This window comes from Heteronotia binoei, chromosome 6 (assembly GCF_032191835.1).
Source record: "Heteronotia binoei isolate CCM8104 ecotype False Entrance Well chromosome 6, APGP_CSIRO_Hbin_v1, whole genome shotgun sequence".
NCBI lineage: Eukaryota > Metazoa > Chordata > Lepidosauria > Squamata > Gekkonidae > Heteronotia > Heteronotia binoei.
Genome location: NC_083228.1, coordinates 41,789,232 through 41,933,410, shown reverse-complemented (window position 1 = coordinate 41,933,410; position 144,179 = coordinate 41,789,232). Strand labels below are relative to the sequence as shown.

The 144,179-nt window shown below is 41.8% G+C and overlaps 1 protein-coding gene across 2 annotated transcripts; it reads right to left on the bottom strand.

The window, feature by feature from the left end:
- Positions 1–38,670: 38,670 nt before the first annotated feature.
- LOC132573703 (heparan sulfate glucosamine 3-O-sulfotransferase 1-like) lies at positions 38,671–122,530 on the bottom strand. 2 transcript variants are annotated; one of them, XM_060241369.1, is made up of 5 exons: positions 121,929–122,530; positions 65,507–65,632; positions 41,989–42,107; positions 39,343–41,042; positions 38,671–39,188 (listed from the first exon to the last, which is right to left on the bottom strand). In XM_060241369.1, the coding sequence occupies exon 4, from the start codon at positions 40,914–40,916 to the stop codon at positions 39,987–39,989; it is 930 nt and encodes a 309-aa protein (XP_060097352.1). In that variant the 5' UTR covers positions 40,917–41,042; positions 41,989–42,107; positions 65,507–65,632; positions 121,929–122,530; the 3' UTR covers positions 38,671–39,188; positions 39,343–39,986. The 2 variants fall into 2 exon arrangements, with proteins under 2 accessions (XP_060097352.1, XP_060097353.1); XM_060241370.1 differs by lacking the exon at positions 41,989–42,107 and having other exon boundaries at positions 121,929–121,995.
- Between the last annotated feature and the right edge of the window lie 21,649 nt (positions 122,531–144,179).

Here is a 144,179-nt window from a genome sequence, read left to right as displayed (position 1 = left end):
TTGTGGGGGAGAAGCAGCAAAACTGCTTTGATGCCAATAAAATGACCTTAAGAAAAATGAAAGTGCAGCAGAGCAAATCTTAGAGAGAGCAGTTTTATAGTAAAGGGGTGAGGGGTGGGGGGAAGAGGCATCTTGCCAAGTTTGGATGAGATGGCTACGAACTGACAAGATATTCTCTTCCGCCTTTAGTTCACCCCCCAATTTTTCCAACCAAAAGAAAGGCACCCAGTAATTACCCTGCTGTACCGAACAGGAGGAAGTAACATTTCACAGATTTTCACACTGCAACTTGATTAGCTCTTCAGTGCTAAAATTAAAACGAGGAGCACACAAGATAAAGTGTCTGCTCAGCAACTCCAATTTTTGTTTGACTTTAAAAAGAGAGGGAGAGAAGAAGGAGAAGAAGAGATGGGAAAGTAATTGGGCCTTACAAAAAAGGCAGCTTCAGGAGAACCTAATTAAAGGATTAAGAATAGATTGTATTCAAGGTCATTTTTGGCCCTGTTGCTCTATAAATTACATTGGCATGGGGGGAAAGGGGGAGGAAGAAAAATGCTTTTCTTAATATGCCCAATCAAAGGGCAATGTGTTCTCTCACCCTAATAAATCTTATTCTCTAGCAAAGAGGCATGGAATTGGAATGGGCCCAAAGGTTCTGGACTTGCCTGGTGCATAGGATGTTGCACAGAGAGAATTAGTTTATTGACAATCATTGTTCCCAGTCCCCACCTATGCTTGGTCAGGTTTGGCTTCACTCCCATTCGTCACTGGTTTTTCTGCCCACCTTTGCAGCAAGTGTTTAGGAAGTTGAAAGTAATTCAATGTATATTAACCCAGTGATCAGTGTTCCCTCTCAGCTGAGTTAGTGTGAGCTAGCTCACAGTTTTTTAGCCTCCAGCTCACACATTTTTATCCTAGCTCAGGAAAAATAGCCCCAGAGCAAACTAATTTATGCAGAGACTCACAACTTTAATGCCAGCAGCTCACAAAGCAGAATATTTTCCCACAAGACTCCACAGCTTTCAGGGAACATTGCCAGTGATCCTTGCACCTGGTCTGTAAAGCAGGGTTGTCAGATCTCAGGCATTGGCCTATGGTGACAATTCCATGTTGGGAAATTCAGCAGAGGATAATATCATAAAATCTATCCTCCAATCCAGCCGTTTTCTCCAGGGGAACTAACCTCTGTAGTCTGAAGTTGAAATTCTAGATATTAGGCCCCACCTTGAGGTTGACAACCCTACATTGGCCCTGGGACTGAGGTTTTTGTTAGGGTTGCTAGCCTCTAGGTGGGGCCTGGAGATCTCCTGCTTTTATAATTGATCTTCAGCTGGAGAAAATGGCTGCTTTGAATGGTGGACTCTATGGCATTGTACCATGCTGAGGCCCTTTCCCCTCCCCAAACCCTCCCCTCTCCCAGATCCACCCCCCAAAGTTTTCAGGCATTTCCCAACACAGACCTGACAACCCTACTCATTCTCAAGGCAGGAATTTGAAATCTGGGGGACATCTTCCAATAATTCTACACATGCCTGCGTGGTAACCAGTGAATACTGAATTGAAGAAGGGAGGAAATAATTTGGCATGAGCTAGCTACATATTATGTTTAGTAGACAGTTAAATATCTGTGATTTTTTTTAAAATTATTTTTTAAAAAAAATGTGTGGTGAATCTGTTCAAAGTCACACGGTTTTCACCACAGGCATTCACAGATGCCAGTTCCTCAGATTATGTGGACAGACAAACATTAGTGTTGTGTTGCTATTCAGGGTAACATCACAAGGTCCCCCTCATGACAACTTTGCATAATGAGTCTCAGGCATTTGGGATGCTAGGGAGGGACCTAGCAATGCTACTATGAAGCAGTTCAGTATTAAGCCTTGGATCCTATGGTGCTATTCCATCGATACAGCTGCAGCTCCTTTGACAAGAACAGGTTTTTCATCTGCGGAATTGCCAAGGGAGGTTTTTGTTGATTCTCCATCCCTGCTGCAGACTCCCATTTGCCCTCCACATGGTTCCTTTGGGTCCACTGACTCAGGGAGCCATGAAGGTTGCAGGAAGAGGGGGGAAGGCAAGGAAGTCTTCTAGGATGACTCCACTTATGTTGCTTGGTATCCAGGCCTAATGTCCCTATAGGACTGGTGGAGGTAGATGGTACGACTGAGTGATTTTGGCATAAACCTATGCAGTGAATCCATGGATGGACAAAAAGGTGAACTAAGACTTTCCTAATCATGAGTCACAGGGCTTTTTTTTTTTTGTAGAAAAAACCCAGCAGGAGCTCATTTGCATATTAGGCCACCACTCTGATGCCAAGCCAGCTGGAACTGCATTCCTGCTCAAAAAAACATCTGATGAGTCACAGATCATACTCTAACTACTGTCTTACATCACTGCCCTGGGATGTTGGGATCTCCTGTTCTTTCTTTTCTGTTGTCCAGGTTTTTTTGGGCCACTATTACCATCCCTCCTCAAAACCACAGGCAAATAGCAAGTATTCTTTGTTGCCCACGTGATCACAAAATATGCTCAGAAATTAATCCAGGACAACCACATTAGCTAAACTAGGCAAGTGGAAGTGCTAAGAGCCAGTTTCATGTAGTGGTTAAGTGTGTGGACTCTTATCTGAGAGAACCGGGTTTGTTTTCCCACTCCTCCACTTGCAGCTGCTGGAATGGCTTTGGGTTAGTTCTTGCAGAGCTGTTCTTGAAAGAGCAGCTTCTGGAGGAGTTCTCTCAGCCCCACATACCTCACAGGGTGTCTGTTGTGGGGGAGGAAGGTAAAGGAGATTGTAGGCTGCTCTGAGTGTATAAATCCAGTATCATCATCTCCTCCTCCTCCTCACAGCTACAGACATCCTGGTGGAAGTTCGGCAGGGTCTTCTTAGAGTATTTCATAAGACAGAAATTGCTTCCACAATGGCATAACAGCTTGGGTTGTTTTAGAATCTAGTAGAGTTAAGCACGCTCGATAACCATATGGAAAATATGGTGAAATTGCCCTAGGTAGTGAAAGGGGGAAGGACAGGAATTCCTGCAGATTTTTGCTGCAATAGAGCAACCTTATGGTGCATGTTTCTCTTCCTTTTTAAAAAAAAGATGTGTGTGTGTGTGCACGCATGTGCTTGCATGCTTCGAAGTCATGCTGTCTTCTGGTTACCCCTAGTGCGGCTTAGACATTTCGGAGAGTTGGCTTTCTAATTCCTGCCTCTGCTTCCCGGCCCTGATATTCCTTGGTCTCCCTCCCAAGTACTTGACAGAGTTGTCCATGCTTAGATTCCAAGATCTGGCTTGCCTGGGCTATCAAAGTCATGGCGATCTTCCTCCTTCAAGCTGCCTGTTCCCCTGCATTTGAGAGCTGTTAAAAGTAACTGTAGTTGTAACAGCATCACAGCAATGACTGTTTTTAAAAATAAAAAGCATCCTGGCAGCACAGCAAGGAAATAGACTGACTAAAAGAAACCTGGAAAGGCCCTCACCTGGATAGCCCAGGCAAGCCCAATCTCATCAGATCTCGGAAGCTAAGCAGGGCCAACCCTGGCAAGTACTTGGATGGGAGACCTCCTTGGAATACCAGAGCTGGAGGCAGGGGTAGGATTTATGCAGTCATCTCTCTGAATATCCTGCAGGCTCTCAGTAGGGGCTAATCATCAGAAGTTGCCATGACTTCGAGATGCAGACACACACACACACACACACAGCCCCTCAAAAAATAAAAAAAGGAACTTGGAAAGTGAAGGATCAGGGGATGATATTGCAGCAGTGCTCCTCAAAACAAAGATTTCAATTTGAAAACAAAGAATGTCTATGTGGAAGCAGTGCCTTGCATCTGTCCCCTCTTGTGAATTCTTTTATTACATTAGCTTTACAGTTTCTTAATGCAGATAGTTTGAGTGGTGCAGCAGATGGAGTTTGGATGCTAGAAACTGACGTCAGGTGAAAAAAGGACGGAGATTTTGTGTGTTTTATTTTTCTGTCCATTAGATTTATTCCTCTATCCATTGACTCGTCAAATTATAAGTTTGGTTTGAATTTCAGTGTGAATTCCAGTTGCTGAAAAAGCATCCAGTGATGATGCACAACATTATTGCATATTGATGTTCTTCTTTCAGGTTCCATGTTGGCCACAGTTCTGTAGATCCAACATACAATGGCTCCATGTCAGCAGGGCCATCATGTTTTTATCTTGTTTTGTTTGACTGTGGAGTACCTGTATGTATGAAGATTGCCTGACTTTCTAGAAGAGAACAGGGAAATCCCAAGGAATGCCACTGACCTCTGAATCGTATCTTCATACCCAATATTTTTCTTACATTACTGCAAGGGAAACCTTTCCAATCAGAAATTAACAGTTCCAGTCAGACAAAATACATTATTTTCTGATTTAAGGCCAATTAATCTTCATTCTAGAATGTATGTGAACTTAGACTGACATGAATCCAGACATTGCAAAGACTGTTTTTTTCTTGGTTTCTAATTCATTTGTAATTAAAAACCTGTGTGAAGATGAATTCATCGTAAGCTGTGATGTAATTTGCTCGTTGACTGCACTGTGTGATAATGGCAATGAATTGCTCTCCCTTAGCACGGAATGAGACACTTGGATAAAATTAAGTGATTTCATTTTTCTCTGTGATTATGTCTCTCAATACTTGATTTTCTCACATTTTCCTGCTACTTCTCTCCCCCCCATTATAATATATCTCATTAAAATGAATGGAACCCATCTGCTTGTGACTGCAGGAGGATTGCCCATCTCCATAATCCCCACCCCCATGTGCTTAGAGACTCCTAGCAATGAAATTCATTTATTTAGGGTATTTACACCAGTAGGAAGGGAGAATATAACATTTAAGGTGAAAAAGCCAAAAGAAAAGCATGGAAATATGTCCAAGACAAACAATTAGCCTCAAAGTAAGCTGCTATAAAACACATAAAACTCAACAGCAAAAGGAAAGGAAAGGTCCCCTGTGCAAGCACCAGTCATTTCCAACTCTGGGGTGATGTTGCTTTCATAATGTTTTCACGGCAGACTTTTTTACGGGGTGGTTTGCCATTGCCTTCCCCAGTCTTTTTACACTTTCCCCCCAGCAAGCTGGGTACTCATTTTACCGACCTCAGAAGGATGGAAGGCTGAGTCAACCTTGGGCCGGCTACCTGAATCCAGCTTCTGTCAGAATCGAACTCAGGTTGTGAGCAGAGAGTTCAGACCACAGTACTGCAGTACTGCTGCTTTACCACTCTGCGCCATAGAGCAACCATAGAAATAAGCCAAATAGCACTGGGTGAATTTTATTTTTCTTCCTCCAAATGCCTATGGACAGGGATTGTTTTGTAGGGAAAAAGATGGTGGAGCTCATCCAGGGATTGTTATGCAGCTGTACCTACTATTCAGTGGACAAGATAGGTAGGTGGGGAGGAGGAGGGGGGCTGTCAGAAAGGTTCAGGAGCTGTGCTCCTGTAAGCTCCCATTGAATCTGAGGCCTGCCTCTGGATTAGAAAGGTCTTCACAGACTGTTGAAAAGCCACGAATGATGGCTTTCCATACTTCTACAAAAATTTACAATTTTACAAAAATTCCCCTTATGTAAGTAGGAAAAAGAAGGAACGGTTACTTCTCTGAGAGGTTTCTTTTAGTTTGGTGTAGTGGTTAAGTGTGCGGACTCTTATCTGGGAGAACCGGGTTTGATTCCCCACTCCTCCACTTGCACCTGCTGGAATGGCCTTAGGTCAGCCATAGTTCTGGCAGAGGTTGTCCTTGAAAGGGCAGCTGCTGTGAGATCCCTCTCAGCCCCACCCACTTCACAGGGTGTCTGTTGTGGGGGAGGAAGATAAAAGAGATTGTAAGCCACTCTGAGATTCAGAGTGGAGGGCAGGATATACATCCAATATCATCATCTTCTTCTTCTGAAATACTATAAACTATCACTTTGGGATGGGAACATCAAACACTGGTGGACTGGAGTAGAAATGTTTCTGGGAAATTTCATCCCATGAACTAGTGGCCTTCATTACATACACACTCTGAGCCATTCTTATAAGCCTGCTGCGTGGTCATTTATGTATTTCATGGCAGCAATGTACATGGTAACATAAACAACAAGACAAGTTCCTGCTCCAAGGAGCTTTCAATATAAATTTTGACAGTAGGATGGCATCAAAGGGAAAGGGGAAAGCAAAGTAGTGTGGGATGAATGTAAGTAAATGCAGTGTAATAGTTGACTTGTGTGGGGAATAAGCCATAGCCTTCTGTGAAAATATGGGCTCTGAGGAGGAATGTGTGGGAAGAGAGATGTGGCACCAAGGATGGCAGAGGGAAAACAGAGAGTAGGAGCACATTTTGAGGTGTCTTTGCACAAGCAGCAAAGCAGCCAGGATATATTCTAATCTATGATGATGTGTAACCTGGAATGTTATGCTGCCACAATGACCTCAGTCTTTCAAGAGATCTTTGATAAAGCTCCTTCCAAATTGCTATCATTGTAAGGTCCCCCTTTGGCTGAGGGATGCCAGGTTAGCGTAATTGGTTCAAACTATCAACCGTTTATTTTCAAGGAAACAACTCCCAGGACCAACAACTACAGCTGACATACAAAACTGGAAACTGAAACAAGAGCTCAACTAAATAGGACCAAACTAAATCACACAGATACTTGATGGGGGGGGGGGGGGGAGACTGTTCTATTATATATATATATATATATATATATATATATATACAGGCTCACATGGTAAATTAACCTAACATTAAATTAGGATTATCAAGCTCTTTGACAGATTTTGAAGTAGTATTAAAAAACTTTGTGAATCCTATAAACATCTTATTTCGAAGAAGAAGAAGACTGCAGATTTATACCCCACACTTCTCTCTGAATCAGAGCGGCTTTCAATCTCCTATATCTTCTCCCCCCACAACAGACACCCTGTGAGGTGGGTGGGTCTGAGAGGGCTCTCACAGCAGCTGCCCTCTTAAGGACAACTCTGCGAGAGCTATGGCTAACCCAAGGCTATTCCATTTTTATCTCAAACTTCTCAGCTGGCGACTTATACTAATTATTGGCATAAGGAAGTAAGTAGCACATTTACTATTTCACAATGGAAATCAACTTGGACCTCAACATTCTTCCAATCTAAGAGAACAACCATCATGACACAATTTTTAGATTTTTTATCCAGGTGGTATCTTACTCCAGAAAAACTACACTACATGCCATCGACATTCTCATCTGCTTGTCGGAGAGGTTATGGGAAAATTGCATCATGTTGGCATTGCTGGTGGAGTTGTAGATCTGTAGAGTCATTTTGGTCACTAGTCATAAAACAAATACACATCATAACAACATTCAAAATACTGCTGCAGGCTGAAATATTACTTTTAAACTCATGGGATAATTACCCTACTGACTTGAAGAATTGAGATTCTATGTGTGGCAGCTAGTCTTACAAAAACCAAATCCTGGAAAAGTGACACACAATTGTCAGTCTCTGATTAGTTAAACAAGGTATGTGAATTCTGCATAATGGATAAAATTACTGATTATATTATTTTAAAAGATTCAGTTTCATTATATTATTTTAAAATATATTTTAAAATATATTAAACTGATATATATTAAACTGATTATATTATTTTAAAAGATTCAGTTTCAGTTTCATATACTTCAAGTTTTGTTCCAACATTGTTCCATCCATCCTTGATTATTTATTGACTAGAGAAGAATATGCCTCTATTAAGAATATGACACTATTAATGTATTATATTAAAGTAAAGTAGCATAGTATTAAGGGAAATAAGTAACTCATGTATAGAATTATGTGCCAGAATGTAATTATTTACTTGTTTTGTATTGTTGTTTATGGTTTGAAGTTGTTTCTCAATAAAATAAATTTACATTTTAAAAAAATATATATATACAATAATTATACTGCAATCATTGCCAACCTACTGTGTCACCAGATCTCCTTCCCACCCTCATTTCCCAAACTTTGCAAGAGAAACTAATTAGGAAGCAACTACTGGTATCTGAGCAAGCTAATTGTGGGCTTAGCTTTACTTTTGGTGGGATGAGTTTGGCAGAGCTCATAATTTGGTACTGAATCACCACTGCTGTCCCATTCTGAAATGATTACCATTCCTAAAGTCAGGTCAAAGAAACACAAAAGTGGCTGAATCATACTTTTAGAGCCTCCCTGCATTTTTGGAGGCCATGAGGTTGAAAACAAAGGCCGTTTTCCCACTAGCGTTTGCTCCGGCGTAGCGCCCCATTTACCTCCGGATCTTCTCTTGGATTTCGCACATGTTGCTCCGGCGCTGCGCTTTGCTCCGGCGCTTCAGGGATTTTACGCCGGAGTATGTTTTTCAGCAAGTTGCCGGAGTTTCCGAAAACCTCCGGATCCACTCCGGATCCACTCAGCGGAGTTTCCTGTGCGAAATCCATCCACGCCGGATCGACTGCTTTGGGGGCGTCACCCTCTCCCTTTCCGTCCTCCCACCCCATCCACCCGCTTGGCCAATCATCAGCATTTCGCGGCGCTTCCCCAAAGTGCCGGCACGGCCATTTTTTTTTTTAAACTTCACAGTTTTGCGTAATAGCGATATTTCGAAATTAACAAATAGAAAAAAAAAAACCCTCCTGGAATAGCCTCAATTGGCACTTCAATTGGTTTCGTTAGAATTTTTTTTTATTATTGACTTTAGTTGCGTTATTCCGCTGTTGCGTTATCTCGATAATGCGAAAACGACCATTGCTGGGGGGGGGGGAATGTAGTGCCGGTGCGGGCCACAGCGTCCATGTGTGTGTGTTTTAAGAAGGGAATGCCTCCCTCAGCTGTGCCACCAGGATTTCTGGACCTGCACAAAATCGCCATGTATAAAATGGGAAGTTGGAGTCCTGCATTCTTCTCCCTGGCTACATTCCGCTCGGTTAGAAAGTAGACGCGACCGAGCTCCTCACACGCGCCACAGAAGGGGAAGGAGAGAATGGAGCGGGGGGGGGAGCTCTGGCAGCAGGAATCAGTCAGGTCCCCGTTGCAAGCGCCAGCCGGGGAGGGGAAAGAGAGCGGAGGAAATTTGGGGGGGGGATCTAGTGCTTCAGAATTTGGGGGGGGGAATCTAGTGCTAGGATTCTCCACTGTGAATGCTTCCGTTAATACATAAAGGGCTGTGGAGGATTCTACAGCTGCAGCCAATCCATAAGCAGCAGCAGCACACGTGATGCGGTTTGTCCAAGAAATGAAGGGGAGGCAGCAGCTCGATGTTACGTTAGTACGTTAGTACGTCATTACGCGACCAGACTTGCGCTTAAAAAAAAAATGATTGACAGGGCATCGGACTCAAGCCGATGCCAGTGGGAAAACGATTTGAGCCGGGGCTTCAGGGAAGGCGACGCCGCAAAGAGTCACTAGTGGGAAAACGAGAAAAATGCTCTGGACATAATTGCGCCGCGGAAAAAGGGGAGCAAACGCTAAGTGCGAAAACGGCCAAAGTGTAGTTTCATGTCCATTGCACAGACGTTGATTTATTCTAGATCCATTGCTTGAGTCAAGAGTTGTCATTTCAAATCAAAGTCATCAGAGAAACCTCAAAGCTCAAACGAACCAAGGTGACTGCCTCCTTAGAAAGATCCCTCAAGGAGCTGAGCTGATTATTAGTCTTTGAAGGCTAAGCCAGTTCCTCAACATTTTGAGAAGAATGTCAGGCTTGAGCCCAGAAGGCTTTTCAAAATATCTCTTGGAATTAGCATGTACACGCTGTTTGTGAGTTTTGCAGCAGACACAAACATACTTTCCTAAAGCTGATCTGGGCTTTAAATAATAAAAAACACCAACATGACAAGATTTCTTGGTGGAATGCTTGATAGACATAGACAGTGTTTCTTTTGTCAACTGATTATCTACAGACGATGTTATCTGACAATTGCCCACGACAGAATCAGTTACAAGGGAAGGACTTATAAGTAGATGTCATGAAGCAGCTCTGGATTGGCCAGCTTTTACTGTTAATTTGAACTTTCAAGTGAAATGCAGTACATGCAACCTATGCTATACTCCCAGAAGGACCCGCAAGTAGGTTTTATTTATTTCAGTGGAATGTATGCACGTGGATAGGTTCCATTGGGGCCCTAACTATTAGCAAGTCATTATTTATTATACAGATGATCGTGAAACAGAAATTGTAAAGAGGAATCAACAGTGGTCAATGGCAAACCATCCTGTAAAAAGTCTGCCGTGAAAACTTTGTGAAAGCAATGTCACCCCAGAGTCGGAAACAACTGGTGCTTGCACAGGGGTCTACCTTTACCTTTATCAACAGCAGTGTGGTAGCATAAAGTTGATTTTCAGAAAGCCTTTAAAATGGTTATGTACCATCCCTGCATTTGTAATGCATGTGTTTCCATAAACATCATAAACCTGGGGAATGTAATAATGGAACAGTCTTAGCAAATGATCAGATGTCATCCACATTTCTTCCATTTATCAGTAAGAGGATTAAATTTACAATGAATGGTTTAGAAATGTGCAAAGCAAGCCCTTTGTGCCAAAGGGTTCTGTGTTTGCTAGCAAATTTATAGTGCTCCCAGTACACATCTTCCTCATCTCCATGGTTTACTGGTAAAGTACATGTAAGAAAACTTTGGTTGCAAATATAAAAAAAATTAGATCATGCCTACCACTTTTTGACATTTATCACTAGTTCTACAGTTGGTTTGCTGGATCATAACAAGGGTCCATCTATTTTAGTATTCTTTATACGTCTAACAGCAGCCTGCCAAATATTTCTGGAAACTAACAGATGGGCATCATGTTGACCACCATCTCATGATAACCCGCTACTCACATTGTAGAGTTTACAGCTCATGCAAACAAAACAAATTGCTGTTATTGTTTTTTTTATTCATTGGCTTTTGGACTCTAGAGCTACTCTGTGGTAAGCCATTTGATCCTACATATGGGAGTCTTTCCTTGTAGCAGATCATCATCAGGATTGGGTTAGAATGGGTCCAGGCACTGTCTCCTTCTCCAGCAGATGACTGGGACTTCAACCAAGGTGTTGCCAGCCTAGTAGCAATATGACATAGTGCTCTGCTAATAGGGGCAGAAGATTCTTGGATGGAGTCAAATTTGCTCCTTTCCATGTATGATCTACTTTGCTATGGTTGTGACCATTAGAAGTAGGAAAGGGTACTTGGACTTATGATATCTAGCAATCCTTCATTATGAGGATTCATTAGACCTTGAGATGCTGGGGGAACAGTCTGGGAGCAGTGGCACCTGGCAGTTTTTTTGGGCTGGGGAGCCCAACACTTAGGGGGAAAAAAAGGCTTGGCTGGCCTAGTACTTCAGGGATGGAGCCTGATGGATTTGAAGCAGGAACAAAAGCCAAGCAGAAAACACAGTGGATTTCAACATGTTTGAAAATGAAAATGTACCCCCAATTATTTCTTTCATCTGTGAGCGGACCAAAAGCTTCTGATCTGATTGTTATGGTGTTTGTTGTTTCAGTTTGCCAGGAAGCAGGAGGTACTAGGGCACAGAGTGCAGCTAGAAAGTCAGCTTCAGCATTGACAGGTTTCATTTTCCTGGGCAACATGGGAGCAGAGTTAATTCACACATTACAAAGCTCTTGGGGGCTCTCACAAGTCTGGTTAGCAGGTGCAGTCAGGCTAGGGATTCCCATGCTCCAAACATTTCCCAGGTGTATGCAAGCTCCATCTGGAGCAAGGCTGCAGCATATGGAACGAGAAGGCTTCTGTCTTCCACCCTGTACTGTTTACTACATAGTATATGTACATTTCCTTGATGGGGCAACTCGTGAACTGAAGCAGTTTACAATGGATTTTAGTGAATGTAGACGGTGTGATTCAGTTTAAGGATGGGACTGTATATGTCTGCAGGACATCCTTACAACTAATGGAAGCAGTTGAGGTTACTGCATTGAATGAAGTTCCTTTTAATGTACTAATTCTTGCACATGAAAGGAAAATGAGGAAAAGCTTCATTTCAGTGATTCTCTGTGTGTTTGTGTGATCAACTTGGAGAAAAAAATGCTAGGGGGAAAAAGCACCTTATTATGAAGTAAAGTAATTGGTTTCACTGACCACTTGATGTCATCCTGGTGCTACCAAACACAGCTGAAAGGCGTTTACAAAGCTTTGACTTGAATGGAAAGCATATTGGACATACCTGTTTCAGGAAACTTGGCACTTCTTAGTCTTAAGGGGCTTCTTCAACAGCTCTCAGCAGCAACTTTGCTGTCAATCTCAAAACTTTACCCAAGACAGCTTAATGGGAATTTTAACTCTCTGTTTCAGAGGGGATGAAAGAAGAAGATGATACAAGTGTTTTTTCTTTGTCTGAGAAAATGATGTGAACAAAGATAGGGTTCTCCTGAAAAAGAGATAAAATGAACATCAAGCTTTTGGAATGCCTCTAGTATCTGTTGGCAGAGAAAGGTAGGTAGTGAGATGTCCTCCGAAGAGAGAATATAGCAAAATGTTAGGCTCTCCCTTGGTTTCGCAAGACTGAAATACAGTAAGGCAGCTGGTCATCAGTTTTGCTCCAACACAAACCCTATGAACCTAAGTGTTCTGAATGGTCAGGCTAACAGCCTGATAACAGTTGCTAATCTGATAGCGCCTTATGGGCTATGTGGAAGCCGTAGTAGGATCAGTAATGAATTATCCCCATGGCATATTGCTAATTAGTTACAATGCACTATGACATGTCTTCCATTGAAAATTACAAATGCTTTGGTAATAATGACAATCACATACTTGGAGCTAGAGTAGGACAACTGAAGCAACTAGGTTTTGCTAAAAATTGAGGTCTATCTTTTACATTTTAATATTACCTTTCCTTCCAGGATCTCAGAGTACATGATTCTTCCATAGTCTGTCTTATCTTAATAGTGACTCTGGTCAGCTGAGAGAGAGAGAGAGAAAATCTAATAAATTCACAGGTGAGTAGAAATTTGAACCCATAACCTCCCACCCCAGTACCATTGTAGAAATTACAACCAGGAGCTGCATGCTTGCTCCGGTATAATTATAATATGCAGAATATTCCCACTTACCCTGCTCATGGCTAGTGGTGAATGGTGTAGATGAAATGAAATTAATTGACAGTGATATAGAATTCTCATTGTGCAAAAGGAGAAATATGAAATGTATATGCTAATTCAGTTGCTTTTGTCAATCTTTTCCATTAAGAAATCTAAGAAAAACTATTAGATTGCTAACATTACTTACTGCTCCAAGCGAAGTCTTGTGGTCATTTAACACAGTATGAAATTATGTAAAACAGAATGTTGTCTGAACCTGCATGTTATTTTTCATGTCTGATTAATGAAAATGTGTATTTTTCCTTATATAGAGTTTGTGTGGATGTGTGGCAAGAGTCCTCCATTAGTGACAACTTCCTGTCATTGTGTACATAAGGTTACCCAGACATGGAGGTGTTCATTCTACATGATAACCTATAAACCCAGTTTCCTACAAGGAAGTGACTCCTGTTACCTCTGTGGCATGTGGTTCTATAGCTGGGATGGACTGAAAGCTTAAATCTGTTTTAATGCCAGCCCAGGGGCTTGTGAAGGAGTGCTAGTGAATGTAACATCTCTGAGAATGTACCATACTTTACTTCACCACAGAATAACTTCACATATAACACATATGTACCTAGAGGGCCACAAAGTATTACTTCCCACTTGGCTGGCCACCTCTTAATTTATGACTCAATTAGAACTACATTTCTGATTGCTACATTGGGACAATGTACGTACCTAAGAAGAAACAAAGTTCAACTTACCAGACTATGACCTGGCTTTATATATGCACATGAGCATAATATTTTATGCACATGGAATAACGTGCTTGAGATAAGATGTGGTGATGTGTGGGTTTTATCTATGGTGTTAGATGTCCCATATCTCATTCACCTGTGCAGATGATTAGTTAATATCTATCAGGGATATTATTTCTAAATGTTTAGCTAGTGACGAATGGCCTGGTGAGTGCATTCAGTCTTTTTCCTGGCAATTTCCCATTGATTTAGATGCCTCAGTATAGGCTACAGTGATTCACCCCCTGCTTACCAAGTTCACACCTGTAGTGGCATTTCTGTGAAAGGGGCAAGCATTTTCTATGACAAGGGTCTTCTTTCTGCACCTGTAGACCTTGTTTTCTTTTGATGCGCCACTTTTATAAAAGAGAGCAAGGTCTGGCAGCTTTGTCATTTGAAACTTTCTCAGATGCAGCCTTGCTGAAAACTTGGGGGAAAGCAGCATCCTCAGTGAGCATCTGAGCAGACTGTCTTTTGTCAAAACAGTGTATGGAATGACTGAGTGCACCATCTCACTTGTGTGGCCAGGAGCCCACAGCGAGGCTGCCGTCACTCACATTGCTGTCTTTATGAGAAATTTTGTCAAGCATATATGATTCCAAAAGGGTTTCTAACAGCTGTTGGAGACAGATAGAGAAAACGGTGAAAGCATCCAGAAATGAGGGAAGAAAATGGGGGACAAATACAACAGCATTACCATAAGAACGACTAAGACACACAGGTCCAGAATATTTGAGTGTTAAAGGAAAATTGGAGTTTGATTGAGGTGAAGTGATTGTATAGCACTTAGGAGGAGCTGATTAGTTTTCCTTTTTGGACTTCATGCCTCACTGCATAACTAGGGTGGCAAGGAGGGAGCCTAGCAGAGTGGCTAAGAGGCTGCAGAAGTCCCTGGTTCAAATAACACATCTGCCATAACTCTATGATGAACTGAAGAAGAAGGTGAGAGGGATTTACAACAGATGGAACTTCCAGTACTGAACTTAAAGGTGTTGTTGGCCAGGGGAAAGTAGAACTCTTAGAGGAATAAATCCACAGGAAACAACCCATTAGGACTGGATCTTGTTGGGATTTACTAGGATTGCAGTCTTCTATACACTGTCCTGGGAGTAAGTTTATTCACTTCAGCAGGACTGATGTTTAAGTATAATATATGTTTTTATGCTGTATGTGACCTTACCAGAGCTGATATTGCATAGTGTTTCAAGATAAGGGCTAAAAGATGGCATGCCTTGAACCAATTGTTTAGTTAAGCCCGTATACAGTTACAAAAAGAAGCCTGAATGTTCTCTCAGAGTGTATAATGGTAGACCAAAAGTCTCATTTTATAAATGAATTTTGCCAGTTCTCAAAACAAACAAACAAAAACACCAAAACCACCCACAGCACTGTTAGTTACAGATTACCTTGGAAGAATGCAACTCCCAAGTTTATAAATACTTCATATGTATTATGTGATAAATCAAGAAACACATGTAAGAGAAACTGTTGTAGTGCAGAACTGGCAAAGTTGTCACATTTCCCTGTTCCTATTAAGGTTTATGACTAAAGCATAGGACAATAGAGTATAGCAAACCTTGACTTCCTTGGTTGTCTCCCATCCAAATATTAACTAGGGACAACCCTGCTTGGCTTCTGAGATCTGATGAGATTGGCCTAGTGTGGGCCATCCAAGTCAAGGTGAAAGGTTGCATAGAAATATTTAAAATAAATAGTTTTAACCTCCTAAAGTCCTATGATTTTAATGAATGCATAAGGAGGTCTTTGCTTAGGATGGTTTTGAGAATTGCTGTAATTAATTTTGTCAGGGAAGAGTAGGGATGCCATGTTCCTTCTCCATTGCAATGGGGGGGATTTGGTGAGCATTCTGAGGATGGGTGTCCCTGACTAATGACATCATCTGGAAATGACATCATTGTGTTGGTGATGTCAGAGTCAATGCTCTAGTTTTTGGGCCAAACTCTATGGTTCTTTTGGCTTCAAAACCATGGAGTTTGCCCCCAAACCAGAGCATCACCATGTGACATCCCCAGCTGAGACCTTCCAGAGCCAGTTTGGTGTAGTGGTTAAGTGTGCAGACTCTTATCTGGGAGAGCTGAGTTTGATTCCCCACTCCTCCACTTGCACCTGCTGGAATGGCCTTGGGTCAGTCATAGCTCTGGCAGAGGTTGTCCTTGAAAGAGCAGCTGCTGTGAGAGTCCTCTCAGCCCCACCCACCTTACAGGGTGTCTGTTAGATAAAGGAGATTGTGAGCCGCTCTGAGATTCGGAGTGGAGGGTGGGATATAAATCCAATATCTTCTGCTCTTCCCTGATGTAGCCTGTTGGCTCTGGGATTCAGAGGTTTAGTGCCTCTGTATGTGGAGGTTTTCCTCAGTCACAATGGCTACTAGCCACTGAGATAGTTATCCTGATCCTCCATGCATTTATGTAACCCCCCCTTTAAAGCTGTTTATTCCCATTACCACCACTACATCCTCTGGCAGAGAATTCCGCATTTTAATCACTCTCCATGTAAAGAGGTATTTATTTCTGTTCATCCTGAAGATATCTGATTGGCCAGCTAGGTCTAGGTCACTTGCTGGCACCTCTAAATTCGCACAGGGCAGGGCTGGCCAAAGGACCCTTCTGGTCCATCTTAAGACATTTTGTCTGTATCAGGAAATAAAGAAATGGGGCCACTCCTCCCAGGTTTCTTCTAAGGATCTGGATGAATTGCAACAGTTAAAAAATTTTACATGGAGAAGCTCATTAATACATATTTGAAATAATTCCTAATATTCTAAAAAGGGAACAAGAGCAGAAGAATTACAAATTGATATATGAGGAACAATATATGTGACACGGCTTATAAATTATCTTCTGATATGTTAATGAGCTTCAGTTAGAGAGGCTGGCAAGAGAAGATTTATTAAGATTTTAATAAAAAAATGAAATGAAATGGTATGAATGAATGAATCCCTCTGTACTGGGAGAGGCAGATGGATAACATTTGAGGGGAAGTTTATATTCTCTAATTTTCTGTATGCCTCTGTAATTTTGCAAGCCTTTCAAATATGCACACATACTTACTTCATTTGACTAATTAAAAGTTTTTAAAAGGTTTTATTAACATAAAATTAGTAACAAACATAATGAAAACAAAATCTGTGTGATTGAAATCTACATATTTGATTAATTCTTTATCAAAAAAAGATAAAAATAGACATCCATTTTGAATTAGACCTACACTGAATAGTTAAAATTCTTCTGTAAATTGCAACTGATTAAAATATTCTAAACCCTAATATAAAAGTCTTCTGTGAAGTTTGTGTGACCTATCCAAAGACAGATGGCTAAACTCTCCACCCAGAAAAATAAATTAATAAAAGTACCACAGTAATAATTCTCATTGGTGAATTGTGTCATGCAGAGCAGGGGAGAGAGGGAGTGCCCAGCTCTGAAATCTGTATGCAGTTATGAAACTCCCTTGGATATTCTTGGAGCCTAAAGAACTTCACAGGAATGGAATGAATGTGCAACCAGATTATCCTAAACCAGGGTGTCAAATGTGCTGGGGCTGAATCAGGCCTGTGAGAAAGTCTGCTTCCTTCTTCCTCTCTCTTGCTTTCTTCTGCATCACAGCTTGCTTTTCCAGGCTTGCTCAATTGCACAGGAGCTACAGAGCAAAACCTCTATCTTCTCCATTGGCTGAGACTCCTCCCTTGGGGAGGAAGGTGGTGAGGGAGAGCTTGCTTTGCCAGGCTCTCTCAGTTGCAGAGCAGAAATACTAAGCCAAGCCTCTCTTCTTTCTGTTGACTGAGGCTCATCCTATGGGGAGGGAGGGAAAGAGCCAGAGCTTCCTTTGTCCAGTTCCCTCAATCACACAAGAGAGATACAAAGCACCTTTAAGGCCAGCAAAGTTTAATAAAAGGTATGAACTTTTTGCCTTGCTACAGAGAATGTGGGTGTGTTTTTGTTGACTTGTTATGCCAGGATTCTCCTGGGTGCAGCTGGGTTTGTCTCCCCCTTTTCATTGTATTCACACCTTTATGATCCAGTCTTTTTCAGTAGGAAAACTATGTGAACTATTTAGATGAAGAATAGCAGCAAGCCTTTGAGGTGTATTAAGCTTGTTTGTGTATCCAGACAAAGTTCACCAAGCACATTTCTTTGCAGAATGGGGATTTTTAACCTAGGCTTCCCATATAAGTAAGCTGATACTGACCATTATACATGGCTCTCTCTGTATTCTTGCACTGCCTCATAGGAGTTGTAGCTATTTCTCTGGGGAAGACTATATGTAACCCTCAGTCTGTAACATGGTGCCTTCACATGTTCATGACCAGCACCTGAAGCAACTTATGTACAAAAGTTCACAATGCCCAGCCATTTCATGCTTTCCTCTAGGTCTTAGGCTCAAAGCATTGACCATGAGATTTCTGTAATGAATGTCAATAAATCAAAAGTAGGTTTGCAACTTACAGATACACACCTGAACAACACCTGAACAGCATACTCAAGATTGTTATAGCACAGACATTGTCTCCAGATTTTGATGCAATTATTCAGAGCAAGAGGTTTCAGTTATCAGAGAGTATTAAACAAAATATTGTAAGAGTGCTAATTTTCGAAGCATGTTTTATTTGAAGTTTTTTTAAAAATAATCTTTATTTGTGTTTGCCTGTGTCCTTTATAAAGTTCATAACTTCATAACAAATGAGTTCGGCACCCATGTTTTATTCACATATTTAATAGTTATACTTTATTTTGTATGTATTTGGAAGGACACACAGTAGTCTTGTGGCTCTGTAGTCAATGGTAATTGTGAATTTGGTTCTCTGCAAATCACAGAGTAAGAACCATTGTCATGGTGACCAAGGAAGGCAGCCTAGAGTGTCACCCAGAGGTGATGTCACAGCTCTTCCAAATTCCTTCCTCCCCAGGCACCACCTCCAGAATCAACTGGCATTTGAAGTGAGATCAGTATTGGCTCAACAGTATTTCTAGAGCAAGATGAAGACCTTTTTATTCCAGAAAGCCTTTACATGGAATAAATGGAAACAGCAACAGCCATTATTTTCCTGCGTGTTTTGCTTGATTTTTATTATATTTAATAATATGTATGCATTTGAATTGTTTATAGGACTTTGACTTTATTTTTATTTTGAAAGCTGGTGGGTGCCAAGAAGATAGAAACATGCCTTACAAGTTTTTGATAGGTTGCCAGGTCCAACTCAGGGGGGGTGGAGCCAGAAGGCTTTCCCATTCTCTAAAATAAATAAAAATACAGCAGTGCAGTCCCCCTGAATGCAGTCTTCATTTCCTTGTACCCTAGCAGCTAAACTTCCACTAAATAGAAGTGAACACACACACACTCACAAAGTAGCCAAAATAAATACAGTTAGCAAGCACATACTTTTGTGATCTCACGGGGGCAATTTACTCGTGTTGCTGAATATAACCATCTGCTGTATTTCAACTAACTTCTTCAGATTAATAAGAAAATGAAACCAGCTAGGGGTGGAGTTTTCCTCCAAACAAACAGAGGGAAAGTCTGTCTACTTTCTTGCTGAGATTTAAGGCACACACCCATTCAGAAACGCAAACAGTTATAGGCCTCTTCTAAATCTGTCGAAATCTGAAGAAACATGTTGAAGTCTTCTAAACCAATCGAAGTCTGAAAAACATAAATTTCCTCATCAAAGGCTCCTTAGTAAGCTCGAGAGTCATGGAGTAAAAGGACAGGTCCTCTTGTGGATCAAAAACTGGCTAATTAATAGGAAGCAAAGAGTGAGTATAAATGGGCAGTCTTTGCAGTGGAGGACAGTAAGCACTGGGGTGCCGCAGGGCTCAGTACTGGGTCCCATGCTCTTTAACTTGTTCATAAATGATTTGCAGTTGGGAGTGAGCAGTGAAGTGGCCAAGTTTGCAGATGACACTAAATTGTTCAGGGTGGTGAGAACCAGAGAGGATTGTGAGGCACTCCAAAGGGATCTATTGATGCTGGGTGAGTGAGCATCAATGTGGCAGATGAGGTTCAATGTGGCCAAGTGCAAAGTAATGCACATTGGGGCCAAGAATCCCAGCTACAAATACAAGTTGATGGGGTGTGAACTGGCAGAGACTGACCAAGAGAGAGATCTTGGGGTTGTGGTAGATAACTCACTGAAAATGTCACGACAGTGTGCGATTTCAATAAAAAAGGCCAATGCCATGCTGGGAATTAATAGGAAGGGAATTGAAAACAAATCAGCCAGTATCATAATGCCCCTGTATAAATCGATGGTGCGGTCTCATTTGGAATACTGTGTGCAATTCTGGTCACCGCACCTCAAAAAGGATATTATAGCATTGGAAAAAGTCCAGAAAAGGGCAACTAGAATGATTAAAGGGTTAGAACACTTTTCCTGTGAAGAAAGGTTAAAATGCTTGGGGCTCTTTAGCTTGGAGAAACGTCGACTGCGGGGTGACATGATAGAGGTTTACAAGATAATTCATGGGATGGAGAAAGTAGAGAAAGAAGTCCTTTTCTCCCTTTCTCACAATACAAGAACTCGTGGGCATTCAATGAAATTACTGAGCAGTCAGGTTAAAACGGATAAAAGGAAGTACTTCTTCACCCAAAGGGTGATAAACATGTGGAATTCACTGCCACAGGAGGTGGTGGCGGCTACAAGCACAGACAGCTTCAAGAGGGGGTTAGATAAAAATATGGAGCAGAGGTCCATCAGTGGCTATTAGCCACAGTGTGTATGTGTGTGTGTGTATATATAAATATTTTTTTTGGGGGGGGGGCACTGTGTGACACAGAGTGTTGGACTGGATGGGCCATTGGCCTGATCCAACATGGCTTCTCTTATGTTCATGATGGCTGTTGGCAGGGTTTCTCCTTGCTGGCCAGCCAGGGGTGGCCCGACGCCCCATGGCACCCTAGGCAGACTCACTGCCTGGCGCCCACCCACCATGTGCCCCCCCACTGCGCCTCCTCCTCCCTCCCTTCGGACCCTTCCTCCCGTGTCATTTTCAACACCGGAACCGGCTCTAACGCCACGTTCCGGCTCTTTAAAGCCCCCCCCCTCATTGGCCGAACACTTGAAATGTGGCTAAAACCGCACTGCGGGGGCAGCGCACGCTCACCAGCTCTCAGGAAGTGTGTCCTCCATTGCTACTGACTCCTCCCCTCCCCACTTCCTGGATGAGAGAGAGGAGTCAGTAGCAGTGGGGGGTCGCCCTTTCAAGACGCTCTTCCTGAGAGCCGGTGAGCGTGCCCTGCCCCCATGGCATGGTTTTAGCCGCATTTCGAGTGTTTGGCCGGAGGGGGGGGGCTTTAAAGAGATGGAATGCGGCACTAGAGCCAGTTCCGGTGTTGAAAATGCCATGGGGGGGAGTGTCCGAACTCCGAAGGGAGGAAGAGGAGGTGCGGCTGGGAGGGGGGAGGCATGGGGGCATGGAGCTATGGGGGGGAGGCAAAGGGGATGGAAGGGTGGGCAGCAGTAGTGGCTGGGGGTGGGGGAGGCAGGCAAACCAAGTGCTTGCCTGGGGCATTGGGAGGGGGGTGAGGGAGCCCAATTTGCTGTCCCCGCCCTCCCAGAGCCCTAGGCAATCGCCTAGTTTGCCTAGCAGGAGGGCCAGCCCTGTGGCCAGCTGATTGACAGTGGAAAGGAGCTTGAAAAACTGAGGGATCCCCCGCCTGGCCCTGGGGACTGGCAAGACTAGTTTTTGAAGTAGGTAAACAATTGTGCTTGGCCCCACCATATGCCTTATAAGTTTTCTCAAAATGTGCCTTGTAAGTTTTCTAAGTAGGTAAATGATCATGCTTGGCCCCACCATGAGTCCTGGTTCTTGGACTTGATTTAAATGTTGAAGCAAAAAACCCCAAGATTTTGCCCTTGCACTCATCTCTCGGCTTGGCTTCGCGAACGAAGATTTAAGAAGGGTGCAATAGTCCACGTCTGCTGCAAGCTCGCTGGTGGCTGACAAGACCAATGTGGGACAGGCAGGTCCGGCCACAGTGGCTGCAGGGAAAAGTTGTTATTTTTTGACCGCAAGTAAGGATGCCCGTTGACCGCGGCTAGCCAACTGGGGTGGAGGAGACGAGCTTTGTTTAGGCCACCTTTTCTAGGCCCCTCTCCGTGTGGAGCAAGCAGTGCTGTCCCTAGATAAGGCTGCTTGGTCGTTCAGGGTGCTGCCGAAAAATGCTTTCGTCTCCGGGTTAGCATCAGGCGACCAATACCCTGAACCGCCTACATGCAGGATTGGGACTGCGGCTTCCAGTGGCACCTTCCACCTGCCGTTTCGCCCCTTGCCCATCGCTGCAGGACTTGATGCGTTGTGGGTTGTGTATGTGGATATGCCCTTCAGGCCTGCGCAGAGGAATTTTTTAGGTGAAGCCCAGTGTGCGCGGTACTGGCTCCACCCTTTCACCTGGGGATCATCTGCCATGGCCCAGTAAGCCGGGACGCCAGCAGCGAGTCCTCCAGGTGGTAGGTGTTACATTAACGAGCTCTATCTGCCCGGGTTTGATGTTAGAGTTTTCCTTCTCTTAGGCTGGCAAGGTTGGTGGGCCCAGCCTGCCCATCCGGTTATACCGCCGGACAATTCGGTCGCACCATGACGTAGCAAACTCTGTGAAAAACGGGGGGGACCAGCGAGAAGGTGTTGCTACGGATGCAGTAATGCAGGAGAGGCCATTGCAGTGACCATCTGCCAGGCATAGCCAGACAGTGACCATGCGGCATTCACTACACCGGGAGAGGAGAGGCTATGTATTGCGCATACACTTTCCCTGGGGGGGGTAGGATACCCAGAGGGAGCCCACCCACCCCACCCCACCCATCCTTGCACTCATACCCATACTTATTTAGCCTGATCCCTATGGATGGATAGCAGTCCACTTTAAAGAAGTCACTGTGCATGGGCAAAGGCCTATAGTAAAAATCCCCCTGTTCTCATTGGCTTGGAAAATTTGGGGGTGTAGCCTGGGAAGGGTGGAGTTTGGGAAGGGGAGGGAGTTCAGCAGGGTATTCCAGAGAGTCTACCCTCCAATGCAGCCACTTTCTCCATCAGCAAACAAAACCAAAAATTGCATTGGCCAAATCAGGTGGTTATATAATTCTGAAATTATCCAAATCCAACAGAGTTAACAGAGGCCCTCTGCTGAAGTCAAGTGATTAAACCACCAGCATTCACTTCTGGAATTCTTTTCCACTCTTGGATGAAGAGCATCTGGTCCTAGTGACTTGTTCTATTTTGGTTGCCAGTTTGTTCTATCATCACTGCTTGACACATTATGTTGGACAGGGACAGCAGGCCCTAAAGGCTGTTAGAGAACAAAATGGATGGAGGCTTGTACCAGTGTCAAAAACTCTATGTCCTGCTCTCCTCTGGAAGGAGAACTGTCATGTTTGAAAAGAGTGAATTGTGACACCATCAGTGGTATCTGTGTCTCTGTATCCTGGCTGGATTTCTTGTGCCTAGCTCAGTTAATGTTTAAGGGTGTTTTCATCCTGATCCAACATGCTTATTTGTAGAAATAAGCTTTAGAAGAAGAAGATGAAGATATTGGATTTATATCCCGCCCTCCACTCCGAAGAGTCTCAGAGCGGCTCACAATCTCCTTTACCTTCCTCCCCCACAACAGACACCCTGTGAGGTGGGTGGGGCTAAGAGAGCTCTCCCAGCAGCTGCCCTTTCAAGGACAACCTCTGCCAGAGCTATGGCTAACCCAAGGCCATTCCAGCAGGTGCAAGTGGAGGAGTGGGGAATCAAACCTGGTTCTCCCAGATAAGAGTCCACACACTTAACCACTACACCAAACTGGCTTTACTGAAACCAGTGGACCTATTTCAGCCCGCTTCTGGTTTGACCCTCCTGTTCCCCAAGCTGGAATGCAAGCAAGTTATCTTGAGTTTCCAGCTGTCTAACCTGGGCTCCCTGGGGAAAGCTGTAGTACATTCTGATCCCAAGGACCTTTGGATTGCACAAAGAGATTAGAAAATGCATTGACATCTCTCTAGAGGTGAAATTTTCCAAAGTGGGCCATCACATCCCTGTTCTACACATTCTAACCATGCAATACTTTGCATCCAATTACGATCCGTCAAATGGATTCTCTATAGTTTAAGGGGAAACAGTTCAGTAAGAAAAAACAAAAGACAAGCTTCTGGACCACACTGGGCCACTGAATAAGCTATCAGTCTGGCTAGGATGCTTTTCTCACATTTATAACATCTGCTTAGAACTAATTTAATATGAAACAAGCAGGGCTCTATTAGTATTGCAGGGAGAATCCCATTCTTTTGACCTCTTCCTCACTTACTGGGCTGCTCACTTGTCAGCCAGATTGCCTGCCAGCCCACTTACCTGCAGAGCCACTGCCAGTAGCAGCCTGGCTTAAATGGCGGAGGTAGAGGGCAACACCAGCTCTCCCTTCTCTCCCATCTCATCGGCAATCCCACTGTCTCACCCTGCTTGGCTAATGCAGCTACAGCTCCATTTCTCACTCCCTCCTCCTGCCCACCAGCTTGCTCACTTACCTGGCAGTATGGTGGCAATTATGGCTGTCCCTCCTCCTCTCCACCTGCCCGGCACATGCAGTGGTGGCTCTGGCTCTCTTTCTGCCTCCAGTTCCTCTGCGCATCCCATGGCCAACCCAAAGGGTTACTTGCTCTGTGCAAGCAGACCTAAGACACACAGAGCCAGAGAAAGGGGCAAATAGCCTTCCCGTTCAGCTATTTCTGCTGGGGAAAATAATGAGGAGGGAAACCTCTCTTCACCATTTGTGTTGCTACAGAGCCAAAAGTAAGTTCATGCATGTGGCAGGAAACAGGCAGGGTTGCCAGGCCAGGCTTGTCAACCGGCAGAAGAGGGGGTTTTTTTTGGGGGGGGGGGAGTTGGGGAACAGCATTGTCATCTGTGCCATGCTGTTGCTTCCTTGCTGGGAAGGGGCCACAGCTTAGTAATTGTATTTATTTACTTCACTTCTTCCCTGCCCTTCTCTTCGAGAACCCAGAGTCATGCACATTGTTCCCTTTTCCTCCATTTCATCCTTACAGCAACGAGTCTGAGATAGGTCAGCCTAGAGCTGCCAAGCCCCTGGTGAGGGTGGGAGACTTCCCACCCCAGGTCCTGTTTTTTGTTTTAAAAGTGCAGCTTCATGTACTCACCAGACATTCTTAACAGTAGTGATAAAGGATAGCCCCAGGAATCATGGCCAACCCAAAGGGTTCTGATGATTCCTAGAGCTACCTTTTGTCACTTCTGATAAGAACGTGTGACAGCATTTTTTTTTTAAAAAAAAATATCCCACAAGCAAAACTGTGCCCCCCACGCTTTCTGCCAGTTGCCTGGCACTGCCGGTAGGGTTGCCAGGTCTGTGTTGGAAAATATCTGGAGGCTTTGGGGGTGGAGCCAGGAGAGGGCAGGTTTGGGGAAGGGAAGAGCCTCAGCATGACACAGTGTCATAGAATCCACCCTTCAAAGCAGCCATTTTCTCCAGGGGAGCTGATCTCTGCCAGCTGGAGATCAGTTGTAAAAGCAGGAGATCTCCAGGCTCCACCTGGAAGCTGGCAACCTTAATTGCCTGGCAACCCTAGGTCAGGTTGAAAGTGTGTGACTGGCCCATAAAATGAAGCACATACCCCCCCCCCTCCGGAACACATGAATGCAGAAAAAGCAGCCCTATTCATACAAAATTTCATTGACACTATGTGAAGTGAGGAGAGAGTGTGTCACTAGCAAGCTCTACCCACTACCTCTGATAAAAGCAATCTCACTGAAAGGTGCATGAAGGTCCTTGTATGCATGTAGAAGTGTCACACACCTTCAAGTGACTGGATGCACTGGAGGAACATCTTGGCATGGCAAAGGCAGTCTCCCCCCCCCCACCCCCGAGTGTCCAGTCTACTAGGGAATGTCCAGTGGAAAGGCTAACATTGTTTAGCAATTTCTGGGGTAGAAAACAAACTGTAGTGACCTTACAGCTGGAAACAACCCTAAATTTCCACCCCTATTAAAGTGCATGTACTTAAAAATCATCCATAACAAATAGCCAAAAAGGAATTGCTACTGAGAAAGATGGTGAAAGCAAAGGTGCAATAAATTCTTTGAGCAGATCGAGACAATTTAATATGTAACCATGGAGCAAAACAGCTGTTTAAAAGAAATGCTGGCTGGCTGTGGGTCTCGCAATATCATATTTCTTTTTTATAAGCTGGTGGGAAGTGACTTTGCCAATGTGGGGGGAGAGCAGAAGGATGTTTTGTAACGTTTCGCTACAGCTTTAGGCGATTAGATGTTCAAACGTAATAATTTTCTTATTTTGTTTTTTTTTTAAAGAGGACCATTTCGAGACCATGATAAATGCATCTTTAGTGTGTTTCAGAAGCCTTCCCTGAATCTAATTAATTCAATCGTAATTCATTTTCCAGGTGCCAGAAGCATCATCCTATTATCATTAAGATGGAAGAGACAGCAGAAAATGGGAGGCCTTCCTGAGCATGGCCAGAATGCATCACTCGGTATATCCAGCAATCTGGGAGGCAGGTTGACAGGACAAGGATACAAATCACAACTTTTCTCCTTCTTGCCATAAATGTCATAATTTATATTTTTTTTAAAAAGTTAAAATAAAACCCATCTTATTGCGTGTCATTTGTTAACTAATGGAATTGTGTTATTATTTTTGCTGTAGATCTAATGGAGGGGGAAACAAATTCCGGATTATTGTTTGCTGTTAGCCAAAGGTCAGCACACTTGTTGGAACCCACCAGGGATAAGGCATGCTGCTAGTTTGTGTTGATATTGTATTTCTATTTAGAAATGACAGTCATATGCCACTCTTCGACACAGATATTCTCAAAGTGGCTTGCATAAAATAGGTTAAAGAATTAAAACACTGCAAAATGAATGGCCCATCATCCAGATATTATGGAGAGAGGCTCCCTCAGCATGGCCCTCAAAAGCAGCTGTCAGGGGCCCCCCAGGTAAAGTTGGATCCAAACTCTCAAAACTGAAGTCCCTCCCCCAGAAAGCCTTTAGCATAAAGCTCCACATCTGAGACAGTGCCAGGGCAGACATAGTAGAGTGGTGGTGCTGCTGCCTTCCCTCCCCGTTTGTCTCAGAAATAGCTGTTACAGCAATTGAGTGATATAAAGTTTCACGAGACAGTCAGCCCTACAACAAGGCTGTCTGGTGCTCACACACATAATCAGAACATGACCTTGTATCTGTTGGGCTATTGGTTGGCCAAGGGACCAGAGGCCACAGTTGGCTGGCTAAGGAAGAGCAGGCTAAAGCTGAATCCCTCAAAGACCGAGGTTCTGTAGGGGGTGGTGGGAGAGCTTTTTCAATACTGGCCCCAACCTGGTGGAACTCTCTGCCAGAGAGCGTCAGGTCCTGCAAGATCTTTTACAGTTCTTTTGATTAGGACAATGATGGCTGCCGAGCTGGTATTCATCTCCTCTATGGGGTCCCCCCAATGCAGCATCTGGAACAGAAGAATGTTAATAGGATGCCATTGGGGTTTATAATATGAATTTATTTTATTGGGTTTTATATAATTGTATTTTATCCACCATTGTAAATCGCCCAGAGCCCGACATTTGCTGGAATGGGGTGATTCATATAATAATGATGGTGTTGATGATGATGATAATGGTAATAATAATCATCATCATTTAATGGAGGCATCTGTCCACTTTTGAACTTCTTGTGCCCTCTCTTTGCCTCCCCCGTATACCCACACAAAATTTCATCTACCTAATATATTTTTATCTTGCTCTTCCTCCAAAGAACTCAGTACCGTGTACATGGTTTTCCTCACCACAATCCTGTGAGGTAGTTGAGACTGACAGAAGGAGATTGGCACTAGGTCACCTGGCAACCTTCATGGTAGAGAGGGGGCTTAAGCTCAGGTGTTCCTGATTCGAGTCCCAACACCCTAACCTAGGATCATCAGCTTTTAAGTGGGGTTTGGAATTCTCCTGGAATTACAATTAACCTCCAAACTACAGAGATCAATCCGTGGAGAACTTGGCAGCTTCAGAGGGACTCACGTTCATGTTATGTATGGACTCACGTTCCCACTGAGCTCCTTCCCCAGACTTCAGCCTTTCCAGGCACTGTCCCCAAATTCTCCAGGAATTTAATGAGGCAAAGATGACAACTCTACTCTAACCACTACACAACAGTGTCTCTGTGTATAGTGTTTCTGTTGTTACATTAGCAGTGGGGAGAATTTGCTTGTAACATCCCTCCAGGGGTCCCAGCTGCTGTTGTTTTTGTTCCTTTGGCTTTGCAAGAAGCATTTTAAGGTCAAATTTCATGAATTAGTAAAGTCAGAATTAATTCAAAATTTCAAAAAGGCTCAGTAAAGGGAGGTAAATCAAAGCCAGCCGTTTGAGTGACAGTTGAAGCTGTGTTTATGTAAAATAAACACCTTGGGTTTCAGTATTAAAGCTAAGGAGGGGAATCCTGCTTCCTTTGATCACAATGCATGCAAGGGTTATTAGACAGAAAACTGAGGGAAAAACATTCTTAGAAATCTGAGGCCTGGTTTCTGAGTTAAGTCAGCCATTAAGGGCTATTAGGGCCTGGCATTCTGAAAGACAGCTTACAAGAGAGGTTTTCAAATGTTTTATTTAGATACTTATACTCCACATTTCTCCCAGTGGGGACCAAACATGGCTGGTGTTGTTTCCCCCCCTTTCACTGTATTCTCCCAACAACCCTGTGAAGAGTGAGAAAGTGACTGGCCCAAGGTCACCCAGCAAATTTCAGTTACCTCAGGATACCTACAAAGAGAATGTTTCTTTTTGTTTATGTTCTGCTGGTGCCAAGGAAAGATAATGTATTTGCTGTTTAATGAAGTTTTGTGATAATACAGTTACTATTAAGAAACTCTGCAGTTGTTTCTAGCTATTAGGGACAGACCATATTGTTTATTCTTTGTTCCCAGTAAATCACTTGCCCCCAATTTTTGCCTCTGAAAAATTACACCTTATTTGTGTGTGTGTGTGTGTATTGCTGCAGTGCTCATTCTTCAGGATTCAACTCTCTCCCTAAGATTTCTAGAATTGTAGTCCTGGAATGGACAGTAGATGCATTTTGTCACATGTCTGTAAAAACGCATGCAAATAAATATGTATTAGTGTCTACTGTTTCCTGTGCTGGCAAGCCTCATTTAGAATCGTTGCAAAGAACAGATTGTTGTACAATTCTGTTTTTGAGAATACCTTTAACCTACAATACAAACACCTCTTGGATATTAAAACAGCATGTGACAGGGTATTGCAGAGTATATCAGATGGCACAGAGCATTCAGTAATATGTAATGGAGGGAGCTCAAGCAGCGATTCTGGCTATAAGAACAAGCCTGTCCCTAATTTTATCCATAAATTGTTGGAGGACATGTCATAAAAATGATACAGCATGAGGGAACTAAGAAATAAAAATGCCATTGGGGATGCTCAAACCTAAGCATTGGCTACTGTAGCTTACAGCACTGACAAATCTGCTTTGGGAAATTTGAGTTAGTGTCTGGGGAGACTGCAGTTTGGGGATGATGCAGCAGAGATGTAATACCATAGAGTCCATCCCCAAGGCTGCCTTTCCTCCAGGAAAACTCATCTCTATAGCCTGGAGATCAGGTGCAACTCCAGCATGATTTCTAGAAAAAGAAGCCTGTGCTCTTTGCAAAGACAGTCTCAGTGTCTTTGCAAGAAATCTGACTTCTGTCAACATGATGACATGTTTGCCTTTTCTCCCTGAAGTTGTTGAAATAGAAATGAAAAGGACATGTACATAAGAACATAAGAGAAGCCATGTTAGATCAGGCCAATGGCCCATCCAGTCCAACATTCTGTGTCACACAGCGGCCAAATATATATATATATATATATATATATATATATATATATATATATATATATATATATATATATATACACACACACTGAAGGTATGGTTACCCATGTTTCCCTGGTCCTGTTGCTATGCTTTTAATATGGGTTTGTCAGCCCTTGGCAGGGCAAGGAGCTTTGAGGCATCACGCAACGCAACTGGAAGTGACATCATACATTGTCGGGATACATGGCATGCCAGTGAGGCATGAAGTCACTTCTGGCTGGCAACCTCAGCCACCCTGAGCCTGCCTAGGCGGGGAGGGCGGGATACAAATAAAATTTAATAATAATAATAATAATAACCCTATGTTAAAGGCACAACAATAGAGCCAGAGAAAAGGTATAGCTCTATCTTCAGTGTATATTCCCTTTATATTGCTAACACAAATGATTTTACCATAGATTTTTAACGTACAGTTGGGGGGATTGCTAGAGCATCCTGGCATCTCTGCGAGGACACCTTTTTGCCTAAATTTGTTCTGCTGCTGCACTAGGCAGGACTGTAACATGCAGAAATTTAGCTGGTAATGTTTTTCTCAGCTCTGTGTTTGTGTCTCACAATCTCCAGATAGCCAAGGCATGCTTCTTTTCTAAAACAGAATCAGGAACACACTACCCTCTTAACATCTGAGATTTATGTGAGTGCATGCAAATTATCCAGCCTGACAGAACTCTGATTGTGTTTGTGCATGCTGTAATGTTCTGCACATGCCAACTGAATGGAAGTCCATAGTATTCATTCATACAGAGAAGCAATGGGCAACAGTTTTTAAAGGTGGCCAGTTCTGCCACTTCTCTGTATCAAGACAGAGCAATCCTAAGCAATGATACCCCTCTGAATCCACTGACCCACAATGGACTCCTCTTTAGGACTGCATTCTCAATATAATCAAGCCCGAGGCAGCAGAATTATCCAGCCTAAGTGACAACTTCCAGAACTGATAATTATTCATCGATGCAGTAGGTAGCCTCTTATGGGTGGGTACCTGGATGGGGGGGGGGGTCACAGGAGCCAATAACTACTTAATTTCTCACTAGTAGGCTTGTTGTGGTGCACTGATTGGGAACGGTAGATTTATATTCATGCTAGAAAATAATCACCCACTTCGTTTTTGCAAGTCAAATGCCTAAAAACTTCAGGAACAATGTGTGATTGCTATAATTTATACTTAACCTCATAATCTAAAAAATGGTTTGGCATAACCTAAAGAGGTGTGAAATAGTATCATTCGCAACCCTGAAATGAGCAGCTTACAGCCAAACGTTTGGCTATTATTATAGATTTTCCTAGGTCCTCAATTATTATTCAGCTAAACTTGGAATTGGTTTATGGAAAAGTAAAATGAAAATCAATTGCATTACTGTCCCAGATAACTCAGAGGCAAAGTATTTGACCAGTCACTCAGGTGCTGGCTACTAGCCACTAGATGTGATTTATTTAATGGGTTGCATATTGATTTTAAGTTGCAAGTGGATGCATTTTTTAACATGATGAAAATACAATTCTTGGGGGACTGAAGGATATTTATAACTGCAGAGGGAAAGACTAACAAGGGAGTCCGAACTGTAGCTGCAAAAATGCCAAGATTTTGCATGTTTTAAGAGGAAGTAAATCCCCCCTCCTTCCCATCTCATATTGACTTAGTGATATGAGAAATGCTGTTGCATCAGCTTCCAGATCTGAGTATTACAAGAAGCCAGAAATGGCTGTACTTTACTAGGGATGAGGGCTGCCAGTCCTGGGCTTCAAGCCCATTATCAATGTGTGACTTATTTGTGCCATTTGTTATTTTTGAAATAAATGTTTTTCTTTCATGAGCTGTGGCTGGGGGAGGCAGGCACATGATGACACTTGCACCTTCTATAGCACTGCTGGAGTTAGGCCATGTGGAAGGAACCCAAATTTTGCTGCCTCCTCAAGCTCCTGTTGCCTCTGCTGATACTAGGACCACCATGCTTTGGTTCAGAATTCCTCAGAAAATGAAATACAGCCCAATAGAGTATCTATATGACTTGGTTTTCTGCAACAAATGCAAGTTGTGAATTCATTTGGTGTATATTAGTTCACTAGTGGAAAGTACTACCACCAGTGGAATGGGACTTCCTCACCTCTCCCAGACTGCTGTAGTCAGAAATGCAGCTCTTGGGGGACAAGCCACCCCCTCAAACAGGTGAGTAGGAGCTCTGCAGTTGGAGGGGAAGTGATTTGGTGGGGGGGGGGGAAACAACCTTCTACTAGAGGAAATTCAAGTCATTTTTTCCTCAGAATGACAGTTGTGTGCATATTGCATTTCACAAGGCATTAGAAAGCACTTTCTTAGCAACACAGAACATGTCATCTTCCCTTCAGATTCCAGAATTGCTGCCATTCCAGTTAACATTCGACATGCAATTTTGTTGTTCCTGGGTCTTGTCTGTTGCATGAAAAGTGATGCAACTCCTTCTTGTGGTGGGTTTTATTGTCTTAGAATGTTAACATTTTCCCAGCTGTACTACTCCAGTGGCATAGAAATAACCACCTACCCTTCCCTCCACCCCCACCCAAGTGTGAATTCTAGCACAGTGAAGTCCTTTTGTGTCTACTTTATTTAGTTCTCTGAATTCTGGGCCTTCCACCATACCACTACAATGATTTCTGAAAAAGATCCAACAGTAGCCAACTCTTCAATCCATGATATGCCAACTGCATATACTATTAAAAAAAACAGACATGAGAATATTGCACAAATACAGAAGGCAATGGCATTGACTCATTTATATAATCAACCCTTTTCCTCAAGGAGCTCAGGCAATTTGGTGTAGTGGTTAAGAGTGGCGGATTTTTAATCTGGAGAACTGGGTTTGATTCCCACTCCTCCACATGCAGCCAACTGGTGACCTTGGGTCAGTCACAGTTTGCTCAGAGCTGTTCACTCAAGAGCAGTACTGGAGAGACCTGTCAACCCCACCTACCTCACAGTGTGTCTGTTGTGGGGAGAGGAAGGAAAGCAGACTGTAAGTCGCTCTAAGACTCTGAGTGAAGGGCCAGGCATAAACCAGATTTCCTCCTCCAACTCACATTGTTCTTCTGTCTTAGCCTTAAACGAACCTGTGAAGGTTAGCTTGAGTGTGTGTGAGAGACTCATTTGATGTCATCCAGCAGGTGTCATGGGAAAATGAGGTTAGGGACATGGATCCAACACTTTGAACACTACACTATTTTGATCATGCAGATTATTGCCAAGGATACTTTGCATTAGGACATGGGGTGCAGTAGCCAGCTGCATTGCCTTTAAAGGAGAAGTGGGAATACAGCTTCTGCACCAGTACTAAATGCAGCAAATGGTATGAGCAGACCAAATCTTAATATGATGATCACGGAGGAACCATGGAGGAAGACTGGAAAGCTTGCAATGCTTTTCTCCATATTTCCCTAATGAATAGATTTCTGCTATAATTATTATATGATTATGGAATTATTACATCACTGAGGATTTTTTTTTAAAAAAATCATCCATTAGCACAAAAGCTTACAATAACACACACACACAAGCTGATCAAGGAATTGTCCAAGCTAATGTGGTCGGAGAAAGAATCCACAAACCACCTCTATATAAGCCCACGGGGATAAACGGAGTTATTGCAACTTGACATCGTGAGAATGGTCTTGTCAGTGTTAAATTAGGCTGCTGCCTAAGTCTGTCATTTGGGTAAATGGGCATGTGCGCAGGGGAAAGAGTTCATTTTATCATTACTACTGCTAGTTTTCTAAAAACTGAGTGAAACAGGCAAGCAACATCTTGATGGCTGTATCTTAGCAACAGTAACGGGGATCAAATTAATTTTTAATAAGTAACAGCTTAAATTTTCAGACTGCCAGAGAGTTCTTGAAGGCATGAGCTCAGAAATGTTTTTTTGTAGGAGCTTAAGCTGAAAGGGAGCCCATGGGTGATTGAGGGCAAGTTTCTATCCTGAGCTGAAAAACCTACAGATGCATCTTTTCTACACATAGGTGCTTGTCCAGCTTTTCTTTACCAGCCTTCAAGGAAGAAACTCCCCAGGCAGATCGTTACATTGCTATCTTTGTAGAATATTTGTATTTAGAATAGTATTGTCCACAATACTTTGTAGAATAGTATTGTCTGCAATACTTATTCTTAGTTCTGTTGTTTTCCATCTCAAAACCACTCCTTTGTATCCAATAGTGAATATGGTAAAATATCATTCATCCTCTTCTTTCTGATTTCTAAGTATTTGAAAACTGTCAACATATGAACACAGGAAGCTCCATCATATGCCATCACATTCATCGGATTCCTTGGTGCTGTCTTCTCTGAGGGGGACTGGCTTGTCAGGAACTGAGCTGAACTAGACATTACATGTGACACAAGATGAGACACAGGTACCTGAACTGGGGCACATTTTGAAAATGCTCCATTCCCCTGTTCAGTTCCTGTTTGCCCCATTCCTGCAACAGTTTTCTCTGGTAAAACTGGTATGCAAGGCAAACCAGAAGTCCCCCCCCCCCCCACAAGTTTTTCAGTGCAACAGAGAACTTTCAAGGACAAATCACCAGTTCATACACGTAACCGTGAATCAGGTTGGGCTCTCATGTCCCAAATGGTGTGACACGTAACATCTGATCTAGAGGTCTTACACATCACCCACAATCTACTTTTGGGGGGAAGGTAAGACAAGCTGGGAATTGATGCAGGGAATTTTGGTATGCAAAGCATATGTGTTCTCACTCAGAAATTCCCTTCAAAGTGTGTCTGTTCCACTCACATTTTCTGTTCAGCAGAATCCCCTGGTAGAGGCCTTTTGGGGCTTCACCATTTCAGGAGTGCAGATAGGGGGAATCACATTCAGAATACTCTCATAGATGAAATATTTCCTGTACTTTGGTTAATTCAATTCAAATGCTGTTATCCTGGTGTGCTATAACATCATTCTGTTGATTCATGTGGAGGGCCAGTTTATCTGTTTTAGTTATAAATCAGTTCTGGGGTAAATAATGGCAGTTGAGCCTGGTGGTATTCCTATGACATCTCTCCCACCTCCAACTTGTTTATGATTATTTCAGAGTTTAATTTGTTAAGATTGTATGGAGGTAGCTTGAGTCCCTTGTGGGAAAACTGTATCTGCAGCTGTCAAAGAGATCAGACTGGGGGAAGAACAATCTTGTCAACTACCCAAAAGAGAAAGAATAGGACTGCCAATTCTGTTATGTACAGCTCATGAGGAATAGATATTTATAAAGTCAGCTGCAACTTATGCTCTTCCAATTCAGTGCTCAAAAACCTTTTTATTAAATGTTGAAATTGTAAAGTGCATTATATTTACACTATTTGTAATCCTCTGCCATTTCTTAAAAATGAGTTTTTTTGGAAATTATTAAAATTACTTCAACTTAACCTAGAGTAAAGAAAGCTATGAATTCATAAGAACATGAGAAGAGCTATGCTGGATCAGACCAAAGGCCCATTGTCCAGCATTCTGTTCACATAGCAGCCAACCAGCTGCATCCAAGAAGCCCGCATGCAAGAGTATTGCAATAGCATTGTCGTGCCCAGGGCTTTTTTTTGTAGCAGGAACTCATTTGCATATTAGACCACACACCCCTCATGTCGCCACTTCTCTGAGAGCTTACAGAGCTTTTAGTACAGAACCTACTGTAAGCTCCAGGAGGCCTAATGTGCAAAGGAGTTCCTGCTACAAAAAAAGCCCTGATCCTGCCCGTGCTCTCCCACAACTCATTTAGTGGCATACTATCCTGGTACTGGAGAGAATAGATATCTATCATGATTAGAAACCACTGAGAGCCAGTTTAGTGTAGTGGTTAAGTGTGCAGACTCTTATCTGGGAGAACCGGGTTTGATTCCCCACTCTTCCACTTGCAGCTGCTGGAATGGCCTTGGGTCAGCCGTAACTCTGGCGGAAGTTGTCCTTGAAAGGGCAGCTGCTTTGAGAGCCCTCTCAGCCCCACTCACCTCACAGAGTGTCTGTTGTGGGGGAGGAAGATAAAGGAGATTGTGAGCCGCTCTGAGAATCGGAGTGGAGGGTGGGATATAAATCCAATATCATCATCATCTTCTTCATCCATTAATTTGTCCACTCCCCTTTTAAAGTCTTCAAAGTTGGCGGCCATGACCACATCCTGTGGCAGCGAGTTTCACAAATTAACTATATACTGTGTGAAATAAATACTTCCTCTTTGTCTGTCCTGAATCCTCCACCCTTCAGCTTCATTGGATGGCCCTAGGTTCTAGTATTATGGAAAAGAGAGAAGAGTTTCTCCCTAGCATGCATAATTTTATAAACCTCTATCATGTCTCTCCTTACCTTTTTTCTAGGAATAACAGTCCTAAGAATTTAATGCATCCTCATAGGGCATCTGCTATTGTCCATTTTGGTTGCTCTTTTCTGCACCTTTTCAAACTCTACAATATTTTTTTTCAAGCGCAGTAACTAGAACAGTACACTATTCCAAGCGTGATTTCATCATAGATTTGTATAAGAGCAGTATGATAGCAGTAGTTTTAAATCTCTATTCCTGTCAGGGTCAGCCCTCCCACTAGGCAAATTAGGCATTTGCCTAAGGCGCCAAATTGGGTCCTCCCGGCACCATAGGCAAATGTCTGAATTTTGCCCTGCGAGGGCTCTCGGTTGGCGCATAGCCTCTGTATTGCTCCCTGAGGGTCTTTGGATGAAGAGAGCAACACAGAAGTACAATTGGAATCATTAGAGAGGGGCGGGGAGGGCTTCTAGCCAGTGCACACTTTCTGTATCACTCTCTGAGCATTGGATGACGCTCAGAGAGTGATACAGAGACTGCAAGCTGGCCAGGAGCCCTCCTTGCCCCTCTCTGATGATCGGAATCATCAAAGAGGGGCGGGGAGGGCTCCTAGCCAGTGCACAGTTTCTGCATTGCTCTCTGAATGTTGGATGATGCTCAGAGAGCAAAACATAGACTGCGTGCCAATCATCAGAGAGGGGTGGGGAGGGCTTCTGCCCAACATGCAGTCTCTGTATTGCTCTCTGAGTGTCCTCTGTGGGGGGGGGGGCAGGCTGGAGCGCAAGAGTGGATGGGCTGTGCCATGGAGGGGTCGGCGGGTGGCTGATCAGCCTGGGCTGCCAAGTACCCTAGGGTTGGCCCTGATTCCTGTTCTACTTTGTGCAAGGATGGAATTTTTTTCACAGCAGGTGCACACTAGCTTGACATTTTCATCAAGCTATCTACTACTACTCCAAGATCCCTTTCTTGGTCTGCAGCTGGCAGCTCAGATCCCATCAGTGTATATATGAAATTGGGATTATTTGCACCAATTTGAATCACTTTGTACTTGCTCACATAGAATTTCATTTGCCATTTTAATTCCTATTCTCCCCCCACCCCCAAGTTTGAAGCAATCCTTTTGGAGCTTTCTGAAATCCATTTTTGCCTTAACTACTCTAAGCAAGTCGGTGTCATCAGAAAACCTGGCCACCTCACTACTCACCTCTTACTCCAGGTAATTTATGAACAAGTTGAAAAGCAATAGTATCAATACAGATCATTATTTTGCTCCATTGCAAGAACTGACCATTTATTTCTATTTTCTGTTTCCTGTTATTTAGCCAATTTCTAATCCCTAAGTGGACTTGTTCTCTTATCCCATGACTCTGAAGTGTGATCAGGAGTCTTTGAAAAGGGAGTTTATCAAAAACCTAAATAAACAATGTCTACCAACTCATTTCTGTCTACATTTATTGACACTTTCAAAGAACTCTAAAAAGTTAGTGAGGTAGGACTTATTTTTACAGAAACTGTGTTGGTTTTTATTTAGCAGGGCTTGTCCTTCTATATGTTTGTCAATTTTATCTTTAATACTGTTCTCCAACAATTTACCTAGAACAGACATTAAACTGTTGATTTTCCAGATCCCTCCTGGATCCTTTGTTTAAAATGGAAGCTACATTGCACCAAAGTCTCCTGAATAAATGTTATTGTGATAGCTTAAGTAAGCATGTCCTTTTATAGGTTAGCAACTGGTTAACAGCCTGTTGTCACATTCTCAAAAAATTGAAAAAGAGGCAGAAAAATGCAACCAAAGAAATCAAGGAGTTGAAACATCTTCCCTATGGGTAATGGTTAAAAGGAAACAGACAGTAATACAATAAGTAATGATGTGGAATATGTGCAGACTTAATTCTTCCAAAATACAAGAAACTGGGATCTTCCAAGGAAAAGGATGGGCAGTAGATTTGGGTAGCAGATCAATCCATTCTTGGTGATATACTTCCTATTCATTTCAGATGGCTTGGTCTGTAGCAGCAAAATAAAAAAGAAGTGTAGTGGAATCCTACTGACAAACAAATTTATTCCAACATAAGCTTCTGTGTGAGTCAGAGATCAGCAATCTGACTCCTGAAAGCTTGTGCTGGAATAAATGGAGCTGCCACTGGACTCCTGTTTTATTTTTCATCAGTTTAAAAATGTCTGGAATTTCCGTCTTTATATTTTTTGTCATTTCTTTTTCTAAAGCACATCTTAAGAATTCACCGTTGAGCTCACTCTAGAAATTGTTCAATCACAGTCTCAGCTAGAACGGACTGTGTAAAGATGACTCTCCACATAATTGATGGTGACACTAATTGCAAGATACCAATTCCATTGGAATCAATGGAATACAATTCATCTTTATTAGTTATGTAGCCTACTTATTCATATCCAAGTTGTGATTTGTAGTTTTAAAAAATATCTGTATAGCTTCCCTCCTTGGGTCATCGATAAAACTGTCCTGTTTAAATGTGGGATTGCAATTTCAACAAGTAAAAGTTAATGGTTTTAAAGTAGTATTCTTTTTTTAAAAAATAAATAAAACCCATTGCAACCTATTAGGAAAAGAAGCTAGTATTACACTGATAGGGGGCAGACAAAAAATAATCCATGGCAAAGCTAAAGTGTTTTGAGAAGAAAGACCAATATTACATTGTCCGGTAAAAATATATTATAAATAAACATACCCTAAAGCATCCATTTAGATTTACAGTTTTATAAATAAATCGGAAACCTATACGTGATATTTTGAATATTGTGTGTATAGTATACAATTCCACATGACTTTGCACTCTGAGTACACCTTATGATCTGCAAATAGATATTACAAAAGTTAACTCCACACTTTGGAGAGCAGGCAAGTAAATTTCCCTTTTTTCCTTTCTTTGCAGTAATCTTTATGCCAAATTAATTATATAAACAATGGAACAACTGGTTACAAAATACAAACAAGACTAAGAATTGTCTATTGACAAAGGGTATTTCTTAAATAAGTAGTTCATAGATTATGTGATTAAATGGACACTTGTGTAACTGTTGATGTCTACTGCATAAAAGGGGATTATTTTTAGAGCCAAGTACGTTTGCCCTGGAAATATGGCACACTTAACATCTGTTTAGTTGGGTTAAGTGGTTTTATGACCATTTGCGTAATACATGTGTGTCACTTACTACAAAGAACCCAGGCCTCAGATTCAGTGGGAGCTCACAGGAGCGCAGCTCCTCAACCTTTCTTAGAGTTCCACCTCCTTGTCCATTGAATAGTATTGCAGCCGCATAACAATCCCTGATGAGCACCACCACCTATTTTTCTACAAAACAACCCCTGAAAGAACTTATATAGAAAGGGAACTTTAACAGAAAGCTAATGTCAAATTGTAATCAGACCTGAAACTCACTGAAGTGTGGTAACACTTTACAAGCATTATTCCACACAAAAAATTTCCTAATTATTAAATGGACCCATTTCAATACTTTTCTTCTTCTAATATATAATTATTTTACTATATGAAATTTCTAGAGATCAATCCCAGTGTTAATTGAGTCAGATAGAAAAATAAAAAGCAACCAACAAAACCCAAAGGGTTTCACCTACATTTTTTTTTGTTAAAACATCAGTTAGAGCAATGGATTTCTGTGAAACTCTATTTGTTCATAAATCTGAATAAAAAGAGACAAATAAGTCAGTTTGGCTATACAAGTGTAAATCTGAAACAACTCCACTGAAACTGGTGGACTTGCACGGAGGCAATCGAGTTCATTACAGTAGTTAAAAGCCACTGCTACTTCCCCCTTACACTAATGAGTACCTTCCACTAATGCAATAGACTCCTAGTGTGAAACCACAGAAATGCAAACTGCGGTCTTCATGTCAGGGTGAATGCAACCCAGAGTTTGTCAGGAAGTGCTTGAAAATAGTTCATCACAGGACATTTAAAAAAAACCCTTTCTTCCAAAAAAATTGCTAATACCAGTCAAAAGAATGATTAATCATTTTGTAAAATTTTGCATTGTGCTCTCTGAAATAGGAGCAAAGTTGCTCTAAAACAGTACTGTTCACCACAGGATGCGGGCGTCCTTTTGATTCATGTAAACATCGCTCTCTTCCATCACTCCGAATGCAGTAGAACCCCTTGGTCTGATTAAAATAAAAATTTGAAGACATGATTCTGGAAGGCAGATTAAGAAATCTTTCCACTTTTTGTAATTCAGGAAGAGGGTCCTTGATTAAAGTATTGCCGTCTACAATGTGAATTTGATCCAAACTGAAGTGTTTAAGCCACTTCTCCATATGGATGTCATACAGGCTTCTCTGGATAGCCTTGTATTTGGTATTAAGTGCTCCATTTTTAATAACAATGTCTTCAAAGAGCTGCACAGGCTTGTGACTTTCTAGTCTATTGTAATAGACTTGGGTATAATCAGAGATAACTCTCTCTGTGGGGTCTCTCAGAATAAGCAGTAGCTTAATAGAGCTATTCATATCATGAATCCTTTCGGGAGCCTGTGGCGAAGTAAAATAGCCTGGTGTTTTCTCAATGGTTATTTGATTTTCATATGAAAATGGCATCAGGCTCCTATACCAGTCTATTCCCTTCACATAATTCTCATCCCAGTCAAAAAAGTGAACTTCAGTAGCTGCTACCACAATGTTTGGGTGAACATCCAACATTTCAAGTAATGCCCTGGTCCCTCCTTTACGAACTCCAATGATGATTGTCTGAGGTATTCGTCTGTTTGTTCCAGGAGGTCTCACTTGTGCCGAATAGTGTTCACTTTTATTGCTAAATAACATGACTTGGGCCTTCAGTGTCTCCATGAGAGCCCCATTCTCAGATGGAGCACCATGAGCATGAGTCAGGAGAAGGTATGATGACACAAGTAAAAAGGCCATGTGGAGATGAAGGAATGATCAGTGCAAAATGCCGTTGTGCTTGGCTGATGGAGCTATGAGCACATAACCTCCTAAAGAGGTGGCCGACAGGACAGGGGCCAAAGCAGCAATTGATTTCTCAAGCATCTGCAAGTTAAAGAAAATACAGCCATCAGTATCTTGTTGCCTGTACATAATAACAAAGCATATACATATGAATGACATCTCCATATAGCATATAACCAAAGCACTATGCAAAGTTACTGAGGTTGTGCATTCCTCAGTGAGATTTTTTGAGCTCTATATGTTTATAAACAGCATTACCTTATGGCAAATGGATAGTTGTTCTAGCAACTGCATTGTGTCCCAAGGGAATATGACATTCACACATGTCCCTCCAAACAGCAGGGCAATTCTCATACCAGCAAAAAGGATTCAGGTTCTACCATTTATTGGGAAACAACTACACAAAGCACTTTAAGCTGAAACTGTTCATAGGGGACAGAATCTATACAGTCTTCCTTATTTTGCCTGAAGTTTTCTAACAAATCCTTGAAAGAAATCTTTTTATGTAGATCGCTCCTGTGATGAAGAGCCCCCGCTCAAAATGTAAAAAGAGTACTTGAGCTCCCAATGAATAATTTAGCTCGAAACGTATAGGGCACTTGATTTCCCAATAACTGACAGCATCTGCAATTTCTGTATCCTTTCTTTCACACATGCGCGCACACACACACACTCACTAGTGATAGTTGATGATGTGTATATTTTTAGTATTTTCAAAATGAATTTAAACACTCTATAGTAGGGAAGCATAAAATCTACTTCTGAGTACACTAAGCCCCATCAGTTTATTCATAGAAAATTTGCACTGGTTTGGAGCACACTAGCGCAAGAGGTGTGTTGTTGTACCAGGCAACCGTTTTAGAAATATCAAGGGCCAGTCACACCAGAAGAGGTCAGAAGCCTAGGACATGCCCACTGTAGAACCTCCAGGGGATTTTGCACTTGCACAGTTTTCCTTCTCTGTACCCAGCCTCTTGTAATCATAAAAAAAAAAACCCTGGAGTTTTGGAATAAGCATCACCTTTACCTCAAGATGGCTGTGCAACACTGGCTGAAAATGTATGAATTGGTCGCACAATGGTTGCAGCAGTTTTCTATGAACCGGTTCTCCTTTCCACACACTGAATAGATGTAAATTTAGAAGATCTAAAAGGCAAAAAATAAAGAAGTTCCCTGTTGGTATGATCAAACCCATATGCATGTAGAAGCAAAGGTTGCCAACCTTTTCTTTAATGAGAGCTACTTGTGAGCAATGCATAAATGTCCTGAGCTACTTCCCCCTCCCCAGCATGTTAGCAAGCATCTGAAATTAAGCTAAGCAGTACAGTGAAAAATCAGATGAAGCAGCTTTTTTTAAAAAAAGGAAAAGAAAACATACAGGAGATCTTTTCATGATTTCCCCCCCTGAGTCTACTAAGAGATGCACAAGCTACACAACAGCAGCTGGTAACTCACAAGCTACTAGTTGGAGACGCCTGATGTAGATTCTCTTTTAACAATCTATTCTTCTTCAATGAGTTCAGAGCAGCTTATGTAACCCAGAGTCATCCTGTGAGCTACATGCCGGTGTGGGGACTGGAACCTAGGTCTCCACCCCCATCTCAATCCTTGAGACACAAGCTTAGAACTAGAATCTCATCCAGTAGCACTCAGTGCCGTAAACTGATAGGTCTGCATGAACTGCCAATATCTCCTGGAATGTTTCCGAGCTGTAATATGCAATTCTGAATTTATTTATTTAATTCATTCATTTATACCCTGCCTTTCAGCCCAATGGGACCCCAAAGCAGCTTATATCATTCTCCTCTTCTCCATGTCATCCTTACAACAAACTTGTGAGGTAGGTTAGGCTGAGAAAGTTTGACTGAGAGTCACCCAGCACGCTTCCATGGCAGAGTGGTGATTCAAACCTCTCAAATATGTCTGGTGCTCTAACCACTACACCACATCGGTTCTCTTACTGTACTACATTGGACCTCAAAAATAATCAAAAGAGGACTTGTGAGTCTGAGATTGGGCATACCAAGGGGGCTGTGACTCAGCCATACAGCAACTGCTTTGCTCGCACAAGGCCCCTAGATTCATTCCCCAGCATCTCCAGTTAAAAGAATCAAGTAGTACATGGTGTGGAAGAGTTCTGCCTGAGTTCTTTTACTCACAGTCAGAGCAGCCAATACTCAATTTGACAGACCAGTTGTCCAACTCAATAGCTCTGTACATGATACAATGAACACATGTACATCCTGTGTGTATGCATTTACATCAGTTCGTAAAAAAGCCAGCATGTGTCCATTTTACAAATGAAACCAGGAACCAGTACCTGTATAAATGTGGGGTTTAAGTCATATGTTCAGCTGTACTTGTATTGAACATGAGAATTAGTTAATGCATGTACATAAGAAAAATCAAGTGTACACTGTACATGGACCAAACATGCATGCACTGTATCACTTCACATAGTACTTTTGATAGTAAATCAGCTGAAAAACCATGGGGACTATTTGACATAGAGGCTGGAATTCAAGAAACACAACAGCAAAGCAATCTTCGGCATGTAGTTGAATACTTCTTAGAATCTTGGCTGTAGGTTGCAAAGTCAATTACCACTTTATCACTGTACAGTTTGGTAAAAGCACATACTTTGTGAGCAGGCGGTCCTAGGTTTCTGTCTCCAGCATTTCCAGTTAAAAGACATAAGGGAGCAAGGGCTTGTGAAGGACATTTTTCTGCTGGAGCTTTCCCTTAGTCAGAATAGACAATTTAGAAAATCTGTGTGCTATCCAGACATGCTTGAAGCAGCTCATAAATAAAACAGTAAAAGAGAACTAAGAAAATAGCAGTAAAAGCAATAAAAACAAGCCAAACACTAAAAATAAGTCATACCAATAAATGCCAAGAGAGATGGCTAATACAAGCACATAAAACACAGCAGTCTGATATGATGTTGATAAAAGAGAACTCAGGTTAGGAGCAGACCACAAAAAACAGCTAAAAACCATGGAACCTCTTGGTTAGTTCTGAACTAAACTGAACAATGATTTGATCTGGTATAAGGCAGTTTTGGCTGGAAGTATTGGTTTCTCTTTTAAAATTTTGCACTGTTCTTTAGCAGTTTCCTACCACACTGGAATCCCAACAGAATTCTTCTCTTCTTTGGTCTTGTAATCTCAACATGAAATGTAAGAATAAAGTTACCAGCACCTTGAACTGTCAAGGTAACTCCCTTTAGGAAAGTTAGTTGCATTCCATTGTTCGTTTCTCCCATTATTCTGAACCTCTATGATCATTAGAGTTAACACTGCATGTGAAGTTCAATGGATCTAGGCCCCAGGAGAATATTACTGTCTTCAGCATTGCAAGTTGGTAGTTTTTAGAAGTTTCTCCATGTGGTAGGTCACAGGCTCGGAGAATGAGACCCACACAAAATGTCAACACAAAGAATCCCTCATCTGTTATTTTGGGAAGGTTACATTTTCAATTTCAGCAGGTCAGCTTGAGACTGTAGCTCTGTTGAAGGTGTGAAGCAAATGATAAAATAGCAATAGGTAAAAGCTCACTTGGTTTCAACCACCTGAACAATAGTCCAAAGATAATGCCAGCCTGTCAAGCAGAGGATCCTTTGTCCGTGCAGCTTGAAAATTTGTATATGTATGTGGAAATGAAGAAAGGCATTTCTTTGAAATGGAAATAAATGCCATTTTAAAAAATGGTAATTTTTCAAAGAAAGCTGGACATGCCACTGAAATAACATTCACTCATTGATCTTAAGTGTAAACAAGATCTGTGCTGAGATTGATTCACAAAGTCCTAATTAGGAATATGAAAAGAAATAATTACACATGGGAAACCAGTTCCCTTTCAATATCAGGCACTAAAGGAACAAAATGACTCTTACTCAAGTGAGTGTTTTCACTGCAGTAGGAACGTTAAGAGTTCTATACCACGTTTTTAGAAACATTCGAACACATTTTATTAGCATCATATTGTGTTAGCACTTGCTGACTCACACATCATCTATAAATACTACTGCATTTGAAAAACTGTTTTAGAAGCCTTATGAGATCACTTTCAGGTCTGGCTACAGAGGAATGGGAGCGGCTTCCTCTTCTGCTGTGACTCTAGTGTGGTTTGCATGTTAACTGTGTAAGGGTCTCTCTCACTTAACAGTCATTGTACCTCCTGGCAACAGTCAGGAGCAGAAGAGTCACACAACCGGCCACACCTACATAGCTCAGGTACTCAGTGTACATTATACAGTAGGAAAGGACAGCACCCATGCTAGTAAGCGAAGACTAGTTTATTTTCATACAATGAGGTTATACGCTTATTGCCCCAGTATTCCAAATGAAGGCATGAGATGGCAGCATGGGTTTAACCTGGTTTATTTAAATTTTCTGATCTACATCATCAATTAGTTGTGCCAATATTTGAGGGTGGTCTACACTAGGCAGCCTGTCCACGGCTACCTTTATTCTGGCAAGTCCACCCTGGCTCCAAACCTGGCCAATGGCTATCATTGGCCTCATTTATCCTCACCTACATATAGTGCTGAGAGATGCCTAGCCCTAGGTTCCTATTTTGATGTGCCCTAGAGCTTCTACTAGGTTCAGGAAGATGTTACTCAGCACCAAAAGCACTTCTTCACAAGTGCCATCCCACCATTAAGTCAGTGACAGTCCATACAGGACATGTCTTCTATCATGGCCAATGGCTTAGGGTGCTCATTGTTAGCCCTACCTAAATGAGCAACCTACTCTATCTCCGCCAAACTAGTTACGGCCTAAACAGTCAGAGGCTAGGCCTAATTAATCCTCAATATTCAAAATTATTACCACCACCCTGAACATCCCAAAGCAGGTGAAAAAGGGCCCTGCTTAGCAACAATCTAGGAGAAATGTGCCCCCCCCCAATTCCTGCTTGGCCCCAAATGGCAACCAGCTAACCCTGTGATACTGAGAGTGGGTCAGCAGCAAGTGGCGAAAAGTGCAGCATGAGATGAAGCAAGAATAATTCACCTCATTTATCTGCCTTCCCATTGGATGGCTGTTCCATCAGCCAGCCAATCTGGCCTCGAATTTCATTCTAAAATGGACTAGGTCAAATTAATTCATGGCCCTAACAGCCATAAATGCCTCCACTTCCAGGAGTTCTGTTTCTCCTTGAATCCCATTTCTTCTGGCTTAATTCTGCTATCTGACCTATGCAGTCAAGATTATGTTTATACCTACAATCCAAACCAGTGACACACAAAACGGAAATTCACCAGATGCCATCCCATGCTATGAAATGTCTTCCTTGATCACAGTTCCTTGTATTCTATAAAAAGATCTTTAGACTCTGTTCTTTGCTCACATAGAAGCATAAAGTTGGAAGGAACCCCCAGGGTCATCTAGTCCAAATTTACAAATACCTCCCCCTAAATTCACAGGATCTGCATTGCTGTCAGATGACCATCCAGCTTCTGTTTAAAAGCCTCCAAAGGAAGGAGAGCCCACCACCTCCCAAGGAAGCCTGTTCCACTGAGGAACTGCTCTGTCTGGAAGTTCTTCCTAATGCTGCACTGGAAACTCTTTTAATTTCAACACGCTGGTTCTGGTCCTACCTTCTGGAGCAACAGAAAATAATTCTGCACCATCCTCTATATGACAGGCCTTCAAGTACTTGAAGATGGTGATCATATCACCTCTCAACAGCCCCCTCTTCAGGCTAAACATGCCCAGCTCCTTCAACCTTTCTTTGTAGGACTTGATCTCCACAACCCTCACCATTTTTGTTGCCCTCCTCTGGACATGTTCCAATTTGTCTATATCCTTCTTAAAATGTGGTGCCCCAAACTGAACATTATATAGCAGGAAAGGACAGTACCCATGCTAGTGAAGGAAGACTAGTTTATTTTTACATGTTGAAGCTCCTTCACTTAATGGCCATGCTATACTCTCTGCCCTTCTGCAGATTTACTATATGTTCATATGCAACTGGAATAAAGCTCAAGAGTGAGTTTCTATCTCCCTGTTTTTCATAGGGCTGCGACCATGCTCTATTAAACAAACTGGAGCAAACTAGAATCTAAATTCCATGTGTAACTTGTCTACAATAAGTTCAAGAATGTTCTTCCTTAAGTTATCCTTTGCTTTAGATCTGATCTGATACATGGCTGGTGGATAAGTGGTAATAAAGATTATGGTCATTACATACTTTAGTGGTACTCCAAAATATAAACAATAGGATTACCAATAATTGGAAGCAGGCATTTAAGTAACTTTTCACTCACTTCTCTGTCCTTTTTTATTTATTTATTTATTTATCTGAGATTTATGTCCCGCCCTTCCCACTAGGTGGCTCAGGGCGGCTTACAACATGTAAAACTAACATAAAATATAAAATTAAGCATTAAAATTAACATTACATAATTTATAGTTAAAAATCTAAACATTTGTTATATACATAAAACATTAAAATAATTCAGCGGTCTTAAGTTACGCTCAATTCAAATTCGATATTCAATGTTCAGTGTTCAGTACTCGGTGCTGGTCAGTTGTGGGCCAGCCAGAAGAGGGCTGTCTTACAGGCCCTGCGGAATTGGGTAAGGTCCCGCAGGGCCCTTACCTCTTCCGGCAGCTGGTTCCACCAAGATGGAGCAATTATGGAGAAGGCCCTGTCCCTTGTAGCTTTCAAACGGGCTTCTTTGAAGATTAGACTGGAAGATCTAAATAAAAACATGAACCTTTATTCCTTTCCATGGTTACTTAGTGGCCAGAAACACACTGCTTCCTTGTATAATTTCTTTCAAGTTATATCTCCTTATCACATCATCAGAGACAACCTTATACTTAAGGCCACATTTATGGCACCTAAAAGCCAAAAATTGTGCTTTACCATTCATATGTCTTTAAGTCTTCTATCACCATTGACAAGGCTGTGCTAAAATGCCAGATTCGCAGCAAGATAACCCAAATTTTATGCAAAGAAATGTCAGATCCAGAATGTAACAGTAGCTCTGAAGGATCAGGCCAATAGTCCATACAGTCTAGCATCTTGTTTTACACAGCAGCCAGACAGATGCCCTTGGATGGCTTACATTAAACTAAACAAGTGGTCATCACTATATTTTCAGACAATGGATTCTACAAGTTAATCACTCTTTGAACTAAGAAGTATTTTCTTTCTGTCTGCCCTCAATTTACAGCCCATCAGCTTCAAAGAGTTTCTGTGTATTCTAACACTATGCAGGAATCTATGCATACATTTTATAAACTTCTATATGTTTTCACTTACTCATCTTTAAACTAAAAATACACCCCAAATTCTTCACAGGTAAAGCGTTCAGTTTAGAGCAACCGCAATTGCAGACAGAATCTCAGATGCAGATGCACCACAGTTATACAAGGCTATTACGATATTGGCCACTTTGTTTTCAACCCTTTTCATAATAATCCTTAAACAGAATTTGCCTTTTTCACTGCTGCCACATACTGAGTTGACATTTTCATCAAGCTGTCCACCACTGCCTCAAGGTTTCTTTCCTGATTAGCTTCTGTCTATTCAGATGCCATTCACATATATTTAAAATTAGCACTTTTCATTCAAGTGTGCATCACTCCACTAAATATTGAATCTCCCTTGCCATGCTGTTGCCCACTCACTCAATTTGGAGGGATCTGTTCTGGGGTCTTCACAATCTGCTTTAGTTTTGCTATCCTAAATAACTTGGTATAGTTTGCAAAGCTGTCTACTTTGCTGCTTATTTCCTCCTCCCATTGCAGATCATGTATGGACAAATTAAATGGCACCAATCCCAATACTGATTGTTTTGGAATCCCAGTTCTCTCTACAGTAAAAATAGTCAATTTCTTCCTGCTTTCTACTTATTGTTGTTTAACAAGTTTTAAATCCTTGAGAAGACCCATCATCTTATCCCATTACTGTTAAGTTTACTCAGGAGCCTTTGAGAAGTTCAAAAAATTTTTGGAGTTCCCTTTGTCTATATGTTGCTAACCCTCTCAAAGAGTGCCAAAGTTGGCAAGAAAGGATTTCCCTTTACAGAAACCATTCTAGTTCTTCCTCAGTAAGGCTTGTTCTCCCATGTGATTAATAATTTTATTTTTAATAAGAGTTTATACTAATTTACTGGGTAAGGCTAACTTGCTTGTAACTTCCTGGATCTCCTCTGGATCCCCTTTTAGAAGATATATGTTTGAAAACTGCACAAGGCGGCAAATGTTACTAATAAACTCTGTATGTTTGTTAGGAGATTAATAATTTCACATGTGAGTTCCTTAAGAGCACTCAGGCAGTATTCCACAAAAAGTACATGTCCACTCACCATTGTTGAGGATATTTTTCATCCTGGTGAGTGCCTTTTAAGGCAAAAGTACTTGGTGCATTGTGTCTTTAAGAACTTCGCAGCATGATGCTTGCAGCTGACTTTTACTTTCATTTCAGTGAGGCTTTATTGGGCTGCTCCTTCTGTTTCTTTTTCCCTGCTAATACCAACTCAGCAAGAGAAAGAAAAAAAACCCAGCACTACTATGAAAAGAGCCAAAAACAAGTGCAGAATTGGATTATATAGCAGTAACAATGGTGGGGCCCTTTTTAGTAATTAAAATAAGTTTTGCCTTTGATTTCTACTTTTTTTTAAAAAAGCTTTCAATGTCCCTTCTAGAAATTTCAGCTATTTTCTCTTATTGTATTTATATTTACTCAAATCCTAAAGGATTTAATGGGCTTTACTCCCAGGTTAGTATGCCTAGGATTGCAACCTGGAAGTATGAAATTGCCTTATATTGCTATTGGTTTAGCCAGTCCTTATATTGCTATTGGTTCATGCTATTGGTTTAGCCAGTCCAACATCATCTGCATTGACTGGCAGTGGATTTCAGGGTCTCAACAATGGGTTAGTTCAGCTGCAGTAGCAGAGATCCTTTTATCAGGATATCCCAATATCTCAACTTGTGGGAGGGGTCTACATGCTTATAATGTTGTCTATTATAAGCTATGTCCTCTTTCTTTACATGTAAAACCTTATCTACATAAAGTTCAGTCCACTTTGAAATAATGTACATTGTGTACATTTTGTTGAACAAATAAAGCCGTCATGATGTAATGGTTAGAATGTTGGACTAGGGGTCAGGGAGACCCAGATTTCAGTCCCCATTCTTCCATGGAAGCTTGCTAAGTGACCTTAGGTCACTTACACTGTCTCAGGCTAAGGGATTTTATGATGTAAGCTGCTTTGGGTCCTCCCCCCCCCACAAGCAATGGGCATGAACCAGGGGAATGGAGGCTCATTGGAGGCTTTCATAAACCTTGAACCAATGTTCTGTCTAAGCTGTGGAGTCTTGTGAACAAAAATTCTACTTCATGAGCTACTGGCAATAAAATTGTGAGCAAGCTATTTGGCTATTGCGTAGATTAGTTGGCTTTGAGGCCCATCTTTCATGAGCTAAGACAAAAATGTGTGAGCTGGATGGCTAAAAAAACCTGTGCGCTATCTCACACTAATTCAGCTTAGAGGAAACACTACCCCAAATCTCGCAAACCTCAATTCATATGAGGCATGTTCTCCTGAACCCTGTTTCAGAAACTATGAACCAGCCTGGTTTGTGCTTGAACCATGGTTTGGGGTTTAGTTCATGTCCATCTCTAGTCCCTATAAGGTGAAAGCTGGGGTACAAATAAAGCAAATAAATCTCAGATATAAATAAATTATAGACTGGCCCAGATTTCTTCACATTTTGTAAACAACATTTCCTTGATTAGAAAATGTACATGTTGTGCAGTACTCGAGCATGTTGTAAAAATTATGTTCTGGCATACAAAAGAAATTTAATGTTTTAAAGAGCAGAGACCAAAAATTGCAAAATAAATCTTAAAAGATAAACTTGAAGATAGTGAGAAGTGAATGCTTTAGTCATTCACAGTTAGTGTAAGACCTGATCAATCTTGGAGTTGTTTGTTGCTACAGGCAATATTTTGGTATGACTGGATTTTACAGGAGGTTAGTAAGAAAATAACAATTGGCAGCAAAGTCCAGCTACACTAAGGCATTTGTACTCTGGACCAGGTAGATTGTAATGTGCCTCTCATCAGCTCAAAAACTTCATCTCTTAGCTTGTATTTGAGTCAATTCTCCTAATGCAGGGGTTCTATCACAGGTAAACTGCCTCACATGTTCTGCAGCAAAAACAGATGTAAAGATTTAATTCAGTTTCTCTCAGTAAACTGTACTCTCATTTGCAAAGCTGTTTCTGTTTCTGCTACCTGTAAAGTGGAATAAGGTTTATGCAGAGACCTGCAGTCTTACCACTGAAAAGTTCTGCTCAGCTCCTCCCCACTATGCATTTTCAGCTTTTGCTAACCCACATTTTCAACTTACCACCACAGTCATAAGGGTTAAAAAGCTGCTTTTAAATTAAAACTTTAGATACTCAAATCTGTACACTTTCACAATCATGGAAGGACTGAATTCATAGAGCCCTCGTTTCAAGAGCTCAAATAGTTCAGCAAGTTTGCAAATTCATTGATTATTTTATATAGCAGACGCTTCTGCCAAAACAAAACATTATTTAGGAATATATTATGAGGGATAATCGGATTCAGAATGCATTACAGAACTGAAGCCTAAATGGATCAAAATTGCCTTTGGGAGCAATTCCATCAAAACAACATTCCAAATTCAGCCTAAGATAATTGATTGATTTTGATGAAGCTCAGAGATGTTAGTTCCTGTGGTTATACTATAATTGCCACATAAATGTAAAGAGGGTTTAAACTGGATTTAGAGTAAGTAATTGGGATATGTTAGCTAGATAATTTCTATATTTTACCATCTTTGTGGAATTAAATGCATGGTTTTAGAAGAGAATATGAAGGGATTTGTGTAATGAAAACAATGGATATGAAATTGCAACACAGTGCATTTTCCACATCTCACAGTACATTTACAACAGCTTCATGGTGCATAATTAAAAAATTAGTTCCATCTCTTTCTCCCTGCTCCCCAGTACAGCAGTGAAATTATAGCACCTTATTGCATGTTATGTTCTATTATTTGGTAATGTTGTTGCTTAGTAACAAAATGATATGGTATGTGTTAGGTAACTACAAAGAAAAGGCAAGGCTTATTAAGAAACTGAGGCTCCTGGATGAGGAATATTTGGAACAGCAGGTAAAATTTTAGTCACAATATTTACAAGACATTTAAGAAGTGGTCTGTTTCCATGTAATAGGCCAATCTTTTAAAATTGTATTACAGGGTCTGTAGTTTGGATAAATCTAATAATCCATACTATTCCAGAGCAACATTTATTAGTATCTAATAAATGTTTATGCTGACACATGTTTTTCAAACACATGCTCTTTTTCATTTCAATAGATAACTGAGAATTCATAAAGAAGTCCAAACAATAGAACACAGACCATTGAAATATGGAAGAAAGTATGAAATGTATGGCTTGTTTTACCTTCTTATAATGAAAGCAGAGTAAAGTAAAGGCAAAATATTTTCTCTCACTAAAGGAGAACATTTGTAATGGGAATTATCAAATTTAGCTGACCAGCTCTTCCATTTCACTTGTCTCTGACATTTTATACTATTATTCACAATTTCAGTAGTTCAGAGAGAGACAGGGGAAGAAAGTCTAAGGCATAAACTGTAGACCAGGTGTGTCAAATGTCTGGCCCACTTGGGGCTTCAATCAGGCCTGCAAGGTTCTCTTCTCCTCCCTCCCCCCTCTTGACCTCACCCTTTGAAGCTCTGAGTCTACTGACCTTCCCAGCTCCTTCTTCCTTCTCTTTGCAGAGGCAAAACCAGAAAGCAAAGTTGAAAAGAAAATATGAAATGGATTTTCCATTCAGGTTTCTGGGCAGAGCAGACCTGAATGGAAAATCCACTCCCATGTTTTTTCTTGCAACTTTGTCTATGTGTTTCAATGGAGTGGAGCTAAGTTTTAACTTCCCAGTGTTCCTATGGCCAGCTGAAGCTTCCTGGAGTTGTGTCCTTGCAAATCAAGCATCGATGCTTTCAACTGCTTTGTCTCTTCTCAATGGACATGAGAACTAGTGTCTACTGAGTACTCTAACTTGGGAGCCCACAGCCAAATGGGGATATTATACTGGAAAGCCATTGCTAATCTGAGTAGACCCGGGTGGGGGTGGGAGAGAAGCCTGCAATGCCCTGCCATTTCATGTTTTCCCAGGCTGAGAGCATTTTATATTGTTAGTTTTCTGCTGTGATACTTGTGCTTTTTCTTGATGTTTTATTTTTAAAATGGCATTGCAAAATCCCACTATTCCCCTACCTTTCCATTTTAAACAAAATATTGCAAGAGTTTTAAGCATGTTTGCATTTTAAGTTAAAAAAATTTAAATTGTGTTTGCCTGTGTCCTTTTTAAAGTCTATATCTCTGCTACTTAGTGTTACATTTTAGGACACACATGACTCAGTCCTGTTTATGTCAGATCCAGCCCTCCTAACAAATGAGTTTAACACCCCTGCTGTAGACTCCTCATAGAAGCCAGGAAAAGCAGGGACTGATTGACTGTATAAAGCTAGAAAGGCCTTTGTTCTCAGACCCTGGGGAAAATGCACTTTTCAGTGTCTAAAACATTTTCATTTAAAACATGTTGAGATTTGAGCTGTAACACAGCATCAATTATAAGCTAAACAAGATGGCTGTGAACAACCACCAATCATGTCTCTATTTGACTTTATTTTACATTTCTCTGCTGGAACAAAGATTATGTACACAAAAGGATTCAGCACACAGACACAGATTTCTTTGCATTTATATCTTGTCTGCTTCTAACACTGTTCACAAAATGTGAAGAAATCTGGGCCAATCATTTTTTTTTAACTTCAGAGGTTTATTTACTTGCTCTCAAATCACAGCTGATTCATGGTGACCCCAGGACCCCAGGGTTTTTAAGGCAAGAGATGAGCAGAGGTGGTTTGCCATGGCCTTCATCTGCATACCAACCTGTCTTTCTCGATGGTCCCCCATCCAAGTACTAACCGTGGCTGACTTTGCTTCACTTTCAAGTTCTGACAAGGTCAAGCTAGTAAGGCTGTTAAACAGAACATAAATTGTTATAGTTACCTAATAAAAAGGAAGCTGTCCTACAGAAAACTTTTAGAAACTGTCCCATGAGTACCTACCTATAAATGAAAAAGTAACATAACAATGATTCTTGCAGAACTTTTGCATCAACTTACTGAGCCCTGCTTATCCATTCTGGTATAATACTTCTAACTAATTCTCAGCCCATACACTAAATGGTTTCATTAGAATCAGCCCCAGAGCAAAGCCGCACTGCTAGCAGAGTTTCTTTCTGGAACATAAAGGTGTTCTGTGATGAATTCCACATCCCTGAACCAGGATAATATATGAACACTTCAAAAGGAAACCATAATAATTAATAAACATCTTCAGCATTCTACACATTTTATCAGGAATTAATGGGTCTTAGGGCTTGTGAGAGTTGCCAGTCTCTTCAATGGCCCTAGGCAAATCTTTGAAGGGAATTTTCAAAACAAACTTGAGATATATTATAAAGGGATATGCTTTTCAAAGAAATCCCACTATAAATAACTTTTGAACCTCAGCAAAGGACACTTAATGCATTTTGTTTAGAAGAACAAAGGGACATAAGATGCTACAAGATGCCAATGAAGTTTTGGAGATATACAGGACATAAAATAGATAAGAGTCACAGACTCTGGCAAAGTGATAAACAGAAGCACTTCATATCTGCAATGAACTTATTTGGCTGATGCTAACATTAAAGAGGCAGCATTTTCATTTCCATTAAAAGCTCACAGTCATGAAACTTGAGGAACAAAAGGAAAGGAAAAAGGCAGCTACTTGGTGGCTACAGATATGAGCTGCAAAGCAATTGCAATTGGCTCCAGGCTTACCAGGTACAAATTCTAGAATAGATTAAAAAGTAATGCTATGGAAGGTTAGCATAAACTATAAGTACATTAAATGGTTAGCAGGTGATGTTTCCAGATAGGCATTTTTTAAATATTTATTTTCCCAAGGCTAGAATTACTTTCCCCCCTAATTCCTATTTCTGATAACTTGAGGGGAGAAAGTCCTTGATGAGAGTGAGGTTCCCCCCCAAAAAAAGTTCTTTCTCTCTGCCATCTTTCTCCCCCCCACATACACTTGCAGATGTGTGTATCAAAGTCATAAAGGGTAACTAAGATGCTTATACATTAAGCCATCAATCTTTATGTTTCCAAACAATCTGATGAAAGCAAATTAGAAAGACACCATCACAGTATTTTGAAAGTGGGGTCTTCCATGTGTGTATCATATCTAGTAGAGGTAGTTTTAATGTAGATATCAAAACATGTAATTTGCTTCCGGGAGGGAGTCAACTATAAAAGTTATATCAGCTGCGAATGTCAAGAGCAATGCCCAGTATCAGTCCAATGATGGCAACATAGAAGAGAATTCCTTTCGGGAGGCAGCTCTCAGGCAATGGAACCTGGCATTAGGAAGCACTAGAACTGTCTGTCCAATCACAATGATTCTCTCATAGCCTTCCACTCTAAGCAAGGGTAAAGCAGATTTTAAAAAAATGGGCCTGCAACTTGACACCATTTCAGGGCTAGATTTGGTTTTTTAAGTCTTAGTGATGCTTCCTGCTGCTGCTGCTGTAGTCTATGTCTTGGACTTTCATATTCTTCTACACCTGGACATCTTCAGAACTGGTTTGTCCACAGTGGATTTTATCCTAAAACATTATTTCAAGTTTTTCCATGTTTGGTTGTTTTTTTGCTGGCTGGGATTTTTCCTCCCTTTCTTTCCCTTTTAAAAATAGTGTTCCCAGGTTTGGTTTTGCGTTGTTTTTAAAAAGTTTATGCTATTGTGTTCTCTTCTCTTGGCTTGTTCTAGAATTTTTAAATGCTTTGCATTTTCTCTGTTTCTGAAAAGTTTTTCAATTTTTAAAGGGTTTGTACTTCTGGCTGGAGATTTTCCAGGTTGCTACTGTTTTAAAGAAATTTCATTTTGCATTCTCATTTCTGGTTTCAGTCATTCTTCTAAAGTTGTTTTAAAAAATCTTTCTGTGTTGTGTTGGTAGTGTACAGCTGTGGGATATTCCTGTTAGTTTTAAAAATATTGCTACAACTTGTTGCAGCATGTTCTAAAGAAAACTTCTGGTTAGTTTTTAATAACAGTTAACTTTAAGTGTGGATTTAGTTATTTTAAAAATGTCAGTTTAGAGTTCAGTGTTCTCAAACAGAATAAGAAGGGTTTGGTTGGGCTTCCAAAAATAAACCAGCTTTAAAAAGAAATTAACTGGAGTATAAAGTTTACCAAAAAAAGTAGTCAGTTTTTAGATTATGAAGAAATTAAAGCCAGTGAAACAAGTTTTTAAAAAGAATTTCAATGGAGCAAGTCTAGGTGTAGTTTTACTCTTCGCCGCCTCCCCCCCCAAAACAAAGTGTTGGACCAAGGTGAGAGTCACCACCATGTCTGCTTTAGCAGGCTTTCCTCCGCATTGAGCTATTGAACACAGGTGCACATGGCAGCCATAAAGCACTTAGAGACCTGGGTAGGTAAGGATGTCTCCATGAGCTACAAGATGGCTGATGGTGGTATAAATATTAGGTCAGTAGCACAGACTGTGCTTTTATTACATGGCCCACCTCCTTCATGCAGTGGTAAGGGATGCCCTGGGATTGGGTACTGCAGAGAATCCCAGATTGGATGCTGTTACTTGATATTTACAGGGTCTGCTCCAAGCTTGCCAGAATATGAGTAACTTCTTGCAGTGTGAAGGCTATCCATCTGCTGCAGCAGAAGCAGGTGCTGATAAGTGTGCAGAACACATCTGACCAGCAATATTATCACTCACTGGAACTCCATCTGTGCTATGCTTGAGAGTCTGATGGAGCAGAAGAGCATCCTGGACAAGCTGGCCTCAGAAACCATTACTGTGTTGGGGAAGAGACCAGTCATCCAAGAAGAATAGCTGGCTTTCTCTCTGTAATAGTAGATGCCCTTGAGCCCTTTCACCAGGGCATTCTCATCTGGCATGGCAAGCCTGGGTTCAAACACATGAGAGGATGACTTCCATTTGATCCAAACACATGGGACCTCTTTTCTATACTGAGGCACAGGATGTGCAGATAGTCTTCCAGCAGTGCTCATGCTGATCACAGAGGCTATAAGGGGACATAAAATCATGGCTTGAACCTCTGACCAAGCAGAAGGTCTACATCTTGGCAACCATGTGTCACCTGCATATCAAGAGCAGCATCAACATGTCAGCCAGCTGAAGACTAGGCTCTGCATGTCAAGAGGGGCATGCTGCCTACAGAAGAGGAGGAAGGGGAAAGCAGCTCTGTTGCCCCCCACCTCCTCTTCTGGGCAGAGTTCCATCACAGCCAATTCTGAAAAGTCCATGCTGATGGTGGCCATCAAGGAAGAAGAATTGCAGATTTATACCCCGCACTTCTCTCTGAATCAGAGACTCAGAGCGGTTTACAATCTCTCATATCTTCTCCCCCCACAACAGACACTCTGTGAGATGCGTGGGGCTGAGAAGGCTCTCACAGCAGCTGCCCTTTCAAGGACAACATCTGCCAGAGCTATGGCTAACCCAAGGCCATTCCAGCAGCTGCAAGTGAAGGAGTGGGGAATCAAACCCAGTTCTCCCAGATAAGAGTCCACGCACTTAACCACTACACCAAACTGGCAGTCGGTAACAGTGAGAAATGAGCTACACAAACCAGGCTTGAGCAGATTAGACTACCTCAGTCCCATGAGTTGTGTTCCACTGATCCACTAAGCTAGTGGGACAGAAAGAGGTTATCTGGACACACCCGTTTCTTGTGACTGAGAGGCTCTTCTCATGCCCTCTGATGAACATGCTAAGTGTTTTCCCTCAGATGGGTGCCAACGTCAGCCTGCATTGCTCAACCCCTGTAGGGCTGAGAAATTGGTCTTCCTAAAGATCAACTTGTCAGCCTTGGGTTTTGAGAGTCAGCACACGCTTGCGGCTGCATCCTCTAGTTCCCAAAATTAAAAAAATACTCAGTTTTTTCAACTATACATCCCTATTGTTGAATAGGATATTTTAGGTGCTCTTCATTTTAAAACTGTGTTATGCCAGTCCTCATTCTGGTAGTCTATATAAGCAAACCCAGAATAATTACAGCTGTTGTACAATTGGAAATACCCTTAATCAGCCAACTCACCACAATAATGTAGTTAATGTTAGATACAGCATGGTATATTCCACCATTAATCATGTGATCCTAAAAAGAGTTATACCCTTCTAATCCTACTGAACTGCAACTTTCCATTCCAGTTTCAGTTCTAATTCTCAAACAAAGGTTGACAGTGTACCCAGGAAGAAAAACCTAGCACTGAAATACAATAGTTTAGAAGTCATGCTCAGTCTCAGATGTGATTATATACTTTGAATATCGGAGCATACTGAGAGTTCCAGATAGGAATAAGTAAGTCAGTCCAAATGACAAGTACCACAGTTGGACTACCCAGAGAAACTATATAAATAAAACCTTTGTTTATATGAAGTGCCAGTCTTCCTAATAGGTAACTCCAATTCCTGAATACTGTACACAACCACAGTTCTCAAACCCTCTTACCTGATTCTTTCATTTCCTGCAGTGTGTGAAAGTGTAACTGCTATATAGTTAAAAATATACACATTATATCATGCAATGTGAGGTTTTTTTAAAAAAATATGTAAAATATACAAGCTGAAGATATTTCAGCACATAAAAGGGTGGCCCAGACATTCTACAGACTCTCTAATGGGGACCCAAAGCAGCTTACGTCATTCTCCCTTCTCCATTTGACATTTGCTTTCAGACACCAACATTCCATAGAGAGCCCAATCCTTGCAAACTGAGATGCCATTAATACAGTTCAGCAGTGCTGCCAACAGTAAAGGCCCTGTACTCTAGTGATTTTCTTATCAACATTATTTCCTAATATTTCTTTGAGCCCAACAGGTTGAGCCAGAATAATACTCTTGGCTTTGCCTGTCTTTAGTTCAAGCCAATTGACGGATGCTTTACTTCTTCCTCTAATCAGATCCATGCACTATTGACAAACTTTAAATTTGTGCTCCATGGAATTGCTATGGAATAACATTTGGCTTCTAAACTAGGCTTGATGCCTCCACAGAGGCTGTGTTGATTGGATTTTTATCCGAACAGAGCTCTTGCCTATCAGTCAGCTGTCAGTTTTAACGGACTAAGATTAAGTAGTTGCTGATACATACCCACACAGCGAACAAGCGAATGGACAAGAGAATACATAGGACTTTATTTTAAAAATCTGAAATCAATATTTCTGACACTGTGTTGTATTCCAGAGGTCTCTAGTGTGAAAAACAAGAAGGGTTAATACAAGAGAAACACCAAAACTAAAAATTCTTCTTTGGAGCTTTGCACATAACTAGCTGCTTCAAGTAGTTTATGCTAAGATGCATTACTAATCCTACACAGGAAAAAAAAACATTTTAAAGTCCAGAACTGTCAGAAAATGGAAAACCAACAACTGATGCTCAGAAAAAGTAATGCAGCAAAGCAACACTCTGAATGCAATTTTTAATCAATTCTTTCTCCATTCCCTATTATTCTAGAGAAGCTTTTGAGATACTGATTTCCAAGATCAATGACAGAGTATGTAAACTTTATTAACTAAGAAATTTTATCAAGACAATATGGAAGTGCTATTGAGAGAGAGTATCTCTGACTTGTACATATGTATTTAGCAAGTGCTAGATGGGCTGCACCTCTTAAGATTCAGGCTTGTAGCTTTGGCACACTCTGGGAGCAAGACCTGCTCCTGGATGTGCAAGTGGTAGGTGCTGAGGTCATTTTTCAGTAGCCCTTCTCTGTGTGACAATATGGTTCGGGAGGCAGCTGTAAGAGAATAGGTCCTCAGCTATGGCTCTAAGCTTGTGGCATCCCTTCTCCAGAAAAACACACATCTACCAACAATTGAAAGGCAAGAGGGAATTATCAAAGATTTCAGGTTTTCACGGCTGGTAACATCATTAGGGTTTGTAGAGTCTTTCAAGTGCCGTGTTCTACTGGAGAAAGTTTTCCTTCCAGACGTTTCGTTCTCAGCTGCGGAGAACATCCTCAGTGACATTGCAGCCGGAGCAGGCGCTCAGACCTTCTTGGCTGCTGGCAGGTCTGAGCGCCTGCTTTGGCTGCAACGCCACTGAGGATGTTCTCCGCAGCTGAGAACGAAACGTCTGGAAGGAAAACTTTCTCCAGTAGAACACGGCACTTGATCCCGAAAGACTCTACAAACCCTAACAAGAGGGAATTATTTCAAAGAGTCCCAAAGATTCACAGGACACAGGTGAGTTATATAATCTTGCAGATGAAAACAAGATTCTGCCCCTTCTTTGATGATATTCTGGCACTGAATTTTTGACAATATTTTACAGGACCCTGACCAATTTTTACTGGTTACATTTCCGCTGTTTCTTGATTCATTTGGCTGATTATTTTGTATTTTATATTATTTATTTCTTGCTATCTGCCTTGTGGACTGCTTCTGTAGAAAGGTGGAGTATAAATAATTTAATAAAATGAATACAGCACTTTGCAAAATGAATACAGTACTTTACAAACTTGTTGCTTGAAAGCTAACAGATACCTCGAAAGTCAAAGCACTGGAAGCAAGCAGATTTAGTTCCTAAAGCAACAGATGCAACCCAGAACCAGTCAAGCACATACTTCACTCCCATTGATTCTGGATGTCCTTAAGACTGCTGACATTCTGAATTGTACCAATTAGGAGTAAATCATCTTAAATCTCATGACTTTAGTTCAACTGGGTTGTGCTTGGCAGTAAAAGGCCAAATGTTCAATTTCTCACACTTAATGATGCTGAATGCAGGAATCGATCTGAAACATTATACTGTGTAGTACTTTGGGATATCAAAGGTTATGTTATTAATTTAATGATGTAGAGCAACACTCAATGCAGCCCCAAAACAGATTAGGTCTACCTTGGTTGTATGTAAGCCCTTGTGTCTACAATGAATTCCTGCAGAATGCAATTACATGGGTTTTTTACCCCTAATGTCTCTGCAAAACAAGATGGAGTAAAGTCAGACTCCAAGAACTTTGAACACAGCCCTGTGAACTTTAAATCTAAACTGGGACTGAAGTATAATAAAACCATGTATATTATACTCGTGAACTTTAAATTTAAACTAGGGACTGAAATATAATAAGACCACATATATTATACCCCCTACACACAACACTAGGAGTTGAATAATGTTTTATACTGAATTTCATTCCAACTAGAATTAATAATCTAGTATTTTAACACATTCATAAATTGACTTTATAAAGGAGAATGTAACAAGGAAGACCTCCAGCTGTATGAAATCCATGGGGTGCGATATAATTAAAGTTTAAAAAGTTTTAGGTATAACAAATAATTCTGCTGACACTGATATACCTGAACATTAAAGCAAGGGAATGTAGAATGAAACTGTGAATTAGACAGATCAGCATTTGTACTTTTGCAGCTTTCAGTATCTAGGAGATGTGCTTTTCCAGTCTCCCAAATATCTTGGTGTTAGTCACTGGGTATGCTTGACTAACTTCAAATTAATTCTGAACCCTTGTAAGTAACTATGATAGTTGTACAACTGGACCACGGGGAGGAGCCATGGCTCAGTGGGAGAGCACCTCCTTGGCATGAAGAAGGTCCCAGGTTCATTCTTCTGAATCTCCAGTTAAAAGGACAAGGAGTAGTAGAAGCGATGCAATGTTACATCAACAGCAGTTTTGTAATTTATTTATTTTTATTCTGGCTAACCTGATAGCTCTTAACCTCCAAGTCTAAGCCCCACTAGCTTAATAAAAAATATAAACTACCAAGTTTATAATGAATAGTACAATAGCAGCAAGGAGGGAATACATTGCCAAGAAAGCACTAGAAGTTTCCAGTCTTAATTCCACATGGACCTGGAAAACAGCTGCGGCGCTTTAAGTGTTTACTGGAGAACAGGAGGGCTTTACAGGAGGGCTATTGTATCTAGGCACTGCCTGCTACTCTCTTTTGCTTCTCCCATTCTTTTTAGATGGCTTACTAGGAATACAGTTTCTACAGATATAAATGGAGCAGACTCCTGTCTTGAGGGGTCTGAGGAGACCCCTCAAAAGACTTACCTAAATGTTTGATCACTGATCTATGAATCAGCTACCGATACACAATTGAGCACTACTGGGGAATTCCTAATAAAAACAGCATCTCAATATAGGAACAATCCGAATACCAATAAATTTGCCAACAATCCAGTTTAAAATCAACAGTGTAATTTAAAAGATCATTCCCTTGTCTCCACCATGCCACATCCTCTACCTATCATCCAAGTATTTGCAGGCTATGGTGGCAGCCTCTTGTTCACCTGGAAAGGCTCTTCTTCTAAGAAGAGAAGGAAGAAGGCGAGAATCAGAAATAAAGATACAGGAGGAATAGGAGGTGAAGTTCAATAGGAGAGTGCAATGTGGAGCATGGAAGAGAACCTAACAACTACCTTCCAGATTCTAAGTTCTCTCCTCCACCTCTTTCTTCCAAAAGACCAAAATGAGGCCATAGACTCATTCTGGAATAACAGAATGTATTAAACGTGCCTTTAGTAAAGTAAACTTGGGCAGGTGGATACTTGCCTCCTCATTTGCTCCACTAATCGAAGCAGCTTTTTAATATGACCTGCAGCATGAAGGCAGCTGCAGCTGTAAACAACTATTGGTGCAATTCTATGCAAAGTTATACCGTTTTAAGTCCAATGAAGGCAATGGAGTTGTTTAAATTATTTTGAAACTTGATGAGTCCAAAGTCTGTATCTCTTCATTCTCAGGCTTTGATGATTAGTTGTGATGCGTACACCAAGTTTTTTGCTAAGAAAATCTCTCAAATAGGATTCTGCTTGTAATATAGTTCAGACAGAAGTATTTAGTGCATCGTATTCTGTTTATGTATCATTCTGATTCCAGTTATTGCGATGGATGATGACAGGATCTTGGGATCTATGAAGGCTACCCACTTGTGCTCTGGATCCTTGTCCATCCTAGTTGCTGAAATCATGTAAGGATCTCAATAATGAATCCTTGATGTCCATCATTTAATCAATCAGTGTTACAGGGTGCTTTTACTTGGCCATTCAAAGAGGCAGTTATTTTTAAAAAACCCCTAATATTGTCCCATCTCTAATTTGCCCTTTCTGGGCAAGATGGCAGTGCAGTTACAAACAGCTGATTGTCTTCCTGGATGGTTCATTTGCACTAGAGCCCCATTCATATAAGCAAAGCCTTCCAAGGGTGCCACCCTGCAAAGGGTAAGGATCGGCAACCACTCATACATGTGCATTGTGGCTTCCACATTATGGAACAACCTGCCTAAGGAGGTCAGGAAGGCTCCAACACTTCCATTATTCTGCAGAATGTGAAGAACATTAAAGAGAGAGATCGAGATCAGAACTGTAGTAGAATGAACAGTCCAAGAGGGCACCCACATTATGGAACAGAACTGTAATGTACTACAATGATTATTGTAGATAGCACTTACTCTTACTGCTTTGCCTTTACCATGTAATCCACATTTTGTATTGTTTATAGTTTGTTCTCAAATTCTGCAATCCTAGTCCTATTCTGTTGTTACTTGGTATCTTGTGCTGTTTGACTAAATTCTGTATTTTGAAATTCATCTTGAGTCTCAGTGAGAAAGGTAAGCTGTAAATAAACTAATTAAACAAACTCTGCTTAGGCTTGTACTACAAGTAGCGTTAACACAGTTTCTTGTTCATATGCGCTAGCATTCAATCTGCCCTATGATCTGGCACCCATATTTAGATGAATGAACTGAAGCAATCATCTGGTGCAAGAGTGAACAAGACAGAATGACTTTTAGAGTTGCCTTTCGAAGGGGGGCATCAGCGTCTAAGGGGCCTTAGGCAATGCACATGAAGCAATGTGCAATGTAAAAGTTACAGATAAGATCATGCTGTAAATTGTGCATTAGATCTCTTTAATCACATATTTATTGCATGGTTTAGCAAATAAAGGAATTGAGATTTTCCGTGAACATTTACAATAATATAAAACTAAAGGCGACTTTGCCTTGAATTTCTTTTAAGGTCTCTTAATAATAAGACTGCGTTAGAAACCATAATGATGGATATTTCACAATAATAATTATTCTAATTACAGCTGAGTATTTTTTTCAGCTGTGAATTTTAGAGTGAGTCTCTTTATATTACTGTGAAGGCAATCACATCCATACATGCCTTATTTAATCATGAATTGCAATTCTTTGAATGTTAGCTATAAGGAGACCATAGAAGTTTGAGTGCTATCTTTAGAAAAGGCAACAAAATATTCTTTAGCACACATAAATTATATCATGAGCCATATTATCAACTCAACAGTGTACCATACAAAGAATGTTTATGTGCATTATAGCATCAATGGAGTCAGAGGCTGTGACCCAGAGGAGCCATTTACATGCATCTAAGAGACCTGTTTGCTCAGGCTGACTTCCTTTGTATTTCTCATTGCTGCAGCTCATATAACCAAACAAAGAAGCAATGCAAACCACTTTTGAGACTGAATAACAGCTTACTTGTGCTATAGATTGGTTTCAGATTTAGTTATGGGACTAATACAACCTTTATTATCCTGCTGGAGTACCTGCTCCAAGAGATGGAGAGAGGGAGTGTAGCCTCCCATGAAGGAGAAGTCTGTGGTTCGAAGGTGACTATACTAGAGGTACAAACATGTTACATACATTTACCACTGGAACAATCGCAGCAGAAATTGCAAGCAACAACATAATATTGATATCTTATGTGATGTGATATATCTTACATGAGAAAAATAAAAACACTGCAAACAATTTGAGGTAGTTATGGCTAAGAACAAAATAGTAAAGTTTGGTGGCCAGATCAGTTGGGGTGTTGTCAGAAATCATGTTTCTTATGGGTTGTAATCCATCTTCATGTTGGGATGTTGGTGTACAGAGATTCTACATCCATGGTTGCCAAAATAGGAATTCTAAGGCCCTATGCTATTAATGCTCCTAGTTATGTGTGCAACACCACAGATTTCCCAAGGAAATACACTCTTTAAATAACCTTCCAGATAATACTTTTTGGTCACCATGGACTGAACGAATAAAAGGAAAATCAAGATATGAAGATAGAGCATACAATTTTTCATTACTGGGAAATTTCACATAGTACCTTATAAATAACTGGGTTATGGAAGAGGAGATACAAGCTAGTACCATATGACAAAAATGTCAACATGTGAGAAGAGTGTTTTCACCACAGAAGCTTCAAATTAAGCTTGATGAATACTGGAAAATGAAAATGGGGCCATAGTGAAAGATAAAGCAAATGTAACAAGCTATGTGTGGTTTTATGCCCTTTTTAGTTTTCTTTTATTAGGCTGAACTTATTAACTACTGTGACTCCACAAAAAAGATAAGCAAACCAGGAAACTGGATCAAAACTACACTTACCTGGACTTAGAAAGCAGCAGTTGTTAGGAACACGCTGAAATGACCGACAGCTCTTCCAGCAGCTGTACTGTTACAAGTGTTTATGTTCCCCCTTGCAGTAATGTTTCTTTTAATATGTAATAAGACCTGTAACAAAAACATACTCATATAAAAATGTGCAATAAAAAACCCTTATCTTGCAGGTGAATTCTTTCCTAATTGAAATATTAACATGTTCTATATCAAGATATTGTATAATGGTATCACCTTCTGAAAGATAAGTATATATGACATATTATAGTTCCTAATCATCTGTAAGTACATTTGCTAAAATATGGAGGGCGGGGAGTTCTCGATCTTGTCCATGAAAAAGTTTTAGCAGGCCAATTAAGATTTCACCTGAGGAAGGCAGGAAAGAGTCATGCTGTTATGGGAGGATGATAGCTTCAAGGGTACAGCTGCAATGCATGAAGATTCATCTGCACAATAGCAAGGTTAAAAATATATATTTTTCCCAGAATTGTTCAGTGGACATTTCTTTTTATACTTCTAGGGAGTTTCCTGGAAATTACTGCTTTTTAAATACTAGCAATTTTGAAATACTGACAATATGGGATTGAAAAGATATTTTTTTTACAAAAACAGCTGGAGCATTAGTAATAGATTCCAGCAATTCTCTAACTGCATCTCCAGAAAGAGTTGCAGTCTCATAGACAAAGCTGAAATCCTCCTGGGATGTTGAAGAGAACATGTTTTTCTGCTGCTTTAAGCACACCAGTAGTCATCTGAAGAGTTTACATGGCTTTCTTGTCAATACCTGCTGATCACAGTAGGCGGAGAAGCAGATTCTCTTATGATGTGGTTGGTAATTAAGCATGGTGATAGCCATAGCCATTCAGGAAGAAAAATTCAATACCTCCATGCAGGGGGAAAAAAACCCTATCAAGAAATATGAACATCAAATATATCCTCAGAAAAGCATCTGTTCTTTGAGAGGTCTGCTTTCTATCCTTGTTGAAAAGACAGGTTGCTTACCTGTAACTGTAGATCTTCGAGTGGTCATCTGTGCATTCACACTCATGGGATAGTGCGCCTGCGCCGATCCCCGAATCGGTATCTGAAAAAGCCCGGGATTTTTCCGCGCTCGGCGCCAACGAGCATGCGCAGGCGACCCACTGCGCATGCCCACCAGCGCCCGCGCGGCAATCCCGCCAGTTCCTCCCTGACCGCTGAAAGCCCCTTACTGAAGAGAGACCGTCAGCAGCGGGGAAGGAGGGCGGGTAGTGTGAATGCACAGATGACCACTCGAAGATCTACAGTTACAGGTAAGCAACCTGTCTATCTTCTTCGTGGTCTCTGTGCCTCACACTCATGGGAGATTAGCAAGCAAAGCATACCTGGAGGCGGGAAGACGGTCAGCCTGAAGAAACAGCTTGCAACACCGCAGCTCCCAACCGAGTCCTCTGCTGAGCATGCACGTCCAGCGCGTAGTGCTTCATGAAGGCATGCGGAGAAGACCAGGTAGCCGCCTTGCAGACATCGGAAAGGGACACCCCCTTCAGGAATGCCACCGACGTGGCCATCGCCCTTGTGGAGTGTCCACGAACAGGTCCAGGCAAAGGCTTCTTAGCCAACAAATAACAAAGTTTGATCGTCTCAGTAAGCCATTTGGACAGTCTCTGAGAGGAAATTTTGGACCCTAACTTTGGGGCAGAGTAGGAAACAAAAAGTTGATTGTCCTTACGAAAACCCCGTGAACGATTCAAATAAAACAGGAGGGCACGCTTAACATCTAACGCGTGCAGTCTGCGTTCCTCATCCGAGGAAGGACTAGGGTAAAAGGTGGGCAACCAAACTTCTAAGTTAAGGTGAAACTGGGAAACCACCTTCGGGAGAAAAGTAATGTCTGGAGCCAGAGAGACCCCAGCCTCCCTAAAGGCAAGGTATGGGTAGTCACAACGCATCGCTGTGAGCTCCCCCGCACGACGTGCCGAAGTTATGGCAACTAAAAATGCAGTCTTCCAAGACAAAAGTTGCAGGGAACATGTCGCCATAGGCTCAAAGGGACGACGAGTCAACTTGTCCAGAACCAAAGTCAAGTCCCACAGCTGTGGAGGGGATCTAGACGGGGGATGAAGGCGGAACAACCCCTTCATAAATCTCTTGGACTGCGGGTGAGCAAAGACGGAGTAACCCTCAACTGAACCATGAAAAGCAGAAATAGCTGCTAAATAGACCTTAATGGATGAGAATACCAGCCCCTCATCCACCAAGGACAAAAGAAACTCAAAAACTGTGGGCAGCCCCACAGTGTCAGGTGACATTGGAGAGTCAGCCACAAAGTCACTAAACCTTTTCCACTTCCTCTCGTAAGAGGCACGGGTGGAAGGTTTCCTGCTACTCTGGAGCACTTGCTGAACCCTGGTGGAAAAGTCTAGTGGTCGATGAACCACGCTGTCAGCTTCAGGTGCGGCACGTTGTGATGGAACACGTGCCCTCCCTGGGCCGACAACAGGTCCGGTTCTGCCGGGAACTGGTAAAAGGTCCCCTTCGACTGCTGGAGCAGGATCGAAAACCAGCTCTGACGGGGCCACCACGGGGTCACCAGGATGCAACGTGGCTTCTCCTGCACTAATTTGTGGACCACCCTCGTTAGCAGAGGTAAGGGCGGGAACATGTACAGGAACCAGCCCTCCCACTGAAGTAGAAGTCCGTCTCCCAAGGAAGCCGGATCCGCACCTCCCCTGGCACAGAACAATGGGCACTTCTTGTTCTGCGCTGTGGCGAAAGCGTCCAACTGTGGGTAGCCCCAAAGTTGGAACACCGGCTCTAGGAACCTCCAATGCAGTTCCCATTCGTGAGGGGAGGCTCCACCCCTGCTGAGCGAGTCCGCCTGTATGTTGAGGACCCCCGGCAGATGTGTAGCTTTTACAAAAATGTCCCACTGGAGGCACTCCTCCCAGAGGTCCATCGCCAGCGAGCATAGCCTGCGAGACACTGTCCCCCCCTGTCGGTTTATATAACACAGGGCAGTGGTGTTGTCCGTAAGCAATGCCACAGTCTGTCCCACCAGCAGCGGGCGGAACGATCGAAGGGCAAAGTGAACTGCTAGCAGTTCCAGATAGTTTATGTGGCACCGGCTCAGTTTCGGTGGCCACTTGCCCCCCACACATAGCTCTTCCAGGTGGGCTCCCCACCCCCACATGGAGGCATCGGTAGCGATGGTTACTGTAGGGGTCGGCAGATGAAAAGGGGCCCCTTGACGGATATTGCTCTCTGTTCCCCACCATTGCAGGGAGCGGAGAGTCCCGGGTGGAATGGTGAACCTCTTCCGAGGTGAGTCCCTGAGAGGTCGAAAATGGCGCAAGAACCATATCTGTAGGCCTCTCATGTGCAGTCTTGCGAAACGTAGCACGCTTGTCGTCGCGGCCATCAGCCCCAGCATCCGCTGAAGCTGCTGAGCCGTGCCCCACTGCCGCCTTTGAAGTAGCTGTACCAGAGTGATAATGTCCTTCGCTCTCTGCGAAGGGAGGAATACTCGATGTTGTTGAGTGTCCAACAGAGCCCCTATGAATTGAACTGTCTTTGAAGGAGTGAGATGGGACTTTTCCAGGTTGACTTGCAGGCCCAGGGTGCCAAGAAGACGCAGAGTGATAGCGATGTGGGTTGCTAGACTCTCCCTCGACTTCGCCACAAGAAGCCAATCGTCGATGTATGGAAAGACAACGACTCCCTGCAGACGAAGATGGGCAGCCACCACACTCATCAGCTTCGTGAACACCCGAGGAGCAGTAGACAGTCCAAACGGCAGGGCCCTGAATTGGAAGTGACGAGCACCCACTGCAAACCGTAGAAAACGCCTGAACGCTGGATGGATGCTGACATGAAAATAAGCATCCTTGAGGTCCAGAGTCGCCATCCAGTCTCCCTGATTGATGAGGGGCAGGATTGTTTGCAGCGTAGCCATTCTGAACTTCTGGTACAGAATAAATTTGTTCAGACTCCGAAGGTCCATGATAGGCCTTAGGCCTCCGTCCCTTTTGGGGACCAGAAAATACCGGGAGTAGAAGCCTCCCGTCCTGGCCTCCGGTGGAACTACCTCTATGGCTTGTTTCTGTAGGAGGTTGTTCACCTCCGCCAGCAGAGGTGGGGAAGGGGGAGTGGTGACTACCACGGACTGGTTCGGGGTCTGAACAAACTCTATTTTGTAGCCCTCTTCTATGATGGACAGAGCCCACCTGTCTGTGGAGATCAACTCCCAGGCCGGTAGGAAAGGGCGTAGGCGGATGGATGAATTCCCAATGGGGGCGATGACGCGTGCTTGGAAGAAGTCAAACCCCCTGCTTCTGGGAGCGAGCCCCCTTCGACTTGCTGGGCGGTTGTGACCCGTAACGGTTCCTGCCGTTGCCTGAGTAGGGTGATCGTTCGGATTGGGCAGGGCGAGGACGCCACTGCTCTGGGGAGAACTTCTGGTAAGGCTTTTTGGTCCAGGGTTTGGACCATTGCTTGGATTTGGAAGCCTTAGCAGCAGATTGGACACCCAAGTTCTTAGATGTCTTAACGCTCTTGTCGAACTCCTGGAGGGCCGAGTCAGTCGTTGTACTGAAGAGCCCGTCACCCTCGAATGGCAGATCCTCAATGAAGGTCTTAGTGTCCTGGTGGAGCGTGGTAGACCTGAGCCAGGAGTGCCGTCGGATACAGACTGCAGACGTGATCTGTTTGGCTGAAGCTTCCACCATATGTTTTGCTGCGGCCAGTTGTTGTCTGGCCACAGCGAGACCTTCTTTCTGTAGCCTGGTTGCAGCAGCTCTCTTGTCCTCGGTTAACGAGGAAAGGAAGGGGGAAAGTTGTTCCCACATGGCATACTGATATCTAGCCATGCAGGCGGCATAGTTAGACACCTTTATGCCGAGTGCCCCCGCGGAGTAGACCTTGCGGCCCATTCCATCGATCTTCCGCCCTTCTTTGTCCGGTGGGGAGGAGTGGACCTTCCTTGCCTTTGAAGAGGAGGAAACTACCACCGAGTTCGGGCGCGGATGGGTGAACAAAAATTCAGCCCCGGGCTCCTGGACCCTATACATATGGTCCAGTCGTTTGGATGAGACTGGCGTCGAGGAGGGTCGTGCCCAAGGCTCCTTGACCACTTGAAGGATCACCTTGGTCACTGGCAGAGCCACCGCAGTGGATGTGTTCCGTTGCATTATATCGAACACGTTGTCGTCCACTACAGGCTCTGGTTGCGTTACAGGCAGCTTGAGGGTGGCAGCAATCCGCTTCACAAGGTCCCCATAGGACTTCAGATCCTCCGACGGTGAGATCGGAAGATCCTCGGCCGTCTGGGAACCCGGTGAAGGCTCCAGTCCCTGGACTTCACTCTCCGATTCCGACGACGAGGAGTCTCTGTGTGTAGAGTGCTCCGAGAGCATCGGGGTCGACTCTCGCGGTGGAAGGATTGGTGTTCTTCGATCCGCATCTACCGGAACCAGCTGTCGATCCGGGGGAACCGATGCCGACGCAGAAGCCTTTCGGGACCGATGGGAAACCCTCGAGACCGATGAAAATTGGGATGCCTGCTCCCAATCGGGGTAGTCGTCCGGGTACCAACGACAGGTCTCGAACCGGGAGTAGGGAGGCTGCCACCTGCGTTGCTCCCACGATGGTATCGGGAAGCGTTGAGGAGGGTAGAAAGTTTCTCGCCTGACTCGGGGCTTGAATGGTGGATCGATCACCGGTGCCGACGCGTCAACCTCCGAGGTCGATCCGCTTTCGGAGCGACGACGGGAGCCCGAAGACGAAGACCGCTGGGTCAAGTCGATTTCCGGCTCTTGTTCCGACGCCGACAGGCGCTGCTGGTCAGCTGGGCTACGGCGCGGAGGCGTCCGAGGTTTTTTCGGGGGTTTTGTCGACGTCGATGCCGACGTACCGCCCGATGGGGAAGGAGTGCGGGGTCGCTTTCGCTTCTCCTTCGACTTCGCCTTTTTCGGAGGTCGGGTCCCCGAATCCTCCTGGCGCTTTTTAGCAGGCATATCCACCGTGCCCTCGAGGGGACGTTTAGTGGAGCCCCGCTCTTCCGGCAAGTCCAGAGTCAGTATCGGAGCCGCATCGGCCGATGCGAGCTCCAGTGCCGGGGTTTCGGACGACTTCGGTGCCGATGCCTCCATCGGTCGATGGGGTCTAAGCGCCGATTCGATCAGTGCCGCCGATAAACGAGCCGCCCGGTTCTTTCTCGTCTGCTTCGAAAAGCGGAGACAATGCGGGCACGCGTCTACTCGGTGGGCCTCTCCCAGGCACAGTAGGCAGAGGGAATGACCGTCTGGAGGGGCGATCTTCTTCCCACACGCACGGCAGCGTTTGAAAAACCCCCAGCGACTTTCCATAGAAAGTAGCCGCAAAAAAACTCCCCAGAACAATCTGAGCGAGAAAAAGAAGAGCGGGGGAAAAGCGCGGGCGAAGCGCCCCGAAGGGCCGTAGCCTGACGAACACAAAACGCTTTTTTTTTTTTTTTTTTTTAACTAACTAACTAACAACTATAAACTACAACTAACTACTAAACAACAATATTAAACGGGCTAACAAGAAGAAAAGGCGAAGCCAAAAACTTCTCACCGACCGGGGAAAACGGAAAGGTAAACCTCTCAGCGCAGCGGTCAGAAAGGAACTGGCGGGATTGCCGCGCGGGCGCTGGTGGGCATGCGCAGTGGGTCGCCTGCGCATGCTCGTTGGCGCCGAGCGCGGAAAAATCCCGGGCTTTTTCAGATACCGATTCGGGGATCGGCGCAGGCGCACTATCCCATGAGTGTGAGGCACAGAGACCACGAAGAAGATCTTAAAATAAAACATTAACAAGCATAATACACAAACTGAATGACTTCGTTGCTGAGTCGGAACATGGCTGGCATTTTCCTAGAAGACCAAAAGTCCAGAGAATCTAAAAAGCAGGAACATTTCAAAAGTTTCAACAGCTATCAAAGGCAGCTTTTCACCACTGGAACCTTGTTCTACAATATTTGCATAATTATGTACAGCAAATGAATGAAATGCTTTTCAGTGGCATCCATGCAAAATGTAAGATTATAGGAACCAACATCTAAAGTTCAGTAAGCAAACCTACACTAGCTGTTCCATTTATAAAGTTTAGCTGAAGCTATTAGCATGGAAATCTTTTTCAGAGTATTTTATATATCATTTAGATAGGAATGCTCAAACTAGCCTTGAGGCAGCCCATAACCCATATGGATTTTTGCCTAATATTACCTCTGATAACCTGTCTCCTGGATGATTACAAAAGCACAGTCCAGTATTATCAGACTATTAAGCACTTTATAACCCAGCTACCTCCACTGAATCCACATACAACATGTTTTATAGTGTAACTGGTCCTATTTAAATAAACGGAAAATTTACAATTGTTCACCACACAAAGGCAGCACAATCTAAATTAACATGGGAGTAACTGTGTGGCCAGCAGAGCTCTTACTTGCTTGTTCTGAACAGAAACCTTTCTTCTTGCACCATAGGGCAAATCACTTTTGCACTTAAAGAGAAATGTTCAAGTCATCTCAAATATGTCATCTGGACTCCTATTCAAAGTCAACAATTCCTGTAGGTACATGCTGTGCCCTGGCGGAGCATCCATAGGAACTTTCAGTAAACCTATGATGTTTCAAATTTACTTACTTATGTCATTTGTAGTCAGTCTGCCTTGTTCAATGACAAAAAGTGCATTACACTGCATAAGTCAATACACTCAACAGGATGAGACATCTAATAAGCAATGTAATAGATCTAGGATCACAGAAATCTGAAGACCAAGCAGAAGGATTAGACAAGATATGCCTAAACAATGACTAAAATGAACATATATGAACATATGAAGCTGCCTTATACTGAATCAGACCCTTGGCCCATCAAAGTCAGTATTGTCTTCTCAAACTGGCAGCGGCTCTCCAGGGTCTCAAGCTGAGGTTTTTCACACTTATTTGCCTGGACCCTTTTTTTGGAGATGCCGGGGATTGAACCTGGGACCTTCTGCTTCCCAAACAGATGCTCTACCACTGAGCCACCATCCCTCCCCAATGATATTACATAAATAGAAAACAAGGCAGTGGGAGCAGCATAATACATACCGTACACAAAAGCAGCCCTGGTCTCTTTATTAAAGCACTTTCCTGAACTATTCTGTTATAATATAGCCATTTATAAAAATTCCCTACTGAACAGTTCTGTTTTACACCGTAAGCAGAACAACAGGAGTATAGGAACCTTCCTCACATCCTAAAGGCAGGCCATTCCACAAAGTAGGGGCCACAACAGAGAATACATGAGTTGATCTTGCCCATTTGCAGGGCAGACTCTGCAGAAGGCCCTACTTAGATGACCAAAGCTGCCATGACAAAACATAAAAGAGACAGTCCAGCCGATTCTAGGGTCCAAGGCCTTAAAGCGCTTTGTAAAGATAGCCAGTCCTTGAGCTGAATCCAGTAACTGATGAGCAGCCAATGGAGTGACTGAAGAATGGGTGTAATATGCAGGCTTCACCTAGCTGCTGTTTATAACCCAGATGTGGCATCCTGTACCAACTGGAGCATCCAAGCTGACTTCAAGGGCAGAGCCATGTTGCACTGTGGCCGAATTCCACCATGGGATGGATCCACATGGCCAGATCAGCTGAGTCAAGACAGAAAGCCAACTTCTGGGCTAAACAAAGTAGGAAAAAAGTTTTTTAAAAAATTATTGTGCAGTGGCATTAACTTGTTTCTCAAGCAAAACTGCCAGGTTTAGCATAGCTAAACGATGTTGGCCTTCTTTGGAAGCTGTCCATGGTGCTGCAAAACCTGAACTACCGGATTTCTATAATAGGTCAATTTCCTTCCAAGTTTACTCCATGCCCCAAGGGTGTCCTACCCTGCTGCAACATAACTTGTTCTCTTATTTTTCAATACAAGCCACTTGTTCTCTTATTTTTCCACACAAGCCAATATGTAAAAGCAAACATGAGGTTCTCACAAAATTCCTATTCCCAGCATTCATGGGAATTGCACATTTCTTTTGCAGGACTAAAGTCCTCAAAATACTGGCTCTGAAGTTTTATTCATAATTTGCATTTTACTACACCTAGGCTAACAGAAGTTAGCATGTGTTCCAACTAGTAAATTCTCATATACATTCTGAGAGGGGTAACCCAACACAACATGACCAAAAATATTTATACTGGCTCTAAGTATTTAAGAATTAAAACCTGAAATAATACTCAGACTTAGAACTTGCAACACTGCAAAGTGTTATCGAATGTTCCAAGTAGATTAGCAAACAATGACAATAGAAAAGCTGATTGTTTGGGACTTTGTTTGATATGTCCCTTATACACAGCTCATAGCAGCACAAATGCAAGCATAAATAGTAATGAAAAACTAGATAATGAGAAAAGCAAAAACTGCCAAATGAATTGTAAAAACTGAAAATTTTTGAAGCAGATAAGCTTATGAAAATGGCTGTTTTAAAATCAGGCATAGTAATAACAAATCTTGCCTGGAGGAAGGCAAGAAAGATTACACACTGGCAGCTGCAAGTAATCCAAATTTTGCACGACGGCTAGTGATGCCAGGGAGGATTTTTTTTTCTTGGGCTGCTCACTAATGCCTTCAAGGACTGGTGGCCTCATACCAAAGAATTTGACTGTCAAGCTCCATGATGGCAGACTTGGAATTGTGGGATAATTTTCTGAACTGCTTTATTGCAGTCTTGTTCTGGAGACAAGAACTTTTAGCTGAGGCTGACCTGCAACTCCATTGTGGTGCAGCGGGTGGTATAGGCTTTGGAGTATATTTTAGTGGTAGCTGATGCACACAGCAGTGGTGCACAAGAGAACTGGGTCAGTGAAGGAATTGTCAGAGATTGGACATTCCTAGAATTCCACCCCCACCCCCACCCCAATAATAGAGGTAGCACATTTGTAGGCAGAACAGTTTTAGAACACAACAGTCTGTTTCTGGTGTGACAATTAAAAAGCAATTCATGTTGTGAATTCCTGAACTTCCATGTCACCCAGGGTGATGAGGCTGGTTTTGAATTTTGCCCTTTACTATGTGAAATTCAACATACAGTTTGGTGTGAGACATGTCCCTGGATTGCATAATGGCACAGCAGTTGACTTGTCTCGTTTTCAGCTACTCGAAGCTGGCTCCAACAGCAGACAAGGAGCCACTGCAGATGACGGCCTCACTGCATAGGCCCAGCGAGGCAGATAGGGCATCCATAGTTCCCAGTGCAAGAGCTTCTTACTGTAGTCTGGGGTTAAGAAAGGAGTAGGAAAGCACAGGCAGTGCCAACAGACTATTTAATTCAATTTTGGTGCATTTAAAGAGGGGGGGAGAGGACTGGCTATCAAAACACACAAGGGTTATCTGGCAGCCTTGATGCTTTTATGTCAAGATTTATGGCTGGGTTGATAATGGTGGGGGCTGAACCAGGGAAATACCAGGAATCCACAATGGCAGGTGCCCAATCACCCCAGCAATCTTGAGGGAGCTAGTAAGTTCACTTGAGGAACTGTATAATTCATCTTTTGAGTGTTTTTGAAAAACAGTCTTGTCAGTAGGCGTTTTAGGATGCATTCACTAGCCAGGCTGTGGTGTGGTTGTGATCCTTTAAGCCCTTTTAATTTTCAAAAGCACTGAGGTAGACTGACTAGGGGAATCAGCAGAAGGTGTTTGGACCTATCTCTCATTGATTCCACTGGTGGGAAACCCGGCCTCCAGAAGCCAGGTCTACAACACTGTGTTTTAAATGTTAAAGGCTTGAAGTTCTGGAGCAAACTTGGTTAGGTTGTGGTAGTATTTCATTTAAAAATTCAATGTTACATGTTTAATATGATTTTCTCATTTACTTTACTAACTTTAGAATGTACATAGCGGTATCTTATATTCTAACAGCGAAGTCAGCTAAATATTTTGATACTTGAATCTAGTGACTGGAGTTGTGAATGGATGAGACAGATCTTTTGACAAACCTGAAAGGAGTCCCAGGTTTGCAGAAAAGTGTGAAATTTAAAAAAAAATACACTGGGGAGTTGACAAACCTTTTAGATGATAAAAAGAGCACCTGTCACTTTAAGAAACAGATTTCCTCAGTGGATGCTGTTAGGCAACCACAGTGTTCCAGGCTGGATGTGAGTCAAAAAACAGGGTCTTTTCCAGGCCTATTTCAGCCTTTGAGAGAATATTCACCAGGGCCAGGCCTGATTAGGTTGGGAAGATCCTGGAGATTTGGAGGTGGAATCTGGAGAAGGGAGGGGAGAGGCCTCAGCTGGATATAATACCATAGAGTCCACCCTCCAAAGCAATAATTTTCTCCAGGGGGACAGATCTCTGTCATCTGGAGTTCAGCTGCAATTCTGAAACATCTTCAGGTCCCATATGGAGGTTGCAACACTAGGCCTGAAACCAACCCTTGGCTGGTTTGACACACTCAGCTTGTATGATGCAACTAGGGCTAGCTGCTCAACTGCGTGACTGAACAACAACAAAACACTCTGAAAACCACTGTGGCATAGTGGTTAAAGCTTCAGAGTAGGACCTGGGAAACTCAGGATATAGGTATTGCCAGCAGGAGGGAAACAGCAAATAGGGGAATGTGAGGTGCCACCCCACATGCCCTTGAGTGTTCCCTACTATGCAAGTATGGCGCTACACATCTGGGCCAGGTGTTCTAAGGAGAGGCTGCTGGGGTGTGTGAGAGGGACAGCTTAAGACAAAGGGGCAGATAAAAGTATGTTAGCTGTTAAGTGGGAAGGAGATAGGGTTGCTAACATCAGGTTAGAAAATTCTTAATTTGAGCGGTGAAGTCTAGGGAGGGTGGGGTTTGAGGAGGGTGGGACCTCACAGGGGTGTAATGCCACAGACTCCATCCTCCCAAGCAGCCATTTCCTCCAGGGGGGGACTGATCTCTGTAGCTGAGAGATCTGCTGTGATTCTAGGAGAGCTCCAGACCCCACCTACAGGTTGGCAACCCTAAAAGGAGAGAGAAGAAGCTATTGATGCTTTCAGGAAAGAAAAAATAGTGGAGGAGGGGGAAATGAGATGCCCTCCATAAGTCCATGAAGGTTCCTGCTTGCTGAGATTACACCTTACTGAAGATGTTTATATCGTATTGAAATTTTTGTTTGTAAGATAGACAGACAGACATTTTAAAAAAAGAAATAATGCAATTCTCTTGATTATGCATCTCGACTCATGGTTCAATACAGCAGGAGATTCCATAATCGTAGTCTCTGAATTAACAGAATCTCTGTAGTACTGTTCCAGGCAAATAAACAATAAAAAATAGAATTACTGCACATTTCCCAGAATCAGAGGTTAGACCAGAAAAGCCAAAATACTACTTTCACATTGGCCAAAATTTGGGATTACTTGCACACACAGGAATTAGAACAGATTTCTAAATTTCATGCTGGTGCAGAAGTTGAAAACTACCTGAGATCCTCTCTCTGTTCATGTTGCTAAATGTGAATGTCACTGCAGGACAGAATATGCAGGAAAGGAACTGAATATATATTTTATTTATTTATTTCTCAGATTTATATCCTGCCCTCCTCGCCGAAGCAGGCTCATGTATGTAATATATTGTAGCCAAATGATCTCACAGTCATGTCTCTTTCTATGCTATTCAAACTTCCATATTCATTCAACTCCTACAGTCCATTATCTCAAATAGATAAAAACAGGTAGCAGAAGACTTAATGCTGAATTCCAGAAACACAATTCAATACCAGACAGGTTACAACAAAGGTGGAAAACAACGGCACTTATACAGATGGGACTTGGTGTGTCTTTAACACAAACATATGCTGCAGTTTGCTAAAAGAAGCAGGAGTCAAGTTTCACCTTTAAGACCAACCAATTTTTATTTAGAACGTAAGCTTTTGTGTGCTCTTATATTCTAAATAAAAATAAATAAAAGCTTACGTTCTAAATAAAAATTGGTTGGTCTTAAAGGTGAAACTTGACTCCTGCTTTGTTCAACTGCTTCAGACCAATACGGCTGCCCGCTTGGATCAGTTTGCTAAAAGGATTACAAAGAAAAGGGAGGTCCTGCCACAGCACTCTATTTTCATATAAAATAATTGCAAAACATACAAACAGGTGAGTCTGGGACAAGTGAATCAAAACCTCAGGTGGTTATGAGAGCCAGATGGCAAGTATTACATGAAAGATATCAAAAAGGGCACAAGGAAGAGCAATCACTTTATTTCCACTCACAGAATATTTGTAAGGATTTCTCTTACCCAAGTCCACAATACAGGACGTGAACAAACACCATCAACGATCAAACGCCAATACAAATTTGAATGTTCAGTGCAAGGAGTAGTAGTAGTGAAAATTTAACAGTTTATGCCAGAAATGTACTTAAGTATCATTTTCTATTAATGTTAGATTTGATTCCAGAACACTGAGACCAACAAGAGTTTCAGGGTGCAAGGTTTAAAGAAGCGGTTCCCAACCTTTTTGGCACCAGGGACTGGTTTTGTGGAAGACAGTTTTTCCACAGACTGGGGAGGAGGGGATGGTTTCAAGATGACACAATTGTGCACTATATTTTGGTGTAGTGGTTAAGTGTGCTGACTCTTATCTGGGAGAACTGGGTTTGATTCCCCACTCCTCCACTTGCAGCTGCTGGAATGGCCTTGTGTCAGCCATAGCTCTCACAGGAGTTGTTCTTGAAAGGGCAGCTGCTGTAAAAGCTCTCTCAGCCCCACCCACCTCACAGGGTGTCTGTTGTGGGGGAGGAAGATAAAGGAGATTGTGAGCCACTCTGAGATTCGGAGTGGAGGGCAGGATCTAAATCCAATGTCGTCTTATTATTATTACCACATTGCAATATATAATGAAATAATTATACAACTCACAGCCTGATTGCTAACAGGCCATGAACCAGTACTGGTTCACGGACCAGGGTTTGGGGACCCCTGGTTTAAAGGGTTAAAGCCCCCTTCCACATTATTTTGTAGTTCTCAGACAGGATAGCAGATTCTTAAGCAAAAACCCAATGACAAGAGCTAATTCTTTCCCAAATAATTTGAAGTTGAAATATTTAGTTAAACATGCACTATCAGAAATCCTAATGTAGCTATAAGATAGGTCAGTATACTGTCTCCACAGTGCAAGTGGGTGGTAAAGGGAGAGCAGGTAAGGGTTCATTAACACAACCTAATGGAGACATTAAGAACTAAACCAGAGTTTTCCCAGCTACCACTCTACACCTCTTAAATAGAAAGAATAGATTAATAGTCACATATTTAACATCATTTAACAAAGCAAGATTTTCCCTTCACAGAGATCTGTGTTAGAGAATTTCAAATTCATATTTTAGATAAATGGGAACTGACAAAGTTCTAACAAAGGGTTTTATATTGGTATGTTACATTTACGATAATGAAGGTGTTAAATGCTGAGCTTGAAAGCATATGATGTTGCAAACTGTAGTTAGTTAATTAGTTTAAATATAGTTAATCTGGAAAGAGTGTCAAATTATAATACATAATATATGCCATTCTGCCATTTGAAATGTATTTTGTAAATGGGCATTTACAACATCCCTTGATTGCATCTCAACTGGGATATTATTTTGTTGATTACTATTGTTCCTCTTTGCAGAGCATGCATCAGAAAGTAAGCATGAACAAACAAAAATATTGCATTTTATCCCTATTTGCATTCACATTATATGAAGATTACCAATATCATCATGAGTTGAATGTGAGAATGATTTCAGTAGGCTCCGTCTGGAGCAACTCTGCATAGGAATGTATGGTAACTATTAGCAATTGTCTTGGTGGAATAATGAAGACCCATTCAATACTATGGCATGGTTCTAACAGAATGCTTCTGCAGATGGAAGCCTTTCTTGCCTGCCCTCCCCCCAGAGTGGAGCAGCAATATTCTGGGAGGCATTTTGGGCTGCAACAGAAGGAAGGGGACAAGAAAGTTCTGTTCCCTGGATGAAAATCCTGTCTGTGGAAACATTGTAGTAGATCCAAGACAATGATCCAATGTGCAATGCTGAATACGTGAAATAACAATAGTTTGTCGAGAGAACACAGATAAAGTAAATAAGAACATAAGAGAAGCCACACTGAATCAGGTCAATGGCCCATCCAGTCCAACACTGTGTCATACAGTGGCCAAAAAACTAGGTGCCATCAGAAGGTCCATCAGTGAGGCCAGGACACTAGAAGCCCTACCACTGTTTTGCCCCCCAAGCACCAAGAATACAGAGCATCACTGCCCCAGACAGAGAGTTCCAATGATTAGCTGTGGCTAATAGCCACTGATGGACCTCTGCTTCATATGCTTATCCAATTCGCTCTTGAAGCTGTCTATGCTTGTAGCCGCCACCACCTCCAGTGGCAGTCAATTCCATGTGTTAATCACCATTTGGGTGAAGAACTACTTTTTAACTGCCCTAACCCAACTGCTCACCAATTTCATTGAGTGTCCATGAATTCTTGTATTGTGAGAAATGACTGTCAAGGCTATTTGCTTTGCTTTACTTTTTTTATTCTGCTAAAAGGCTGATATTAAGACAATAGGGTACACATTCTCCATGTTGTTTCCAGAATCTCTTAGGCTACTCGACATTAATTAGTCTTGCCAAATCACTGCATCAGTCTCTATTGGGATAGAAGAATTACAGCTTTTATGTATATGTTCTATACTAGAATGGTCTAATAGCAGTTGGCTGCAAAACCAAATGGTGTTTGTAAAAAAAAAGAAAGAGGCTAGTAAAATGTTAAATCAGGGGTAAAAAACATTTTTGGCCTCAAGGTTCAAAAATGCAATATTTATCTGTGAAGATTTCAGTGTGCTGACAAAAAAAAGTATGGAGCAGGAGACAAAGCTAGACGAACAACCACACAACCCACATATGCAGTGTGTATCTTTATTTAGTGCATGGAAGGAAAGGACAAAAAAGGTTTCTTTAGAAATGTGTGGTAAATAAGGAACATCAATGGTTTACTTTTGATGCATACATCTAAAAATGTGATTTCAATGGATGAAAACAGTACTTGCCTTGAACCTAAAAAAAATGCTTTGCAAGCAAAGCCCTAGTAGGGAACAAGGGCACCATTAATATTTTTTAAAACCTCAAATGCATGTAATAGTAGAAGAGTTGTTGAACCAGGTAGCCAAGCTCCAGTGCTTTAGCTTTTACATTACAAGGCAGAAATCGGTGAACTCATGCTGACTCAGCAACTGGTCAGTTGACAGAGCAGAAAAGCAGGAGACAGGGAAGGGCTTAAGGATTCTTATCCTGCTTGTCTGCTACACAATCCTAGATTAGCTCCTCCTTTTAAAAAGCAGCAGCAGCAGTTCCTCCATGCTGGGTTTTTGTTGCATGCATTTACACATGTAATGTTTAGTTTGGCTCTTAACTTCAGATTGCAATCAAGAATTATCAAACTGAAATACCTTTAGAAGAAGAGACTGGATTTAGATCCCACTCTTCACTCGGAGTCTCAAAGCAGTTTACAATAACCTTTACCCTCCCCTGCCCACAAGAGACACCCTGTGAAGTAGGTGGAAATGAGAGAGATTTGACACAAACTGCTCGAGAGAACAGCTCTGAGAGAACTGCGGCTGACCAAAAGTCGTGTACCAGCTGCATGTGGATGAGTGGAGAATCAAACCTGGCTCTCCCATAACTACTGCACCAAACTTTAGCATTAGTGGAAACAAAGGGTAAGTTCTTACTCATAGGTGCTACATAAGAATGGGGCAAAATTATATTCGAAATATATGTATTTTAAGAAAAGCAGTAGTTGAAAAAGATCAGAATAACTTACACACAGATCTTTCCTGAAAAATTTATATATGGTTGACCAATTTCATATAAACTTTAAAAATAATTAGTCTTATACAGACATATTTATTTATTTTTTATTTTATTTCCGCAGATTTATAGGTCGCCCTTTCCCATAGTGGGCTCAGGGCAGCTTCCAACGTAACTCCAAACACAACCCTATGGTGGAAATGTTATGCGGGAATCATCCTGAAAAATCCTTAAATCTTGTTGGTCTCCTTGTCACAATCTTAGAGGCTATCATTTTAACAGTTGCCTCAGTGAATAAGGTAGCAACTCTTCTCAGTCCATTTCAATTTAGGTCACAATTTACTGCATTTAACTCCTTGTAAAGAAGAATATTGTATACAGGACATCTGACAACAGTATTGATGCTTGTTGCTAGAATGTGGAATACTTTTTCCAGGCATCAAATAAACAGAACGTTACTGACTTTTCTAAGGACTGGGCAATGTAGCTTCATGCTTTATGTGGTACAGTCTATTCTGGTTCCCGAGTGCATACCTGTATGGCACATATACAGACAAGCAAGCTTCTCTTGTATATACCCATATCATTTTTATATGCATATATTACTTTGCATGTAGGCATTAAAATTTTTAATGTGTGAAAATTTTTAATGTGTGAAAATAAATGTTCTCAGGACTAGCACCCCCCCCCCCTCCCCTTGCCAGCAAACCAGAGCACCTGCTGCAGTACATAGATGTACTTTCTGTACCTTCTGTACCTGGGGAATATAGGCAAAAAAATGAGTGCAATGACCAACAAAGAAACTAAGACTTTGTGCAGCAACTAACTGGAAGATTACAGTGAGAAAATGCAAGGTGGTGACAGACCTGGATCTCTCTTCTCCTCCCAAAATAGATTGGTTATATACATTGTAGCCACTTTCTCCACATTCAAATCATGACACTCCTTGAGGACAGCAGTTGCTACTCTCTTCCCTATTAATTACAATCCAATAGTGAAGGAAACATTAAATGATATGCTTAGACTGTAGTAATTGAATTTCATTTTGTATTGCCTATTTTCTGTACTTATCTGAGAGGTAAGTTCAGTACTTTGAAATAAATCTTATAGTGCTTTATAATGTTATGTGAATATATATTTATGGGGTCCCCCCCCAAAAAAGATATTTCAAATACAAGTATTAGTTTCTTTCACCATTCTGAACAGATGCCCAGTTTTCCTATGTACTAGAGAACATAATCCCAGTATTTGAGTACTGTTGTTCAACACTGCTCTCTTGCAGACTATGAACATTCAACTCAGGAACATCATTCAACATTAGTAAATGTTAGTAAATTCTAAAGAAATTAGAAACTCCAAAGTTATAGAAGTTATGTGCTGGAAGTGTATATTGGTGAAAGTAGTTCTCTTTCCATCCATAACGAACACACAATATTATTTTACATCTCCCTTTAAGTTGCTTCTCCTTATGTTTCATATTTTCCAAGACTGTGAACCTACAACCTGAGACCTGCACATTTTATTTACATAAATGGTATGTTTTGAGTTGGCTCCTGAAAACAATATAGGGTGGAGAGACAGGAGCTCCTCATTTCCTGATGCCACAGTCTCCCAGCAAGGTCAGGCGCACATAACATTTTCAAAAGTTAACAGGGGGAGGGGAGAGAGAGAGAGAAATAAAGAGTAGACAGTATTGTCTTGAACAAATGGCCAGCCTCTGTTGTACTTCCCTCTGTTGGCCAGGATAATTATCAAAAAGTAATATTTTTATCCATACTTATTATCATGAGCATTTATTATCTTATGCACTTAATTCATCTTCTGATGAATATAGTTGCAATGTGGTAATTTCTGTAAATTATCAAGTAACTGGAATAAGGCCTATTGCGGAGAAAAATACAATGGGCTCTAGAAAGAGGATCTAGGCGAGTGTCCCCCCCATTGCTGTCTCCCACCCCATGTCAAGGGGAGCTGATCTCTGCCACCTGGAGAGCAGTAGCAATTCTGGGTGATCTCCAGCCCTCACCTCGTGATTGGCAACAATGTTCCCCAGAAAGAAATGGCATTGTATATGTCCCACTCCTCCTCAAACCCCCGTCCAGGCCCCACCCCTTAAATCTCCAGGAATTTCCTAACCTGGAGTTGGCAACCTTATCTCCTTCCCTTTATCTGCCCCTCTGACTACAACATTCCATCGCCTCCCCAATCCCTGCAGTCTCTACAAAGGAAAATGACAGGTTTTCTCCACAGTGGTGGAGAAGACCAAAGTAGCTTACATCATTCTCCGCTCTCCCCTTTGATCTGAACAACAACCCTGTGAGGCAGTTTAGGCTGGAAGTCTGAATGGTCTGAAATCACCCAGTCAGCTTCCACAGCAAGAACTTGGGTCTGGCAAACCCCGCTCTGAGGTCCTAACTCCTATGCCCTCCTCAAACTCCACCACAGAATCCCCAGGAATTTCCTAGCAACCTGGAACTGGCAGCCATAGTCAGAACCAATGTTCCCTCTAAGCTGAGTTAGTGTGAGCCAGCTCACGGTTTTTTAGCCTCCAGCTCACAATTTTTTGTCTCAGCTCAGGAAAAATGGCCATAGAGCAAGCTAATGCATGCAGTAGCTCACAACTTTAATGCCAGTAGCTCACAAAATAGAATTTTTGCTCACAAGACTCCGCAGGACCAATGTTCCCTCTAAGCTGTGGAGTCTTGTGAGCAAAAAATTCTACTTTGTGAGCTACTGGCATTAAAGTTGTGAATTGCTGGCATTAAAGTTGTGAGCTACTGCATAAATTATTGTGCTCTGGGGTCAATTTTCCTGAGCTAAGACAAAAATGTGTGAGCTGGAGGCTAAAAATCTGTGCGCTAGCTCACGCTAACTCAGTTTAGAGGGAACAGTGGTCAGGACTGGCTCCAATGTTCTGCCTCAGAGGCCTTTAATTATACCTTTCTCTGATAACGTTGTTGGTTTTAAGTACAGGACTTCAATCTCTCTGTGCATCTTGCTTTCCCTCCGTATCTCTCTCTGTATCTGGTCTGTTGCCGCAGGATGCCATTTTTCCCCCTTTCCAGAAAAGGATAGAGAGGAGTCCTCAGCCAATCAAGGGAAGCCTTTCTCTGGCTGTCTCCCTCCTCATTCCTCTGCCAACTGAGGGAAGGTTTCTTTCTCTCCTTTGTGAATCAGTGCGACAGGTGGCTCAGCCAATGGGAGAGTAGGGAGAGCCAGTAACTGCTGAAACTAAGGTTGGTTGCCTTTTACTGACAGAATCAGCTTTGCTGGCTAGAAACAGCCACTCAGGCGGGAGAGAGGAGCAAACTCAACCAATGGTATGCAAGTACTCTTGATTGATAGTCTGACAGGCCAAAAGTTGATGCACCACAGTCCCACCCAATCAGGTCGCTCAATTTTGCCAAGACAAAAGGTGTTTCGTTATATTACAGGCAACATTGTCTATTAGGGTGGTTGCTTCAGACTTTCTTAAACTCTAGACAGACTGCAGTTATTTGATTTTTGGCTGAGAATTTTTCAAAGTGGCTTTTGAATCTGTGGTCCCCTACCCCTTCTCTCACTGTAGCTTGGCTTTTTTGCTTGAATCATCTGGAGCTTTCTCTCACTCTAAAAGTCTCTTGCCAAACTGCAGCCACACTATTTTGGCATGTTACATTATGAATTGTGTTGGACAATTGGATCAGAAACCACAGACTTTTCCCGTTCAACTTCTTGCTTTAGATATTGCTTTTTGGTCCCTAACTTCATTGACAATTCTTAAAGTCCCAAAACAGTTTAGGATTCCCAACAGTAGAATAAGATGATATTGGATTTATATCCCGCCCTCCACTCTGAAGAGTGTCAGAGCGGCTCACAATCTCCTTTACCTTCCTCCCCCACAACAAACACCCTGTGAGGTGCGTGGGGCTGGAAAGGGCTCTCACAACAGCTGCCCTTTCAAGGACAACCTCTGCCAGAGCTATGGCTGACCCAAGGCCATGCTAGCAGGTGCAAGTGGAGGAGTGGGGAATCAAACCCAGTTCTCCCAGATAAGAGTCCACGCACTTAACCACTACACCAAACTGGCTCTCCAGTAAACAGTGAACACTAATTTATTACTGGTTTACATGCACAGCACTTAACTTTATCACTTTATTCAACACTTGAGACAACTGAATGTATGAAAAGGCTCGACTGTATTTGCATCTGATATGAAAGTTCAGTGTTTGATACTACTGATTCACACATGTATGCCATCAACTGAAGTTTCAATCCTCAAGAAACCAGCACGGAAACTATTATATTGGATGCAATCTTCTAAGAAATATGATTTTGTTAAAGTAATGGTATTCTCAATGATACCCTATTCACTTATAGTGAGAAGCACAGCAAAAATTAGGAGAAAAATTGTAGGGCACAATTTCCTATTCAAATAATTATTCACAAAATAGAGTATTAGTAATATTCACAAGAATCATGGGTATCTTAAGAATATACCTTTCCCCAGCAAGTATCAAAGATAAATGTTGAGAACATTTAAATTTTTACATCTAAGGTTTTATAAAAGATTCCATCTTCATAGCAGTGACCTACAGATACAACTACGATTCTTGATACAGTCAAGCTTTATCAAGCTTGTCCACCAAGCATGCTCATCATTGGCTGCAACCTGGATACGTACAGAATAAGACCCAAACAATAACAACATTCATTCCATTTTTACAACAGTTATACCACTCTACCATTTCTCTATCATTAATTGCAGAGACAGAGTGTTTGCCATGTACGCCAAAGTTCCTGAGAGCCAGTTTGGTGTTGTAGTTAAGAATGGCAGACTCTAATATGGAGAACTGGTTTGATTTCCCCATTCCTCTACACGCAGACAGCTGGGTGACCTTGGGCCAGTCACAGTTCTCAGAGCTCTCTTTCAGCCCCACCCACCTCAAAGGGTGTCTGCTGTGGGGAGAAGAAAGGAAGGAGATTGTAAGCCACTATATGGACAAAGTATAAATCCTCTTCCTCCTCCTATATTTCCAGTTAAAAGGATCAGGTAGCAATGATAAGAAAGATCTTTTCCTGAGACCCTGAAGAACTACTGCTGATCAGTGTAGACAATATTATTATTATTTATTTTTTATTCCACTTATATCCCGCCCTCCCCGCCGAGGCGGGTTCAGGGCGCCTCACACAGACATGCATGTGCATGATTCAACGTAATAGTACAACATTAAAACCATAAAACAGAGTAAAATAGACATAAAATACATCAAAAATGTTTCAGTGCCATGATCTTACATTTTCCAATTTTATAGTTCTCTGTACAGCAGATCTTAAGTTATCCTCTCTGCAACTGCTATACAGCAGACTGTTGGTGGTGGTTCACATGTTGCTATAAACTGCAGTGGCCAACAGCCTAGTTCACAAATGCCTGGTAGAAGAGTGCCGTATTACAGGCCCTACGGAACTGTATGAGCTCTCGCAAGGCCCTGACCTCTTCCGGCAACTCATTCCACCAGTTATTCCACTTATATCCCGCCCTCCCCGCCGAGGTGGGCTCAGGGCACCTCACACAGACATGTTGACCTCTTTCAGCAACTCAGTTGACTTCAGTTGACCTCTTCCGGCAACTCATTCCACCAGTTTGAGGCCTCTACAGAGAAGGCTTTGGCTCTAGCTGACATGAGCCTGGCCTCTTTAGGGCCGGGGATTGTAAGTAGATTTTGTGATCCAGACCATTGTGCTCTCCGGGGAACATGTGGGGAAAGGTGGTCCCTCAGGTATTCAGGCCCCTGGCCATATAGGGCCTTAAAGGTAAGATCCAACACTCTGAAACGAACCTGGTATGCAATAGGCAACTATTAAAGTTAATAGGTCAATGGTCTAACGTTAGTATATGGCAGTTTCATGTGTATACTCATGAGAATAACAAATTGAAACAAAGCAAGGTACAATCTGAGATTAATCTTTAAAAATACGAAAGGAAAAAGTAGAATTCAGAACATACTAGGCTTAATTTCAGCTGCAGACTACTTAGCTTTCAAACAGGCAATCCAGACACACTGGTGAATTAGCTTATATTTTTGAATCATACCAGTTTTCCAGTTAAGTATGTGATATTTTAAGGAGACTGTCTGAGGACAAAATTTCCTCTCTAGTCCTCTAAACTTAATTGGCTCAGCGGTGTGCTGGGTTTCTGAGTAGATGCTCATTATCAGAGGGGGATCCGTGATTTGCAGATGATGTAACCAGTGCAATTCAACAATTAGTTTTCCTTAAAGCTGATTGTGCATACATTGGGTCCAGTAAATAAACTCTATATATCAGGAAAAACAAAAGGTGTCCTTAAAAGCATTTTACAAGTGTACACAGCTACACAGTGTTCTGAAAAAAACATTCATAACCCCACCCCCACCCCCCCCCAGAAAATAGCGCCTGGCACTATTGATTTGGCCAGAGAGGCAACTCTGCGTATAGGCCAAATTTCATGATTTTAGTTAGCCTAAAGGGAAACGAAAGGCCGGAGCTAACATAATTCTTAATGGTGGCAGATTAACTGTCTGCAACCTTGCCGGCCAACTAATCAAGGATTAGACACTTCTTTTCCAAAAGGGGATTTTTTTTCATTGCTTCTTTGAATATATGCCCACAAAACATGGGCCCTCTAACACCACTGCAGGCACATTCCCCTGGAAGCAGGGAGCTTTGACAACCCACTTTCAAAAACCTGTATTTTGGCATGAATCCTTGCCAGCAGGCATGCTATCATCCAAAAGTCCTGCCAAAGCTGTGCTGGGCCAGAGTATATCTTTTCATGCCTTGTAACATGAATGAAAGCCTCTGCTAACCTGATTTGAGCGTGGAGACTCAACACTGGGATGACCCTCAATTTTATTTTCTTATCCTTTAAGCCAAGAAAGTGGGTCTATAGCAACCAGCAATAGCTCTCCAGAATAAGAACTTTCTGCTCTTGTGCTCAACTTTTCTCAAAGGAGTAGATTGTTCAATAAAAGAACTCTAGAGAATTTCATTTTAGTTACCAGAAGAATGAGGAGAGACTTTACTCCTACTGCTTAACATTTATTTAAACAGAAAACATTAAAAAAAATGCTATATTCTCAGAAACAATGCAAATCCTATTTGGAACAGTTACAAAGTATTCCAAAAACAGCTTCCAAAGAACTGACAAAATTAGTAGTGGTGATGGGATGGGGAGGCAGGCAATAGTAGAGATGCTTCTTAAGATAAATAAAGATAATGAGAAAAAAGCTTTGGTTCAAGATGGGCTTGTACAGTAGGGCTTAAAATAGGAAACATAAGGGCACATGGACTTTCATTCTAATAGGACTGATAGAAGGGGAAGAAGTCTGAGGAAGAAAAACAGACTTGATGGTCATTAACATGAAGTTTGTTTCAAAAATCATTAAACGAAGCAAGATTTCCAGGGGACAGAGAAATATATGCATGCATAGATGAAGAATAGGTTTTAAAATCAAGTCTGTACAGAGCTGTGGGGAGGGGGTGTGGTTCCAGAGCATAGTTTTGAATGTCTGGCTGCTATCCAAGCATTTTCTTTTGCAAGTGTCACAGTGAGGTGACAGCTATACCAAGAGCAGGAAAGTGAGTTTATGGGCCATTAAGAAAGTTGTGATATAACAAGTGAAGCCTGAAAGGAGGTAACCACATCAAAGAGCGAAAGCCATTCATCATATTTGAATAAGGAGAAAACCAGCCTGATCATCTGGACATAAGCATACAGACAGCTCAGTTTTAATCTGGCGTTTATCCACTTTCGTTGAAGGCAAGTTCAGGACAGGATCCTAGCATACAGCAAAACCCTTACTAATGGAAGCTCTAGCAAATTACTGAAACCTCCAACTAGTCTTTTAATTAATCAATTCAATCAATCAAAGAAGCTTAGCAGAAGCAAGATGCTGTTGTTCGCAGTGCTTTTCTGATACCCAACTCATGCCTGTTTATAACGCAGACATGTCCAAAGATAGTCCCTACAGATTTAAGGAGCTATTAAACTATTATCCTCTTTTATCTCATGTTACATCATTCCTGTTTAGAACAGGATTGCTGCTTGCCCACTTGAGCAGAATTACTCAAAGCAAAAGCTGAGCCAATTATGGATTATGGACTGAACAGATATACCAAATGTGGAAATCAGAGCCAGTGGAAAATTCATCCTACACAGCTGGATGTTGGAGGAGAAAAGGAACTCTCAATGTACCTAGGAGCTGAATGCCCTCAAGGTCGTTTAGATGAATGAGGTTGCCTTGTAGTCAGATAGCTCAAATGGGCCTGACGCTTTTATATGAAAGAAGATTAGCACTGGGCCAGGCTTAGGTCTGTCTAGAAGTGATAAATGAAAGGCCAGAGAAATCCTCACACATCCTCATGAAACAGGAATTATACTGAATACACGACAATTTCATATGTTGGATATGGGTAACAGTGGAGTGAAAGAGGCATTTACAAAATGCAAGGGATGTTTATCAAAGCACAATGAAGTCATTTCGAGCAATCCTAACTAATGCAGTGAGTTTGGTAGAGCCACAGAAGATTGATCCAAATATTTTACATAACTAGCTTCTGAATATAAAAGATGAGTATTATCAGGCCACACCATGGTAACGCATCACTTGAAATACTAGAGAGTCTGGCATTCCATTTGACTGTAGTACAGGCTAGGTATACCACTCTGGACCTCAACAATTGGAGCTGAGATCAGATCTTATGCTGAAAAAACCCTTTGTATGATTTTAGCCTTACCGATTTTGAGGAAGAACTGAGAACAGAGTGGCTATAAATTCAAGTCCTCACAGTATCATTAGTTGAAATTTTGCTCTCATTTGCAATTACCTCAGATGTTCAAACAAGTACTAGTATGAATTATTCACTGTAAAACGTTTCTGTAATGGTGCCCTTTTGAATGGTCATACTGAATGCTTGTGGCACATTTTTATCACGATATACAGGAGAATATTAGGTGTGGGTAGAGCTCAGTAGTACTCATTTACTGCAACTGGATTCTGTTCTGACTCTTTTACATCTCCTCTTTCAGAGGAGTTAAAATGTGCATGCTTCATTTGACTGTTATCCTCAAAGCAGGTAGTTCTTTTTTTAAAAGACCAAAAAGTTAAAACATAGTATATTGAGAAATAATCCCCACCTAACCAGCTGGAACAACCAAATATCAGCCCTCAAACCTACACAGTTTCTGCAGAAAAATTTAGGACTCTGCAAATATATAAAGACTTGAGCAACTTTTCTGATTTGAGAGCAACTGGCACTCTTAATCCATTCACATTACTAACCAACAATGGCTGTGTGTTCTTTGGCTAAACAAACAGCTCTTACAGGCTTCACTGACACCCCACAGAACAGCACAAGAGTTTCTTAGGCAACTCTTTTGCTGCTCTGTCCCTGCTCCTTTTACAGAAGGAAACATTGCTTCTACCCAGAATAGCAAGTCCCCTCCTGAGAGAGGTTACAACAGTCACGGCTGTTTGCAATACTTACATTTACAACCATGAAGTAGGTACTGAGAAAGTTTCTGTGTATTCATGTACAAGTTAATATCCCATATCACTCTCCAAGGAGGCTTAAAACAACTCTATGAGGTAGGCTGTGCTGAGAATGACTAGATCAAGGCTAGCCAAACTGTGGCTCAGGAGCCACATGAGGCTCTTTCACACATATTGTGTGGTTCTTGAAGCCCCCATCATTCCACTGGCCAGCTTGGAGAACGAAATTCTTTAAATCACTTCTCCAAGCCAAGCCAAGCTGGTGGCTTGGAAACTGTATTTCAAGTTGCTTTCTTTCCAGCTCTCCCGCTCTCCATTTGCCTGCCTGCCTGCCTTCTCTGACATTCATGTCTTGCGGTTCTCAAACACCTTATATTAAGCAAGTTTGACCACTCCTAGACTAGACTAAGTTCACCAGAGAGCCAGTTTGGTGTAGTGGTTAAGTGCGTGGACTCTTATCTGGGAGAACCGGGTTTGATTCCCCACTCTTCCACTTGCACTTGCTGGAATGGCCTTGGGTTAGTCATAGCTCTGGCAGACGTTGTCCTTGAAAGGGCAGCTGCTGTGAGAGCCCTCTCAGCCCCACCCACCTCACAGGGTGGGGGGAGAAGATATAGGAGATTGTAAGCCACTCTGAGTCTCTGATTCAGGGAGAAGGGTGGGGTATAAATCTGCAATTCTTCTTCTTCTTACTACATGGTAGAATGTGAAGTCAAACTTGGATCTTGCAGATAATAGTCCAAACTGGGTCTCTCAGACTGTAGTGCCCCATATTGTCCATGGTGGGTGCGATGGTGCCTGCTGAACCTTTCCTGGTGTGCATCTGGTGTTTTTTAGAAAGAGGGCAGAGCCAGGCAGAGCTTTTGCCCAGCAGAGTTTCTGACAGGCCATGGGAGATCTGATCAGCTGTGCAGGTTCATAAAAAGCTGCTTTGGCAGCAGCTGCCACCATAGCACATGGTTCTTCACTGTGCAGCTGAAGGTAAAATGTATTTATGTGAGAAAATATTTTTAAACAATATGTTAATTTTAAAAAGCATCCTGTCAAACAGAGCTTCTGCCTGAAATGTTAAAGAGTCACTACTGGAGTTACTATTGGAGCATGACTTCACTAAATTGACATTTCTTTTGTTACCTCTTGTGGCAACTGTTTTGTTTTTTTTTTTAGTTGATTCTGCCACTCTGAGTCAGAATTAATTAATTATCATATGGCATTGTGTGTAGTAGAATAGGCAGAAGATCCCAAGATTGTCTAGCACCCACAAGTGCTAGCTCTGAAGTGCAAAGCAGAATCAGCCTACCCAGGGCTTTAATGCATCCTGCAGATCTTTTCTCCTCCACATCTCCTCTACTTGTCCTCACCCTTCAAAGCTCCAGGCTGACAAAGTTCCCAGCTTCCTCTGCCTTGTCTTTGCCTGCTTCAGCAGGAAACTCTTCTGGGCTTGCAAAATTGCAAAGAAAATGTGGAACAGATTTTACATTAAAGTCTCTGGGGCCAGACAGACTACTCTTGGACTGTTTCTAGCAATATGCATAAACTTGGCCAAGTTCGGAGCTCCAGAACATTTACCAGACTTTTGTCCAGTTCAGCTATTTGGGCCATTTAAGCCTAACAGATTTGCAATGCAGATCCACAGTAGACATTTCACCAGCCAGTTTCGCTTCCCCCAAGCAGGGTGAAGCAAAATGGGCCAGTGAAATATTATACAAAATGTACTGGTGAAATGGCCAGATAAACTATTCTGCCAGTCATTTAACTCTTCCCAGGCAATCACCCCCCTCCCCCCAAGGGATCCAAACTGGCTGGTTCAGGGCATTTTTGGCTTGGTTTGCAGGCTGCCCTGAAGTAGACTTTTTAGGTTTGTGTCCATCCCTCGTCAACTGGCACCTGAAAGGGCAGTGCTCACCAAAAGGGCAGGAAAGATCCATTTGAATGGCACCACCTATGTGGTTGAAGAAAAGACTCCATAGCAATGTCAGATACTTGCCACAGAGAGGCCACTCTCATTGTCTTTAAATAAAGGGAAATCCTAGTACAAAGAAAGGCTGATTACCAGAAAGCCCTCTTGCCCTTTTAATGATCTTAGCTTCCGATTGCTAAAGAAAACACAAAGATGTGAAGCTGTCTCCAGGTGACTTCATCTTTGCTCTTAGTTGCCCTGAATCCTGGGAAAGGACAGTATTAGCTGCTCGCAGGGGAAATGTCCCCACTCTTGTGCTCATTAGTAGTGCTTGTCTTTAAGGTCTGGGTTGCTTCTTCCTCCCTCTGAAAGCCAGGTACAGGATGGCCTGGCACATGCAAGAGTTTGGAATAGCTTAATTTATCATTCTTCAGGTTTACAGCTGGCATTTAAGATCTAAGATGCCAAGTTTTAGTTATGTTCTTTGTCTTGAGGTTTGGGCTAAGCTTCGCTGTGTCTGCACATGCATCTCAAGGCCAGCCGATTGAAGCTAGCCTGCATCTGCTTTGATAACTCTGATGCGTTATTAAAGCTTTAAAAAAGGTAAAGGTAGTTCTCTGTGCAAGCACCAGTAGTTTCTGACTCTGGGGTGACGTCGCATCATGACGTTTTCACAGCAGACCTTTTTATGGGGTGGTTTGCCATTGCCTTCCCCAGTCATCTACACTTTCCCTCCAGCAAGCTGGGTACTCATTTTACTGACCTCAGAAGGATGGAAAGCTGAGTCAACCTTGAGCCGGCTACCTGAACCCAGCTTCTGCTGGGATCGAACTCAGGTTGTGAGCAGAGAGCTTGGACTGCAGCTTTACCACTCTGCACCACAGGGCTCTTTAGTAAAGCTTACTTCATAGGTAAATCTGGACATCTTGTGTTGGTACTTTGGGAACTTCTGCGAACCTATAGAGCTCCTGGCCAGGATCCATAACACCATCTTATACTGAATCAATATAAGAAAAAGTCCATAGTGTCTACTCTGAATGGCAGCAGCTCTCCAGGACCTCAGGCAGAAGTCTTTCACATCACCTACTTCCTGCTTCTTTTAATTGGAGCTGCTAAGGATTAAACCAAGGACCTTCTGCCTGCAAAACAAATGCCCACATGGTAATTATAGTTCTTCAACATGTTAAGTATGCATTTAAATGCAAAACGATGATGGAGGCAAATAGAAAAATTTAGGCTGCTCTTGCATAACAGGCAGGACCCTCTCATATCTGTTAATGTAGGTGGTACTATTGAAGGAGGACAAAACATGAAGCTGCTAGAACTGGGCTATGATCCCTGTCAGTTTTTATTCTGCACACTGCATGTGTGTGGGAAGACTGAATTGCTTCTACGCTGGCTTTAAAAAACACACACACACATATCTTGTTAAAGTTTAATTGTATTTAATTTCCCTTTTACCCACTACACTCAAACAATGTTACATTAATTAAAGATTCATCATTATTTCATAAATGAGTTAATTCTATTGTACTGCTCTTCCGATATACAAGAAAATTAGGAAAATATTGAGCTCTTACTTACCTAAAAACTTAACTCTCTAAAACATTCTTGACATTAGGAAGAGAAAAGAACAGAAGGCTTATTTTGCAGCACTAAATTCATGGAAAGAGCTTTTATCATTTTTATCTTGAACTATAAACATTTATACAATTTTAATATATGAAATGGCATTGCTCCCTTGAATTTGGGTCATCAACAAAACCTCGTCTCTTTCCATGGCCACCAAACATACGGGCTAAATGTTTTTTTCCCCCATTGAAGCCCTAGCTATTTAGGCTGGGATCCACAGATTAATGGAACCAATTTAAATACAGTAAATTACAATTGAATTAGGCAGACTCCTAGATAGAAGCCAGAAATGTAGAAAGCAAGGGGGATTTCTAAAAATCAGAAAGTGCCAGAAATGATATGGTTGCATTAGAACAGTCCGGTAGCATCTGAATCTATGGTTATATTAAATACAGAAAAACAGATACATGTACTAGCCAGTTTGGTGTAGTGGTTAAGTGTGTGGACTCTTATCTGGGAGAACTGGGTTTGATTCCCTACTTTTCCACTTGCACCTGCTGGAATGGCATTGGGTCAGCCATAGCTTTCGTAGGAGTTGTCCTTGAAAGGGCAGCTGCTGTAAGAGTTCTCTTAGCCCCACCTACCTCATAGGGCGTCTGCTATGGTGGGGGTGGGGCGGGGAAGGTAAAGGAGATTATGACCACTCAGACTCTGAGGTTGAGTATAGGACACAATATAAATTCAGTATCTTCTTCTATTGTATTCTGAACATACTGGCTTCTCATGTTTCTACTACTTCTGCGTTAGAACTTCATTGCCTATGCTTGCTGTTGCATTCAATCAGTTCCTCAGCCTGTTAATGTACATGGTTCTATAAGGATACTATGTGTCAATTCTGCTCATTTGCCAAAGAAAAGGCACCTATAACATTTCATTGTTTATATAAAAGGTAGTAAAAATATTATGGTCTCTCCATTTCCCAGAATAGAAAGCGTCATGGTAGCAATGTTTACTCTTTACCACAGGGTCAATTTCCCTTAGAAAAGAGTATACTAGTGATGCATGGTACTTTAGAGATACTGGTTTCGTTTAGCAGGTGAGGGGAAGAGGGGAAGTACTCAGTCTTAATCTCTCCCTCTCTCTCTCACACACACACACACTCACTCACAAGGTAACAGTACAATGCAGCTCCCCAAAACTGTTTCTTGCCCACCCACTCAAAAACCTCTGTCTTCATTCCAGTTTAAACTGCAAAATTTCTACATTGGTAATGAATTGAATTGATTTCTCCTGGTCAGTTCCACTGCAGTTTTGTCAGTTCCTTCTGCCTCCACTTGGAAGATTTCTAAAACTCATTTTAGAATTGAGAAATAAGCTTGCTCCATGTTTTAAGTTCGCATCTTTTTGTTGGAGCTTACCAATGCACAATCATACACACTTTGGCTAAATGAGTACAAAAAGGAATTGCACGATCATATCAGGATATCTTTTGTGTGTGGTGATTTAATGTTTAAACTATATGGTGAAAAAAATCAAGCAGGTAACTACAGCAAATAGGGTTGGCATGTCTCCCCTGACCACCAGCAATGGGAGTAGGGTTGTCAGCTCCAGGTTGGGAAACTCCTGGAGACTTGGGGGTGGAGCCTGAAGTGGACAGGGACCTCAGTGGGGTCAAATGTCAAAGAGTCCGCCTCCAAAGCATTCATTTTCTCCAGTTGGAAATGATTTGTTGCCTGGAGATCAGTTGTCATTCCAAAAGATTCCAGGCTCCACCTGGAGAGAGACAGTATGGTGCAGTGGTTAAGTGTGCAGACTCTTATCTGGAAGAACCAGATTTGATTCCCCACTCCTCCACTTGCACCTGCTGGAATAGCCTTTAGTAAGCCATAGTTCTAACAAGAGTTGTCCTTGAAAGGGCAGCTTCTGGGAGAGCTCTCTCAGCCCCATCTACCTCACAGGGTGTTGTTGTGGGGGAGGAAGATAAATGAGATTGTGAGACTGAGACTCTGAGATTTGGAGTGGAGGGCGGGATATAAATCCATCATATCATCAACCCACTCTGTGAAGAGTAAACACAGCCATACATAATTTGTGTGTATGCTTTTCCTATTGCTCTATTCATGTGTATGCAGTTCATGACCATGAGTCTTCTGCCCTTTTGAAACAATTTGAGAAGAAGTCACTGCCAAAGACCACATCGGCAACCCTATGTAGTTTTTTGCAATGAGTTAAAATTCCTTCTTCTGTTCAGTGTTCCTAATCACAGGGACAGGTAGGCACTGTACCCACATTCAAGCAAATGGAAGGAGGGGGCCAGTGAGCTCAGTCATGTTGCCATCCTGCACGGTTTCTCTTTCCCATTATGTGGATTTACCTACACATAAAGCATCCATCTTCTCCAGAGGAACTGACCTCTGAAGTCTGGGGATGAGCTGGAATTCCAGGGTATCACGACATCCCACTTGGATGCTGGCATCCCTAGCAGCAAGCTGTGAATGCACAGCGATTCAGACCACCATTTGGAATCCAAAACAGAAGAATGGTACACCCCAGAATGCATTGGTGCTACTCTGGAAACAGGATCTGGTATGCCGAAATTTGAGGAGGAATTTTGTAACCATTCTTAATTTCAAGTCTATATTTTCAAATCCAATAATCTAGTAGTACGCAGCTTTCTAAAATCAAGAAGGCATCTTTACTTTTGTTGGGCTAGTTCAGTGATGGCTAACCTTTTCAGCTTGGTGTGTCGAAAATCGGGAAAAAGTGTAGTCTTCCTCGGGTCGCGTGTCACTTCACCGTGTCACTTCAAGAAATATCAATAATTTGATTATATTTGCAGCCCCAATAAAGAAAGAGGGTTGCCAAGTCCAATTCAAGAAATATCTGGGGGCTTTGGGGGCGGAGCCAGGACACATTGGGGTGGAGCCAGGAACAAGGGTGTGACAAGCATAATTGAACTCCAATGGAGTTCTGGCCATCACATTTAAAGGGACAGCACACCTTTTAAAATGCCTTTCTTCCATAGGAAATAATGAAGGATAGGGGCACCATCTTTTGGGGCTCATAGAATTGGACCCCCTGGTCCAATCGTTTTGAAACTTGGGGGGGTATTTTGGGGAGAGGGGGATCCCCTGCCCCCACCTGGGGATTGGTAACCCTGCGGGAAAGGGTGTATCTTTTTTTCTTCCCGCCTTTTCTCCTCCAGCGCTTGCCAAGGGAAGCCAAGGGGGGCGACCCAATGCTCCCCTCCCCTTGCTCTTTTGCAACCCACACACAGCCCCCATCGCCCACCCCCTTCCTCCTGTTCCAAGCTGAAAAGGGCAGTTTGTCCTTTAAATCTGAAACCCCGCCTCCGGCAGGCGGCCATGAGAAAGAGTGAGAGAGCAAAGTGAGAAAGATCATATTGGTTGCAAAAAAAAACCCCCAGGACCGGGTGGAGGAGGAGGAGGAGGGGGGGCAGCCCCACAACAGGCCCAAGAGCGACGCCCCCTCGGGCATTGCACCCCCCACACACTGCTGCAATGCCATCTCTGCCTCCCCCCCCCAGCCGCTCTGTGCAAACAAATGGAAAAAAACATGCCTGCCTTGCTCCTGCATTTGCAAAGCCCCGGCATTGCAAAGGCGCGACCCGCCGAGGAGGGCACTTCTTTCCCCCCCCCTGCCTCTATTTTTGCAATGCTCTTTTTTTCTTTCTTGCTGTACCCACCTATTTCCTCAGGCCCCGGGGAGGGCGGGAAAAGGGGGTTGCAAAGCTCGGCCCTGTTGCGAGGAGGAGGAGGCGCGTTTGGCTGCCTCTGCTTTGGGTGGGGGACGGGTTGCGCCAGGAGGCTGTCTCCTCCCACCCCCAGGTCAAGGCGAGGCGCTGGAAGCATCGGCCAACCTTCCCTCCCACCCCCAACCTTCCCTCCCCCCCCACCCCCGGCCTGGAGCCGGGGAAAGAGGCGGCGGCAGCCCGCTGCGCTGCTGCCGCCTCTTCTCGCCTTCACCTTAGCAGCTGCTGCTCCTCTGAGATGGGCTCAGCAGCCTCCGAAGGACTCGCGGCTCACCACGCTCCTTGGTTTCCGGTGTGTCAGCCAAATTGCCTCGCGTGTCACCAGTGACACGCGTGTCATAGGTTCGCCATCATGGGGCTAGTTTATGCTGTTCTTACAGAGGTTAATCATTAAGATATCTTAATTAGGATTAAAGAGGCCCTTAACATGCCTGGTGGGATTTTCAAATTTTCTTTTTCAAACCAAAAGCCATATCATGCTCTCATATATTACTCCTGACTTTCAGAAGCAAATTGTCATGCATCATATACCGGGGTGGGTTGCCTTTCCATAAAGTTAGGTCAGAAGTCCTCTGGGAGTCAAAGATTTAGTTTTTCAGCCACAAAACATAAGAAACAGAGGGTTGATCTAGGCATGTAAAATTTCTGTAAATTTTTAAGCTGCAGATAAAACCCAGCTTTGTTCCTTTTTTGTGTGGGAACCCCCTCCCACAGAAATTTTGGGGAAAATTAAAATATGCCATGCTTACTTTCCTTTCAAATCTAAACATCTTTTACTGACTGAACAACATAAAATGCATCATTTACAGCTTTACATATAATCTGCACTACCTGGCATGTTTATGGAATTTTAAAATGTTTTCATTTTCTATGAGAAAAACTGCAAGTATACCCCAATGCTACCATAACACATGTATCTTTAATTTTTGCCATCTGAGAAGTAAGAAAAATCTGTTGAATACAGAAAACAAACTTGGTAGTAACCAGAATACAATATATTATTTGGACAGAAACTTGCACAGAGTAACAACGGACAGGAATACCAGAATGTTTGGATATTAACTTTATGAAAACACTGAATGTCTCATCATTATACACATTATAACTTATTAATTGTTGCCATTATTATTATGTTTTTTTTTAAAAAAAAAATCCTGAAACTCTTGTATATTCTACAATATAAAGGGCTTTTATCAATGTTCCTCGAAATTTCCCAATTTTCCCACTGGAATAATCAAGGAAGTCCTCAGACTTTTTCATTCAATATATTTTGAATGTGAAACCCTGCCTTACAAAGCATTTTGCTAATTCTAAAAGAGAAAATATCTCATATGAGTTTATTTTCAAAGCTAAGTCATTCCTTGGAGTAAGAGAGTGGAAATGAATCATTAGACTGAAGCCAGGTATGACTCCCTGCAGTGCAGAAGGTAACTGGGAAACATTGGTACTCATGGTAGTGCATACATTTATGTACCATTAAATGCCTTAGGAGAGGCAGAATTTAGGAAACCCACCATTAGATCAACAGCATTCTTTCATGAACTGAACAGAATAAGGCCAGAGGAAAATATTGGAGAATAAGTACATCCTATGCTAGAGAATAATTACATCCTATGCTACTTATTAGAGAATAAGTGCATTTTATATAATGACTTTATTTTCCCCATTGTATTTAGATCGTGTTGCACTATCTTATATAGTTGCCAATTTGAGGTTGGGAAATTTCTGGAGATTTGTGGGTGGAGTCTAGGGAGGGTGGGGTTTGGGGAGGACAACGAATCCAGCAGTATATAATACCATAAATTCCACCCTCCAAAGCAGCCATTTTCTCCAGGGGAACTGATCTCTGTCATCCAGAGATCAGCTGTAATTATGGGAGATATCCAGACTCTATCTAGATGTTAGCAATCCTGATTTTATGTAATTATTTTTCCTATAAAGTTTAAAAGAAAACCCAAATGAGAACGGAACCATACATACATAGCTTTAAATCATAGTTTCTTGTGTGTGTAAATAAAAACAATAGATTAAAGTAAATGTACACAAATCGGACACATATCAAGCTTATGGCAATATCACCTATTCTGTGAAGATATTTAATAGCAGCATACCTAGCAGACTGTGGATCCTAACATACTAGACTGACTCCCCCCCACCCCACACACACACACAATTGCTAATGCAAGCAGGAAAATGGTTCTATAGAGGTATTTTTACAACCCTTTATATTCCTCTTCTGGTCAAATATAATAGTATACCATTTAGGATGTATTTCATTTTTAATCTTTGCCCCGAGACTCATTATATTGTAAAAATAAATCTGACTGCTATTAGCCTGAATCTAAATTCTTTAACACAAAATGTGACTATCTTGTTCCTTCTAATTTAGTATAATTTGCCAACCTGGAAATCCACAAGCCAACACCATTTTAAAAAAAGATATAAAGCTCTCCCTGTGCAAATGATGTGATGTCTTTCTCCCTACCTAAGAAAGAATATATAGTTTATTTTCAGTCACTAAGTTTGAAACATCCACACCACCTCTTTAAATCCTCTCTTGGAGTCTCCCTTTTATACATTAAACGAAAGTACTAAAACCTCTCAATTTTCCATCAAAAACCTCAAGTCCTGTGTCTGGATACATTAAGCAAATTCTCTGTCAATGACTCCAGATATGTCAACTGGGAAAGGTACCTGCAAGGCACAGCGGCAAGTCAGAGCAATCCACAGAAATCATGTCAGAAGCAAGAAAGTCAATCCAAAAGGTCAACCCACAGAAATCATATGACTACTTGCAGAACAGACACAGCAAGTTAAAGAGTAGAAAGAAAGAGAAATAGCACGTCTGCAATAACTATTAGAAATCCCAGATATACCTGGAGCTGATGAAATACTATAGCAAAAAGAATAACAGTGCCATTCTATGCAGATTTACTGAAATAGATCTGCGCAGGACTAGACTATAATTTACAATCCAGCAGGAGAAGAGAACTTTGGAATGCAACCATAAGCAAAATCTAGAAGCAACGAAGGGCAAGAAAAATATAAGTCCTTGGTGGAAGAAGCTCTCCTCACATTAAATATACACACATCAGAATGCAACCTGAGCAATGAATGTTAGCAGTAGATCAGATCAGGGCCTGCAAGACTATCCGTTTTGGGATGGCCTTTACCGATTAAATGACAGAGGGACTCGCCTAAGTGATTTTCACCACCATGCTGAAATGGCACCAGAATGTTAATTTTAGAAAATTTTAAATTAGACTGTTTTAAAACTAGTTACTGTTTTTAAATACTTATTGTATCATTTATTGTATTTGATGTTGTTAGCCGCCCTGAGCCTGCTTCAGTGGGGAGGGTGGGATATAAATTAAAAAAAAAATGTTGATTGAGATCAAGGAAATTCAAATCTCTAGTATAAACAGATCCTATTTCATCCTATATGTCATATCAGGAGCAGGTAATGCTTTATTCCCAATGTACAGGGCTTTTCAGGACCAGTAGTACTGCTGAGGTGGTAGCCCAAAGAACACCATAGAAATTGATGAACTGCATTTCTGCAGTAACAACTGAACTCCAACAAGGCAAGATGCCATTTTTTTCTAGCATCACAATTGCTTTCCTTTGTCCAGCACAGCTATGAAACATCTGGGTTGCTTCAAAAATCAAATTTATTACTAGGTATACAGAGACAATGGCAAACCACCCCATAAAAAGTCTGCTGTGAAAGCAACGTCACTCCAGAGTGGAAATGACTGGTGCTTGCACAGGGCACTACCATTTTATACAGAGACTATTTCAGCCTTTGCTTTTCCATCATGATATGTAAACACGTGGCAAGATGGCAACGAGCCAGAATTTGGAGGATTTCAAATCCAGTTTGTTGATTTTGTTGATTTAAAAAAAAAATAGTCTGGAGAAACTGTTTTCTATGAACTGCCTTGGCCTCTATAGAGAAATCAGTCAATAATTTTTGGATTTTGCAATCTTCCATGATGGGCATACCACTCATTATTAAAGGATGTTTTCAAAAATGCACACTTTTTCAGTTTAGAATCTCCAGAAGAACTTATACTTTTAAAAAATTCTATACAAAAATTTTCCATCTGTTATGTAAATACAAACATTTTCTATCTGGGAGGGAACATTACATGTATGTCACATATCTCTGATAAAAACTGCTTTTACTGCATTTCCTGGTAGCACATGACAGAATTAATCCAAATATATCCCATGGGCAAATAAAACAATGTTAGATGTTCTCGTATCCCCATTGGCTTTCACTTGATTAAAGGAAACTGCTTCATTATAAGAGCAAAGTAGAACAATTCCCTACAGGACTGAAAGACAATTTTCTTAGTGCATTGCCATGCAAGTATGGAAAGGGTACAATACCATTTTCTAAACAGCCATCAAAACTGGATTTTATTGATATTCTGAGATTTAGAATGATTGGCTTATTATCTAGGCATATGCAGATTTCAAGGACCACTTACCAACGAAAAAGACAATCTTGAATTCTAATAATTTCTTCTTTCTGTTTTCCTCAAGGCAAGTATAATTTCCTTTTTAGTACCCATGACATAGCATTAAATTATCGCTATATAGATGTGCTAAACAGACATGAATACACAAAGCAATAATTCAAATCACTGTATTAGATTTCTTTAATAATTTGATTGTATTGGCTGTGACATCCCTAAAATGACATTCAGATTTCAGAGTTTCTCAAGTGCAAACTGTACTAAGCTTCAAAGCCAGATTTCTAGGTTTTAAAATTAAATTAAAGCACAGTAGAATACTAAAATAATAACTCTTTTGTTGTATGTCAAACTCTGAACACAGATGTTTTTAAACATACACAAAACTATACATTACACAGAAATGCACATTCAGATATAAACTTAGGGAACGTGATATATGTTGCAGACATATATGCCTTCCTTACAGCCAGTCCAAGGTATGATCCTTTGAATTTCCAGGAGTATAAACTAGCAGACCTACTAATGCAATTTTTTTCAGTAACAAAAGCAATGATAGGTCTTTCCAAAATGATTGGAATCACATTGTTGGCTCAATGGCTTCATGAGGGCTTTGATTCTACATAAGCAACTGGGTCCTACTGGGTTCTATCATTTGGCTGCCAGCAGCAGAGACAAATGTTTCCTTGTATAGTATGACATACTGCAGTGAGGAGACCTTGCTGCCAGCTTGGGAATTGTCATCTAATGAGCAGGATCAGGTGGAGTACTATTAGATAGATGTGAGGAAAAGCCAGCTGCAGGGCCAGAACAGGGCAATATGGCAGCCCAGTAGACAGGGTGTACTAGACACCTTGGGCATGGCAAGAGGACCTGGAGAGTGCCACCAGGAAATGATGAGAACACCCTTGGAAATGTAAGAGCTTTGGGGTGAAAATGGGGGAACTGAAAGATTTGGTGAGTAGGGGGGGGAAGGACCTCAGTAGGGTATAATGCCAGAGCCCATCCTCCAAGATAGCCATTTTTTTCAGGAGAGCTGATCTGTTTTCTGGAGATCAGCTGTACTACTAGGAGTTCTCCAGGCCTTATATGAAAATATGGAGCAGAGGTCCATCAGTGGGTATTAGCCACAGTGTATTGCTGGAACTCTCTGTCTGGGGCAGTGATGCTCTGTATTCTTGGTGCTTGGGGACAGCCCAGTGGGAGGGTTTCTAGTGTCCTGGCTCCACTGATCATGCCTGGTTTTTTTGGCCACTGTGTGACACAGAGTGTTGGACTGGAAGGGCCATTGGCCTGATGCAACATGGCTTCTCTTATGTTCTTAACCTTCAGGTTGGCAACCTAAAGCATAGCAGTGACTCAAAGGGGGCAGCCAAGTGTAGCCTGGTGTTGCATATTGAGGGGGGGAGTGATGCAACCTCTCCCAGGTTAATACAGCACATGTATCATAGTGAAGTAATAAAGAACCATCTAACAGTTGCAATCCAACCTAAGGGGAATACTATACCTTTGATAAAATTATGAATATTATTCTTCAACAAGAGAATTTTAAGTCAAGAATAGATTTGGTAGATAAATGGCACTTGGTAATAAGCAAATTTTGGCCTGACCTTCCAGATTTTACCTTAACAACCTAATGTTTCTTTCTGCTCCAATTATAATAGTAAATAGTAATAGTGATTCATATGATAAAATATATTTTACAAGATATTGTACCATACTCTTCTCACATTTGTCAAACTCTGTTTAATAGTATATGTTACTAGTTATACGTATGTAATTGCCGATAGTCTGGCATAAGTTATACTTTGTAACTTCTGAATTGAATTTCTTGAATAAAGATGCACCACAATCAATTACACACAGAGACCCCTGTGCCCTAACGGATGTGGCTCCAACTAAACACACAAACAAGACTTTACTGGAATGACATAACATATAGCTCTGTCCTTAGGAAAGGGGAACAGAGAAAAAAACTGTGTGAACAGAGGTGGTAGCTCTATAAACAGCACCGTCATCCAATCTCTGTATACTGAGTGCAAACATAGTTCTCAATTCCATTAAGCAGTGATGTTTGTCCAAATAATTTACAGGGGGGGGGCTATGAAACTTGTAAACTATGAATCCCACCCACCCCATCACCATCCAGCATGATTCTCTTGGAGCCCAGCCACAGTTGTGGTGCCATCTGAGAGTTGCTCTGAGCCTGGAGGGGCTGTTGGGCTATGCTGCTGCCATGACCAGACTTGGAGCAGCTCCCAGACTCTGCCACAGCCAGGCTCAGAGTGGCCCCAGGGCTCCACGGCAGCCATGGCCAGAACTACTTAAGAAGAAGTGTTTGGGCCTGGTACCTAAAAGACTTTATGGCAGGTGCCAGGCAAGTCTCAAGGCCCACAGTAGTCCAAAGATAAGGTGTCATAACTGAAAATGACCCCTCTCTAGTTTCTCCTGGCTTTGCCTCAGGAGAACAAGCTCACAATCTTTTTTCTCCCCCCCCCCAAAGGAAAACCCACCCCAATGTTTTCAGTCAATCAAAATTATCTTCATATGAATCCAATACAATGTGCCAGAATATTCACTAAGAGATTTCAAATTCACAGACTCAGATAAATTAATTTCCAAGCAGTGTTACCTAGGCCTTAATATGTTCATTTATGGCTTCAAAAGTAAAATATACAACAAGTATATAGGTGAAGAAAAAGATGAATTGTCCCAAGAATCTCTAGTTACATCACATTCTGAAAGGCTCCACATTTTACTTAAGTATCAATCAATTTATTTATTTGGCCGATGATCAGCACAAGTCAAAAGTTAAGGGTACACAGAAAAATCACTCAAAAAATTAAAACTGGTCTGTCCTATTGCCAACAGTAGAAATCTCTAAAATTTAAAATCCATACATAAAATTTCATTACTTAAATAATGTCCATATCCTGTACCAATTACAAGGAATCAAGGCAGAAAACTGCTCCATTCCTTTTACTTCTCCAGACACCCAAAAAGTAAAGTTTTACATGCATACCACATAATTCACCATCAATCTTTGACTCTACTAAAACTCTTTTTAAAGATATTTTTAGAGTAACTTTCTCCATTGCACAGGCTCAGAGCAGTTTGCAGTATGCACAGAGCATAAACTGAAACAAAATAACCCATAAAAATGCAACTGACAAATTAAAACACATGCACTATTAACAAACAACAGCATAAGATCAACAATATTAAGTCAACAGAAAGCTCCTCAGAATAAATCCACTCAACAAGATTTTCTACAGGTAGGCAAGGAAAAGACAATCTTCACTTTCATTGCCACAGAATGGGCTGCCACTGAGCAAACTTCACCCTGGGAAGAGACAGTGAGGGAGGTATGGTGTGAAGACTAAAGGTGATGCACAAATTCATATAGGGATACATGGTTCTTCACAAAGCTCAGGCTGTGAAGGTCTTTAAAGAGTATAACAAAACAGCACGTTAAAATTCAGCACAGAAAAATACTGGCATCCAGTGCAGGCATCCTAAGACATAATGTAACACACATTATGTGCCTTAATTTAAAGGTGACCCTCTGTAATGTGAACTACTGAACTTCCTGTCTTTAAGGGCAGAAAGTAATCACATTATAGTAATCCAGCCTCAAAGCTATGCCAATGTGGATCAGCTTGGCCAGGGCAGCTGAGTCTAAGAAAGGAGTTAATCTATACACCAAATGTAAATAGTAGAAGGCACTTTTAGAAACAACCCCAACTTGGAAACTAACCACTATACCTAAATCTCCCCCTCCAAAATTATACAAGCTCGTAGGGGCTTAATGCAGCCTTCTGAGGAAATGTTAAGACTGCTAAAGTGAGTATGGAGTTTCTGAGGGCAGCAGCTTTCAGAAGTCTCACTGATCTCTGGTTCAACAGTTTTACAATGACATTTCCTCAGAATGCTGTTACTGGCTAGATGAAAATGTTAGAGAAGCAGAGAGCCCAACAAGGCAAATGTGCAAAGCACAGCCCCTCCAGAAGCGTCCGCTTGCCTTTCCCCCCTTTCATATTGCCTAGTTTCCAAGGCAGCACATCAGCTGTCTGCCTGTACATTTATCCCTGCTTCAGATATTTCCTTCCCCCATATGGAGGTAGGGCCACCAAGTCCCCTGGCTGGGGGAGGAGATGCCACTCCCCCCGCCACGCTGATCGGCTAGCTTTCAGGAGAACTTATCAGCAGAGACCTAGCTTGATGTAGCAGCAACATCACTAGCAATGCAGTGGTGCTACTTCCAACTCACACTTGAAGTGACATCATTACACCACCCCCAGGAATCTGGGACATTCTAGTATTTGGACAAAATCTCTATGGTAAAAATAGTTTCTACCGCGGTTTTTCTTAAATACCACAGAGTCTCACATCTCCAGCAATGCAATAATGTCATTTCCAGTGCATGATGGAAGGGGCATTGCTGCAATGCTGGGCTAGACTAAGTCTCCTCCACCCCCTCCAATTGCTGGGAGGGGGCTGGCAACCCTATATAGAGATCAACAGGGAATTTCTGGATAACCAGGACAGGGTTTTTCTCCCCCCTTTATGCCTGGCTATTAGAGGGTATGACAATGATAGTTAAGAGAATAGATTAACATACTTGAGAATAAATAATATGCGACAGACCCAGCCAGTGGGACTCCCAATATGACACAGGAAGCCCAGAAGTCTTCATAAGACCAGCCAGAAGGGGAGGAAAAGCAAGAGGCTAACAGCTTCCCTGCTGGCTGGCTGACAGCCATGGCCGCACATCTGGAGCAACCTGGGGCTGACCCCAGAGAGCAGCCTAGCCAACACCTAAAGACTTTAGTGGGAGCGGGGCCACCGGGGGGGAGGGCAAAGAGAGTGCTGGAGACCAGCGAGGAGAGAGAGATACCTAAACACCAGTTGAGGGGTGAAAGGCGACAAGTTGGAACAGAGAGAAGTCATCCCTTCACAATTGCAGGTGAAGCAACCACCTTCCTTCACGATCTGAGGTTTCAGCGCACTCCTCCATTCCTGAATAGTATCTTGCAGCCACCTCACCCACCCAGTGAACCTGTTTGAGCACCCAGACAGGACTGTGGGTATTTGTATAAGCTGTATTGAGGGAGTTGAGTGATGTCAATATCATCCAATCATACAAAAATTGTTTCTCCCAAATTCAGGAATTTTATAGTCTTTACTGGGGATGGGATTACTGGCAATGGGTGGAGGCCTAGCCTGGTGTCACAGCAATGTCACCACCAACATGCTATGTCACTTCCAATGTGTGACACCATCACATCACCAGTGATGCAGAACACTCTGGAATCTGAGCAAAAGCTCCATGGTTGAAGCCATTTTTACCCAAATACCAGAGAATCCTGCATCGTCGACAATGCAATGACATCACTCAGCCCCCCACTATGTTAAGTCCCCCAAATGGCCTCCTGATCAGTAGCAGGAGAAGCAACTAGGAGCAGGGCCTTGGCAGCCCTAGGGCACCCCGCCCCCCTCAAAGTATTAAACAGAAGCTCTTGCAAACATAACTAGGTTAATTTTAGGCAATATGTTAGTTTTCCAAATTATATAAAAACTTTCTAAGATCAGGCAGTATTGGATACAAATCTAAGTTTTATTTGAAAAAATAAAATGGCCACAAATTTTCTGAAGCAGAGAGATATTCACTTAAAAATATATTTATTATTTAGAGTATTTATAAATTTTCTCAGAAGATACTTTGTTTGAGGCAGCTCATAAAGTAAAAATAATACAACAAAATAAAAACAGGACTATTACAACTACCTCCAACACAAGCTAGGGACATTAAAACAGCAGAAAACACATTCATAAGCCAAAATTATATTACATAAAATCCATCTTGGTTTCTGAAATGCTTTGGGGGAGGGGGGGAAGACAAGCATATACAAACCAACAAATTAATTATTTAAAAAAAAAAAAACCAGTGTTCAGGATAGTAACCATAAAAACAACCTAAAGTCGACAGAATTTCTCAGTTAAAAGTTAGGCTCAAAAAGTTACCAGAAGAGCCTCAAAGCAGAAGACACTTCACAGGCTCGATTAAAGGCAACCAGGGAGCAAGCCTTCTCCGCAATGGCCCCTCGATGGTGGAATCATCTACCAGAGATGGTGCGAGCCCTGCGGGACTTGAATCAATTCCGCAGGGCTTGTAAAACATTTCTTTTTCAGCTGGCTTTCGAAACAGAACCTGGCTAAACTGATGAAATTGATGTGTAGCCATCCAGCCATCTTGTGGATGTTATGACCCATAGTAATGTAGCACCTTTTATCTATTTTAACTAACTTATTTATTATGTTATTGATTTAAAATTGCTGTTGTATTATATTGTTTTATTGAACCATGGATTTCCATGCTTGTGAGCCGCCCTGAGCCCGCCTTTGGCGGGGGAGGGCGGGATATAAGAATAAATTTATTATTATTATTATTATTAAGTCATCTCCACTGAATAAGATCCATTACTTGTTACTAGCTATCTCGCCCTCTCCATCAGGAGACCCTGGAAGCAGGGCTTGAAAAGAGAACCTTAACTGGTTGGTTGGACAGTGTGGAACAGTCCTTCGAGCACCCAAGACTCAACCTGTTCATGGCCTTAAAAGTACGAAACAATATGCCCAGGAACAGAGGAATAGCCGGTGCAAATGTTTCTGTATTCCCAAGTTATTCATCTACACCATGTAACTTGTTTCGACCTAGCCTAAACATATACAAACCATTCTGCTTTTTAAAGGATTATTCAACCCTGTAGCATTTACTAACAATCATTTTGTATATATTTTTTTACCTTGGGGCTAACCGTATTTTGATTGCATCTGGCTGATGAAGTATAAAAACACTGCCGCAGCAGTAACAAGCAACCCTCACTGTTCCCATGCTGCACTGCTTCCTGTTGAGCCAGCATAATGTGCAGGGACCAACAACAAGCGGTTCATGCTCTAAAAAGCCCTTTAAAGAGTTTTCGGACTTTTCCCCAGCTGTGCTATAGCACTAATATATGCATCAATAAAAAAATGCAAAAAGCCCTTTAAAAGGCTTAAAATATAGGGCAGAAAGCAGAGTATAGCTCCCATTGGTGGCTACGGAGGAGCCCCAAGATGAACATTATACACATAGCTACCTGGAGTTTACATTTTACTTCAGGGAAAATGAGATTTATACTTTTTCCAGAGCAAAGGGAAGAAAAATCAGGAGCTGGATGAGCTGAGCTCAGTCTGTGCACCCTGTCATTTGGATGGTCCCCCTGTACTGTGGAGGCTTCCCACTGTTCATGTGGGGAGGGGGGGGGGAATCCCTGTGTGTGGAAGCTGCCTTGCTTTAAAATGAGCTGTATTTTTCTCAGTGTTACTTACTTACAAATAAACAAGCTGGAGACTGGAGCTGTGGAAAAATCCAATATGGTAACAAGCTAATAGCAGTAAAGAAAACAACAGATTTAAAAGTTCAATTTTTAAGTGATTTTCTTAATCAGTGTTCCCTCTTTATAATTAATAGCTACAGACTCCTCCCTTCTGTTTCTCTTTTGGATTCTATAATAAAAACTAGATTAAATGATTTCCGCATTTCCTTCCTGGGTATCTCCAACAGTTAATTGCCCGTACCCTCCCCACCCACACATGCCATGCCTTACTCATTTATTATTTGATTCATTTGTTAAATTTGCTATGGGCTGTTTGTCCTCCATCTGTAGTCCTAATAACTCATTTTCTTATACATCACCAGCACAATGCCCCCACATTGCACATTACCATTTGGTCACAGCAGTTGCTTTTGCCCACTTCAAGACTTAAGCCATTTCATTTGCCAGTGAAGAGCTGGTATTTCTAAGAATCACGGTAGTTCAGGTAATTAAAGAGACCAACTCACATAACGTACAGACTCACTGATCATCTGCTCCTTGCATGTGCACAGTAAAATGCATCTTTACAATGAATGACACTGGATAAATGCCCTGCTGGCTTTCTGTGTATGTGCAGTCAGCTGTAACTGTGAAAAATGATCAGAAGACCTTAGCATTAGCAGAAGTCATGAACTGACACCAACAATTAAATACACTTTCTGGAAGGGCAGAAAGGCATGATGTAAATTTGTAAAATAAATCTTACAGTGAATTTTCGTTGCATTTTTACTGTATGTTTCAAAAAATGCAGGTGGGGAAGGGTCTAATTACATTGGAGAACAGTAATTATCCAAACAGGCAACTTCAAAATCTTTCAGATGCACCTGAACAGCTTGAAGAGCCACTGATTCCCTGCTCACAACCCATGAACAGGCATGCCTAGCCAGCACTAGTTTACATTCCTGATATGATACCCAAGGAAAAAGGGGGGCATATAAATATTGTGGCTGGTTTGATCTCACAAGAATGCTTTCAACAAATACAACTTGCTCCTTAAGTATGGTATACCTTAAAACAGTACCAAGTTTATGAGTGAATAATACTAGCTTTTCACTAATAGCAGAGCCTTATAAATACATGAGGTCAAATATTTGAAAGCCTCCTCTGCTACACCCCTATACTCCACTTATCTACCCTCCTTTGCCCTGAAATTCTTGCTCTTTATTCAGATTTTCCCTCCCTTTCTTCCTTTACCCCAAGGAGACTGCAACTCCCCTTATTCTTAGCATAGAAGCCAATATGTTAGTCTACCGCATGTTGTACTCAGAGCTTTTTTTTGTAGTGGGAACTCCTTTGCATATTAGGCCACACACCCCTGATGTAGCCAATCCTCCTGGAGCTTACAGTAGGCCTTGTACTAAGAGCCCTGTAAGCTCTTGGAGGACTGGCTGAATTAGGGGCGTGTAACCTAATATGCAAAGGAGTTCCTGCAAAAAAAAAAAAAGCCCTGGTTGTACTGTTTATACAGCTTGTCACCATTACAGACATTTTAGATGATTAAACATACGAGTTAAACTAATTTATCTATTTTAGATGGGTTATAGTGCTGTCCTAAGAACACTTTCTTAGGAGTGAACCCCAGTGAGTAGACCTGAGTAAGATTCTAAGTAGATGTTTAGGATTGCTCTCTAAACTTGCACAAATCTGCACATGAACAAAGTTAGCAGCTTTGAAAGAAAATGCACTATTTCTGGGTTTTTAGATGATAAGCACACATGGCTGTAAGCATCCTCTAAGAAGATGCATCCTAAGTCTGAGAGAAGAGGGAATACTTCTTCTAAGATGGCATCTGTCACCTGTGATTTTTGTAAGTACTTGTATAGAAAATAATTAACAGTTATTTTAAAAAAATCCTGCTAACGAATTAAGCTGGAGTACCTTTTTAATCAAACCAAAGAGTTCCTAATTTCATCTAACTGGTTAATCAACTAAACATTGCAACCATAATTGTTCAAAAATTAAAAATGTATACAATTCAATAAAACAAATGAATAACAACTGGTTTACATTTATTTCAGTTAGGCTTGCTTCTAATTAAGTTTAGGACTGCCACTCAAGTAACATTTGTCTATTTAAAAGCTCACTTATTTGCCAGTAGTAATAAACCTAATTCACTAGTTTCTGCAGGATATACAATTTATGAAAGGTGAAGTGACAGCTGTAAAGTTAATCTTGCAAATACAGAAACAGCATTGCCTTCCTAGATTTACAGAACAAGGATACTTTCACCTCTGTTCAAAGTTCACAGCTTTTTTCCCCCTGCAGCAATAGAATAAGATCTGGAAGAGATGATGCTGTTTCACCTGCTGTCACACAAAAATTTATCAAAGTAGTGAACCACTTTCAGTATAACGCTGCAAAGAGAAGGCTGAGACCAGGTGCACCTGCAGGTGAGACTTCAAAGCATCAATGGAGATATAACAGTCATCCTTGCAAACCCCCAAACTCTTCTTTCTATAATAATCTCATGGAAGTCAATAGAAGTTATTTTACAATAGTACATACTTTAAAACACAACTTTTGAAATGTGCATTAGCAAGCTTCTAACTATTAAGACTGCTAAGTGTCCAGGATTACTAATATGTCCTCTTTCACTCCACCTAAAATACCTTGTAATGCCTTGACCTACATTCAAACCAAGCAGAAGGCATTTCCACAGGGGCGAGTACCTATTCCACTCTCCATGTGACATTGCCTATGTCTAGGGTTTTTTTCCTTGGAAAAAGAGGTGCTGGAACTCTCAACAGGGAAATGAAGGAGAACACATAGGTGCCCCCTCATGAACTTTTAAAACTTTTTTGAGAATTTTGTTTCTACAGAGGTTCCAGAACTCCATTCCACTGCATTCATCCAGGAAAAGAGTCCTGCCTATGTCCCATGAGAACTGGTTCCAGTTGGCTGACTCCTTGGTAGCATAGTAGACAGATGTATTTCTGGTAGCATAGTAGACAGATTTAAAGGAACAGAAATGAGCAATCTCTCCATTTGTGCCAAAGGAAGCACTTTTGAGTTGCTGGGTAGGATCTTTCAATCCAAGCCACTTACACTGAGAACAAATGGCCTTCACTTTGCAGCAACTGGGAGGTAATGGGAATTCAGTGGTTAGCTTTTGAAAACAGACTGGGTTAAAGTCCCAGACTTTTGTTTCAAAAGCCAACAGTTTAGATATGTTTCACAGGCAGTTCTCCGTGCAAAAAATATAATTTCCTTACAAATGGCTGAGTTTAAAAAAGTAAAATATTTGGAAGTGATAATTGTAACAGCAGGGGGTTATTGTTTTGACTCCACTCTAAATAAGAATTTGTTATAGCATTTTTAAAGCTGCTTCAATTTTAAAGTCATCTGCCTCTTGAGAAGAATGACGGTTTGATTAAATCGAGAGCTGTAAACACTGTTCCTATAATACAGGGGTGGCCAACGGTAGCTCTCCAGATGTTTTTTGCCTACAACTCCCATCAGCCCCAGCCATTGGCCATGCTGGCTGGGGCTGATGGGAGTTGTAGACAAAAAACATCTGGAGAGCTACTGTTGGCCACCCCTGCTATAATATATTACTTGCGTAGGAACTACTCATATGCCTTTGTAATATGTGCCTAGGTAATAACCAAATCTCAAAGGTGTGTTACAGAGAAGTCACCTTCTGCAATAAATTGCGCAAGTCGCAAACTTCTGGATAGATTAACAGATTTAAGTTTTTGAAAGGAATTTCAATATTTTATATAAAATCTCAATAATAGTATGGGGTTAAAAAAAACCCTCCAATAATTTTAAAAATGCTTCTTACAAGGTGCATGTGAGCCAGATTCAATTCAGGGCCACAGTATGAGAGGAGGGTTTTTACAAAGGGGCCAGTCTCCCTAATAAAACCAGCAGAAGGGAAGGCTCCCTCTCCTCTTGCTGCAAGCAGGGCCAATCCAAATTATGCTGCTGCATGCCTGGTAAAAGACTTTTTAAAGAAGTTGGGATTCGTGATGCAAAACTTCCTCCCATATTGCCTAGTGAAAACCCTAAATTTTTCTGTCCCCTGGAAGCCCATCTCAATCCCACTTTCAAGATTCTTGTTTTCATGCTAGAATGTTAGTTCTATTGATTCTTCTGGCACACATGTGATCAACACAGCATTTCACTTCACAAAACACCAACTGCAATGGCAGATTATTCCCTCCTTTGTAAGATCACTGTATCCCGCAGTCAGAAGCTGTATTTGGCAGAATGCTAGTCAATTATGCATGGGAACGTTCTTTTTAGTAGAAGCAAGGAGATTTTCTACTTTTACTATTAGATCTCAACAGTTGCAATAGATTGTGGCTGTTCATTCACTTGTACTGCACGTTTCAAAAGCATTTTCTCTTGAATGCATCTGGGAACCTGCCGGCCTGCAACACTCAGAGACTCCATATATTTCCTAAATCATGTTTGCTGTAGCGGACAACTTCATTTTGCATCATGAGTCAAAACACTTGCTTCAACTTGTAAGATGGTAAAAGAAAGGCTATCATGGAGTAAATGATCAGCTAAGCAAGCCTGAACTGTCAAGTTTGCAGTCTGAAGACAGATGTTGCCATCAAATAAGGTTCTGTGTGAATATTACTTCTTTTTTTAAGGCATGCTTGGAATTGACCCCTCAGAAACATCTTTCTGACATGTTAATCTCTAAACATACTGATGCACAATTTATGAGGCCAAGCACCAGTGAATAACATTCATTGGAAGAACAAGCAAAGATGAAAATGCTCACATCATCTCCAATACAAACTGGTAGTCATAGAGTGAATTATATGTCATTTACAGTATGTTGAGCAATGGAGCAGACAGTTCTGCCCTGCTCAGCGACTTTTAAATCGTGTATCATCAAGAAACATGTACCACAATGCTTTTGAGATTTTTAGAAAAAGAACCCAAAGCATTGCATATTATCCTATTGCAAGAGCTAGAAAAAACCAGTTGGGAATGTCTTTGATCCCCCAAAGCCAAATGGTATTGATATGGTTTGAGAATGAAAGGGAAAAGGAATGCACTGAAGATTGAGGGTGACCAATGGTTTCCTACCATCAGGAGAGACAGAGTACAGAGAAATGAGAGCTATGACTTAGTAGCCAGATGTAACAAATGCCTTCAAATTTCTGCTGGCATCTGTGTTTCCTCCTTCTGGTTTTGTAGTTTTTTGAACTTCATGGGATAATTCAGACAGCCAGTGAGTTATAGTAACAGAGAACCAAAAAGAAGCACAAACTTGATTTCCACCCTCTGTTTATGAAACAATCTGAGGTCCACTGTATTTCTCCTTTGATCTTGGTAGTACAATAATTGCCAATCAGATCCAACCAAACTAAGTTTCAGAGTTTTGCAAACATTAATGGTCCCAAAATTCTCAACTTTTCTCACAGCAAACTTCCTGTGAGGACAACAAAATGTAATGGCATTATACTTTTAAAACTATAAACAATAAAAAATACAGATGAGTCAGCTACTTGAGCATCTCCTCAACCCAGATACTAGGGCAGGGGAATCTGTGGAAAAGGAGACAAAATGTTGGGCAGGAACCATGAAAGGTAAGTAAATATCTTCATGAGACAAGGAACAGATGAGCTACTGGAAAATTGTGCTGGTTGTTGCATCTTGAAAACGGTATCTTAGAGTAGGAAAAGGTTTAGAAAAGGGTAGTTAAAATTACCAAAATAAGAGCACTTTCACTATGAGGAAAACATTGGAATATTCGTTTTAAAATTCAGAGATGATGTAACTGCATAAAGGAAACAGATTATGCTTATCAAAAGAAATAAAGTTTACTAGTATAAAACATCAGGGGAAAGAAAATAAAACAGTGCATTCTGCATCACTTACTACATCCTTACAGCTACATGGCTACATCACAATCTATTTTCCTTGCCTTTCTTGTTCCTATAGAGCACAGGGACAGGAAAGACAGCTTTAGAACAAAGCAGGAGACTAGTAGCACCTTTAAGACCACAGAGTTTTATTCAGAATGTAAGTTTTCATATGAATGCATATGAAATCAGGCAATGGAATGGCGTATAGTGAGCAGTGCTACATATAGCTGGTGGACAGTGGTTAAGAAGAAGAAGAAGAAGAAGATATTGGATTTATATCCCGCCCTCCACTCCGAAGAGTCTCAGAGCGGCTCACAATCTCCTTTACCTTCCTCCCCCACAACAGACACCCTGTGAGGTGGGTGGGGCTGGAGAGGGCTCTCACAGCGGCTGCCCTTTCAAGGACAACCTCTGCCAGAGCTATGGCTGACCCAAGGCCATTCCAGCAGCTGCAAGTGGAGGAGTGGGGAATCAAACCCGGTTCTCCCAGATAAGAGTCCGCACACTTAACCACTACACCAAACTGGCTCTGCCAGAAGAATGCAAAGTGGTATAAAGAATGCAAAGTGGTATAATGCAAAGTGGTATAAAGTTAGAGTCCAATGGCAAAACGGTGAAATTAATGAACTGAAAGAACATTTGGTCTAGATAGCATTAGCATGGGAAAACAACAAAGGCAGTATTGGAGTATGATGGTGAAAGTGTCACTGTTTAGCTTGCATACAAGATCAAAGCATTCTTACACACAAGGTGTTAACTGACCAATAGTTGAGGCTGCATGTCAGACTTTTTCCTTCTAGATTTTCTTGGGTTTACAGCAACCAGTTTCTAATTGGATGTAAGCTACAAGACATCATTTCCAGTAAACAACATCTGTTAACCCTATAATGACTGAACTGTACATAACTTGAATTCCAATAGAAAAGCTTGGTGATTTTTCACTTTGGAAAAAAATATGAGCATGAAAAGGGCATGATAGCTGTTTGTAAAATTAAATACGAGATGTAGAAAGCGGAAATAACTTGCTATCTTTCTCCCACTCAGAGTCAGACAGTAAAGATGATAAGCAGCAGACTCAGAATAGTCAAAAACTAGTATTCACTCAATGAAAAATTGTAAATTTCACACCCACAAGATGTCACGATGGCCACTAGAGAAGATGGTTTTAGTAAAGAGTCAACCACTTCATATTAATGAAAGGTCAATCAATTTATATTAGCCACAATAAACTAACTTCCATCTTGAACACATGAAGCTACCTTATACTGAATCAGACCCTTGATCCATCATGTTCAGTACTGTCTACTCAGTCTGGCAGTGGCTCTCCAGGGTCTCAGGCAGAAGTCTTTCACATCACATCCTATGTACCTAAATGCTGTCAAGTTGCAACTGATTCAAGTGAGGAGCAGAGGTGATCTACCATTGTCTTCCTCCACAGAGCCTTCCTTGGAGATCTCCCATCCAAGTGCTCTGAGATCTGACGAGATCGGGCTGTGACCTGTTGCCTTCCCTCCCCATTTTAGCTGGAGATGGTGGGGAATGGAAATGAGACTTTCTGCATGAAAATCAGAAACCCTACCACTGATGCATGGCTTCTCCATATTTGGAGGCAGTAAACCAATCCTGGGAAGAACAATGCAGGAATCCTTGGCATCTTTGCTCTGTCTATAGGCATTTCAGTTGGCCACTCTGAGAAAGAATCCTGGATTCGGTGGGCCATTGGTATGATCTAACAGGCTACTCTTATGTCCTTACATTCTTAAGAAGCCCATTTTCTTACAATTTTTCTTTCTTCTTTGAGAGGGACACAATGTGAAGAAAACTGTTGGAAAAATGACAGTGTAATCCTTGGTGCTCTGGAGAAATTCTGCTTCCTACCCCACCAATTACACAATCCTAAAAAGAATTACACCCCTTTACGTTGCATCCATTGAAATAAATCAGATGAGAAGGGTGTAATTCTGTTTTGGATTGCACTGTAAACACTCTGAGATGATAGGGTTATATCACGTGCTGAATTTTTTATGCACAAACTATGACAAAGTAGTGGAATTAAGGATTAACAATAACCATCAGCACACTGTTAAGGGCATACCTAAATTTCTGATGATTTAAAGCTGGGAATGAAAGGGATTTTTTTCCCCAAAGCATTTAAATCCTGCATCTCAGCAAAAGTTAATGGCTCACAAAAATACAATATAACCAATATAATTCACAACAGTCATTAAAATATAGATCCATCAGCAGTAAAATGTCATCAATAAAAATGAATAAATATCAACAACTTCAAACACAGATGGGGGGGGGAGAGTGACTGAACCTACAAAAATATTGCCAAAGGCAGAGAAGAGAGAATGTCTTCACCAAGCACCTAACACTTAAGAGTAGGCAACATGCAAATAGATACAGGCCAGAAAATTCTACAGGCAAGGTAACATAGCAGAAAACGCCAATGTCTGGTTGCCATCCATCTTACTTCATAAGACTGTGGGGAAGCATAGGGCCTTTGGCAAAGATCTCAACAGCTGGGAAAGGGGCTGTAGCTCAGACATAGAGCATCTGCTTTGCATGCAAAGGGTTGCCAAGGTCAACCCTCAGCCTCTCCTGTTGATGGGATAAGGTGGTAGGTGAAAGGAAAGATCTCAGCCCAGATAGAACAATGGTCTGACTCAGTAGAAATTCTTTGTGTTCATGCAAATCAAGAGGAAAGCAGGAAAGTGAGAAATAGGGAGGATAGCTTTTTATATATATTTTTTAATTTATGATTTTTCCACTCTTCCTCCAAGGAACTCAGGGTAGAATACATACCCCCTCCCATTTTATCTTCCCTCATGACAACTCTGTGGTGAGGTACATTGGACTGAGTGTGTGACTGGCCCAAGGTCACATTGAACTAGGATTTAAACTGGGGACTCCCTGATCTCACTCTGACCCTCTATTAGAACACACTAGTGCAACAGATGAGCACACAGACAGCTGCATTCCCCAAGGTATAAAATGCAAAACATCCACTGTCGCGGAAATGTGATGTCTCTCCTTCAGAAGCATATCCTCAGAAGAGGGATTCTGCCCTCAATGAATAGGTAATAACTTCCTCTTTAATGCACTACCTGAAAAAGGTCCTTAGGGAAAAACTAGTCGTAATTTAGCTTCTGACTAAAGTCTATATGTAAACAGCTGGTAAACTCTATTTCAGTTTAGTCTTGTATAATAAATTACGCACCCTGATCCTATTTACTTGGGCACCAGTTTGATTCATTTCAAAGAGACTTGCTTCCAGGGAAGTATGCTAAATTGCCTATAATACTGACTTACCTTAGCCTACCCTGCTTCCCTTTCACATCTCAAAAATGCTCACAACTAAAAGTGACATATCAGATGGATGTTGGGAAGGGTTTCTTAAGAAAACAGAGGATGAAGCTTTGCTGTTACACCAAGGATTTGACCATCATGCTCAGTACTCAGATAAGACTGGTTCACAAGGAGAGCACTTTCAGTCTTCCTTCCCCCAGGTCTTCCCATTAGTATTGCATATTATTCTCAGCTGGGCAAACTGCTGAAACTGACATTGCTCAGTGCCATTGCCTTTAAAGCAGCTTAAGTGCAAGCAGAATGTCTTCAAATACTTGGCAGAGCACTCTGTCAAATGATGATATACGATGTCACTCCCATCACTCAATATTTTAGATATCTGTACAATGCAAAACCAGGTTAGTTTTAAATGGAATACCAGGTCCACAAGTCGTTCTCACCTTAATAGCAGTTCTGATTAAAAAAAAAATACACAGCATGGTCAACTTCACACATTTTACCTCCAGTGCTAACTAAACTAGCAGTACTTGATGAAAATACATGAGCAGTGTATAAAAAATGTAAAGGATTGAAGTACGAAGTTGAGCTGTATGAGTAACTGGCAGATTTATATGCCCAGACTTCTAGAAGAACGTACAGTGCCTACGAGTTTCCCCAGTCATTGTCATACTTGCTTGAGACCTTGAATGTGCATGATTACTCTTCAAAGACCTAAGAGAAGTTCTGTACTCATTGCCTAAGCAGTGACAATCATTCCGTAATTTAAATCTCAAGAGATTTCACTGAGAAAAATCTACTTAACATTGGCCTTTGTGTGAAAATGACAACTTAATGTGGGCCATTGCTCAGCTACAAGGATGGTTTTCAATGCCAGGGGTTCCATCCTGGAAAGGGAGAAGTAGGTAATAATTAGGAGTTCAGTCAGTGCATCTGTGTATGAGCAAAGTGCGTTTCTCATGCCACATGATCAGCACAAACAGCCCCCAGACTTCTGGGAACTGAAGGCTTATCTTCCAAGGTCAGCACCTGAACCCCAGAAGTGGCTGCCTTAACAAAAAGTAAGCTGCTGAAAAGTCAGCGATCTCTCCAGGTTAGCAACACATGACTGCAGCTTACCGTAAACCGAATTAGCTACCCTGCAACCGACACCAGTTTAAAACGGCACCAGCCTTTTCCCAAGTGGGACATTTAAATCCAGCATCTTGGCGAAACAACAACACAACAATAAAGCAGCGCCAAGAATCAATATAAGATGCATCTCGCAGACAGGCATGGCAGAACTCCACAGAGAAGGTGCAAAGGGGAGGGCTGTGCCGGCACTCCCCGTTCTCTTCCAAATGTATGTAAATGCGCTCGCAACCCTTCGTTACTCTTGTGCAAGGAAGGCAAGATGAAGTCAGCACATTAGCCGTGCTCGACGTGGCGTAGTTTTCTTTTCCCTTCCTCAAGCAACCCGCAAGTTTGAGCCAATTATTTTTAAAGGCACAATGCTTTTTTTTCCCCTTCCCCCTTTGAACAGACAAAACTCACCCTGAGCAGCAAAGTCAGTCTCAAAAACGATGTTATGCATGATTCAGAGGGCTTAAGAGAAACCCATCTGACCTATTTATTTTTTTAGGGAGACTCATGCCCCACTCCCTACCCTGAAGCAACCATAAAGCAGTCGCCGCCGCCGCCCCTCTGCAAGTCCCGCACGCCGGGCTTCCCGTTAGCACGCCCCCTCCCCTTTCCTTTCCAAAGCCCGCCGCCTTTCCCCTTCCCGACTGGAAGCCGAGCAGCTGCTTTCCCCTACGCCAAACCGCCAAGCCTTATTATTACCTCCCGAGCAGCCATGAAGAGCGGCGGTTCTCCGGCAGCAGGCTGTGCACCCCTCCGGCAGGCAAGCGAAGAGGGTCGGGCTCGCAAGGTGTCGGGAGGAGGAGGACCCGAGGCAGGCGGGCAGCTCTCCCGCTTCACCCCACAACGTTCCGGCGGCGAGCTGCGGTACAGGCTGCCCCAGATAAATGCATTAGCAGCAGCAGCAGCAACCTCATGATTCATTCATCAGTCCCAGTGACCAGAAGCGGAGCGCGCGAAGGGAGCCACGGTGGGAGAAAAGGAGGCGGCGGCGGAGGAGGCGAGCGAAGGCTTGGAGAGGCCAGCCCAGTCCCCGCTGCAACTCCCGCCCGCGGACTTCATTAATGGAGTCATGACGCCCTGGCTCCTTGGCGCGCGGTGAGACAAGAGGGGAGCCGCGGCTAATCCGGAGCAAGCTAGCTGGAGCGCCCTGCCCTGGCCCCGCTCTTCCGCCAGCGGGCGACTCAACCCGCCTTTGCCCCAGCTGCCGGGTCCGGCCGGCTGGGCGGGCGAAGGGGGGAGGAGCTTGGGGAGCAGGTGACTTCCTCGACGGCTGGCACTCTCCGAAGCCTTTCGCGCCGCCCGCCGCTCTCGGCGGAGAGGTTGCCTTTGGAAGAAGGCGGGGGTGCGCCCTGGCACGTGACTGGGCTTTCGCGGACGCCCCGAAGTCCTAAGGGCTTCTGCGCGGGCATCCTGGCCCCTGGGTTCAGCCCCTGCAGAAAATGGAACAGGTTGGAGGGGCAAGTGGGCGGGGCAGAACTGGAAGACACCCGTGTTGTTGAAGAAGGTGCCTTGGGCGTGGGTAAAACAAAAGGTCCCAATCCTATGCAGGTTGCTCTGTAATCAGGCCCATCTGCTTCCAGGAGGTTTAGTTCTTGGGAAATTAAAGGGGACAGGGTAAAAGCCGGAACAGGCCTGAACGGCAGACTGTCACAAAAAAACACTGGGATGTATCACAGACAGTCAAGAACAATATTCTAGAACAGAAAAAGCGGAACACACACGTCCTTATTACCTGGTTCTGGGCCAAAATGCCTCTGGAACACCCCGGAACAGGCTAGAACAGGCATCAAACAACCTGGGCTGCCACAGAAAAAAATGGCAGGCATCACAGACACTCTAGAACAATATTCTAGGACAGAAAAAGGGGAACGCACAGGTCCTTACAGAACAATATTTTATAAATGAAAAAGTGGAATTTATGCGTCCTTATTATCTGGTTCCGGGCCAAAATACCTCTGGAACACCTCGGAACAGGCTTTAAACAATCAATGGAAGAATGTTTTGGAAATACAAATGCAAAAATGTAATTCTGTTTCAGGTCAAAATTACTCCAGAACACCTCCAAACTGAAAGCGTAGCACCAAAAAATGCGGGATTCATTGAAGGAGCTCCGGAACATTTTAGAAATCCAAATGCAGAAATTCTGTGCACTTATTAACCTGTTGCAAGTTAAAATGCCTCTAGAAATTTTGTGCATTCATTTCCTCTTTCCAGGCCAAAATGTCTCTGGATCAGGCCAGAAAAGTTATTAAACAAACAATAGTTCCTGCAAGTTCCCTAGGTAGAGCTAGGAGCCAGGGAGAGATAGGAGATGGGTTTCCACAGATATGAGGAATGTCCTGGTTTGTGGAAAAAGCTGAAAAGTAGATTTTAAAATGAAGTCATGTGCCACAGCATAGCCAACATATAGATGCCAGCAAGGGGATTTCAAACAATTGAGAAGCAGAGATGGTTTGCTATTGCTATAAATATGCCACTTTCTATCCCTTCCAAACTAGTCATCTATGTTTAGGAGGCTGAAGTTGGTTCCTTATTCGCAGATCCTTATTCATTCCTTATTCGTGAATTCAACCAAAAACACTGAAGAGAGTTTTAAAGCTCTCAAAAACAAAATAAGGCCTAGAACCCCATATATCAAACACTCCCTTGTTCAGGGGACTCTGCCCTTCAAGAAGACTTATACTGCTTTATAGTCCAATGAGCAGTTCTTATGCCAGCTGCTCCAAAACAAGGTGCCCCCAGGACACTTAGACACTGGGGACAGGCTGTACCCCAAAACAATATTCAGACCACCCCAAGTGACACATCCCCACGCTCGGGACACTGTCGTCTGAAAGAAGACATGCAGTGCTGCCCGGTCCAAACAATGGTTCCGGTGCTTGTGTTCCAAAGGAAATTTGAATAAGGAACTATTTTGACTGCTTGCCCTCTGCACCCCAAAATACACTCTGGACCGCCATATGCCATACACCCCCACATTCAAGGGACTGTCCATTGAGAGGACATGTGCTGTCTCATGGTTCAATGAGCGGCTCTCGTGCCATCTGCTCCAAAACAACGTGCCCCCAGGACACTTCAACAGACAGACAGTGGGGACAGGCTGTACCCCAAAACAATGTTTGGACCACCCCAATTGATGCATCCCTGCACTCGGGACATTGTCCCCTTCAAGAAGACATGCAGTGCTGCCTGGTCCAAATAATGGTTCTGACGCCAAAAGCTTCCAATTGGGGTGCCACCTAGAAGCCTGTATTTCAAAGGAAATTTGAATAAGGAACTATTTTGATTGATTGCCCTCCAAACCCCAAAAAGCAATATGGACCACCACATGCCATGCACCTCCATGTTCATGGCACTGTGCCCTTTGAGAATACATGTGCTGGTTCCTGATCCAAAGAACAGTTCTCAGGCCAGCTGCTCCAGAGCAAGGCATCCCCAAGACACTCAAAGAGGCAGAAACTAGCTCCAGGCTGTACCCGAAAACAAGTGTAAGGAAATGCCCCTAATTTCCAGAACATCGTAGTCACCCCTCTGTTTGCCAGAGTGGCTGGAGACAGAGCTCTCACACATCTGCCAGAAGGATGTGGGTTTGTCTACCAGACTGGAAAGGACTTATGAGTACCAACAGCCACAACGCTAAAGCAGCGCTCCGTGTCCCTGGAAGAGCGCCAGCAAGGAGAACGGATGGTTTCCAGTCGCTTCGGGTAAACACCATCTCTATCTTGGAGCAGAAGAAAGTGTGCCGTTAGGAGCTATTCAGGCCATGCGGTTTTCAGCCTTGACCATAGAATCCAATTTGGGAGGCTAATACCAGTTATCTTCCAGCAGTGCCAAGACTCCATTTCAGCGCAGCGGGAAGCACACGTACGCAACAGATGTTACCCACCCATGGAGCCATCAAGCTTATCCAGGCCTGCCGAACCACCCAAGCATTTGTCCAACGGAACCCAGGACAACGACTGGTGGCAAGAAGAACACAGAAGAAGAGGAAGACCGTCTTCAGCCTGAGCCAAGTTCCTTTGTGTAAACCGGGTGTTACCTTAGGTAGCAATTTGGCCATCTATTGTCACCTTTTTAGATAAGTTTAATAGTCTTAAGCACACCTCCACCCAGAATTTCCCCCATTCTTTTCTCCAATAGTCATCCTGGAGCCTCCCCCTTGGCCCATTGCTACCTGGACAGCCCATCAGGTAACTAAGGCCAAGTCCACTCATTGGCTAGCTATGAGCGTCCAATCAGGGGTTGCCAATTAACTGGCTATTGGCTACTGCACTAGTCCAGCCCTTATGGTCACTGCAGAGCCTCCCCTTTTCTGAGGTCATGTACCAGCTGACCACCTGTCATCCACCCCTGTACTTGTTGGTTAAGGAATCTATCTTAACCCAGGTTGACAGCTCTGTAATGACAGCTGGTGATCTAGCTGGCATGCTAGGTCACAGTGACCTTATCAACAGGCTGGTTTGAGCCGGCTGAAGACAAGTGAAGGAACCTGCTGAGTCAGCATGAGAGTGGACTGCCAGGATTGGCTGACTGAACTATAAGTGGACTGTGTCTGTAATGCACAGGTCTCTCTTTGAGAGTGGACTTACTGGCGAAGCATTTTGTTCCTGTGATTAATATATTGGACTGCACTAGTGAGCACGAGTTGTATATACTGTAAATACACTACTTTGGCACTAGCTGCAGGTGTCTGGCTGATTTCTTTCCTGGAGCTCAGTGTCAGGCACATCTCACAGCTCTCTCTGCTAGCACCCGCACCGACAAGAGTCTGGAATCATGCATGTTCTGTTCTTTTCCCAGTTGTTCCACCTTTTGTGTATTATCTGTCACCTGGGCATCTAATACTTTTAAGGCTTTATTGGTCTCTGCTGTCTGTTTACTGTTCTCCAAAAGCTCTTGTTTGATCTCTGCCATCTGTTCTCCAATATTATCTACTTTACTAGTCAGCTGTGCTATGGCAGTTAATAGAGTATTTTCCATCTCTTTCATATCTCCCTGCATGGTCGTAAATTTCACTGGTCCAGATACGGAGTTAGGTGAAGGAATTGGTGGTTTTCCTTCTCGGTTTTCTTTCTTTTTTACTGTTTCTTCAATCACAGCTTTATTTTCCATTCTTATTAAAATAAATGCACTCACAACCACCAGGTCTGTATGCTGCCTCTTCAGAGTTTGTTTTGGAACTCAATATTCCTATTTATGACAGATAAGATAATCTCCACCAGGCAGTGTCATTACTATGGAATGATTTTAAAAAGAAAACAGCCTTCTAGTTTCTATCAACAATTTGCCGTACCCAAAACAATAATAAAACTACTAATAAACAGAGTTCTCTTAGGACAACACCCTTAGTACCACTTAGCCAAAACAATTCAACTCACTATAATAAAAACAATTCACTATAGCAAGTCTTCTACCAATGATAATTCGATTGAAATCCAAGTCACTACAGGATCATCTGACTGCTTCAAGGTATAAATTTGTAATCCAGGGCTGAATGCCCTATTTATAATCCACAGGTGAGATCAAAGATTAAAAATTAAACAAATAACCCAAGAAAAAAAAAATAAAAAACACAAGTTGGACCAGATACTCCCAAAAGAAAAATAATAGCAAAAATAAGGAAGACTCCAAATTTGATAAATAGAAAGAGGAAAAGTGGAAAAATAAATCCAAAGCCAAAAATATTCAAACCATATCAAAAGAATTCAAACCATGGATAAAAAATAAAAGCAAAATTAAAGGGTTATATCCATAACATCCACCATCAGAAAATTATAATCCACTTTAGAAATTGGCACAGGTATTCTTCCTTCATCCATGAATCATGTTATGTTTTATAATCCAATATACAATGCCCACTAAGATTCAAGAGTCTGGTTGGAGCTCATATAAATTTGTTCAGAACACTTCAGCCTAAGCTTCAAATTACTTCTGAAGCCTACTGTTCTTCACATCCATATATGCTTGCAAACAACTTTCCCAAAATCATATATTTTTCATATATTTTGAGAGCCAGTTTGGTGTAGTGGTTAAGTGTGCGGACTCTTATCTGGGAGAACCGGGTTTGATTCCCCACTCTTCCACTTGCACCTGCTAGAATGGCCTTGGGTCAGCCATAGCTCTGGCAGAGGTTGTACTTGAAAGGGCAGCTGCTGTGAGAGTCCTCTCAGCCTCACCCACCTCACAGGGTATCTGTTGTGGGGGAGGAAGGTAAAGGAGATTGTGAGCCGCTCTGAGACTCTTCGGAGTGGAGGGTGGGATATAAATCCAATATCTTCTTTTTCTTCCAGAAGGAAGTTTAAGACAAATCAATTAAATTGGACTTCCGGGGAGGAAAATGGTGAGCTGAGTTGTCTCTCGTAACGGGAGCAAGCTGAAGGTCTTGTTCGGGGTAGTGGAGGGCAAATCAAAGCCCACTGCCTACCTTTCTCAGTGAGAGAAAGGTCCAAGACTTGCACTACAAACTTTGGAAGAGATTTACCTTGGCTAAAAAGGAGCTCTGTAGAGGGTTCCTTTGAAGCTTTGAGGGGTCTCAGAAGTTTGCATAGTTTTCGTCTGCAAGATTCTTCAGAGTCATTGATTTGGCATAAGCTCGTCAGGATCCTAACCTTCTGGGACATTTCTAAACAACTAAAACTTTGGAAGACCAGTGGAACTTGGATAAGCGGAGAAAAAAAGGTACAGAAGCTCTTTTTTCACTCCGGAGCTATTTACAGACTAAAGGGATGTATTAAAGGTGGGGAAAAGGGGGAAAATATAAAGCGTGCAAGTAGAAGAAGGAGATGGTGAAGTTTGGACTGTTTCAATATAAAAGACAGTGTTAAAAACTGCTAAAAATTGAAAGGAGATCAATGTTTTGTCTACTTGCGGTGGAAGTAGAAAGTGCAGGAGGTGGAAGAGAAAGTTAAAATACATGATACCACCTTGTTGAAAGTTCAAGAAAAAGTGACGATCCATGACTGCAAATTAATGGAAAATCAGATACGTTTGAGAGGAGTACCTGAAGAAGAGAATGATGATTTAAAAGGATATATAATAAACATAATTGCAGAATTCTTAGAGGAAGACACTGATAAGACTAAAAGCATGTATGATCACATGTATAGAGTCAATTCGTTATATGCCAAAAAAAAAAAACAACTTGCCAAGAGATGTTGTTGTGAGATTTATGACAAAAGAAATGGTGGGAAGGATTATGAAGAAAAACTTTGAACAGTCATTGATAGTAAGAGGTAGCAGAGTGAGAATTATGAAGGAGCTACCTAAAGAAGTGATAAACGAAAGGAGAACATACAAAAAGTTGACAGAAAAACTGAAAGACAATGGCACAAGGTATAGATGGATAATACCCGAGGGTGTGAGCTTTGAACTTCAGGGGAAGAGAGTCACAATTACAAATGCCCGAGAATTGAGATGATTTTTTTGAAGAAAATAAAGAATTTGCACCATGATGGATTGCAAATTATTATCTTGGAATGTTAATGGACTAAATTCAACACAAAAAAGAAGGGCAACTTTTCATTGGATCAAGAAGCAAAATTGTAATATAATTTGTTTGCAAGAAGTTCACATCAAACAAAAGGATTACAAATTTTTATGGAACAAACAATTGGGAAGGGAATTTTTTTCGTTAGCTGAACAGAAAAAAAGGGGAGTAGTTTTTTATATTAAGACCTGGAGCCAAAATTGGTGTTTAAAGATAAAGATGGAAGATTTGTAGCAGTGGAAATAACATCAAATGGGAAAAAAACGCTGTTATTGGGACTATATGCACCTAATGGTGCAAAAGATGTTTTTTTTAAAGACGTTATACAACAATTAGATGAGTTGACCTACGATCAAATACTCTTAATGGGAGATTTTAATGGAACAGTTGAGAACTCATTGGATAGATCCGGAGGAAAAAAAAATAGTGGGAAAGAAGGGAAATTGCCAAAGTCTTTCTTTGAATTAGTTAAACAGGAAAATTTGGAAGACATATAGAGGAAGTTCAATCCTGAAGTGCGGGACTATACTTTTTTTTCTGCAAGACATAAGACCTTTTCTAGAATTGACATGCTGTGGGGAACCAGAGATTTAGGCCTTATAACAAGGAAGATAGAGATTTTGCCTAAAATTGGTGCTGACCATAACCCAATAATGTGGATTACAAAATTGTCCAAAAGATTGAGAAGATGGAGACTGAATGAGGATTTGCTACAGAACAAAGAAACAGTGACTTTCCTAGGAAAAGAAACTAAGGAATTTTTCCAAATGAATGACAAAGAAGATATTGACTTTGAGACGGTCTGGGATGCTTACAAAGCAGTAATGAGAGGGTTGTTGATTACTCTGAACAATAAAGATAAAAGGGAGAAAGAAAAACAACAATTGGACATTCAAAATGAAATAAAGAAAAAAGAAGGAGAGCTGAGGAAAAGACCAGGGAAAAAGAAAATTTTAAGGGAAATTTCAATATTGCAAACTCAATTAGGACATTTACTAAACAAAGAAATGGAATGGAATTTGAAAACAGTTTGAAGGAGCAAACAAGACGGGGAAATACTTGGCGTGGCAGCTGAAAAAAAAGAGGGAAAACAAAATAATTAGTAGAATTGTGATAGATGAAAGAGATGTAGTTACTCAAGAGGGAATAAAAAGAGAATTTTTTAAGTATTATGCCAAGCTGTTTAGGGGGGCTGAAGTAAAGAGAAAAAAGATAGATGAATATCTACAGAAAATAAAAATTGAGCCTTTAACTGAAAATATGAGAAAAATTTTGAATGACCCAATTGAAAAAATAGAAATTGAAGCAGCAATCAACGTGATGAAAAATGATAAAGCCCCCGGGCCAGATGGTTACACAGCTAAGTACTTTAAAACTTTTAAAGATGAATTAATACCAAAATTACAGAAGCTGATGAATGTAATAAGAACCAAAGGGAAGGTACCAAATATATGGAAAGAAGCTGTTATTTCTTTGATACCGAAAGAAGAAAAAGACGTCACAAATGTGAAAAATTATAGACCAATTTCACTTTTGAACAATGATTATAAAATATTTACAAGAATTCTGGTGGAACGACTTAAGCAATATCTGATAAATTTTATAAAGGAGGATCAAGCTGGTTTTCTTCCCAAAAGACAAATAAGAGACAATATTAGAACTGTTGTAAATATTGTAGAATATTATGAAAGACATCCAGAAAAGGAAGTAGCACTATTCTTTGCGGATGCAGAAAAAGCATTTGATAATTTAAATTGGGACTTCATGTTTGCAGTGATGGAAAAAATGGAGCTTGGAGAGAGTTTTATAAGAATGATAAAGGCAATATATTCTGAACAAAGGGCAAGGTTGTGCATCAACGCAGATCTTACAGACGAAATGAAAATCAGCAAAGGTACCAGGCAAGGCTGCCCGCTTTCGCCATTGTTATTTATAATGACTCTTGAAATTTTACTGATGCAGATTCAAGAAGGATTACAAATAAAAGGATATACCTATAAATATAGAGCATTTGCGGATGATATAATGTTTATAAATGAAAATCCCTTACAAGTTACACCTTTGTTGTTAACAAGAATATAAGAGTTTGGGGAGTTGGCGGGACTTTACATAAACAAAGAAAAATCAAAAATCCTATGTAAGAATATGCAGAAAAATAGACAACAAGAACTACAAAGACTAACGGGTTGTGAAGTTACCTCTAAGGTAAAATACCTAGGGGTAGAGATAACAATGAAAAATATTGACCTGTTCAGGAACAATTATGAAAAGCTATGGCGTAAAATAGAAGAAGATATGCTAAAGTGGAACAAGCTCAACTTGTCATTGTTGGGCAGAATAGCTGCAGTAAAAATGAACATCTTACCAAGGATTATGTATTTGTTTCAAACTATCCCCATTGTGAAAGATGCTAAGCAGTTTGATAAATGGCGAAGAAAAATTTCGGAATTTGTGTGGGCCGGGAGGAAACCTAGAATTAAAATGAAAGTCCTGATAGATGGAAAAGAGAGAGGTGGATTTCAATTACCAGATTTGAAACTGTATCATGAAGCAATTTGTTTAGTATGGTTGAAAGAATGGATAACGCTATTAAATAAAAAACTTTTAGTGTTGGAAGGCCATGGGAAAAAATTCGGCTGGCATGCATATTTGTATTATGGGAAAAAGAAGATTGACGGTCTTTTCTCTCACCATTATATAAGGAAAAGTTTATTAAATGTGTGGATAAAGTACAAGAAATATGGTGATGAGAGGAGACCTTTGTGGATAGTGCCGGCTGAAGTGATAAAGTTAACGGCCAAAACAGTTAAGGAAAAACAATTATCATACAACCAATTACTAAAAATACAAAGTGGGAAAATAGAACTGAAAACTGCAGAAGAACTGAGTTATAAATATGATTGGTTTCAAATGCAACAAATTAAAAGTTTGATGGAGAAGGATATTAAAGCTGAAGGAATAAGGAAGGAGCAAACAGAAATGGAAAGAGTTCTGCTTGGAGATAATGAGAAATTAATTTCAAAAGTGTACAAATTACTTTTACAATGGTCTACGGAAGATGAAATAGTGAAATCTCAAATGATAAAATGGGCAATTAATGTAAATAAAGAAATAAAGATGGAATCTTGGGAATATTTGTGGAAAAACGCTATGAAACTCGCAACATGTCATAGTATCAAAGAGAACTGTTTTAAGATGATGTATAGATGGTATATGACTCCAAAAAAATTAGCAAAGATGAACAATAAGATGCCAGATAGGTGCTGGAAATGTAAAAAGCATGAAGGTTCTTTCTACCATATGTGGTGGACTTGTGAAAGAGCGAAAATGTTTTGGCAGATGATTCAACAAGAGATATCTAAGATCCTGGGATATGAATTTAACAAAGAAGCAGAGATCTTTCTGCTGGGATTACAAATGGAAAAATTTCCTAAAGAAGATAGAACTTTAATCTGGTACTTGCTCTCAGCTGCTAGGACATTGTATGCGCAGTTGTGGAAGCAAGAAAAAATACCAGAAAAATGGGATTGGATTATAAAAGTTATGTCATGAAGTGAAATGGACAAATTAACAAGAAAACTAAGAAACTGTGATTTAGAACTTTTTAATCGGGAGTGGAAGAAATTTAGAAGATATGTAGAGAAAGAGTGGAAGATAAAAGGGCATTGGACAATTTTTGATTATTAAGATTTTTAAGTTTTTTAAGATAAGAATATAACTTTTGAAGGGGGAATATTTCTCTTTATTATTCTTTATTTTTTCTTGATAGTTAAGGGTACCTTTAATATCTGTTTTTTCAAAAAAAAATAACACTGGCGGGGGTCAAGTAATGGGGGGAGGGGTGGAAGGAAAGTAAGATGTGGGGTAGAATGATGATTTTTTTTTATCCTAAACTTTTTATAAGTTGTAGATTTAGTTCTACTACCATATGTTACTAATAAAAATTGTTTATACAAAAAAAAAGACAAATCAATTAAATTCAGCCATCAAGTCTCTTTTATGCTTAAAAATTAGTGTGATTCTTCTCATGCAGGGATTATAAGGATCACCAAGATAGGCAGAAAATTTTAGAAACCTTGAAAGAGAAGGAGAGTTTTCCCTCCCCCCCCCCTTCTCTATCTTTTGCCTTTATTTGAATTCCACTTCAGCCCCAGTTCTCCATTTTTCCTGTTTATCAGAAACAATGCCTCAAAGATCAGCAAGAAGAAAGAAAACTCACAGTCATAATAGTGAAGATGCAGCTTGTCAATTGAAATGCAGAGTTGCTTGAATCAAAACAGAGGAAGGGAAAGTCCGGCAGTCGACCCCCAATCCATTTAAAAATGGCGATCGGAACTGTGATGCTTGGACTCTGGGATCGGGGGTCAGCCACCTCCACTGCATGTCGTCTTGACTGCTCGGGCTCCCTGCCTTCCAGGATCCTTCCTGGATCCCAAAGTCGAGGGGGTCCAAGCCTTATTTCGTGGTTCAGAGCTTTCAAACTCTCTTCAGTGTTTTTGGTTGAATTCGCGAATAAGGAATGAATAGGGAATGAATAAGGATCTGCGAACAAGGAACCAACTTCAGCCTCCTTCAATGTTTTCACTTGCTCAGGCATCACACAAAATTGTCTGAAAAGTTGTGTCGCCTAGCACCTGGAGATTCTCATGAAAAGGTAGAGATGACCTAAGAGAGTGCTGTGGAAAGTACAGTTGGTCAGGTTACAGGAGGGGAGAACAATAGAGGACTAGGTGGGAGTGGCAGGCATTACAGGGTCAGTGTCAGGGCTAAAAATGCACCAGGCATACTTTTAACTCCAAGGTCCCTGAACTGTCCTGTCCTGTGTGCTTTGGGGCTTAAATCATGGCCTTAAACTAATGTGGGTCAAGTAGCTGCAGGCTACACAGCCTAGAACGGGCTAAGAAAGGGGCTGACAGTGGAAGGGCTCCCCAAGGGCTTTTGCAGGTCCCCCACTCACACATCAGTCAGTTTGTTTGCATTCAACAAGACCTTATGCGGTATTTAGCCAACTAACAATAGAATAGAGATGTCATGTTAAAATGAATAACTGGAACGGTTTATGCACTACTCCACATAGCCAGTCACATCTATTCAGACTAGTGGTGGTTGTCCCAGATTTTCTAACATAATAAGTTTTCTAGGCTGGCTTGCAGAGATTTTTCTTTAACTGAACATGACAAAAAGTGAACCTTCTGTGGTATTTTCAACCACTGAACTATTCCACTTCTTCAGGACCACCTTAATCCATGGAGTGGATCAAAACAGTAAAGCAATGGGGGGGGGGGATGTCCCTAGTGCACTGTGGATTAATCAATGTGAACAAAACCAGTAATGTAAAGACTGGCTTTGAATGGTTGGAAAGTTAAATGAAGCACTGTTGCCTGAAGACAGAAAGGGTTAATAAAAGTGTACTCTTTTTGTGTTTTGTTTTCCAGAATTTTGTTCTGGAGTGCCTGTAATGCATCCCAGTTTTTTCAGTGATGCTATTTCTTGAATGCCCATCCCATTGTGTTCTGGAGGCATTGTGTTCTGGAGTGCCTGTAATGCATCCCAGCTTTTTCAGTGATGCTATTTCTTGAATGCCCATCCCGTTGTGTTCTGGAGGCATTATGGCCCAGAACAGATTAATAAGTGCATGACATTTCTGCATTTGGAATTCCAAAATATTCCTCTAAAGTGCCTATCATGCATCCCACCAGGTTTTTTTTTATACTGTTATTTCTTGAATGACCCTTCTGCCTGATCCGGGGTGCTCCAGGAACATTTTGGCCTGGAACACAATACTTTTGTGTCTGGATTTCCGAAATACTATTCTACAGTGCAGTTAACACATCTCACTGTTTTTCACAGTACTATTATTTCTCTAATGCCTGTTCCACCCTGTTCTGGAGGTATTTTGGCTACTAAAGACCTGTGTGTTCCCCTTTTTCTGTTTTAGAATATTGTTCTCAAGTGTCTGTGATGCACGCCAGTGTTTTTTGTGGCACCTCAGGTAGATTGATGCCCATTCCGGCCAGTTTCAGGGTGTTCTGGAGGCATTTTGGCCCGGAACAGGGTAATAAGGATGTGAGTTCCACTTTTTCTGTTCTAGAACACTGTTCTCGAGTGTCTGTGATGCATGCCAGTGTTTTTTGTGGCAGCCCAGGTTGTTTGATGCATATTCCACCCTTCTGGGGTGTTCTGGAGGCATTTTGGCCCGGAATGGGGTAATAAGGACGTCTCAGTTTCGCTTTTTCTGTTCTAGAATATTGTTCTGCGGTGTCTGTGATGCATGCCAGTGTTTTTGTGGCAGCCCAGGTTGTTTGATGCCAGTTCCGGCCTGTTCTGTGTGTTCTGGAGGGATTTTGGCCCGGAACGGGGTAATAAGGATGTGTGAGTTCCACTTTTTCTGTTGTAGAATATTGTTCTCGAGTGTCTGTGATGTGTGCCAGTGTTTTTTGTGGCAGCCCAGGTTGTTTGATGCCTGTTCCAGCCTGTTCCGGGGTGTTCTGGAGGCATTTTGGCCTGGAACGGGGTAATAAGGACGTGTGAATTCTGCTTTTTTTGTTCTAGAATATTGTTCTCGAGTGTCTGTGATGCATGCCAGTGTTTTTTTGTGGGAGCCCAGGTTGTTTGATGCCTGTTCCTGTCTGTTCTGGATGTTCCGGAGGCATTTTGGCCCGGAACGAGGTAATAAGGACGCGTGAGTTCCGCATTTTCTGTTCTGGAATATTGTTCTCGGGTGTCTGTGGTGCATCCCAGTGTTTTTTGTGACAGTCTACGTTGTTTTATGCCGGTTCCGGATGGGGTGTTCCGGGCTGTTTGGTTCCGGCTTTTACCCTGTCCCAAATTAAAGCACTAATTTAGGGGAGGGACGGTGGCTCAGTGGTAGAGCATCTGCTTGGTAAGCAAAAGGGTCCCAGGTTCAATCCCTGGCATCTCCAAACTAAAAAGGGTCCAGGCAAATAGGCGTGAAAAACTTCTGCTGGACCCTGGAGAGCCGCTGCCAGTCTAAGTAGACAATATCTGACTTTGATGGACTTGAGGGTCTGATTCAGTATAAGGCAGCTTCATGTGTTCGATTTCAACCCTTTTGGAGTATAACAAAGTTTGAGTCTAGTGGCACCTTTGAAACCAACAAAAAGTTTTATTCAAGCTACAAACTTTCATATATTGCTAGGCAACCAAGCTTGATTCTGTCAGTAAAAGGAGAGACCTCAGCTGAATATAATGACATAGAGTCCACCCTCCAAAGCAGTTATTTTCCCCAGGAAGAGAGAGATCTGTTGTCTGGAGTTCAGTTGTGACAGCAGGAGATTTTCAGACTCCACTAGGCTTGGCTGCTTGCCTCTGTTCAGCAGTAGCCCCCTATGGCATAGGAGTTAGCGTTTCAGAGCAGAGTCTTCCAGACCCAGGTTCTTGCTGTGGAAGCTGACTGGATGATTTTAGACCAGTCAGACTTTCAGCCTAACCTACCCCTCAGGGTTATTGAGTAGCTCAAAAGGGGGAGAGAAGAATGATGTAAGCTGCTTTGGTCCTCACTGTGGAGAAAGACTGTATTTTTCCTAGGTAGAGGCTGCAGGGGGGGAAGGAGATGGAAATCTGGAGCCAAGTTCAATTCTCCTACAGAAAATGGCTGCCTTGAGGCACATACTCTGTCTCTATGGTATACCATAACACAACCAGGCCAGGCCAAAAGAACCAGATCATGCCACAAGCGTACATTGATGCTAAACGCCACAAGGCTGAATATGACAGGAAAAGGTGGCAACGATGCAGTGCAAACAAAAGGAATGTTGAACTTCAATGTCTGTGTGACTGTCATCATGCCCCCACACCCCCCGTAATTATTTTCCTTATCTCCATTCTGGGCCTTTCTCAGGGCTTTGAGCTGCCACAGACATGGGGACACACTCACACAAACATGCGACGGGGCAGGGGGGAGTTGGCATCTCTTTCAGCTGTGGGGTGGGTAGGAAGACAGCAAGGGGAGTGAGTGAATGCAAAGGGTTGGGAGTGGGTGAAAAGTCAGTAAGGGTGGCATGAGTGAAGGCCAAGGGGGGTAGGGGGAAGACAGCAAGGGTAGGGGTGAGTGAGCATCACAGATGAGGGGAGTAGTGGAGTGCTAAGGGTGTGGGGTAGTTGAGAGGAAGAGGTGGTTGGGGGTGGGTGGTAGATGGAGAGGATGGAGTGTGGAGTTGTGGGGAAATGAATGCCTTCACTTGGGTGGGAGGATAGGAAGACAGCAAGGGTGGGTGGGCACTCACCCAGAGCCTCTTTCTAGAGCCCGTTGTATTTTTCCTAGTTATTCCTAGTTATATATTCCTTATTCCTAGTTATATATAAATGCTATAAATCAGTTTGCATGGAAATCCCCATCCCTCATAGAATCTTTCCTCCCCTTCTCTAATCCTGCTGTGTACGTTTTAGACAGATGTGAGAAACAGGAAGTGGGGTCTGAGCACAGATACCTGCCAACTCTATTCTAAAACCATTTTACAGAGTAGCTCAAATGCTACATTGATTAATATTTGATTTTTTAAAAAAGTCTGTGATGGTTGCTGTCTAAATTTAGGAACATTACCTATGTCTGCAGTTCCTGGTATACACCCTTAAGAGTAAGTTCTATATGAAGGCATGTATGGAAGAAAATAAAGCAACTCTGCAACTGTGAAAATGCAGAGGGAGGGCAGACTGACAGAAGAACCCTGCCCAAACTGATTCCAGTGCTTGTGGACTTACTGCCAAGAAAAGCAGGAGAAAGTCGATTGTGTGGAAAAGCTCTGTGATTTCCCCCACGTAGATATAGTCTAGGTTTGAAGTAGAACAGATTTTAAGTTCAGTGGCCCCGTTAAGACCAATAAAAGTTTATTCAAGGTATGAGCTTTCATGTGCATGCACACTTTTTCAGAAACCTCATTTTGTTGTTGTTCAGTCACACAGTTGAGTCGGACTCTTTGTGACCCCATGGACCAAGTTACTCCAGGCCCTCCTGTCTTCCACCATCCTCCAAAGTCTGATCCGATTCATGTCCATACATGGAATAAATTTTTGTTGGTCTTAAATGTGCCACAGGACTCAAAATTTGTTTTACTGCTTCAGCCCATCTGGATCTAGGTTTGAACTGTGTGCATGGACATACATGTTAAGGCCCCTCAAGTAGCTTCTTAGGGCCCTGTCTGCCAAAGCTGCTCTTGGGGGTGTTTACAAAAATGATGTTTTTATAATTAAAATTTATTTTTAAAAGACTCCTAAAACAGTATAATAAGAGTTAAAACCTAATTGCAGAAAACCAAACTCGCACAGTGGGATAAAAGGGTTTTTAAAAAACATTGTTTGGCAGAAATAAATCTCACAGAGCTCAAATACATTCATACAGAATTGCTGTCATAAAAGGGGGCTTGAGATTATTAAAGAGATATCCCATGGCAGTGGAAGGACCCTAAGGCTTTGGAGGATTCTGATTCCTCACTCACCAAGTCATGGTCATTTCTAAATCAGTATATGCAACATTCAATCTTCTACCTCCTGTATTTTTTTTTACCTCTGGTTGTTGGTTTTTAAAAGAATATTATTTGTGTGTTTGCACCTGGAAGTCACGTCAACCTCTGGTGACTGACCCCCTACCAGGGGGCTGGAGGATATTCAGGGAGGTGACTGAATAGAACCTACCCCTATTCCAAAGGGGAGGAACGGTGGCTCAGTGGTAGAGCATCTGCTTGGGAAGCAGAAGGTCCCAGGTTCAATCCCTGGCATCTCCAAAAAAGGGTCCAGGCAAATAGGTGTGAAAATCCTCAGCTTGAGACCCTGGAGAGCCGCTGCCAGTCTGAGAAGACAATACTGACTTTGATGGACCAGGGGTCTGATTCAGTATAAGGCTGCTTCATATGTTCATATGTTCAAAGGCAGTTTCCCATCCAAGTACTTACTACAGTTGTCCCTGGTTAGTTTCTGAGATCTGATGAGATCAGGTTTGATTGAGCTATCCAGGGTACCTCTATTCTTCTCCATGCCTCCTTTTTGCCTGCAACAGTCTTTCAATAAACTAGTCTTCTCCTTTCTTTTTGAATACAGTTATATTCTATTTTTATCTTCTCTTTTCCCATGCTTCTTTTGTTTTTGTGCATCCTGTTTTAGTTCTGTTTTGGCTCTGCTGTTCTACATATGCATTCATCAAGTAAATCATTTGTTCAAATGCAGGTTCCATGAGCTTTAGGAAAGAAAGCATTGTAAGTGGGAACTATATTTATAAACTGGCAGAATGGGGAAATGTGGTATTCTGAAGGGCATCAGTTATTTTGTTTGGGTCTTAGCAGATGAGAAATAGGACCAGTAATGGTTATATATTTATATAGCCATTCTAATTAGGACCTCAAGAATTCACATTAAAAGACATTGTATAGAAGTGTAGCTATGTTTTTCTTTTTAAAGAACCATTGAATTATTGGCTTAGCATTGGGTATCTCCATTTATCCATCTTTCCCCCTAAAGACTGATGTCTCACTTTCATTCTGTGAGGAAAAACCCCTTACAGAACATCGTAATCACCATCTTGGTTGCCTGAGCACCTGGAGAAGTGACTCACACACATCTGGCCAGAGAGTGTGAATGAACCTATCTAGGGGCGAAAGGGACTTATGCAATACTAGCAGCCAGTACGCTACGAAGGCATTCAAGACCAGTACAAGAGTGCCCAACAGGAGAATGGATGGCTTCCCGTCGTTATGTATGACATACAATTCCTCTTGCATTGCAATGTGCCATTGCGTCATCTCCACTAAGACCTTTTAGGCTACATTCATGTATGTCAGTGGAAGCAATTCCTTCAGGGAGAGGGGACTCAAATCCATTGTGGAAAGAGTGCTGCTATACTGCATATTCAGTTCACTCTTGTGCTATTGGGATAGTTTTGCCTCTGGTTGCCAACCTCTAGGTAGCACCTGAAGATCTCCTGCTATTATATGTGATCTCCAGATGACCAAGATTAGTTCTCCTGGAGAAAATGGCTGCCTTGGAGGGTGGAATTCATGGTATTATACCTTGCTGAGGTCCCTCCCTTCCCCAAACCCCATCCTCCCCAGGTTCTGTACTCAAAATCTCTAGGTATTTCCAAACCCAGAGTTGGCAAACCTTATCTAATCTACTGAAACTAAGGAGCTAACCTCTGTTCAGTATTCAAGAAGCAGGTAGGCAGGAATGCAAGCTGGAATTATGACACAGCCAGACCCATGGCCCCTCCTGCTTCTGCATCACTTGAGTTATCTGGTCCACAACTGGACCACACATAACAATTGTAGTGTCGATCAGCTGTTTTCATGCCTCTTAGAAAGTTCAGTGGAACTGCCTCCAGAAGACATGTCATCATGATAATGACAAAGCATGGTGATGCTCTAGATTTTGGGCAAAACTCTATGGTAAATTTGGGCCCAGGCCATAGAGTTTTGCCCAAAAACTAGAGCATCACCAAGCGATATTGGTGATGTGATGATGTCACTTTTGGGTGATGTCATTGTGTGTGTTTCAGAGCATTTGCAGGCAGGGTTTTCCCCCATTGGGCGCTGGCCACCAGTGGGGAAGAACCTGCAAAAGCAGTGGAACCCCTGCCCAGACCAGGGTGGGGGAAGGTGCTGGCAACCCTATCAGCATGATATGACAATCAGTTTTCCCACTACAAACACCAACACCAAATCCAGGAGTGGTTCACTCCATAAATGAATGCTGGAATATAATTGTGGAAAGAGGTTTAACAAATTAAAAGCTTAAACCAGTCATGACAAAGGTAATGATGTGGGCCATCATAGGGCTTGGAGGTTGTCAGTTCAACATGCCTTGAACAATGTGTCCCCTGTCAAGGCCAAGGTTCACAGCCTGCGGGTAACTCCCATTCCCTGCATTGCTGCTGTTATCTCATGTGGCAGCAATGGCCAGAAGTGGCTTTCACCAGTCTAGTCTGGTAAGCTAGTTCTCGGTGTTCTCTCCGAGAAGGATGGGGCCTTCTGATTACTATGATGTGCTTAATGTGAGGTTGAAGATGGTTTGGAAACTTCAGCTAGAACAGAATGCTGTGTTTCGTCTTTTGATAGGAATGAGCCAAGGGAGCATATTACTCTTATTCTGGGTCAGCTGCTTTGGCTTCCTATTAACTACCTGAGCAATTCAAAGCTTTGCTGATAACCTTTAAACCCTAAGGACTACCTACTCCAATATGTATCTTCTTTGTACTCACACCTGCAGGAGAGGTGATTCTGCATTTCTCATCATTTAAAGAAGTTTTTAAAAGCTGTAATAAGCTGGAGCTGTGCATTGTGAGCACTGAGTGAAACTCAACCGATTACACCCCTGTTCCTCTAGGTGATTGGTTAAGACATTGCTCTCCCTGAATGGGTACCTTGCTGGTTATTAACAATTGAAGGTTGTCTTTCTCTTACTATCTCAGCATTTTAACATGAATTTTTGGGTCTCTTATGCTGGCTGGATGTGACTCTTATTGTGTTTCCGGAGTATTTTAAGTTTTGTTGTTTTCACTGTCTTGCCCTTTGCATCAGATGCCCTGTTTATGCAAGAGAACAGTCATTAAAATGTTAAATAAATAAATATTTTTACAATTGCATACATGATCACTAATATAATGGAATGGGAAATCAGCAGAAAGGAAGATGCAAGCAGAAAACTGCTCTCAAAGGATTTTTGCTTGCACAATAGTTATTAACGATTTGTGTTCTTTTTCAACATTTACAGTGCTAGCCTAAGCAGCGTTCCTCCTGTCTCAGCCCATATAAAAGAGAGTCATTTTAGAAACCCATTAGCTGGAGTTTCACTTTTATTTGTCCTGTTAAAGCAAAATTCAGAACTCTGTATTTCATACCTGAGTGGTTAAACTTAATCTCAGTTTGAGAAAACAATTATTCTGAGGACGATTACATTCTCATTGATGTAGAAGGAATAAGTTTAAACTTTCCGCTTCTAAAATATTAATCTGTTTTTGCAGATTCCCTTATTTTTGTTTTAATGTCCTCTGAGTGCCACAACCAATGTTCCACAAAACCCCCACTCCAGAGTGCTACGCACATATAATGGAGGATAAAGTTATTAAACATCCTGAAATGTATATCAAATACATGAACCAAACCCCTTACTCTGGAAACTGTAATGCTAGAGTAAAAAAGGCAAGAAAATGCAAGAAATACAGACTATAATATTTCTATGCAAAACACATATGTACAAATGATATGTACAGCAACTTCAGAATTCCACAGGGGCCTGTAATTCTGCAGGGCTTGAAAAACGGAGATGTTCCACCAGGCCTACAGTTGATTATTTAGTTAGTTAAGTTTATTAGAATTCAAGATCAGAATTCAAAATCAAAGTCATCAACAAACATTTGCATTGGTTCCAGATCATAAACACATGGGGTATACTAAACATAAACTACAAGACTGAGTTAAAATATCAAGACTGAGTTGTACACTTCTGTCTAATTAGACATGCCTGGGCACAAAATCTGGTTACTTTAAGAGTAACTTAGTTACAACCATCTCCAAGGAGGAGGAAAATATAAAACTGGTTAGTTCTACTTGGGAAATTTGATAAAATTGGAGTAATACAAATATTTTGGATATTCTGGTAAAATTGACAGTAAAATAAAATATGCTCAATTGTTTCTACCACATCTTAGGAGCCTATGGTTGAGGCAGCAGTGAACGATCTACCCTAGCCTCCCCTGCCCTGTTCCATCTTCCGTGACTGACTCCTTTGCATGTGTTATTCCATCTATAAAACAAAGTAGGAGTCCAGCAGTACCTTTAAGATCAACAAAGTTTTATTCAGAATGTAAGCTTTTGTGTGCATGCACACATCTTCAGATAATGGAATGAGGTACAGTGAGCAGAGCTACTTATAGCTGGTGGGCAGTAGTTAAGAATGCAAAGTGATACAAAGTTAGAATTCGATGGCAAAATAGTGAAATTAACAAATTGAAAGAACATTTGGTCTGAATATCATTTGCGTGGGAAACCAATAAAACAGTAACATGTCAGAATGAGGCAATGAGGCAACAGTAACATGTCAGAATGAGGCAATAAATGTTGTCTGTTAATTGCTCTATTGCTAGCAAGTCTAGGTTAAACTCAGAACATATCTTCCTCAGAGGTGTATCTGTCCACCTAATTTTGTAATGCATATGAAAGCTTACATTCTGAATAAAACGTTGTTGGTCTTAAAGGTGCTGTTGGACTCTTACTTTGTTCTACTGCTTCAGACCAATACTGCTGCCCACCTGAATCTATCTTATTCCATCTATGGCACACATAGGAAGGGTTGTAGCTGTGCTACAGATCACCATCTATTGGTAGTATTAATCAGGTACCTGAGGCTTGTAGTGTCAAGCATTGTATACTCATTTTATATTATAGAAGCCAGAATTCCTAATTGTCATTTTCAGATTATAGAATTCAGATTTTAGAGTTATTACTAACCCAGAATTAAATACGGGCACATCAAAGTAGCAGCCCCCACCTTTCTTCTTTCACTTTTACTAACAGATGCAGGAATGTCCTCTTTGAAGATAAGACTTCCTGGGACTTGTTCTCAGGCTCAGCCAGGCCTGAACCCAGGATGTGCTAGTCACAATATAGATAAGGAACCCTGCATGTGAATTTCACACGTGAATGTAGAATTGTTTATAGAATCTTTGATGTGCCATTTTAAAGCATGTATTCTAGTGTTACAAAGTATCAGTTCCAATCTTCAGCTCGAATGAGCCACATGGATTATCAATAAACCTAACTTTGTTTCAAAATCCAAGGACTAGTTATTTTGAAATCTCATGCTTGACATGTAGGTCTTAACAACTTTATTATGTTTTTAAATGTTTTATTTGTGTTAATTGTTTATATTTATGTTTGCTGTACCTTGTTCTGATCCTGCTGTTTAGGGAGAGGGGGCTATAAACTGAATAAAATAAATAAGAATAAAACACATGAGCTGCCATTTTCATTCAGGCAGCACTTTTACAGGACCAGATAACATCAACAAGATCATATGCCATGGTCACATTAATAAAATGCCCTTCTGTTGTCTGCACTGGACAAACCATTGAGTGTCTGTGCAAGTTGCATGAATGGTCACAAACCTGACTTCACTTTAGTGAACTGCCAACATCCAGAACCCAGTGAGAGAATGTTTCAGATTCCAGGGGTGTTCTGCTGTTGACTGTAGTTCACTGTTATTCAACAAAGTTTCAAGGGATCGTCCAGTGTGAAAAAGCTGTATTCAAATTTATCTGGAAATATGAATTGTAAGGAACATCTTACTTGCTACAGATTTTTAATTAATTCAGCAAAGCTAGGATGTTTGTGTCTCTGTTGATTATTGCTATTGTGAATGATTGTTTGAATAGATCTGAGCTATGTTTAAAATGTTATTCTTTACTCATTCATTTATTTATATTTGTTAATATATTTATATATCACTTCCCTTTGGCTCAT

Coding starts and splice junctions, on each gene's coding strand:
- LOC132573703 (XM_060241369.1), bottom strand. CDS start 40,916: ATGGCCTTTTTACTTGTGTCATCATACCTTCTCCTGACTCATGCTCAT.